Raw genomic sequence first — 133,949 nt, forward strand, 5'->3', positions numbered from 1 at the left:
ATGTTGACATACATGTACATGAACATTTCTGAAGAAATGAAATGGAAAATAATTGGGGCATTTTCATTGCATTGATGAATGCATTCAGTATGTGTTCCCAAATGTTGACAAAGGGAAGTTTACTGTACATTAGATGTTAAGTACTATGAATATGAATTCTATATTGTATTCTATCAGTGTCATCAGTTTCACAGTCCAACTTTGGTACAGAAAATACATCTTTCAGGAACATATTTTAGGAAGATTAATCAGTCATTCCAGCTTAAATGTGAATTTTCAGTGCACACAAGACTGCTGAAAATACTGTAATATTCGCGGCATGAATTTTTCGCGAATTGGAGCCGACAGCCTTTTTCATGGCATGAAATTTTCGCGAAATGCCACTGGCGTCAATGCGTATAGTGTAAACAAGGACTTTCGCATGCATTTTAATTTCGCAAATCTTGACGCTCGCGAAATTCGCGAAATTAAAATGGACGCGAAAATCCTCGTTTTACAGTAGTGGTTTTGGCCAGCATGTAACTGATTTTGATTCTGTACTTTTGTTTTACATTCAGTTACAAACATTATAAGTTCTTGCTTGTAGTATAGCTCCAAAGCCAATAACAAAACCAGACCAAATACATGAATCAACTTGGTTCTACAATTCATTGCTTGGGAATACATAACTCATCCAAGAAATGTGTTCTGAATGAAGAGGCTACATATTTATATTATGTTGTGAATCTTTCAGACCTGCTGATGCATAACATCCAAATTTTCATTTATTTTTGTTTTTTACTATTTTTCTTATTTTTTAGTGGATCGCCAAGTATGTCTGTCGTGATTACAAAGTAACACTGGTCTATATTTGGGGTTTTGTTGGTTTTTTTTTTGTTTTATTTTTTTCCCCTTCTTCTTACCAGCACATTAAAGTCAAGTGATCTTTGCACAACTCTCAACCAGTGGAATGAAGATAGTGAACAAGAATCACTGAATGCTAGGAGTCAAACACTGGTTTCAGGGATTCTCGTGAAATATCTACCTGTATGACCTACTCAAGATTACAAAGCACTGTACAAGAACGGACTTGCCTGCTAATTGAATGAATTTGGAATTTGACATGTGTTAGTTATGATAATTATACCCTGTGATTCTTTCATTAATAAATCTTACGCATTCAGTCTTCATGGTTTGTGCAGTCATTGTCTCATTCTTTTGAGTGATTTTCATCACCTGTGCCTAAGTAATTTCCAAAATCTATACTCCATACATAAGAAAGCTCACAAAAGTCACATGGGCCAGTTTTTTAGTTGGTTTGAAGTACATGTATGTGAAAGCTAGATATTATTCAGAGGGGTGAAGGTTCAGGTGTGAGTTTCTTCAATTTGTCTTCTTCTACAAATGAAATTTGTTAGGATCCCAACTGCTGATCTGTAAATTAACAAACAGCCGTTGCAATCTCAACAATTTGCATTTGTAGAGGGAGATAAATTGAAGAAACTCACTCCTGTACATGTATGTGTTTGGGTAAAAAAGACCGATTTAAAATTTTTATTGTCTGAGAGAGAGCAAAGTTTTTGGTGTTTTTTTTTCTCCTAGGTAAGTTCAAAGCTTGAAAGCATAACACCAAGTACATGCATTTATGAATAGCAGCAAATTTTTTAAATCCTCCCCACCCCCCCCCCCCCCCCCATATCTGACATTGGTTATCTGTTTTTTACCCATATGGTACATGAAGTGTGCATGAAAACTGAGAAAAATAAACAAACTAAAACATTCAGTAGCAGCTTTGATACTGTGGCATGTCCATGAGTGGAATTTTGTTCATGCATATGCCAAGTTTCTGGTTAGTCTGATAATCCGTCCACCATGGTTGCAGATACTGTGTAAGCTGTAATTTTCACGAGGGTTTAATTTTTGTGAATTTCGCAAATTACAGTTGGATTGTTGTTTCCTTACTCATCAGACTTGGAGGAGTAGTTTTTGTTGTCATTTTTCTACAAAGCAGTACGTTCTTCATCATAAAGATTTGACATCTGCTATTTCACTTATTCTGACAGTCTAAATGAAGAAAATGTCTCATCGGACTGCAACATTACAACTCTTTAATAACAGTGCTAAGTATCAATTGAAATTTGGGTCTAATCGTCTCTATGTATGTGCCAATATATGTACTTGTACTGTATACGTGGTGTGTCATCACATTACGCATATAAAGTCAGAGATCATGAAAGGAAGAAAATTCACATAAAGCCGCCTTTGATAATTAAAACAATTATAACCTTTACAATTTTCTAACCATTATTCTGATTCTGTGTAGGGAAGTAGAGCAAATTTTATATCAATTTTAAGCTAAGCATCTAAAGAATTCAGATCTGTAAAAACAAACAAACAAACAAACACCTAAAATACTATTTTCCCGGCATTAAATGACTTTCCTGATGACGCATCACATACAAACAGATACATACATACCCACTCACACATAACACCCAAACATGCCTGCCTGTCTGTCCATATGCATATGCATATATATATATATATATATATATATATATATATATATATATATATATATAATACATATATATATATATATGTTTATATACATATATATATATATATATATATATATATATATATATGAAGAGTTTGTTTGAAAAAACCGATAAGTCCATTTTTGAAGATTTTGAATTACAGTCTCTGTCATAAAGTACAAAATAATACCTTTTAAATGATATATTGGTCACTACATATAAAGGTATATTTTTAAAGTTATGGTCTAAAGAAGCAAAAATTTTCTTATCATTCTCTTTATTTTTCTGGACCTTTAATCGCAAATATCTCCATTTGGCAGATATGGACTTATCGGTTTTTGCAAACAAACTCTTCATATATATATATACATATATATACATACATATATATGTATGTATATATATATATAGATAGATATACATTCTGTAGATATAGATATATGTAAATGAACAATATCAACATCCACTCTTTTATTAACATTAACGACAGCTATTTTTATTCCATATCAATATTTAAACACAAATTGTGAAATTCATTCAAAACATGAAAATATATAGAGTGATTACAAGTTCTGTTAAAATTGCATTGTTAATACTTTGTAATAGAGAATAGGTATGCTCCTCAGGTACATACAGTATAGTTCATATCTCAATATAACCTTGTGTTGTACAGATTTGAGTCAGATATTGGAATCTATTCATATTGGCAGTCAATGTAGAGAAAGTTCATTCTCCTACATACCGGTACTTTTTGATAGAGAGAAAAACCAAGTGAATGGCAAGAAAATATTACAAAATTACAATCTAATCCACAATGTGACAATGTGGGGGAACAAATACAGTACTATTAAAACATTTTCACTCCAATATCCATATATAATACAAATAATCACAAAAAGAGGGTAAAGATAGCACAAAGTGTGTAACAGAAATATAATAAATAACTGAATATGTGCTTCCACTCCTTCACTGTCTCCAAATATGCAAGACTTTCACAAAATGAAGACTTAAAAACATTAAACAATAACATATGTATGCAGCAAATGAAACATATCTATATTTTTTTTTGTGCTACTAAGACAACTGAGTCACAAATATATATGAAAAGTTGTGAGAGTAGACTGTTGCAATTGTTCCTAGAACACCAATGCTCAGCACACTCTTACCAGTAATCTTGAAGTGAGCTGACATTTACCAAACTTCTGCCACAATCCATAATTTGCAACATTCTTTCTTGCATTCACTGATATACACTCTTGTCAAATACACTGAAACAATTCAAATAACATAAATGCTCCTTTTCCTGTCACATCACACTGAACTAGAATCTCAGTAACTTGCCGTAACTATTCAACTTTATTTCTTATTCATTAACAGTTAAGAATATACTTTTTTTTATCATTTCAGACAGTTAACTTGTAAATTGATTTGCCTTCATTAAGCTTACAAAAGCCCATCAGAGGTTTGCAACATACTTGTACAAACATATGACATGACTACCCGTGAGTATGATCACACCACTGCATTCCTGCACATCATGCCAACTGTTCAGTACATCTTCTATTTTCAGAAAGCAAGGCACATTCACACTAATCTGCCATTTAACCATCAAATCTAATGCTGTATTGATATGACCTTTTTTTTTTCTCATGACTGGATCCTATATAGAAAAGGATGCAAAATTGATACGCTTCCTTATTAATATTGACACAGGAAAATAATCAACCTTGCACTGCAAAGGTTCAAACATGACCCAGAAATGTTCAAAATGCAACAATCTACATGAATAAGTCACCCAACAGTCGATTGCCATTTGCAACGGGTCATGTACTGTACATTATGAAATATAAATACACTGTATATTTCTTACAGAAAAAGTACCTTTAAGCTACCCAAAACAACAACACAGAACCTGTTTTACCTTTCTAAACAAACTTGTCATATTTACCTAGGCTTTTAATCTTCTAAGTAGTTTTCCATCACTCATTGAAGGACCAAGAAATACAGAAATTAGATTAACAAATGAAATAGGGTATAAAAAAAGAATGTCAAGGGAAACAACAATTCACATTCAGTCTTTATACTTGAGAAATGTTGCTAACAAAATATTGATGCAGGTACAGATTTGCATTGCTGATAGAATTGTATGAATGCTCGCTCACTCTTATTCTCACATCACACAGCCACTTTTATGCATGTTTCACTGTTTGCTTCAGGTATAAAGACATTTCTGAGCTCACACCTGATCAAATATATATTTTGCTGATTATAAATTTGCTTGAAAGCCATCTTGTCTCTACTACATTTTTGTAAATGCATTTAAAATTCACACATTAGATAGTCGAAGGCAGCTAATAATTCTATTGTAATACTTTTCTTCTATTCTGAAAGATTTTATATCTATTATATGCATAGCTATTATTTCTCCAACATTTCTGCAAAATGTTCCTCACTTCTAGCTTCACCAAATATACTATCTGTAGCAGACCAAGAAATGTGCATACATCGATTTCCATCAGTTTAACAGTTGTCTTAAAAACACATCTAATTTTGATCCACCCATAACTGCAGTATATGCAATTCGTAATACATCAGTAGAAGTGCTAACGTCATCAATCAACCACCAATTTCAATGCATCACAGTATCAAAATGAGTTTGACTTTGTATGAATACTTCACAATCAATGCTACGTGTGGCTGGAATGCTTACAGTGCTTTCAAGACATTTCATATGATAAACTCTTCAAAAAATGTGACCAAACATACTTTGTACATACCAAACACTGACAATCATCATATAATAATCCATGAAGACTCCTTCCACTATAGAAATGTATAGGTTGTTTTTTTCTGCCAAAATACATCACATTACTTTCATAACAAAAATGATAAAACATTCAATTGTACGAAAAGCATAATCTATGGTTGATTAATTCAGTCCTTGAGCAACAAATCAGTACAATTCTCTAACAGTACATTTAGAGACAGAATGAAAAATGATACAATGTACTGCCATTCCCATTCTTTTAACAATGTCATTTATGCAAAAATCTCATCACTGGAACTGCCATAGACAGAAAGAGATTACACTTGCTGAAACACTGCTACCATAAGACTGTTGGTGATGAGGTCAGGTTTACACAGTGAACATATCTTTTGTACCACATGAGCAATTCTACATGTATTCTATCCACAGATATTTACAACACCAACAAGTTTACTGAATAACACTGACCCTTGATGGAAAATGTTTGTATGCAGTATATATGGAATAGAAAAATAATCATCTAATAACACACCTGAGCAACTGTAAATAGCCTGCATGCCATCAATTTCCTCTCTCACACTAATAACCCTACTCTGGAAAAAAAAATCCACGAGAATAAATTTCTTCCTGACTTACGAAGTAAAGATAATTCTATTTTGGCAATTATAATTGTGTACATCCTTGCCTTTTGATACCTATACACCAGGCATGCTTAAGTCAAGGTCACATCACACTTTAAGAATTTATGAATCACGAGAGATTTGAAGCACGCTGCTTCAAACAAGAGGTTGAAGTACATACAAATAAAATGTTATTGGTTGTTTTGAATGCTGCAGCATATCACATCACTTCTCCTTGTTTGCTCAACAGAAACAATCACATGCAATGTTATAAAAACACAGCTAGCCTACATCCTTCAGCGGGTGTACAGCCTTCAGTCACAAACCGTGAAGGTGGGAAGGCATCAACATTCATCTGTTCACAATCAATGGTATAAAATGCCAAGTACATGATATGAATAAACACTAGATGTTGCTTAACAGAAGGTTAAATAATACTTTTAAAAGTATGTAAAGATTCTCAAAACATTGATATTTTCTTGTTGTTGTACAGGGAGGCTATTCTAGTAATAACTGTTGACTATCATCCTACATGTTAAATGACACAGAATCAAACATTCCATAATCAGAATATTACTAATAGGGATGTTGTTGCCCATGATACCAAAGCATACAACTCTGAAAAGAGTGAGAAAAAAAAAATATGCACATAGATTTTTGTAGGCTACTGCAAATGTTAGCAGCTACCAGCAGCCTAAGCTTTATCTATCTGATCCTTTAAAAAAATGATGTTAAAAAAATGTAAGATAGGCAGCTTCAAAGAACACTTCTTCAGTATGTTTTCTCATGCCTGTACAACTGAGGGGCATGTCGACATACTGTGCTCTTCAGAGCATACTCAATTTCTATAAAGCATGGCTCATCTACTTTGGAAGGACTTTAAAGTTATCAAGGGGGAGAAATCAAAGGGTGTGGCAAGAATGGTGCTGGGGGGGGGGGGGGGGGGGGACTTAGGAAAGCTAGCTGGTGAATATCTGACAAGAGATGCTAATGATTCAGCCTGAGGCAGAATGCAGGAGAAATGTTATCCCATGGGATATGCCCTCCCTCTGGTGACCCAACATTCTTTTCCCTTTCTTTTAGTTTTCAATCCCATTGGGGGAAAATGCAGAGACTCCAACTCTCCCGTTTTCGACGGGAGATCTCCCGCCGAAAGCCCATTTTTGCACAATCTCCCGTTCTCCCGTTTGAGATTTGATTTCTCCCGCCCTGGCTCTGTGTCTCCCGCTGGAAAGGATTTCTTACTTATTTCTATCGTATGTTGAAAAAATAAGCCTTAGATGGCACCAGAGAACATGTAGAATCCTAGGAACTTCGTGCTTCGCACACATCAACTTGGAGTCTCCCGTTTGCTAGGGGTTTCGGGCGGGAGAATCTCCAGATCAGAAGGTGCTTGGGGTTGGAGTCTCTGAAAATGTGGTCTTCCAGGTTTAACACGCTATGCCTGGGGCTTGTGTTTATGATACACTTTATCGAACAGCACGACTGGTTTATGAAGCAGCTACATAAAATCTTAAATTCCTCTTGAAATAATGAATATGCATGATACTGTACAGATTTCTTCTACGGCAAAGAGAGAAGTTTCACAGGACATGTGAGCACTTGCCAGCTCCCATGCTTGGTAAAAACTTGCTGAAAATGAAATGCATTTGATACCAATTTGATAATCTCCTCTTAGCCCTTGTGTAGCTGACTTCGCTTAGAATTAATACTAAAGAACGCCCTTACAGCTGACAGCAAGAGTCGCGTGATTAAGCAGGTATGCCTAAAATGGAATGAATGAGAAACCAATGCTTTTAGTGCAGATTTGGAATGGCACTCGTGTGAAAGAACAATCTCTGGCATTAACAAAACATGTGGTTCTTAACCCACGGTTAATGGGAACTAAATATTCTGTGCATTAAATCTATGGAGAATCACCATGTTTGGGTGGCAATAAGATGAGGTTCTCTTAAATGCAGATATTCATTTTGGTCTCACCTCCCTGTTTTGATTTATATACATGTGATAACAATGGTAAATATTTGTGAATTGGTATGTCTAAGATTCAGTTCGTAACAACCAAATAACATCATGCTCCGCTCTGCATTATATATAATTGAACATGACAAAATGCTTTCATATTCATTTCTATCAGTTTTATCAATGGAAATGGAGCATCAAACCTCTCAAGGAATCAAGAGGTGATCTAACTTCACACAAGATATTCAGCTACTCTTATAGTTTTCCCCAGAGATCCTTTATTTCAGATTATATTGAATATGATATCACCTTGCTGTATTTCTGTTCATTCAGCATAACATGAGAGACATCAACGGAAGAAGAGCAACAAGTAGATAGAGGGACACACGCACAGACTACAAACTGGTACATTAAGGGACATTATATTCAGAATAAACTAGATTGCTAGTTAGAAATGCAAAAATAGGAGAATATGACAAGATGTAGCAACAGAAAGTGAGAGGGTGAAAGGGAAAGAGAGAGAGAGAGAGAGGAGGGAGAGGGAGATTGAGGCAGACAGCATGTCAGAAAAGAGAAATTGAGAAAGGGGGAGGAGTGTGGAGAGTGAGTATTGATGACATTAAAGTGGGATGGGCTGTCCTTTTCAGAGGGCCCTTAGCTAATGACAGACTTAATTACCATCTTCATCATGCCGCTGAGATGATTTTGCCCAGACTAAATACTTTAAGGCGCTGTAATGTGCCGTAATATGTCAAGACAGTTGCTTTCATAAATTCCTGCCGTACCTCGAAGTTAGTCATCAGGGATGTGATTTCCTCTTTGAATTGAAGGAAGAGGGCTAAAATTGGGTAGAGTTGCCATCCTAGGTCAAAACCAACGTAGGTGAGGTACATTGAGGGACAAGGCAAGTTGGTCATATTTTAGATTATTTACCTTGTAAATACTATAGTTGGATTGTTAATATGTTTGTAATGTATCAAACTTTCTTCCTCAAGCTACACTTTGAATGCATTTATGTTTGTATGACTTTAACCTTTTCATACATATTTGATCACAATACAATCACTAAATTGGTGATGTTTGTTGTGTTCCAAACATCATTCAATCTACTGATGTGCTTTATCGCGGGTCCCTTATTACAATTTTTCGAACCATCAGCATTGATAATGAAAGCCATTCAGGTGCCTCAACAAAGAGAAAAAAATAGCTAAGTGGAAACAGAGACAGTTAATCACATAGAGGAAAAAAGAGTTGAGTAGGTTGACAGATAGGGTAAGATGAATCATATACCATAAATATATGAGAGGATAAATGGATCAATAGAAAGAAAAGAAAAGATAGATAGATAGATAGATAAATAATTACAGATAGATAGAAAGCTATCTAGACAGAGATAGAAAGATTGGCAGGCATGTATCTGAAGAGATGCACTTATACTAGTACACAGGAACGCTGATTACGGAATGAGACAGGAAAAAAAGATTGGTAAAGAAGTCAAACTACTTCTGTAATATCACAAAGAGAGAGAGTGGAATTGACTGAAAGAAAGAAATAACTGAATGACAAAGCCGGAAAATATAGACAGAAATGGTGTACAAAATTAATGTGCTGTATGGTTCTGTGTGGTGTGTGTGCAAGAAAAAAGGGAGAATTACTACAGGTTGTAAATAAGCATAAAGTCTATAAACTTTACAGACTATACAGAGACAAAAAGAGCAGGTGCACACATCAAGCAATGTCACATCTTACCATATTGGTTTTTAATGTGTTCTCTTCTTCATATCAAAACATTTTCACATTTAAACATTCAACATGCATACAAAACACAAGAAATTGCAGGGCTAATCATTTTTTTTTTGCAGGTTTTGGCAGAACAAATACATACATACATATACATACATACATATCACTACAAAGTTTGTAAAGCAAGAGATAACGATTTAAATAGATCTCAAAAAACAGTACCAAAAGATTTAATAGCGAGAACAGGCCCCATAAGAGAACCTCTATACTGTCACATAAGAAGCAGAAGGGTCATAACTCCAAAGATTGAGTATAAAGTGAATGTCCTTTTGTTTCTCACATGACAATACCCAATTTCCAGAATGTTTAAGCATCAATTTTTGAATCTTTGGGCATGCAATATAAATTTCCACCTGACATGAATTTCTCCTGTTATTCTGTACAATTATTGACAAAAATCTACAGCATCATACCATCTTTTACAATCTAATTTGTGCTTGAATGCCATGTTTTATTTTTCAGTGTTCATGGTAATTTTCACAGTAATTTTGGAATTGTATCATCGCTTTGCCATCTTTCCAAATGTTTCATTTCAGTCATTTAGGTAACATTTGCCCTGTCTTATTGCAAACGTACTTCATATGATACCCTTGCAATTTAACTTGCGCTAGCACAACTTTGAAGAAATGTGGAAATATCAACTTAAAACATTCAGTTCAGAAACCTTCTTGCATGCAGGCAATTTCTTTTATTTCCAAATGTAAAGCCGCAAGCTTGTAATTCCTCTGGACTTTGGCTTTTAGGACACTGTGGCATCTATCAAGAGAATTAATCATTATACACTGCGTACGAACAGCTCAAGTATACTAATGAGGGATCAATCTAGAAGTAGGTAGAAAAATAGGATAGAGTTGATATATGAGACTTTTTTTTTCATAATAACTGGATGCACACCTTCTGCTCTGCTGTGAGAGAAGACAGTTCAGAAAAGTGATGTTAGGATCTTGAAGACAAAATAAAGAGTGTACTTGAACATTCTAGATGTTAGCTGTCATAAGTGAAGGATGGAGGAGGGCTATGGCTGGGAAGCTGAAGGCAGTGTCTTCAGTGGTACTTTTTATATAGAGAGAAAGGCACTGAATGTGTACTCATGCTTATATCCTGAGTGTTGGTTTATTCTGTGTGTGAATTCTCTGGTGATCTTACCTTTAACAGTGAATCTAGAAACAGAAAGTAAATCACACTGTTCATTCACCATCTCGTATCTAGACATCAAAGACAACATAATGATTCATGATCAAAAGTTCATATAAAATCATATGGTTATTAGCTATAAACTGATATAACACTTTCATGACTCATTTCTCAGTGTCTCACTGAAACGTGGACCCACGTGGGCTCTGCACAAATGCAAACAAAGTCTAGTTGGATTGATCTACGAACAACAATAATACTTGATGTAAAATGAAACACCAAGGTAACTAAAAACATGTTTAACATTAACACAAAATATTTCCGTCAATATGCAAACAATTTATTACAAAGAAAAGATGTGGAATATCACTTGAATGAATCGGTGCAGTTGAGGAAACCATCCATTCATCTGCCAATATCATATCAGCGAACAACATCATACCCATTCACAACTTTGACAACTGAAACAAAAATATTGAAATATTTAATGAATAGTTATGAATATAGACTATATATCTTTATATTGTGACAAAATAAGATGTGGTGATATATTTCATTTGTCTCAAGTCTTCTACCACAAAATGTTACAAGATAATTGCACATGGCACACAAGGGTGTATATATAAAGAATAAAGAACATGAAAATCTCTCCAGGAGAAATTTCGTTCTCTAATTCATATCACATATACATGATTAGATGCATCACACCAGACTTTCCAATTACCACTGAAATTCATGTTATACATCAGTCGATTACTACCTCAACATCTGGAGAACCATTTCACAACCTTATATATTATCCTTCTGCAAACAAAAGACTGAAATCACAAAGTCACAAATCAAAACGTTTATCCTTCTTTCCATTATTGGTTTGTCAAAAACTGTCTACAATGTACTCTGACCACGCTATTGTCAAGAACCTCAAAGACCAACACCTAGACCAAAATCAATGTGAACCAAAAGGCAAAGTTGTAGGCGCCCACTTGATCCACCAAAAATCAAGACTACATCAAAACCCAACCTTCTTACGGTGATGCTGTGACATATTTGCACTTGGTATTACATTCAAAACTGAACCACAAAGAAAGAAAATAATATACAACTCAATATATGCACAATGTATAATGTACAAGAGTCTTTTGTGTGCTGTGTCATGAAACCTCAATCATCTCACAACTGCTGCTCAGAGACCGTTGGCTACTCAGGGATCGCGTGTCAAAGTCCTCCTCATCCTGCTCCAGTGCTGATCGCCCGAACTCCAGGAGCTCGCGCCTTGTGCTGACAACGATCTCAGATGCCACGGCCTCTCGCGAGCAGGAACCAATCTCCTCGCAGGACTGGCTTCGGATACTGGGCTGCAGCTTGGGACGCTTCTTATTATTGCACTTTTTCTTGCTCGGGTGTGTGGCTTCTGAGGAATCAGAGTCGCTCGCTTCTGGAGAACCAAAGTTACATTTTGTGATATATGTTGCTACACGGTCCATAGCCATTGTGGGCGACTGATGAAGTCTTTGGACATGCCCAGATTCATCCACACTGTTGCCTGATTCTTTGCGTTTCTGCCAGACGATGCTATCACCGCGACTACTTGGACTATCGTCTCCTTTGACCTGAGGGAAAGCAAATGGGTTCCAACCAGAGGGGAGGACTTGGGGAGTATCTAGGTCAAGCTGTCCTCGCACCTTGGGATGTGGGTGGGGCTTGAGATTAGCACTGCTGCATGTGCTACTGCTTGCAGAACTGAGATTTACGTCAGGAGAAATCCCAGAGCTTAGAGAGCTTTGTCGGTCGAGCATTGAGCAACTGTCCACGGATGGGGATGCTACGCTACTCAAACTCAAGTCACTGGTGTATGACTGTCCACTACTTTGGCGGGTAAAGAGAGGATTTGAGACGTTTCCTCCAGCACTCAGCACCTGGGATGCTGGGACAGGTGGTGGAGAGTTTTGAGGTCCGAATGTAGGCTTCTTCAGAGCACTTGGCTTTGTTTGGTCCTTGTGTTGCAATGAGTGAGAACCTCTGCTTTGACCTGAAGTTGTGTCATTGATTCGTGAGCGTCCAAATTGGAAACCTACAGATATTTCACTGGGTTTGTGACGCTGACTCCTAACCGAGGCAGGCGATGCTGGGGTGTTAGGGGCAGACATTGTTGATGCTGCAGCCTGGTTGGAAAGATTCTCTGCAGCATGTTGATGAACCTCCGCACAGACTGCCTCGTGGTTGGAAATAAGTCCTTCTAGTTTCAGCTTTGTTCTCTCAACTTTACTTTTGGAGCTCTCAGTTTGGGATCTTTGGGCATTCCCACTTTGTGCAGACTGCTGGGCATGGAATTTGGCACATGCCTCCACAAAAGGGTTGTTATTGCGAACTTCAGGGGAGTGCATGCTGAGGTGACTGGTGCCCCACGCTAGTAACTGATCTAGGACTCCTGAAGGGCTATTGCAAAGGGAACGAGGTTTCTTAGAATCACCTGGGGAGTCTAACAGGAGGGTTGTCTTCTTCACATCAAGGCCTGTGGGCCTTTGTAACGTCCTACTAGGAACACTCTTCAAGTCCAGAGTCAGGTGGCTGGTGGAACGCTTCTCGGGAGTCAGGGTCTGTGTGCTGACTTCTGTCAGGGCATCACGGCTGAGGGACCGCTTAATTGATTTTGATTCTGAGGTAGGTGTGGTTGGCACATCGGCAAACGTGACGCGGGGAAGAGTCCTGCTCAGACGCGGACTGGCTTTACCCGGCGTGTAGGAGCACTTGAGGGGCAGTGAAAGGTTCTCTAGACTCAGCTTCCTTGAGTGTTGCTTGCTGCCCACCTCCTCCAGACCCTTCTTCAGGACCATGCCCCTCAACGAATCCTCCTTAGGTAAGCTAGAGAGACTGGCCAACCCACTGGCACTGGCTCCCTCAGCCTTCTTCTCCACTGGTGGGACGATGTCTTCCTTGGGGGGTGCCTTGGGCTCGGCTGGGACCTCCAAACCTTGCCGCCTCCGCAGGACCTTCTCATATTCAAGCAGCTGACCCAGGAAATTAAAGTTTGGAGAGATGGTGGCCCTTTTCTCCTTGACATACCTGAGGAAGCATCAAATGTGCATAAAATTAACCCATTGCTCAAGAAAACCAGGAATGGCTTGCATAAAATCCTTATTTAGGAAACTTACATTTGAGAGGTACGGAGTTTACAACCACAAATAAATAAATCTATGGCAATTTTAAATGTCAGAAAAGGAATCTAAATCAACTTTCACCTAAGATTCTTCATAATCTTCATTTCAGATGAACAAGCTTTCACCATTAGTAGTTTTGACCAATGGATTACTCTAGCTGTGTGCAGGATGAATCACCCTGTCTATCACTCCACAGACGAATGACAGGCACCCATGGCCAACCAACCAACTGACCAGCTAAAAATATGCTGGGATCTTACTATTACATCATATCCCATCAAATGACATAATGCAGATCACTGCCCCCCCCCCCCCCCATTTCCTTATCCTTTCAACCTCATCTGCTGTGATTATCACTTCAACATATATCTGGCAATAGAGTCCTGCTTTACATGTAGCACGGATGGACTTCCCTAACGAAGAAGAGAGGAATAACCTTTGCATTTATGGAATTTGCATAAATGGCAGTAAACATGTTTCTAAGGATCACAATCTTCCCAACCTCAAACCGGTTTCATAACATATGACAAGTTTCAGAATACACTGTAGGTTTGAGGTTCCTAGCAACCAGTAAGGAATAAAACTTACTTGTATGCCTCATCAACGTTCATATTCAGGTAACGCATGATGAAGGCGATGGCAACAGTCGGAGATCTCGAGATTCCAGCCACACAGTGGACGATGACACTCCCACTGGCTGACCGCACCTTGTCTGTATGGTACAAGTAGAAAATTGTATCCTCTTTGATAAAAACTGAACACTTAATTATCCACAGCAAACACAAAAGTCCATAAGAGGGTATTACACTTGTTATATTATGACAGAGTATATTAGATTACAAATGTGAACATATTTGACAAAGGTAAATGACCTCTGACTCTGTATGAAATTATTGAAAGACATGATTATTTGATGAATAGATATCACTTTTCAAGAAGAACAACAGAAGAAAAATTCAAATATACCTTGCAAGAAAGGATTCTTCAGACATTTTCATTGAATGTGTTGTAGGGGGAGTGACAGTAGAAGGGACGAAAAAAAATGTAATTCTGTCTCCACCTGTGTATGCATCTTATATGTGAAACTGTAGGTATGATCACTGATTGGCTGGATGTCCACAAATACAATTGATGCAATTGCAAACCTCAGTAAAAATCCACACAGCTTAGATTGACAGGTGCAGACAAGCCAAAGGAGAGAATGCCTGGCATTGCCATATTGCCTCTTTATGTTCACTATACGTATCCAGGCAGCTTGATTGGCAACAGGCTGCCATCCACAAACCACTCCCGTGTTTCTCACCATCTATCTGCCAGAAACCTATCATGTGGCACTGAATCTCTCTCTCTATTTCCCCCTTCCCCCTCTCCCCCTCTCTCTTTACGTTCACTTTGGCATGGCTGGGGGTCTATTTTTATGGGTTGAATTATATCCTGCACAGTAACAGACATGACAAAGCAATATGCATGTACACGTACATGCATTACACAGGTAGTGACTGGTGCGTAGCCAACAGGCAAAATTTAATTATGTTGGGAGTGCTTTGCAATATCATGGCTGTTTGGTGTATGGATATGGATCAGGGTTGCAACGTTGGAGAGGGAGAGAGATGGAGACAGAGAGGCATCTTGCTGCCTCTCCATTAGATATCATAGAGTAGTGCAGAACACAGCTGATGATATCAGCTTTATCAAGTTTGATTCATTAACTCTTTGGGAGCATGGGAAAGCTCGATATGTCCTTGAGTGTATATTCTCTGTTGGAGTGAGTGTGTCTGTGTGCACTGTATAATAAGCAAAATTATCCCAGTGAAGACTGGTTGTGAAGGGCATTATTTAGAAAACATTTACAGTGTCCTGTGGAGAAATATTGTACATGTCTGAGCTCCTGCACAGGACACAAAGTTCAACATCTAACAACTATGCAAGATTATGTCAATGACGGTTTTTCTCATTATAATACCATTTCATCTATTTTCTCCCATGAACATACTGACAATGACTGTACATGACTGTGTAAGGTTCTCTGAGGACCTACATGTCTCTTATTCTCTCCTTCCCACTGGTGATTCATTCCTGGTTCGTCTATGACTTAGTGTGAATTCCTGATCAGAATAATTAAGACTGCACCGTTCTGATGCGAGTAAGGCAAGAAAGCAGTGGGTGCTGTGCACATGAGACATGCTGACTGACCAAAACTGGATTTACCTATGACACCACGTTACTATGAATAAATGAGGCGGACAGGCAATGAGAATGCGGGAACTTCCTGTAACACAGGAGCCTGAAGAATCAGTTTCAATGTGAAGTTTACTAAACCCACCCATGAGATTAGAGGCCCCATATGCTCTTTGCCTGTCTCATATCTTCTATTATTCACCTCGACTGCAATGGCAGAAGCACTACTACACTGTAGCGATATGCGGTATATGTTGCTCACGACTTGCAACTTCAGATAGTTGGCTGAAAAGTACTTGACAAGTTTCTTAAATCTGAACTGGATAGTATGTGACTGAGAAAGTATGTAGTAATGCAAGTTGCTGTAGTACACTATGTTGTAATATACACTACTGCAAGAGGTGTGTTGGCATGTGGACTTGTTATAATGACTACAAAGTTTTGGCAGGTATATATGGGATCTAACAATTACCATAAAACCAGAAATACTCGTGGCATAAAATGTTCATGAATTGGTGCTGACAGCCTTTTTCGTGGCATGACATTTTTGCGAACTCTGCCTGGCATTCAATACATAGTGTAGACAAAGTCTTTCGTGTGAATATGAATTTCACAAATCTTGGCTCCTAAAGTTTTCTTAAATTTCATGCACATAACAATTCCTGGTTTTACAGTAATAGTAGCATGATACACAAGTGATGCACACATTTATTAGAAGTGGAGACGTTGTGCAGCTGCATGATGAAACAGGAGAGAGAACAGGGAATGCTCTACTCACCGATGAATTCAAGAGCCTCGTCAAACCAAGGAAGAATCTTCTCGGTGTGGTTGTCAAGGACTGGGATGCGATGAACATGGGTCTGGGGTAGAAACTCTGGGACGGGGCAGGACTTACTAATGTTGAGGACATAGTTGATGCCATTGCGCTTCAAACACTCCTCTGACATCACATCCTGTGTAAAGATGACATTAGTCAAGAATCTCATAAGAAATGAAATGAATAAAATCTTTGCATAACACAGAAAATTGTGCACATTTCAAGAGCTCAGAGCACCAAAAAAAAATCTTTTTTGATAAAGAAATGTTGCACAGAATCATATTGTACAAGATAATATCCTATCATAGACCAATTTATTTTACCTACTTAATGGACACTGCTCAAGAATCACCCTTTGGCAAAATTATTATTCTACATATAGTAAAGATGAATTCTACTATCATCATAAAAATATTCGAAAACAAAAGTATGTTAAAAATTTGATATATCAAATATTAGAAGCAAATCTGTATTGGAAATTCATCTGAAATTGGTGTTACACTTATGAAACAAATTTTTTCAGATGAATTCCACAATTTGCAATTCATTCGTGACCTTTATTAATTCTCCTGATGGATGAAATTAATTTGTGAATTTTTAGTTCTTAAATGTATACTTGTCAGCAACATGACTTCCAAGTCACTCAGTGTTTTTCTTGTGTCACCTATAAATGTTTCCCACTTACCAAAGGCACTACATGTAATTTTAACAACACACCAGAACAAGGTTGCATCCTTGAAAAGTTTCAATAAATCATAGAGCAACATTGCCTGTGCCAATCTTGCAGTATATTTCAACACATATGCCAAAGCTGGATAGAAAGAGAGTGAAAATAAGCCAGCATGTAATATAACAGGGGAGAGAGTTTAGTGTGAAGCCTTATCTCTCTCCCCGCTTCTCGCCTTTTTATTTGATCAGGATGTGACTGGCTTACCTCTCCGTCTCTGACTCACTCCTGCAAAAGTGCATAGCCTTATTGCAAGGCACTCTACCTTTATCACACACAGTGCTCAAACATGTAGGCCTACTGGTGAAATATCACTATCTTCTACCAAACATGCCTAAATTGCAATACTTAAACAAACACTACATTAATTTGTATATACCCATAGTGAAGTTTAAAATTGATACGAATTCGCCAGCTTGAAAAATTCTAGCACATTTTTTTATCAAATGCAAATATCTGTGTATCTAACTTTATTCTAACTTTGCCAAAACATTACAATAAAAAAACTTATACTGATCAGTATTCTATATTGTTTAACTAGCCACTGTAATATTGAAACTTTGTGGCAAGAATTGATGTCAACACATCTACCAACATGATTTGTGCATATTTCGGGCATACATTTAGAAAAAGATATTTGCATAATTTCAAAAGAATTGATTTATCACTAGATTCCTGGAGCATCACACTGAGCTATATCTTGCAAAGTTGGAAGATTTTTTGAGCTCAGGTATTTCTTTTCTTTAATAGTACAGTAGCAAGGGGTTATAGTAAAGGACAACTTAAACAAGATTTTTTTCTAATCATTCAAAATTAGGGAAAAGATTATTGTGTTTGTAAAATCAAACTTATCTCTATCATCATTATGATTAAAAGTTGGTTGGAGTGAGTTGACAAGTTCTGCTTACCTGCTGTGACCCAAGGTACAAGAAACCCAGCACCCTCGTTGGGCCTGTATTGGCCACTGGTAGGCAGGGCTGAGAGAGGGGGGCACGGGCAGGGCAAGGGGGTCGGTTCTGAGACTCACAGAGGTAGGGGAAACATGACTGGAATGATGGGAAGCCACCTATGGGGTGCATGAAAGGGTAAAAAAAAATCATATGATTTAAAATGCAATCAAGAATTAGCCACAATCAGACCCACTTTCTGTCACTTACATATGATGAAAACAGCTTGAACAATGTCTCCGAAGAACACCCACGTGAGTCATACTGGTTGTTTGGAAACAATAAAATGTATTTCTGTTTTAACAGATGAAATATTTGCAATATAGACTCTTTACAGCACAGCTATACTTGAAACTTTCAAATCATATTCAATGTAGTTGAACCCTCCAAGAAGGCCTTAAACAAACAAAACTGCCAAATCCCTGGTCACTAATCAGTAAGTTTTTTTCATGGAAAAAAAAAATCTGGTATCAGCAACTACCAAATGACCATATTTAGAAAAAACTGAATGAGAGTTATTGCGTGTGAGAGAGCGAGCGGGACAGAAAAAAAAAGTGACATCACCGCAGCCCTGTAATCTGTGGTGGCAGGTACATGCCATGGTTTGGGTGACTTTTACTACTTCCTGTGTGCCAGGATGAGTACGCTTGGCCTACCCACCAAGTAGGTAGAGGAAATACGCACACTTGCGATTTAACCTGAACACACAGGAAAAGTGTTGCGCACACTAGATTACACAATACCAGTATCTCTGCCATGCATAGCATGAGTAACGTGAACAAAAATATCCCACTATCAGAGTCTGAAATCAGTCGACATGGTTGGAAAAGAATACTAGCATGCTCACCATACAAGATTTGAAACTGCAGAGATAAAATGTACGATTCAGATTTTTGACAGTTTGACAGAGTGATGGGAATCTCAAAATTTCCAAGCTAAAATCATCGATACAAATTTTTCCTCAAGATCTCAGCCACACAAGAAAAAAATATATTATGGTCAAATCAATTACATGAAGAGTTAAAAAATGACAGGATTGACAGCCTAGGAGACATAGTATGTAAATCAATGTGGTAAGAGTTTACAACAAGAAAAAAAAAGATATAGAGAGATATATTGACACACAATATGTAGATACCACAGTAAGATAGAAATTATCTTCACAATATGTATAGAAGACTATTGTCAGTCTGAAACATCCAAAGTAGGTAGTACTTTCTCCATGTAATAATTAGGAACTCGGCATGCTAAAATAGATTGCATACATTCATGTATGAGAAGAACTTACTTACTTGTACGCACACCTACTGTTTTAGGAATGCTGGTGATAAAAAAAAAAAATCACATAACACCTCTACCAATAACAAATCTTTAAAAAATGACAAAAATCCTCATCACAAGCAAAATGCACTTGAAACTTAAAAATGTCTCACGATGAAAAAAAAAAAAAAAGTGAAGCAGATGCTGCTCTTACCGCCAGCGGTGACGGTCTTTCTCTCCACCTGTATCACCATCCTGCGCTTATTTAAATCCACAACTAAAGATCCAGCGACATCGAAGGCGATGTCACACTCAGCACAGTGCTCTCTCCAACGATCAAACCAACTACGTCTCCCTAGCACCAAAGTTTGCATCAACAATGCCGGGCTGGGAACCAGAACGCTCATATACCCATTCTGATCATCCACTCAGCTTGTACGAACCTTGGCCCAGTGTCTGTTCACTTGCAGGAGAGTCTCTTCCACATAACATGCACTGCCCAAAGAAGGATACAGAGCATAGACTTTGCATTTTCACACGCACACACACACATACACACACACACACATGTGGTGCACTGTCAACAGACAGTCATTACACACACCAGATAATCAGCTGAGAGGGAGGACAGCCCCTATGAGTCATCCTAGCTATTGGCCAATCAGAGCAAAGTGAGATGATGTCATGAAGTGGCCGGCCAATCTGTCCTTCTCCTTTCCTAGCTTCGTTACCCAGCACATGTTGTATTTGCCAGTCTCGTGCCTGTGTGTGTTGTGTGTGCGTGAGTGAGTAGTCACCACAGCTTTGTATTTGTGCACCTACTGTGAATGAACACTCATACCTCCAGCAAGGTAGTAAGTAAATTACTCAGGGAATACACATTTGTGAGTAGGTAACAATATTGCTGGTACATTCCAGGATAATTCTCTGTATCTGCCCAGTTACAGACTGGGTATGGAGGTGAAGAGAATTAATTGATTTCTGGCAAACTGCTTGACAATGTGGGATGACTTTGCTGATCATTGTAGACACAATGCCATCTCATCTCTTTCTCTCTCTCTCTCTCTGGTAATATATAATTTATACACATATTCTCCCACTTCAGACTACTAGGCATCATAGCAATGCCACAACTTGTTTCACAAGTACTCAATGATACCTAGTAACAGTCTACACATATCCGCATTATGAGCAGCATTATGAGCAGCGTATGAGCAGCATCACAGAAAGGAATGATTTACATGATGGTTTCTGTGGCAGGTGAGGCTGAACTGGATGATGACTCCCTCCCTAATCAGTGATGAGAATCATCAGTTTTGTCAGACATTACATCCTATCATGCTACATCATACCAGGGCTGAAACATCTCTTTCAACAGTCATAGGTTCAATGACGGATCGACTCCAAACAGGATGGTAGGAAAAGAGGGAGATTCCATTAATTGGGTACGCCCAGTTGAGTTGGTAAGAAGGGGTGTGTTTCGCAGTGAATCAGTGACTCCAGTTTGTGATGACACGATCATCCATCATTAATGTAGGCTGGTAGAGGATACAAGCCCGGTGAGGTGTGAAGTCGTTGGAGCGACTCATCCTAAAACAGACAGACAGCATCCTGCAATCATGAATCTTTTTTCCCCAATTGGCAGGCAGGATAATTGAAACTAATACCCCTTTCCCGCTGAAGAAAATCTTCCCCGGGGGCACCTGGGGGCACCCGGGGAACCCCTCAGTGTGAAAGGTCACTCGGTTGAAACCTAGGGGAAGCCTAGGTGAAACACCGATGAAATTTTGGGCAATTTTTACCCGAGAAGCGTCCTGGGTGAACACCGATAGTTCAACGGGAGATCACCCGGTGGTTCACCGAGAGCGCCCAGCGTGAAAGGTTGTCTCGGTGAAACACCGGGGAAAATATGCAGATTATGTCAAAGGTCATGTTTTGTTTCTGGTCATGCACACGTTTTCAGCTAGCTAGCGCGCACTCGACCTCCCAAATCCACACGTACAGGGTACTAGTAATTCGTGTTTGTAAACATACACACGACACTACATAGTACAAATGTACTAGTATGTCGTTTCGTGTGCAATGTGGCGTTCACAGTGCGACGGCATTGTTTTGCATCGTGCTGTGCATTGTATTGTTTACTAGTAATTAGCACGCCGTGTACTGTATACAAAGCTGATAATAGGTTTACAGTGTACATATGTACTTGATCGATTTGATGCTTCCTCCTTCGTCTTCCTCTAGTGTCTAGCTCTTAACTTTTCCAGCAAAGTCTGATACAGTGCGCCTCTTGCTTGATTTTTTCGTATTTTGTGCTTTTCTCGTCAAGTGCTGGGTTTACAGTGTGCAGGAGAAATCCGTTGACGTTTTGTGCTGTTGAAATTTGAGGGAATTTTGCAAATGGCTGGAGCGTGGACCAAAGACGAAGAGAGACTGTTACTTCAATTACGTAGCAAGGCAGCAGTGAACGAAGAACTGAGCGGGACGTCGGCTGACGCTGCCGCGTACGAGTCCCTCCTCCGAAAACTTGCTGAACATGGGATCGAAAAAACCAAATCGCAGATGCACAACAAACTCAAGTACATAAGATCACCCACGTTGCGAGCAGAAAACCTGTCTAGGGGAAAGTTTCACCGAGAGCAGTGTGAAACGACGGCACTCAAACTTTCACCGAGAGGTTCCCCGGTGAATTCACCGGGGAACCTCTCGGTGGTTCACCGAGACGGGCAGCGGGAAAGGGGTATAAGGACAAGGACCAGGATGTACTCACTTTCGCTAGAGATCAAGCTGCATCTACGGCTGCATCTTTACCACAGTAAAATCAAATATAATCATACAGCCCCATGACCAGAAAAAAACCCCAAACAAACAGAAAAATCATTCACAGAAGAACTCACGCCCTGGTGACAAACAAAACAATATCATTGACTTAATATCACATGACTTTACATGTCGCTAGCAAAAAGTTTGTATTTATGGTAGGAATGAAGTATAAAGGGAGAAAGTCCGTGACTAGGATGGTGCATGCTGTTAAAAGTTAAGCAATCTATAGCTATAAATTCATTTTCCTTGTAAACAACACTAATGAATACCAAAAAGAAGTAAATTGATTTAATTCAACAAATTCCTTGTCAACTTATGAAAAAAAATACAATACACGTTTTAGATTTGGACAATGCAGAGAGGATCCTGCTGGAGTTTGACAAAAGCATACACTGCAGTGCCTACAGACATAATATCATGGAAGTCTACAAATTTGGATGTTATTTGATTACAATACTGAAATTTAAGTAAACAGTAAATCAGGCTCTCTTTTGATCAACCATTTCATTTTTTACTTTGTGCCAGGAATAAAACATTACTTTCTTCAGACAAATTTGAATTCATCACTGTTAAGTACCATATGCCATCCATTTGAAAGCAGATGAGCATGATGATTTGAATTCAGCCCATTGGATTCCTGCGTATGAACTTTTTCTATCAACTTTACAACAGCCAAGGATCACTGCTATATCAAGCTTAACTTCTTTGTAGCAAAAGCTATGATACATGAGTCAATTGGCTGCGAACATATTCAAGTTGCTCACTGCCACCTGCATCCCATCTCTGGGGCAGTTACTGGACGCAAAATTGAGAGAGAGCCCTCTGGTGTCGATTCAAAAGCAGAAAACACACACCCCTGATGTTGAGCCACGTCAACTCTCTGTGTACACACAGCGAACCACAAAATCTGTCTCTGCCTTCTCAAGCTGTGCATTTCCCCTCTCTCACTGCAGCAGATGGCACTGCATACAGCTCCCCAATAGGGTTTGCTGCCAACATCCATCTCCAGCTGAAGATGCCATCCCTGGCAGCCAATCATCAGCGAGGAGCATGCGATGCATCCCTCACAGTACAGCATCTCATCACGGATTATCTCGCACAACATCCTCTTGATATCAAATTAGTCCCACCTCGGATTACAATGGATGATTACTGGACTGCAAAAATCACAGATGTGGGTTTAACTGTCAATACACTGAGAAGATAATGAGATGATGACATGCTGTCTACAATCATGTTTCATCTACATGATAGCGGCTTCCAAATTGGGCTATCAAACTGTCAACGATTCTATTTCCTGGATATGTGCTATTAACATAAAGATATTTTTGATAAAAATAATGGTGGGGTGGGTGTCTGTTTCATTATCCACACACACACACACACACACACACATAAAATGACACCATCCCTCCCCCTCCCCCCCCCCCCAAAAAAAAAAATCACCATATTTACACATAATTAGCACAAAATCAATTCCAAGGAGAAGTATCATAAAATCTGACGGAAGGCAAGGATAAGGATGAGAAGAAAATCTTGACATGTTTGTCTTTACCTGAGAGGAGAGACACATTCTTGAAGGCATCGTTCAGCTTGCTCAGGAACACCCCCAGAAAATTGTCTGAGGTCAGAGCGGCAATGTCCGAAGTGACTTGATCGTAGACTACCACCTCACTTGCCACATCCATGTCCACTTTGCAAGAAGTGACCAGCAATTCCTTGATGGTCAGCTGTGGAGGTTACAACAGAGCATATAATCATATGTTTAATTTCAGTTTACATACAGGCAACTTACATGTTTATGACCACTGATCAGATTTTTCAAGTCTTTCACAGCAAACACAAAACAGCTAATTTCTACACCATATCGAAATAGGATAACCTAGAATTTGAACAAACCACAAATATCTTGAATCAGAATCAGGTATACTCACCTCACAAACTTAGTCAGCACCCGGCTGGTGCATCAAGTGTCGATTCTCTAACGCAGGGCTGCACACTAACTTATTTTTTCTGCTGGTCCAACCTGTCTGTCGGACCAGTAGGCACCCAATTTTTCCATGTTTTACTGGTTCATTCCTGAAAAATTACTGGTCCGACAGTAATTTTTAGAGGTCTGAGACTGTTGGACAAGTGCTAGTGTGCAGCGTTGTCTAATGAAAGGTTAGGGAACTGCTTTCTTAATATTCTGGAGATTCCAAAAACAAGGAAAGAGCTTGCTCTGTCAGTGGTCATTTATTTCATTTTCCAGAACTTCCAGCTCAAATCTTTTCAGATATGAAGGACCACCTGGTGTTGATCACGGTACATGGTATGACTAATATACAAATAACACATTTTTTGATCAGGGAAAAGCAATTGAAAAACTGTTGTGTGCTTGGAATGTTTTAATGACAATGAAGAAGTAAACCAATTCAAAATATACAAATTTGTCTTACTTTTGTTTAGAAATGATACAGTAACATTGATTTCTATCTTCTGCTTTTTCTTTTGCAAATGAAGTACACACAAAAAGAAAATTATATACAACTTTGCATTTTGATAAGTAGTACACAACACAATGAACAGCAACATTGATGAAAGAAGGATTTAGAAATGTACCATCACTCTGCATAATATTTGCACATTTATAAAGATAGATACAAGACAAGACAAGAGGTCTCTGCCAGTATGCATCGTACAATCTCCCTCCCCCCCCCCCCCTCCCCCCACACACAAAATCAGCCAATCAATAATGCTATCTACATCTCCATTTCATATAGGGCCTATTATAATATTGTGTTGTGGGAAATCTCTAGCAATATGCTAATTGCTTAAATTCACAGTATGGTCAATTCTGACAGATTACAAAAATTAATGGTTTATGTTAGCAGAAAAGTGATAATCATTTACGCAGAAGAGATTTTTGTTTTGTTTTTAGATAACATTTTCTGGGCAGCTTGATCTCTGTATCTGTTTGTTGATGACTCATATGGAAACAGCCAGTAGCCAACCAGCATATATCTGAGTTACATCATAGAAAGTGCAAAGTCCATGTGCGTGTGACGAAGCTCTTAAAAATAAATGGGGCACTCAAAGCAGACGAGAGCACCTCAGTTAGCAGCTGAACTATTTGTTGCTAGTACCTGCCACATTTGCCTTTTTTTCAGCCTCAGAACAGATATGGTAATTTCTGATCTTGTCATACTGCTGTGATCAGCATGTCACAATTTGGCTAAAAATAAACCGTGCAGGGTCTTCCTCCCCCTCTCTGTTTTGTTTATAATTGTAGGATATATGTATAATATTCTGAAATTGTTAGAAAATCTAAATGTAAATATGCTTCCTTACCCAATACTTATTATTATACCTTACACTTTACAGTATGCACTGTTGTAATTATCCTCCCTGCAATTATTATTTTAAAGAGCAATGGCGATGCTGTAAGGAATTTTTCCTTCATTTGTTAATGCTATGCAGTCCTTATCACTATCATTAGTCAAATCATAGCGATCGGCCATAAATATCCCAATGCAAATTTATCCCTTTTATGATGTATTTAACTGAAATGTAACAATAATGATAATACTTTTGAAAATCTTCCCCATATCTTTTTCTTAAAGTATTATCCTTTTGGAGAGTAATATAGATAGAAAAAAAAGTGTGTGCATGTGTGTGAATATGAACAGGAAAGTGTCAAATTTCTTGGTTGAAAAAAAAATAGTTGCTAGCACGAAACAACTTTGCAAATAGCATTATAAAGAGACTCTTTCATTTTGCTAAATCAAACGTTTGGAAGAACGCAAATGCATGCCATTCTCCAGGTCAAATATTCCCATTGCGTGACAAGTAAATTGGTCACAGCTTGAAGTCAGAAAATAATGTGAGCAGTTCAAATGACAAGGCAACATCACTAATTTTTGAATGTTGGGCACACACAAACTTTTTTTATGATTTTGCACATAACTTGCCATCTACAATTTTGGGTATGCCTAAAAAGAAAATTGCCTGCTCGGTGACACATATTTGTGCTTATTGGATTACACGAGGACATATACTTTTGGCTGGAACTCCTTCTAGGCAAGCTATGTATTATACCTTTTATCTGCATTTTCTTCATGCATAGAAATGATATGCTTCCCTGTGAAATACCAGAAATACCTGAAAATACTGTAACAATGCCTTGTCATCGACATGAAAATCTTACTATTAAAATCATGGATAGCTCCAAAGATTTTTCTTCCTGTCCCAAAAGAAATATGTGTAATAATTGACACAAGGAGACGCCCCAGATGGGGGATGCCAAAGTCAATTTGTAGCACAGCATTGGGAAATAACAGCACCCCAAGGTTGAACATCACCAGAGACAAAATCAACAGCAATTCATCTTCTGATAGGTATACTCGTGTGGTATACAAAGATTACTGCACTAGCTTCACATTTGAGAAAAGAAAACAAATGAGTACATCATTATTGACCTCAATGATCTGATCTGCATAATGTCTGCAGAATATCCCATAAGACAGCAGCCTGCCATACCAAGGCTGTGTTTTTCTAACTAGAGAGAGAGAGAGAGAGAGTTGCATTTCAAAACGTGTTTAGAATGTTGTTTGGAATGTGGTTTAAAACTTCCAATTCCTAGTACAGTGTTTATCTTAACATTGTAGGCCCTATATAATATTAAATGGCAATTCTAAACATCATAATATGACGTTCACAGCAATTTGAGTATTTTCACTGTTCAGCTGCTTTGCGCTGTTCTACGCGGGAAGTAGAGGTCAACTGAGGCACAAATTTCTTCGCAATTGATGGCATATAGAATTACACTTGAAGTTGACCATGGCAGCTCAGAGAACCGTGTTTTAAGATGGCATCACGTTTTATCTACTCACCCTTTGCCTTTTGAATGCCATTTCTAAACATTTTTGAAAACACGGCTGCATTAATCCATCGCACAAAAATGCCTCAAATGTGTTTCATGATTCTGCCTTAAGAAATTTTCAGATAAATGCACCCTAAGGCAAGGGTGGGTGATTTGTTCATGTGACTGTCAGATGTCTGGCATTCTATACGATTGTAGCTCCAGAAGAGTAAAAATCATGGTATGAATAATGCCTGGGATAGTGGTGTTGACTCTGCCCCCAGCTTCTTAAAATGTTTCTGAAACAATATCACCACAATGTACAATTAAAATAAATGAAGCTGCAGTCCCACATGGGTTTAGCTTTCAAGTTTACTGCCTATTGATTGCTTGAGTGATGAAGACTTCAGTCTTATTTTCTACATATTTTCCCCCTCAAGGGTAAGGAATGACACATTGTTTTGATGAAAAGCTGTGATGTCCCCTATGGTCAAACTTTATATCACAGATATTTCAGTAAATTATAACACATGGCCACACACCTGACAAATAAGTAAATTATTGTAAAACTACAAACATTCGTGCCATAAAATTGTAGTGATTTGGAGCCAATGGCCTTTTTTTGTGGCATGAAACTTTTATGAATTGTCACTGGCATTCAACGCACTGGGTAGACAAAACCTTTCACAGGAATTTTACTTTTGCAAAGCTTGGCTCCTCGCAAAATTCACAAAAGTTTCTCACATGCGATCATTTCTTGTTTTACCATACTTAATCAGGAGGGTCAGACATTCAATATATTACAGACTTATTTGTCTCCTTATAAAACAAACTATGTCTATCAATCCTCTTCCAAAATTGATTACCAACAGGCCTCATACATCCAACATTTCATATCCACAGTGAGACAGGCCCGTAGCCAGGATTTTTCAAGGGGGGGTGCGGTCACTAAAAAAACGGACCTTCGGTACCAATACCAATGATGACACACACACACACACACACACATACACACACACACACACAATTATATATATATATATATATATATATATATACATATATATATATTCTTTGGACGACCGAACTACAAAAGTTATATAAGAATTTGCGCTCGAAGCGCGCCGCAAATTGTGAATTTTGACTGTTTTAATGACGTTTTAAAGTCTCGAGGAAATTTGTATTTTTGTCTGTTGCATGCAATCGCGTTACGGTATTTCATCTAGGAAATAGCAAAAACTCATTTTGCCAGGAAGTTGCAAAGTTTAATTGTGTTCGAGACTCTGCGCGCATAGCGCGCCGCAAAATTGAGAATAGTGATTTTCCTGGTGTTGTTTTAACTTTTATTTTTTCTATTGTATATACCCGCGTTAGTAGGCCTGAAGCCAGGATTTTTAAAGGAAGGGGGGATTGCGTTAATTAACAAAACGGTCCTTTGATACTGTCCCGGGAGGGGTAGCGACAATTAAAAGGTGGACACTATGCTCATACATGGACTTTCAAAATGGCCCCTAAACGAGTAATGATCATATGATTTTTTCGGGCCTTAAAAACAAGTATTCCTTAAATGTTTCCTGCACCCTAAAGAAGTACTTCATCATGATTGAACAATATACCATTTTCCCAAATTTCGGCCTTTTTGATACCCTTTGATTATTTACGCTCGTACATCACACTTTCCATCTAATCCGTGAGAAAAAACGACCCCTATTACGCGTTTTCTTTAGCGAGTATGGTCACGGTGTCCACCTTTCAGTTGGAGTTTTCCATCCCATTGGATGCTGTTTGGAAGATGAAACATTCACTTTACTATACAGTATATCAGCCGTTGGTATGCGAGTTTGTCAAAAACGAAAATAAATAAGAAAATTTTTAAAACAAAATGAATTGTAAATGTGAACCATTTATATTTTGCCTCCTTGTGGTAGGATATTTCCAGCATTTCCAAACTTTAAAATAATCATTTTAGATTTAATAATATTAAAGGTAGTAGATCCGATTCGCAAACATCTCCAATATCAGTCAAATGTCATATTAACCATCATGCTAAAAAGGTTTTCTTTGTGAAATTTGGAGGTCAGTGAAATTCAAAAATTAAACATCCGTTAGCCATTGGAAGAAGTTGAGTGCAAATTCAGACCTCAGGCTTAGTGCTCAGATGTTTTCCTATTTGATTTGATCTGTCTTACTGTGCACACTAAGATACATACTGGAATGGTTATTTCTTATTTATTAAATTATAGTAGCATATTTGGTTACTAGCTGTCTCTAGGCATTTTCTAATTTGGGCTGCAAAGAGATCCACACTAAGTTAGAAGAGAGATAAGTAAATAATGATAAAATAAACAAACAAAAAAGAATGAGTTTCTTTTGTAATACTATCTGACAAACTTTTTACTTTACCATTTTACTTCATAGCTCAGCACTTTCCATTCTCTCTCATACCCTCTTACCCATTACATTTAAATGAAATACAACTAAAATGAGTTTGCGTGCCTGCATAATACTCTTTGGAAATTATAAGTGAGAATGTTCTTTAGGTTTTGGCTCACTTTAAAATGAGAACCAATAGAACTGTCACAACATGAGAAAATGTATAAGTAATAATCAACAGTACATTTCCGAATTTGGCCTGCAAAGAAATCCGCTACCTGTAAGTTAGAAAAGAGATTAGTAAATAATGATAAAATAAACAACAAAAAAGAATGAGTTTCTACCGCCGTATCCAGAACAGAGCCTGAAACGGTGCAGGCTCAAGAAATCGTTTGTATAATACGTCTTGAAGTACTGTGTGATACTGTTGACTCAGACTTCTACAAAGCTGTAAGTGAGAATTGTAATCCAATCCGACTCATTACCTGAGATATTTATGAAAATATATCAATAAAGAATGTAAATTAAATAACGATGCGTCACAATGCAGTCTAATGCTCTCACAATGCTATCATATATAGAGTTTTTCACTGACTGTTTTTACTCCGGAGCTCTTGCAATATTCAGGCTTTTGTAATACTATCTGACAAACTTTTTACTTTACCATTTTACTTCATAGCTCAGCACTTTCCATTCTCTCTCATACCCTCTTACCCATTACATTTAAATGAAATACAACTAAAATGAGTTTGCGTGCCTGCATAATACTCTTTGGAAATTATAAGTGAGAATGTTCTTTAGGTTTTGGCTCACTTTAAAATGAGAACCAATAGAACTGTCACAACATGAGAAAATGTATAAGTAATAATCAACAGTACATTTCCGAATTTGGCCTGCAAAGAAATCCGCTACCTGTAAGTTAGAAAAGAGATTAGTAAATAATGATAAAATAAACAACAAAAAAGAATGAGTTTCTACCGCCGTATCCAGAACAGAGCCTGAAACGGTGCAGGCTCAAGAAATCGTTTGTATAATACGTCTTGAAGTACTGTGTGATACTGTTGACTCAGACTTCTACAAAGCTGTAAGTGAGAATTGTAATCCAATCCGACTCATTACCTGAGATATTTATGAAAATATATCAATAAAGAATGTAAATTAAATAACGATGCGTCACAATGCAGTCTAATGCTCTCACAATGCTATCATATATAGAGTTTTTCACTGACTGTTTTTACTCCGGAGCTCTTGCAATATTCAGGCTTTTGTAATACTATCTGACAAACTTTTTACTTTACCATTTTACTTCATAGCTCAGCACTTTCCATTCTCTCTCATACCCTCTTACCCATTACATTTAAATGAAATACAACTAAAATGAGTTTGCGTGCCTGCATAATACTCTTTGGAAATTATAAGTGAGAATGTTCTTAGGTTTTGGCTCACTTTAAAATGAGAACCAATAGAACTGTCACAACATGAGAAAATGTATAAGTAATAATCAACAGTACATTTCCGAATTTGGCCTGCAAAGAAATCCGCTACCTGTAAGTTAGAAAAGAGATTAGTAAATAATGATAAAATAAACAAAAAAGAATGAGTTTCTACCGCCGTATCCAGAACAGAGCCTGAAACGGTGCAGGCTCAAGAAATCGTTTGTACTAATACGTCTTGAAGTACTGTGTGATACTGTTGACTCAGACTTCTACAAAGCTGTAAGTGAGAATTTTAACCCAATCCGGCTCATTACCTGTGTTTTTTATGAAAAATATGAATAAAGAATGTAGATTAAATGACGACGCGTCACAATGCAGTCTAACGCTCTCACAATGTTATCATAGGGTTTTTCCCTGACTGTTTTTACTCCGGAGCTCTTGCAATATTCAGGCTTTTGTAATACTATCTGACAAACTTTTTACTTTACCATTTTACTTCATAGCTCAGCATTCTCTCTCATACCCTCTTACCCATTACATTTAAATGAAATACAACTAAATTGAGTTTGCGTGCCTGCATAATACTCTTTGGAAATTATAAGTGAGAATGTTCTTAGGTTTTGGCTCACTTCAAAATGAGAACCAATCGAACTGTCACAACATGAGAAAATGTATAACTAATAATCAACAATATATTGAGACAGGCAAGTAATCATCCAAAATAGAAAATGATGATTACATAACAGGAGTTAGAGGGGAGCATTTGCCGGTCCTCTGAATGTGCACTTGTGCAGTGTGATCTTCGCTTAGTCTTTTTCTAGTCTTTAAGCATTGTTTGAAGTTCCAGTCTTCTGGGATGCTTTCTGGCAAACAATTTCACCACCCTCTCGTTATCAACGTCAAAGTTGTAATGGATATGCATGAGTACAAACGGGTTAAATCTACAGTTGAAATGATATACTAGTAGTCTATGACCTTATCATTCCTTTACAACATTATTTCAGTTGATTACCTGTGTACAACACGTGTATATAAGTGCCCGATTGCAGACAGCAGGTGGCAAGGTGACCGTTGCAACTACTTACATTATTACCACCTCCGAAGGAAATGCACCAGTCCGAATACAGCCATCATCGAAAAATGAGATGGAATGTGGCATGTATTTGGTCGTTTTTGCTCCCAAACTTAACAGTTATGTTGTCAATAAGGCTGCTACGTATCTAGATAATGTCTCACATACAACTGTATCTGTATCGTTGAAAATGATATTTGGCGAGAAACAAAAGCTTGAAATCACAGGAATTCACACTGCTGACAACGGCAGACAGTGAAGGTCAACGGCTCAAATTTTCGTTGGTAGTCTCGTCACGTGATAGTTCTGTATGGATTGTACACGTTCCCTATGACAGCAATTGTGAATGGGTAGTCTAGCTTTACTGCAAATTTGCGTCAGGACTGCTCAACCGATGGACAAGATTCTTATGTCACAAAAATGGGCAGAACCTCTACTTTCTGAAACCGTGCGCCCCAAGTTTGTGCGATCTTCCGTTCTCGAGATATCCCGTCTGGAAGAATTGCAAGACGGCAAAATATGCTCAAATTCGTTAAATTTGGACTGTTCGCCATAGAAAATTCTACTCACAAGGTACTTTTCTGATCTAATTTGCGTCACTGCTACAAATGTTACAATAAAGATATATACACATAAATAATCCCTAAAGTGTCCACTTTCAGAATCCGGGCGCCCCAAGTTTGCTTCTTAAACAGTTTAAAAGTTATGGCAGACTTTGTTGAAAAATGCGTCGATTTTTGACCCGTTTTACGTGTTGTAGCGTTCGCGCGGAAGCGCGGCTTCGCAGATGACCGAAAGTTTTCAATATGTAATAGCTCGCACAAATTGATACATAATATTTGTGTTTGTGTGCATGGGGGCGATCCGATGGTTCATACAACAAAAGGGTTTCGTACAATTATTTTTAACATTGTTAAACGTACTCTTCCACATTTACGTAGCATATAATGTGTCTTTATATTTATTTGGATTGTTATCTTGAGAATTGCTAAAAACCGTTATTATGAAAGAGTGGACCTTTCAGAATTTGGGGGGGTGCGTACGCACCCGACGCACCCCCCCTGGCTACGGGCCTGGTGAGATTACATGAGAAATCGAGAATGGCTAAACTACAAGTGTAAAGGTAAGAGCTCCACTGAAAAAAAAGGCTCTCCCTGGGGAGAGAGAATGAAGGCAATGCAGTCATAACAAAACCAGCAGCATGGAATGAGTGACCACAAAGGGAGGGTGGAAACCCCCAGCAACAGGAAACCACAATTTTAGAGAGGAACCTTAGAAAAAAAAAACAAAAAAAAAAAAACGACAAAACTCTCTTCCTCCAATAAAGTCCCATCACCCGTCTGGTGGTGGAGGAGGGACGTTCCATTGTTGACAAACTCTCCCTAAACTGGCACAAAGAGCAGGACCATGTGCGGCGTTCCGGCAGGTGTGAGGGTTAGGCTGTGGAAATTGGACTTGACTTCCCTTTGAAGAGTTTCCCTTTGTACATGATCTAGAGTCCATGCTAACCTCACTTCCAACTAATTCTGGCAGGGAGCATTTTCATGACTTGCATGAAGTACATTACTCATCTACAAAACATTTTGTTACAAACACATCTTCTCTTTTACTGTAGGCCTACACCACAGTCATTATGCCCATGGCGTAAAGTACAATAGAAATTATGGGGGGAACTGCCAATTGCTCTACTGACAATCAATTCTTTACTGTACCTCCATGGCACAATAAAAACACTTGACCACTTCCTGAAATTACATCGTTCTTAACAATACCATGCCCTGCAGAAACGACAATGCCTCACTAGGTTTATAATGTGACAAGGTAGTTGGCTATAAATTCTAGCTTAATAAAGCAGGGCAAGGATTATTGTTAGCCCACAGTTTATACGATATAATCACTAAGAAATGTTCATGGCAGGTCAATGAACTCTAACAGGCTCAAAGTAAATAAAAACAGGTGTATACCCCATGGATGGAACCTCTATGAAAACATTTAGACAGACAATGACAAGAGCACAAACACACCACAACATACCAATTTACAAAGTCAGCATCATCCTGTGGGTTATTACCTGAACAGAAACTATCTCTCTCCCTCTCTCATCCCATCCCTCCTATCTCTCCATCTCCCCTTTTCCTGTAGTTTCTTCTAATCTCAAAATCCCTGCAACAATGAGTCAAGAGAACAAAAACTTGGCAAGCAGAGGTTTTGACCTGGACTAGATAGTGTCTGACTGGTAGATGATGTAGCTGTCATATTAGTCATATTTGGTGAGACCCAGCTGGCTCTGCCAGCGCAAAGTCGAAAATTTCTGCACAGCTCTCCTGCTGGTCCTAGTGTAACAGCCTCTGGTTATGAGTCAGATTTGACAATTGGGGTGGCCCATTGAGTGGAATGCCCCTTTGAGTTACTTCAATCTCGACCTGGATCCTCCCAACAGGTGTAGAAGTATGACCAAGCTAAAGGCCTACCAAAGACGAAGCTGAAGCATTCAAGTAGATATAAAGTGTGTTTTGACAGGCATACCAAAACTGCATGAAAACTCATGGATGTATTATCTAGTTACATTGTACATCACATTGACTACTTCTGCCAATTTGCCAACTCTAGGCAAATTATTATCTATTTGCCATAGAAACAAAATAACTAGGTGTTCAAACATTCATCATTCTCTCAAGAGATTAGGTGGATTGGGTGACAAATCATTGGAAATGTGTGGGTTAAAGTCTCCTTCCTTCTTGGTGTTTTTTTTTTCCTTAAACCAGCCTATTTCCTTACTGTGTTTGCTAAGAAAACATAATACACAATCATGGACTTGGTTTGAAGTGTAGACCAAGAGGCTTACGTAGCAAATGGTGTGAAAGCAAATGAAAGAGGAAAAGGTAAGACAGAAAGGGAGAGAGAGAGAGAGAGGGGGGGGGGGGGAAGGGAGAGAAGGAGAGAGAGTGAGGGAGGGAAAACACAATGGTTGGTATCTGTGGTTTGTGATGAAATGCATCATTCTCAGATATGTCTTTGTGGTCCATGAGTGAGAAAACTTGTTGTATGACTAAGGGATACTACTGGTGGTACCAGGGGGCTATAGCTCTGGCCTGGGATTACTCATAGGGCAACTCACTCCTACTCCCTAAGAAAAAAAAGGTAAAGTAATACAACAAAACAAAACAAAACAAATCTTCTGCACCTCCAGGCTTCACATTTGCACATATGATTATGACCAAGATTCTATAACCTCGGTCATAACAACATTCTGTAGATTTCAGGGGACATCAATGTACACGAGAAATGCCAGTTGGATGTCAGTTCTCCAATGAAGGGCTAGAACAGGGTCAATTTTCTCCTATACCCCTTTCACAACTGTACCCCAAATCATTTGCATATTCAATAATGGGGACAATTCATTGAAAACTGTGTTCACAAACTCTGAAAATAATCCACTCCATTCTTTTTTAACGAGCACCTGTTAAAAAAAAAGAGACCCAGTAGAACTAGCGCTCACCTGAGTACAACAAAATATGGTTATTCTTAATGTTAAAAAAAATATGTAGGCCCTATCTGGCAGCTACTATCCATATCATGCAAAGCACATATGCATAGTTCATTTATTCCTTCAAAAGGAACTCTTGGGCCTAGGATGAAAAAAAAAATCAATTTCATTGAAACTACAACATGACTGGAATAGTTTGGCTTCTTATAGTGTGACTTGCACAAACTTCAGATATTGTTCATTTTTATTGCTATGAAATATATCTTACCCTGTTAATCCACTGAAACGTTGTGAGTGATAAATCTGATGCAAGACAGGTCCTGATCAGTAGCGGCAAAGAGGTACTAGCTCGCCTAGTACCTCCTTGGTAGCGGTAGGTACATATCTTGTTAACATGTAACTACACTGTATTTTGATCTCTCTTCCATAGTGTCAACCATGACACATCATTATGCATCATAGTTTGGTTTCCATATACCCTGCATGACCATTCCCACTTTTCATATATATATGTATTCCGGTGTCACCGGTTTGAAAGACATCATTACTGGGTTGTATTTTCAATTTCAGGTACTCACAAAACATAAAATCCTTGAGCTAATCCATGGCTTAGAAGTCAGTTCATAGAATGACAAAATACTACCATAATCACTGATACACCATCATGACAGAGCTTTTTAAAGCCTTGTCCCGACAACATCAGGACATCAGACCTTCAGAGAACAAAACTCATCTCCTTGGGCAATAAAATTGTAGGAGAGAGCAGAGGTACGTCTTCACAGACACACACCAAAAACCTTTTCCGGGTGTGTTTCCATAACAACCTACCCATTTATGTGCGATCCAACCTAGGCGTGGGGAATGGGATCGCACTAGCCACGCTATGTACCAACAATCAATGGGGTTGCAATCAACGGGGTTGCAATCAACACACAATTACATGTTCGGCATATGAAGGACCGTTCTGCCCGGACTATTGCACATGCATGTTGTGGGTATCAGACAAATCTTACCTCGAGAGCATCTCAACAGGATTGTCGATACGTTGTCACTGTAATGTTGGGTAATTACCCTAGGCAGGCTTGGATAGAATTGGCAATAGTTACTGCAACAATGTCAAGACAACACTTGGCTTGGAGCGTCTTAACAGGCAGGGGAAGAAAAATAGTCGGTATGTCGTCTGGGGTAACTCTGTTTTGAAAATCTCTTCACCCGTTGAGGACAGGCTAATACTGCTACAACACGCACTTCCCATAGACACTTGCCCGAGTATACTTGAGACTCGTCCTCATCGGGTTAAGATGGGGTATCAAAGGGCAAAAAGTAAAACAAGTTCCATCTCTTCTCTCTCTCCACTTTTGCTTTCTTGCATGTTTCTAATTTATCTATCTCTCTTTTGTTCTCTCCTTCACTGCCTGACACTTTTCTTAGTTTGTATCATTGATCACTTTCTTTTCTTCTTGTCATACCCAGCAAATGGCTTTTTGTCTTTTTAAAGATCCCTACACTAGTTTGCCTCTTTTTTCCCTCCTCACTTTCCCTTCAACTTCCACAAACCATTTCCCTTTCCATCCTATTAGTGACAAACTATCAGGGAATCAGAGCAGGTTTCATTGCTATCATGGTTTTACTTTAAATCTATTGCCATTACCTTATACTATTTTTTTGTTTGTTTTTTGGTTCTGGTAGGTCATACATTCAACCACAAATGTGCAAGATCCCAAAATAGTTCTCACATTCAGCTGGTAACCATGTGGCTAATTACTGTCTTTCTGTTCTGTCACGTTCGTCAGTCAGGTTCTGAGCAGCGATGACTCCGCAGTGCCGAGCTGAGGCGGAATAGATCCTGTATCTCTTTCATGCTTTCTGGGGATTAATAATTAATTAGTCATCCAGAGAGAATCACTCCTTCAGGGGACCATGCCCTCAGACAGCTGGCAATAGTTAGTCTAGTGATTCAAACTTTCTTCTGAGGGATGGATATTGATAAGTGTTGCCAAGGCATGGTTTGGGCTGAGTATTTCCATGTGAATATGAAACACACATCTAGTTCCCTGAAGTTAAGAAATGTATCCACACAAACAAACAAACAAAAACAGGTCAGAACAAACATACACCATCAATATTGTTATACAATTGCCTCAGTTTTGTGTCACAATTGGCTCAGTTTTGTATTACTTCACTTCTGATGCTTGACAAATTATAAATAAATTAGAGCAGTGCACACATAAAGCTAGTGGATGAAATAGTCTACGAGCACATAATACAGATTGTATAAGCTTGGCACAAAACATCCTCAGAAGAAAATGTTATCAGGCACATGTTCACACATATTTTGCTTGGAAACAAAATATTCTTGGCACGGGTTGGTTCAGATAACATATTTGGCACACACATCAGCTTACATGGTGCTGACCTCATGCACACAACCTGTGAAAATCTTCGAAATGCTTGACAAGCTTTCCAGTGAGTTTTACTCAAAATTGGCTTAAGGCTTTCTTTCAATGGCGGCAAAATTAATTATGCCTGTGGAGATAAGTGAGCATATGAGTTTTCATGCCAAAATGAGCATCCAAAACAGTGCAAGGTTCATCAAGTCTACGTAAGCCCTGTCCAGTTAGAGCACTTTGTGTGAGTTAACTCCAGAGATGTCAGTCACGAACACTGCATGTTGACATCTTCATTCAACCGTGTTCTTCCTAGAAATTTTCGTGCCCAGCATGCACCCCTACAGCACATGTTCATTGCAAAAAGACGCGTGTATTGTGAAATAGTTTTGTGCAGGGAATTTGTGTTAAATTCTCTAAATGAACAGCAGGCATATGTATGTTGAAAAAAACTTTTGCATGGATATGCTACTAAACCTTGCCATTCTCTGTCATAAGAAAAATGCAATTTGAATGTATATGTGCTGGAGAGAAGCCAGTGTTGAAACACAGAGTGCTGTAACACTATTTCAGTCAATGACTTCCTGAGTCTATATGTCGATAAACAGTGAGCTGAAATTACATACACATCTGTGGTTTGGATAGTCCTCTTTGATAAAACAAATATAGAAAGTACTTTACTCATGATTATGTTGTTAAACAAATCAGCATTAATTCCCTCTAGAGTGAATGGGATGCACTTTCCCCCTTCAGTTAGTGGGTGGGTGACCACAAATCATGCAAACAAGACACAATCACTGCATGTTGGAAATACTGAGGACAAGTTCACTGACAGTTATAGTAATTCTTTTGGATTTTTGACTTACTTTTCTACAGTCACACAAAGTCAAATGTACGTATCACACATCAAAGGCCATTAGAGCTTGACATTGCACACATAACACATTTTGTGCATTGAACACTTTTGTTCATCCATATTGTCAGTCAAATATTCTCCTTCTATTTGGACTGCAAGAGAATTCAACAGTAACATTGTCATTACGTTACAATTTCGGTGCTTCATGACACGTGTTGTCTCCATTGATTTTGCCAAAAAGAGAACCATACAACCTCAAACAACTTACTCTATAGATTTTGAAAAAAATAACAACATTGTTTTCATGCCTATGCTTTCATTCTTTTTCCTTATTGCTTCTGTAACACTGAGGTCATCCACGATCCTTTGGGAAACTGCCAAACAAGAGGTCTGGAAAAATAGACTGCTTGGCAACCTCCACAGACATTGTGATGTCACCCCATGATTCATGATTGGCTGGAAGTTCTGGGATTCCCTCCAGCCTGCTACGACAGACATCATAACTTGATCTAACTTGATCCAAAACGGCTGTAATAATGTGTCACTTTCAAGGGACTGGAAAACGAATCCCTTTCACTATTTCTGACCTTCAATTGAGCCCCCTAACTGCAGCTGAAAAGCATTCATGGCATCATGTCATCAACAGTGCAGCGAATAAAAAGAGGGGATTATGCAATCTAATTTTTGCAATACTCTGCTGATATTTGGGCTAAAAGGAGGGATGAATGTGCAAGATGAGTCAGCTCTCAATGAGTTAGAAAATCTTTCCTGATGTGAATCCTGTTTTCTCAAGAGGGGACTATGTCAGGCAATGTCATAACTTCCTGTCTGACTAATTAAATGGCACTTTGGATGAATTGTATGCAGTAAGCTTCTTTTCCCTGACTAAACTGCCATTATGGTGAGGAGAAATTTTAGGCTGAGCACCAGAAGGGCATAACTTCAAACTTTGAACATTACTAATGGCCTTCCTGGTATCAAAATATGTGAAGTGCGAGTGCATAAAGCGATAAAGTTTTGGTTAGATATCTAACTCAGTGACAAAAAGTTAAAAATGGTAGCAAAGGACAGTTTCAAGTACTGGAGAATAAAACAATCTATTGCCTACAAGATTCTGAAATTCCTATAGATTATGTACTTTTCATAAGAATTTAAATCAGGGGAATTCTCTCTATATATTTTCTTTAAGAAATTTTGCAACAAGCAAATAAACAAAATGGAGCCCAATGTTAACTATAAAGGCTTAAAAGATATAACAGAAATCTGCCAAGTTTTTGCTGTAAACATCTAAGGATATTTTGAAGTGAAGAGCATCTGGAATTACTGATAATGACTAATCTTATATTTGATTTGATTAATCCCAACATCAATGTCTTATTTGAAAGCAAAACAGCACGATAGCGCTTTGAGGGCAAGGCAAGCCATTGAACCAGTGCTCACATTCCTTGCAGACTCTTTGACATTTAATAGCTGAGGTTTTCCTTCATCTCCATGATTTGGGGTATGATGATAATAACATTTTACAGTCTCTGAGGAGACATAGAGATAAACAAAACAAAAACTTTGTTCACTTGGCCTGTGGATGAACGCCAAGGAAAACTAGGCCAGAAGGGTTTATGTATATCACTGGGCATCAATCCAGATTGTCTCGGAGCTCACTATCTGGCACACCTACAAAACCTGTACGTATACATATCACACTGACTACATTGATGCTTATTCTGCCTCCAAAAGGCGTCTCACCAAAGGAGGAGAAGGATATTTCATTCCCAACTTTCTCCAGACTGGAGCCTCGGTGACGCCGTGTTGGACATAAATAGCAATTAAGGGCGGGTGAGAAAGACCAAGCCTCGAAGGGAAAAAGCTCGATGGCGCCGAGGAGTTTGAAGAGACTCTCTAAAATCAAGTAGCGGCTAGAGGATGGCAAAGGTGCTAACTATGCACGGTCAGAGTCATGAATACACATGGATTAAAGATAGAAACAGGAGATAGGTGTCATGTGTAATTGGAAAAGACAATAAGAAAACTAGAAGAGAATGCAAACTTTGATAGTACAGTTTTGTGTTGATTTACAGACAAAAGACAGAGGGAGAGGCCAGGATGGGCATAGAGAAGGCACACACACAAAAAAAAAGCAGATGGGAGGAAAAAAAGCTTGAGCATTAAAAACTGAAGTGGAGAGCCTGACATGAAGCTTGTGTTGACTGACTGTAATGTCACACAAGAAGTCAGGCACTGACTGTTTCAACAAGATCTTGCTTGGATACACATCCTAAGGTTCTGTGTCATAAACTTTTGTTCAAGATATATTTGGCTGCTGAGCAACTACCTTGGTACGGAAATCTATCTTTAGCTCAATGGCAAGTCTGTTCAATTTAGAATTGGGATAATACAAACCTTCAAAACTTGATATCCTTTGCTTCACAATTAGAAATTCCTACAGTTCGTTGAGAGAAGTTAAAGGCTAAAGTAGTGTTTCAGATCAGCCCCCATGCTGTGTTTACAAAATGAATGTTTCAACCTATTGCTAAGACTTGACCTGCCATCAAAGGCATTGCCAGTGACTGAAAGAATCTTGACAGCCTTTGCTCTATGACTTACATGTACCGTACGACAGACTTGTAAACAAGGTATGACTAGGTGTTATAAGCTTGGCTGAAGTCCATTAACATATTGGCCACTCCCTACTTTCTGCACTTCTACACCAATAACAGAAATATTCTATGAGCAAAACTAGCCAAATAAAAAAGCAGGAGCACCTAAAATGTCTGTTATCACAGGCAAGCATTTTGCCTGCAGTCAACAAAGAACAGAGGATTCATGAATCAAAGAGGTCTTATTCAGACTCTAAGTCAGGTGCAACAATCTATTCTTGCATTGGTTTTTCTACAAGGGGAAAGTTTTATGTGAGGACATGGCCCATTTAGGTGAGATGTCTTGCAGTGTTCTGGGCAAGCACTCAAAACACTTTCACATCTTCAAGAGATGACACACAGCCTTCAAGATGGCAGAGTGAGGGACAGAAGTACAGAGCACGGGTGATAACCTGCCTGATAATGATGCGGCTCTATGCCTGCTGCTACACGACTGACCTGAAAACGTGTCAAGCGAAAGAGATAGGGAGGCCAAGATGGGAGGTACAGTGGACAGGTGAGCACAGGTAGATGGTAATTCAAGGTGAGAAGCTACTAGCGAGTGCATGTTAGTCTCACACAATCAAACCTTTTCCCATGCGAACCATCAAAATGATATTAATTTGGAGCGCAAAAACACAGTTATCAATACAATGTTCTTATCTTGAAGTCATATAAGACACAATGTATACATTCTCAGATTTGCATGCAATAAGAGTACAATATGGATAAGGATACTTTGCAGTAATTCAATTGATTTCTGATTCCTGAGAAAGTTGTGCCTAAAACCAATAGACTAGAAATAGGTAGAACGGCAATAAACTACTGTATAATGAGGTCAGAATTGGGGACTGCAGGGGTACAGACTCAAAGAGGAGCTGTGATTAATCCACCTGTCAGTGGTCTGAAGGAACCAATTTCTCAACTAAAGGGAATAGAAGAGTTTTATTCTGCTTCATATACAGAGCTTGGGGTCAATGAACACCAATGCAAACACTTGTGTACAATCATATACAGCAAGAGACTCTGTCATTCCAAAACTCAACTCAAAGTGACCTATACTGTAAGTCTCACGTGATGTTAAAGTATTTGGTCAATTTTCCTCAATACACAAATAAGAAACATGAATCTTAAACACTAATGGCAGCTCTCTTTTGCATTGGTCATTTTTCCTACTTTAGAAAAAAAAAATGCTTTCCTAGATCTGGGGACAAATTTGACACATCAGTTTTCATATTGCTCAAAATGTCTAAATACTCTTAATCTTTAATTTTACTAATTATGGAAAAAATGTCTATAAAACTGTCAAAGACAACAATAGTAGAGATAACACAGATGATAAAATATGCACACGAAGGAACTGGGAGAATGCTATTGCACTTGCAGTTTTTCCTACCAGCTCTTTAGCAATCACCAGTAATACTTTTCCTTAATGGTCCTTTCCCCTAATAATCATTAAACCATACCAAGTTACTGTTTCATTCAATTCTTGCTACTAATGTTTTCTTTTTTTCTAAACATATGGCATGATTTACCTTCAATCATTCTAAAATTGTCCCACAATTTTCATCTTTCCGATGACTGTTTCTTCCTCAGTTTAAATCATTTCACTCACTCTGCCCCTCTCATTATCCTCCCTCCTTTGACATGTCTTCCTTAAAAAAAAGGGAGAAAATGAACTAATTCATCATCAGCTAAGCTCAGTAAATGCTTCTCTTCCCAACAACAGGCAGGCATCGATTCCCAGGGAGTACTTTTCTCGTCACATGAGTGAAAGCCTTCCTGTTCTAATTCAAAGAGATACCTACAATGCCAATAGGAAAGCATTCAATCCTACATGCCACAACCTCTTGTCGAGTCAGCCGTGCTTCTACAGCGATGATCGGAGGTGGATCACTCTAGTTTTGTGGCGCTTCTGGCTCCGCAGCACGGAGGAGGCAATTGATGAGGCATTTCAGATGAATCAGGCGTATCCCCCTTGTGTGCCCCCCCCCCTTCCTCTGATGTCACCAGGCGTGACCAACAAACACTCAAATTCCTTTCTCTATTAATGTATCTTTGACTTCATTTCTCTATGTCACTCATTCCTCATTCCTCAATCAGTCTAACTATAACCATATAGCCTTTAGTGCCAAAGCTTCACAGTTTCATTCCTCATGGTTCACATCATATGATCTGACACATTTCTTTTGTCATTCTTCCTTTGTATGCATTGATTGCTTGTAGCATACACATATGCAAAGTAAAATACACGCATGAAGGCCTATACATTTGAACCATACTTACGTACATTTACATTTTGTTTTCAAATACACATATTACTTTTTCAGAATTTTAACCCTCTTGATTGGAGTTCTGCAAATGACTCCTGTTTGAATACATTTAAATGCATGTATTGTGTCTCTGCTGCTCAGTATCATCTCATCCAGCTATGATACCACACAGCTGAAGAGAAAAAAATTGACATAGTTAGAGAGAATCCCCAAACTCTCAACTTGTATATGCTATATTGTAGTTGAGTAAGGGTGAGGGCTGTTCCAGGTGAAACACCTGCCAAGTGCATTTGTTGGTGTTGTAACTGATGAGTTCAATCCCTGCAATAGTCTTCCTGCGACTCAACACCTTTCTTCCGCTCAAGGAGCCCCTCACTACCATAACACAACAGTCACAGTATGGGACCATGACCCTTCTTCCTGTGAGTAAGGTTACATCACAATCAGAAAAGAAAGTAGTCTCAACCCAAGACAGTGACATTCTGTCTTCATGACATACCCATAACAATGTTTCTCATGCATTTCTTCTGCGAGTTCTGCAATTGATTCAAATGCTCTCAAAAGTTCCATTCCTCCTCCTTAACTCTCTTTCACAAGACACCATCATTTGCTTTACAAAAACTCATGAGAACTTGTTTTGGATTGTTGTTCAGGCAGGATCTTATCCATCATGTGCCATCCCATAGTCATTTGTGCTGGAGAAGTATTCTGTATCAATCAGTCACTAATAAGCTTTTAGGGTTATAATGAGGCAGCTGCCTACAATATCTGCACAAAATGTCCCATTATCACAAGTGTTTGGCAGCACGGCTGTGTCACGCAAGTAATTAGTGTGAGCATCTAAAGCTCACATCATCATCAACCTCTGTGGTAAATGCACTTGAGGACTAACTTGCCATCTGCCTATCTGACCTTTTCTAACACTGAAATTAATCGGTTAACCAAGCATTTCTCGTTCAATTCTGCACCCTGGTTATTACACTGATGGCAACGTGCAAGGCTTGACTTCTAAATAATTACCAGCTGATGGCATGTGCCAGATTCTATTTGGTAAAACACACACACACAAAAATAGTCTCAGGTGGACAAGGCGAATCAAAAAACAAAGACAAACAAACTAAATGCTGATGGGTAAAAGTGGCATCTGGAAAAGAAAAGCAGTATCCAACTTCATCTGCCATTGTTGCAGAGTTTCCCTTTCTCTTTGGCCATTGTGTCTGTGTTCATATATTTCCCCCCTGTAATGATGAACATTTTGAATGTCAAATCAAGAGTAGATCTGCCCCATCCCCTCGTAGGTGTCAAACACCAGCTGTGCTTCCTGTATGTAAATGATCAGACAGAAACTAATCAAGACATCCTATCATAATGTACATGGGATGTCTTTGGCTGTACATAGATGGCAGTCTGCGACACATATGCAATCAGTCTGAAGGATGCACTAACTGTGCAATGAGCCTCTCTCAGGGCCAAAGACAAAGTCCCTACACCCCTAACCCCATCCCCCCTCCCCCATCCCAACATGAAGCATGAGATCATTCTGACTGGCCCTATGCATTTCCTCTGACTAAGATTGAAGTGCACATCATTAGGGAGAGAAAGGAAATATGGATAGTGGCTGATTGTGATTTCTTGGAACAGTTTGCACACTAGTTATCCTCCTCCATTCACTGCAGTCTTGTCTCCTATGGCAGCCCATGTGGCTTGCTGGCTGAATCACATCACCTCAAATTTGTTGGTTTAGGATTTTGCTCCAGGAAGTTGTCTAGGGTCTCCATAAAAAAATGCAAGACACAAGGTGGACAGTTACCTCATATTGTCTGGCTTCAAGTGTCTTTTCTCTGAAAGTATTCACCCATAAATAAAATAACTTCCTCATATCAGATGCTTACAGAAATTGATAGTGTTAGATCTCATCGTATTCTCCCACAAATAGTCCCTAAAATAATTTGGTTTCTAGGTATGGTACACCTTTTTTTTCCTTGTATACTGAAAACCAAAATAGCTTGCTTTAGTCAAATCAAACCTTTTGAAGTTCTTTCCATCATCTCTGCATCCAAATGATATTTGATGACATCATAGATATGGGCACTACCACAGCCAAGACACTCCCCTTGTCAAAGCCAAGTTTGGCTCATTGTCTTGTGGAGGTGCTTTGCTTGCTTGACTTTGCTTGATCTTAAAGGACAAATTCACCTTCATAAACATAAGGATTGAGAAAATGCAGCAATATTAGTAGAACACATCAGTGAAAGTTTGAGGAAAATTGGACAATCGATGCAAAAGTTATGAATTTTTAAAATTTTTGTGGTGGAACCGCTGGATGAGGAGACTACTACAGCTTGTGAGTCATATGCGTACAACAGGATAAAGAAAATGTAAAGAAAATTCAACATATTTTCACTTTTTTCGCATAATAAAAGAGCACTTGACTTGTCTCTTTCTAAAAGCAGGGGGAATAATATTACCCCCTAACATATGTCGGTAACGAGTTAAGGGAATATGTACTTTTTTCAAAAGATGGAATTTTGTGAAATTCTCTTTATATTTTCCTTATATTGTTGTACGCATGTGACATCTAAGTTATTCATACACTGCAGTAGTCTTCTCATCCAGCGGTTACTACACAAAAACTTCAAAAATTCATAACTTTTGAACGGGTTGTCCGATTTTCCTCAAACTTTCAATGACGTGTTCTCCTAATATTGCTACATTCTCTAAATCCTTATGTTTATGAGGGTGAACTTGTCCTTTAAGCATGTCTTGGCAATCTGATACCTCATTCATATTTGGCAAAAAGCAGGTTCTGAAGCCTCCTCAGCCAGCACTGAGCAGCCTTTCAGCTCAGTATAAACAGACAGAATATAGAAAAGAAGATCTGATCAGACAAGGATCTGAAACCATCTGCAAGGGGTAGTTTGAGAGCCTCCTATAGCAGCCTTGAAGAGCCTCAGCTGCAGTATAAATGCTATGGGTTTCGAGAATCAGCTATTTTGCTGAACTGGAATTTAATCACTGAAGGTGATCGCTATTAGTTAGCAAAACCACCACTGATACTTACTAATTTTCATGCTCAATCACATTTGCACTAAGTAAGAAATTCAAAAGCCCGCACTGTTATTGGCAAGAAAACTTGGTTACCATGAAAATGGGGCCAGCCAAGGCCTGATTTGTGCAGGCAGCCAGAGCAGTATAAACAGGCAAGAGAACGCTTCTATGAAAGGGTTTTCGAAATGGTTCGAGGAGGATCCAAATTTTGGCTGTAGTTTAAATGGGGTATGAGTGCATGGTTTGATGTCTGGAATACTATTGAGAATATTATTCAGGAAGTGGAACTTAGCTTGACCTTGTATTTACTTACCCCGTGGTATGTACCTACTCTGGCATGCGATCATATCAGGACCCTGTTTTATGAAGAGTTAGAACTGATCATATAGTTGATATCTATCATAAGTCTATGGCAGCCTGTGTGTAAGGGAAATTTATATTCAATCTTATCTTTTGATAAAACGGGCCCAGGAGTTGGGGGTCATGCCTGAGAGGACATAGTGTGTGACACAGCAATTTCAGGAAATTTCATAATAAATGGTCAGCGCAGAATCTCATTTCAGCATGTCAGAAGTTCATAGCTCTGACTTCATGTTGCAGAGCATGAATACAAATCAGCAAATGTGAAAGGCTGAAACCATTCTCTGTCTTGTGAAGTTTTCAGGGAAGACTGGAAGTCATCCGTCCTCCAAGGGGGCTAGTGAGGTCATCCCCAGTGAGGTCATCCCCAGTGAGGTCATCCCCAGTGTCCCCATCCCAGCTTCCTGTGAGTAAGCCATGGAAACAATGGCAACAGGGCTGACACAATCACGGCGATGACAGACCGAGCAATTGTAACTGCGACAAGCAGTGTGTGACACATTTCTAAGTCTTCTCAATTTTACACTGACCTGGTCAGACTTTGTCTCATGGACTTACCCCCTCTTTGAGTCCACAACATTCAAATAACATCATTTGAAGGGGGAAAATGAAATGCATTTGCTAGATGGGTTGTACTGAGGGAGTTCAATGGGTCTTTGATAAAGAACCCTTTTGCACATATGTTGATACAGGCTGCTTCTGGGTTTTAGTCCAGATCTAATGCCAGCAGTGTTCTTGAGCAGGATACAAACTTAATCGATATCCTACTTCTTGAATGAATTGACAGCTGGTATTACACAAGGCCCTTATCAACCCCTAGAAAGTAGGCATAGAATACTTGTTCTAAAACAAGGAGATGGTACACATAAAAGTTTGGTCTCAAGAAATTGAAATCTAAATGCAAGTAGAAGCTCTTGCTTGCACCCACCCTGCTGCAACACTCCTCACCCTGGCTCAACTCTGGATGACCTAACCAGAAGCCACAAAGCACTCTGCTGGGAGTCAAGGAGTCTCATGGCAGACTCCCTGGAGGACCCCAATTATGGCCAAAATGGTTTGATCTGCATCACTCTCGTACACTCAGATTGCCCCCCTTTTTTTTCAATAGATCATGTCAAGATAAATATCTTGTGTTCATGCTGATTGCCTTTGTGCTTCTATATTCTCTTTCAAGACATGGGAAAATGTCATGCATCTCTGTTGAAGCACAGATGTCATGTATATTAGATATAAAGAACCGTCTTTGTTCAATTACATTCTTGTAAATACCACCTACACTTTATTGGTCAATTACCAATTTTTTGCATACTTTTTATCATTGATGGAACTGGCTGAGATGACCAGCTCAGATATAAGATTAAATATAAGGAAGCTATCATACAATATATTCTAGGAAAAGAAAGCCTTGGGAGTGTAGTAAACAACTTAAAGGCACCAGGAGCTTGATCATCCGTATCGCAGATAGCTCTCAATCACCATACTTCAGGCAGGTGTCTCAAGTTCAATGCTCTTGCACCTGTTCATACAAGAGCAGGATGTTCCCCACAGCATGTGAGGAGGAGCTCTTCACTGTTCCCTGGACTTAAATGCTTCAAGATGTGGAGAATGATACTGGGTACTGCAAGCAAGCTTCTTTGCTGGATAAGTGGGTGATAGAGTCTACAGGGCTGTAGACAAAGGATGAGAGAGGAAAGTTCACTGACACCCCTCACCGCCAGCCAATCAGCCCTCTGGTGTATTGGTTGTGGCCGGGAGGCGGAAAAGCTTGCTGGGATGGGCAAATTGCGCCAGAAGGAAGAGGCGCACTTGGTCTACACGTGGAATGAAAACCACTTTGTTTTCTGCAAACACTAACAGACTTCCACCCCTCCTGCAGTTAATTTGCCCCTGTCCCATTCCCAGGTGGAATGGCCCAGCCATTGTCATCAGCTGTCACGCAGAATCCTGTATGGGTGGGGGCTACTTGCGCCCCGGAGAAGTTGTGGCGTCTGTCTGAACTTGGGCATCTTTTGCACTTCTTCAGCCTGGATCAGGATTTTTTTTTCCATTAAGAGTCTACAGAAAGTAAGGAAAATCTGCTGTATTATCTCACTTTATAATGGTGAGACAAAACAAAATATTCAGCCTGGGTTTTATGTCATGTCCATATTTTCATTTTTTTTTAAATAATGAAACTGGTTGAGATCATAACAGATGTAAACGTTTCAAGAATCAGCTAGTTCAGACGATTTGAATATTAGTCACCACACGGTATTTATATAGGATTGTTGAATTACTGATTTTGGTAATTTGACCATGGTGATGCTTGCTGCATTATACCCATTTCTATTCATATTTCTTTTTATATCCAAAGGCCAAATCTAGGTTTTCTTTTGATATTATTTTCTTTTGTAAGGACTGTGTAATGCGCCATTACTGATAACTCTGCAATCAATGGTAACAACCATTGCAGCAACACTATTCCACAGCCAACCAAAGCCAAGAAATCACTGATGGTTACTACTGATTGGAGAGTTACTATTTACCAGTGTTTTATGCAATGGGGCCTGGTGTGCATGATTCAGGGTTTGTGGATGCAGACCTGTGCACAGGTGACATGCCAATCCCAGCTGAAGGAAGTATTATATACTGTGCATTCAGATGATGTGGGAGATGTGGGAATAGGGGTTTGACAGCTAATACGGAAGGCTTTTGTTGACATGGGTCTTGTGACAAGGCAAGGTTGTGCAAGGGTGATATGCCATCATTGCATTTGAGGCTGTCACAATCTTGACCGTGTACTGACACCTGTACAGAATGTGTGTGATCTCAATCATTTCAAGGGCTTTCTATTGGCAATTTTTAAAATTCTTTGTTGGATCTTGACTACTACAATTTGGCTACTTTTTTCATAATGAACAATTAAGATACTGCTCTTGTGTCTCTGACAACCAAACCATATTTACTTCTTGCTGCCACGGCAATTACAGCATGAGTTTAGCTAACACCAAGATCAGACCAACTCATAAAACCAGAAACATGGTTGGGTATTAGGCTAAGCTTCAAGTGAACCAGCTCCTATCTACCAAGGCTTGGCATGAGCTTAGATCAAGTTTTGAATTAAACCCAGACATAGATCAGTTCAAGATCAAACCCACTACAGATCCAGATCAGACCCATTCACACTGTTAGCTCTGCTTGACCTCTATGTGACATTTGGCCAAGCATAGTGCTGCCGAAAAATTGGTAATATGAATGGGGTACAAAACAGCCAGTAAGGATGACTAGATAAAACAGAGTGGCTCCTTTGTGACAATAACATCTTACGTCACCTAATGATTTTTATGAAACGAGATAAGTCATGCAGAATGCTGACTGAGATCTGGAGACTCCCTGGCTAGGCCCAGTAGGCTCAAGGCAGACTCCCTGGGCACAGGTGACTTGCTTGTCAACCAATTGTCTGGTGGTCAGTAAAGTGAGCAATATCTCAAGGGGAAAAAGAAAGAGATACAAAAGATATACAATCATGAGGCATGTATGAGAGGGTGGGGTGGAGAGATAAAAAGATAGAAAGAGAGAGAGAGAGAGAGAATCACATAGAATGACAGCAAGCTGTGACTGAGACAAGAGATATCAATATTGTAAGATACAAGATATCCCATGAGAAAGAGATATATTTATAATATTTGTAATGTGAATAAGATTGTGAGAGGTGGAGACAGTGAGACAGAGAGAAATACAGAGAAAACACATAGAATGGAGAGAGTGAACAAGGAGGGAAACAAATAAAAGCTTGTGCTGTGACTGTGACTAACAAAAAAAAGGACAAATATGGAGAAATAGGTTGACTTTCATTTGACTTCAATATATCATCTGTGCGTAATGTGCCCATACTTATAAAACAAAACGATTTTTTTTTCATGAGTGAGTAAATGAAAATAAAAACAATTCAAGACACAAAGGAGTGCATCTAGCAGCATGAAAGCAAACACATTTGCAGACTCCAACATTTTGATTATGGCCTAACCATAAATCATATAAAAATGTTCCCTCTTATTGTTTTTTTCAGTGATCCTCTTCAAACCAAGGAAATGCCATTAAGCTTCATCTAATCAATGTCAGCAGGAGTCAGACAAGCATTTTTTTTTTTTTTTTGGTGAAAGCCTGCCTTCCTCCGTCGTGTAAACAAACAATGATTCATATCGTAATTGCAATCATGTTTGAAATTCAGCATTCAAATTAAGCAAACTTGGTACCTGTAATAGCCACCTACAACGTATGATAAAAAATAATGTTACTTAAATGACTTGCTGCTTCCTGAGAATACTGAATAGTTTTTCAGTCACTGATGGGAAAAATAGAGTTACACAACTTGCTATATAATACCATGAATGCTTAAAGTCTATCAAGACATAACTGATAGAATAAATAAGATCTACTGAGAGAGCTGCTTCCATCGACAGAACCTTCTCAATGTGAAGTAATTCATTTCTGCCTTTAAAAATCAATTACTTCAAGCGGTTCTACAGTGTTGATGGGTTTTGCCAATATGGTGAACCAATCGCAGACTTTGTGTGAGACAGACGCACACACAACAGAATACTGACAAATCCTTGATCTTTGATCAGATAAGAATGAAATGATCTAGTTTTTTTTTTTTTTTTGGTCAAATTGAGAGCAGTGGATCTTGAGCTGCTGCTGAGACGAGTATTTCCGCAAGTATGCCACAGACCTGACCAGTGGACATTGACCAGTGACAGACTGTCATTTCTAAACCTCAACCACCAGTCTCTCTCTTCTCCTCTCTAACCCTCTTTGTCTGTCTGTCTGCCTCCTTCTCTCTTTTCCTAACCCTCTTTGTATGTCTGTCTGTCTGTCTCTCTCTCTCTCTCTCCCATTCACACGCATGTCATTTTATACCAAAATTCGATAACGAAACGACGTATAAACAATCATCGTATAGCCGACAGACCGTTCAGACACTAATTTCGACCGTTCTGGGAAACGTTGTCTAGATGTGCAGTTTCCCACTGCGCATGCTGTTATAAACATGAGCGACAGCTGTGGGGTCACCTTTCGTGTGCGCTCCCATTAAGCCCTGCCCAGTTATACCATTCTATGGTCGCCATACATTCAGATGCACACAGAATGCTGATTCATTATCGAGTTCTAGTTCGAAACGATGCTCTGACCGTCGTTTCACTATACGTCGTTTCGTTATGCGTCGTTTCGTTATACATCGTTTCGTCGGTCAGCGTTCAGACATATTAATTCATCGTATAGCTATACCGTTTTGGTATAGCTATACCGTTCTAGTATAAATTTTTTGTGTCTGAATGCCCTGTCTCTCATCTCCTCTCTAACCTTTTCCGTCTGTATGTCTGTCTGTCTGTCTGCCTCTCTGCCTCTCTATCTATCTATCTACCCATCTCCCTTTGGTGGTGATGTCAAGATATCAGACTATATGGAAAGAAAAATTATCAGACAATCAAGTTAGTCACAGGAAATCAAGGCTTTAGGGAAAAAAAATCAGCTGCCCATCAAAACGTCCTAAAAACAAGCATATAAAATCCTATCTGGACTGATAGGGTTCCTATAGCCAATACTAACACAAGAATGGAGTTCTGAAGCCTTCCATGGCAGCCTCAAGCAGCCTTTCAGCTCAGTTTTAACAGACAGAATTCAGAAAAGGAGATCCATTCACAAGGGATTCAGGTCGTTCTGAAGTCACCTACTTGGGGTGACTTTAGCTGGTCAAGTGTATTCATGATGTAGTGTCTAGAAGCTAACTGCTGGATCCATTATGACCAAGGTAACCATTTGTAGAATATCACTGGCTGTCCCTGTTGTTTCTATTATCTCATTTATTTGCAAACTCTTTGATGCCTTCCATGCCACAAGAAAACTTGTCTTTCAACAGCACCTGGCAAGACAGTAATTTTGCCAATTTACATGGAAAGGCACATTCACACCAAGTAAATTGATGTCTATCAATCAAAGGAAGATCCAGAGACAATACGCTCCTGGAGACAGAGGTTTATGTCTGTGGGGACTCATCATACCCCTCACCCTCTTCCCTTGTATGTCAACACCCTCAGTCAGTGGTGAGTCAAAGAAGATGGCAATTTAGGCCAACTTTCCCCCCACGGTATGACCTCCTCAGCACCGGTTCCTTCAGCGTCAACACTAGGGAGTGTCTGCCGTGAAGTCATCTGGTTGGGGAATCACGGCTGAAATGATGAGTAATTAAAGCAGTGACTGTGAGCTCTTCAAAATTTGAAAGAGCAGTATGTCCGTGACAAAGGCCATTTAGTTAGGATGAATTAGCCATACTTTGTATATCCTCTCAGTATACATGTGATTGCAATTTTGTCTTTATGAAGCAGGAAAGGAATCAGGAATATAAGGATGGGGGAATTTTTTTTTTCCTCAGCCACTTACTATGAAGTTGAGTGTTTTCCACGTCAGAAGATTCATCATAAAAAAAGTTTTCTAAATAAATGGCTGAGGAAAAAGGGCAGGTTAAAGGAGAATGATACAGAAATTTATAAATTGATTGAGTGAATGCAGCAATATTAGTAGAACACATCAGAAAAGTTTGAAGAAAATTGGACAATCCATTAAAAGCTATGAAATTTTTAAAGTTATGAAGTTTTGGTGCCACCATCACTGGATGAGAACACTACAACAGCTCATGACGTCCCTGCAAAACAATGACAAATTGACATAAAGAAAACATAAAGATAATTCAACACATACTTATTTTTCCAGCTTAGTGAAAGAGCGCTTGACTTACTTCTTTCAGAGCACAGAAATATCATTACCCTTGACTTTAATATGTCAGTAATGATTTAAGAAAATTTCATAAGAAATTATATTTAGTGGAAGTCTGTTTCCGTTTTCTGTATATTGTTGTCCTGCCGTGACGTCACAAACTGTTGTAGTCCACTCATTCAGTGATGGCGGCATTGAAACTGTAAATATCCATAAATTTTGAATGGATGTCCTATTTTCCTCAAATTTCATCAATGAGTTCTACTAATATTCTGCATTTGCTCAATCCACATATTTTGGGCATCATTCCCCTTATCACCTTTAAATAAAAGCTTTCTGAGTAGACAAGCCACTGACCAAACAAGCCTCAAGTCAATAAATGTGTCAGTAATGTTCTTTTCCCTTCTGAATATACAGCATGAAAATCATATTACAGGAAATAAAGCATAGACTTCCTCTTCTTCTGTCTGCCCTGCCCGAACGAATCAAGCTCTTGTTGTAGTTTTTATATCTTTTTCAACATCTCTTTCAAAATGACACACTTGATGAACTGATTTCGCAGCAAAGGTATATTTAAATCAGAAATGCTTCTTATTCATCCTGTCTCATGGCTCTTGCACTGCTGTCTCAGCTGATTTATAGACAAGAAATACCTTTAAATCATTCTTCTGAGTAATAGCAATATTTCCTTTCACTCCAACCAGACAGTATGCTGACATTTAGAAGTCATCTTTACTGGAATAAGAGTTAAGATGCCACAGTCAGCAACAACTCACTTGAAAAATAAAAGAAACTTCTTGAGGGCATGAGTAATATGGCATTATCTGAACCTAGAATGATACATCTTTCCTCAATATACTCAATAATAATACTATTTTCATTTTATATCACACCCCCTCCAATTTTCATTCCCTATAAAGTTCATTTGCATGTTGAAACTGGGAGCATTTTCTGTTTTCTCCTCTAGTGTATATATGTACTCTCTAAAAAAGAAGAGATCACTCCAAAATCTTTGAGTGATCCCTGAGGTCACTCCAAAATTAGTGAAAATGAACATTTTCACTCAATATTCACTCAAATTTCACTCGAAACTCACTCTTTTCTGTTATTCACTCCTTCAAGAGTGAAGATTTTCACTCTTCTTTTTTTAGAGAGTATAATAACTTTAGCATATGGGGGTGGGGGATTTTTACTGAGTTAAATTCATACATAATGACAAATGATTTATATAAAATTGTTACTTCTAATTATCACATGTACAACTTCATTATGAGTGAATAAGTTGGGTATTTTCATTTTCTTGCAAAAAAAAAAAGGAAAGTAGCAAACTGGCCTAAGAAGTTTATATTATAGTTGTGTTTCCCTCATGCTAACCTGATGACATGTATTTAGACAGCTGTTATCACTCAGTTGAATGGGATTACTACAGAAAAGAGATGTATCATATGAGTTTTAACAGTGCACCTCTTATGCTGTCAGCGCTTAGTCTGTATCCATAGGGCTAGTTTTGAAATTAGTCACCCACCAAATATCTGCAGTGTGTGCTGCATCACTATATATACATTACATGGTATGCTACATTAAATTTTTCAACTCTTTGACTACAGACAATGAGTGTAAAAAAAAACACCAAAAACCAAACATAGTAATGTTATCTCCATAAATCAGAGTTGTCTGCAATTACTTAATTGTGGTGATTAAAAAGAATAAAAGGGTATACTTTGCAGCATGTGATGACTGGCCTGAAAACGAAGTCATCCTGAACGTGGTAAAACTTAAAACGTGTGAAACTATTCACTCAACGGGAAGTATTCTGAGCTCAGTGACATCACTGTGAGCCAGGAATAGGCTGTAAATATCACTGATTGGATGTTTCAGCAGTCTTGCCTCATACAGCCTTTTTCACATGATCCTAGTCCTGGTTTGACTTCACACTGCTAGGCTAGGACCTCACCCTATGACAAACTCTCGCGTGATTTCACAGCCACTCTTTTTTTCTATCTAATTGTTCTAAAAATGCCCCACTGGGCTAAAACAAGAGATGATAGCATGATGCACAGCCGAAAGGATCAAATTAATCTGTCTTATCATCGTAGAACGATCATATCCTACTATCGGCTCTTCATCACCTCTTAGGGCTTTTGCTCTGTCAGAAGTTGGGTGATTATTGGCGTTCAGTGCCCTTTTGCATTTCGTCATGAGTAAGAAGAAAATGCTGGAGTGGAGGAGATGACTTCAATCCCCATGATGAAAGCTCAGAAAGTGATTAGCAGGGATAATCTGAGATGACTGTCGAGTATGCGAAGGTGGGAGTCTAAATACAGCTCATTTGAGAAAAAGAACAAGAAAATATTGATTTAAGCCACAAAGTCAAACACCCCTCAAATTGCCCTCTTCCTATTCTAATGCTAATTCCTCTTTTTCCTTGCATACAGAAGACTTTAGATAAGAAAGGCATTTATCCCTTAATTTGCAGTAAAAAATCTATTCATGAAAAGTTACCAAACTTTAGGAACTCGGGTAAGTTTTAAAAAGCGACAAATAAGTGAATGTTGAAGAGTTAAATCTGGCAAATATTGAAAACTTGTGAGCATTTGAAAGACATTATTCATTATAAACAATACTGTGATCAGTTTAGGTGCTTTTTGTATGAATATTTTTTCTTCTTCCTTTTTTTTTTTACCAATCCCTCTGAGGGATCTTTAACATACTAACAATAAACTTGTCATTTGGTTGCTGCCCAGTGTGATAATATCCACGAGAAACACAATCTAAGTCTATTTTCCATTGCTTTTCGCTTGAGGTTTATGGTTTAATTAAAGTAATCTGAAATACTCAAGACTCATCACAAGGAATCTTTTGTACCTTTATTAAGTGAAGTCATTACCAGAGGCAAAACTATTGTGTACAATAGCAATGGCCTCTGGTGATATTGATAAAAAGAGGGTTAATGATCAATGTTGTAATAAAACTTCACTACTCCATAATGCGTATGACTCATCTTCTACCCTGCTCATTACATCACGTTGCCACAGCAACACAAATACATATATCATACGTCTTGCACACCCTGCGCTTAGCAAAGCAAATGTTTGCATGCACAAGTGAACAAACTTCCGCTTTTATGTAGGTCTGTCAACATCTGCCATAATTACCTCCTCTAGAAAATTTCATATATCTGAAGAAGGTTCTGCCTTGGGGTAGCAGATTTTGTTATACAGCATGAAATGTACACCTTTTTAACTTAAAGCATTTTCTGCAAACTTGTTGATTTTTTATGTGTACTGAAAGACTTTCACCTCAATGAAATAGTAACTCTTGTTAACAAAGAATGTATGGCCTGGACAGCTTTACATTACATCAACGTCATAAAATGAACAATTACCTTTGAAAGATTTAGTAAATCACATAATTAGGTAAAGCCGAGATGCTTCATATTTCTCTGAAAAATAATTAATGTAACAGGCTGGTAACATACATTGGTAAGCTTGCTCAATTCAATTCAATTTAATTCAATTCAATTTAATCTAATTTAATTCAGTTGTAGTTATTTCCATCAAACAAAAGGGTAAATAATAACACAAAGCATGCATTTCTTGAATCATAGTACTTTAAATACTAGGAAGAAATATGCTTACCACAAGGTTATTCATAGAGATTATTACAAAGTACACATATAATTAAACAATAATACGAAGAAACTTTTTTATACAAAATTGAGATAGAAGTAAATGTGGTGATGGATAAGAATGAGCCATGAAGAACCAGAGCTTGTAAAACATGGATCCCTCAATAGATGTGTTGACAATGAAATATAATTCCAGGTCTATACATATACCGGTACAGCTAGAGTTAAATGTAATGAACCTACTGTAATGGAAATACAACCTACGAAAATTGTTGTTGTAAACTACAGTACGGAAAGCAATGGGCTAAGCAAGCTTCCTATTGAAACACTACATTCAAAGTTTTGTTTTCATGGTTGCTGTGTACATATTGGAATCTGTTTGTAAATAACTCATGAACCACAGCACAGCCTTTCCACACATTATTTTATAACATAATAGTTTCATTTTTCTTTTAAAAAATCAGTTCAATAACATAGCATGTAATGTTTTCTTATTCCGTAGAAAATTAATAAAATGATGTAGTCATATAGAAATTAATCAGCTTCCATTAGCAATTCCAAAAATCTTCCCAAATGGCAAATTACTTTCATTATTAAACTGCAGTAACTCTCAAAATGATATACTTCAATGCCACTCATGTATTTCATGGATTGTTCATCTAAACACAAACCATGCAATGAATCAAATAGGGATAACATACTCCCATTTCTAGTGCATGGCCAGGAAAAGCATATACTGCAGAGTGCTTCCCTATAGACAGCATACATATTCATAAAGTTCATGCATGTACAAATGTATGCATGACTGCCAAATGACAGGGCACTCTAGACTCACCATCAAACCCCAACCATACCCCAACCCTCGCTCAGCACAAAGGCATTGATGTGCATTTGTAATGACAACATTGCACTTGTGCTTGTCCTCAACCAAAATTATGCCATCTCTGGCTCCGTAGATACAAATGTGGCAAGAATGTGGAATCTATATACTACTGACAACAAATATAGTAATTTCATAAAATTGGCATAATGATCAAAACTTAGTCTTGAAATATTAGACACACTGTATCAACCATGGCATTCTCAACTGACGAACAGGAAATCCTTATATCCCTTTTCAAATTGAAGATTGAACTTCAATAATTTAAGCTGTATTCTTTCGCTTTTTTCACTCCATGTAGGCCTAATGTTTTGGCATGTCCAGACTATGAAGAATATATCACTGACAATCGAGGGTTTATCCTCATAGTTTGATATCCCTCCTGTGTAGGCCCTACATTATGTTTTCGGGTTGTCCGTCTGTCCATACGTCCGTCCGTCCGTCCGCATTTGTTTACGCGATGACTTGAGTAATATTGAGTGGAATTTTACCAAACTTGGTCCAGGTATAAAGTATGATGGGGCAATTACTTGATTAGATTTCGGGTGAAATCGGCTGAGGTCAAAGGTCAAAGGTCAAGGTTAGATCATGAAATTGTGTCCTTTTATGCGATAACTCAAGACTGGACGAGGCAAATTTCTCTAAACTTTGTCAAAGGATGACATATGATGAGGCAATTACTTAATTAGTTTTTTAGTCAAATTGGCCAGAGGTCAAAGGTCAAAAGTCAAGGTCAAATGCTCAACATTTTACTATTTTCCCCATATCAATGCAATCCCTGAAGGTATTTTCTTGAAACTTAGTGTATACATAAATTGCCAAATGAAGATTCTTCAGAGAGAGTTTCGGGTCATGAAGTCAAAGGTCAAAAGGTCAGAGGTCAGGTGAAATCATTACAGTTTCACTTTTTTCTTCATATCTTGCAAATGGTTCAAGGTATCTTTATGGAACTTGGTACATGTACAAGTACTGACTGGCAGGGATTATCGAGGGAATTTAGGGGTCAAAGGTCAAGGTCAACTCCTCAAAATTGCACTCTTTCCCTAGGAGAACCATGCATTATGGCTGAGGCATACCAGTCTTCATAGCGACATTTCTAGTTTTCAATAATATTATAATGAAATCTGGGTCTTGCACATAATACTTATTTTGGTTTGATGCAGTTGTTGTTTTTTCTTTCATTAAAGGGAATCTCTCCCCCAAAATTTAAATTTGAGAGGTGTAAGAGCATGTCCTAAGAACTCTACAGAAAATTCTATCCCATCACAAACAAGAGACCCGCGGGTCTAGCGCTCACCTGAGTATCGCAAGTTCACCTTTCACGCAGTCACTAATCTAAATTATTCACAGCTCTACCAAAATTTGACCAGGCATTCTCAAGTAGAAGATGAAACTGTACAATAAGGGCCCAAATTTTTTAAGATTCCTTAATTTGGGGGGGGGGGGATTGGGGCCCCCTGGGGCCCTCTGGGTGGGGCATGGTGCCCATTTTTATAAATTGAGATCCTGACCCCCTAGGGATGCTACCTGCCAAGTTTGATGAAAATACATCATGAGGTTTTCAGGAAGAAGATGAAAATGTACAATTCAGGTCCCCATTTGGACCTTCCCAACCAACCCCCCCCCCCCCCTGCCCCCAAGAGGGGCACCCCTTGATCTCCTATGAACAAACTTGAAAATACAGTCATTAATGTACTCACTCATAGTATTATCTTACCTCTATAACTTCTGATTCTAGAGAAGATTTTTAAAGATTCCTTCATTTTGGGGGTTTGGGGCCCCCCTGGGGGCCCCCTGGGTGGGGAATGGTGCCCATTTTAAGAAATTGAAATCCTAACTCCCTAGGGATGCTACCTGCCAAGTTTGGTGAAAATGGGTCATGGGGTTCTCAAGAAGAAGATAAAAATGTACAATTTAGGCCCCATTAGGACCCCTCCTCACCCCCCTCCCCTGGGTCCCAAGGGGGGCACCCCTGATTCTGCCATGAACAAACTTGAAACTACAGTTATCAATGTACAAACTCATAGTATTAACTTAGCTCTATCACTTCTGGTTCTGGAGAAGAAGATTTTTACAGATTCCTTAAGTTTGGGGCGTTTGGGCCCCCTGGGGGCCCCCTGGGTGGGGCATGGTGCCCATTTTAACAAATTGAGTTCCTAACCCCCTAGGGATGCTACCTGCCAAGTTTGGTGAAAATGGGTAATGGGGTTCTCAAGAAGAAGATGAAAATGTACAATTTAGGCCCCATTAGAACCCCTCCCCACCCCCCTCCCCTGGGTCCCAAGGGGGGCACCCCTAATTTTGCCATGAACAAACTTGAAACTACAGTCATCAATGTACTAACTCATAGTATTAACTTAGCTCTATCACTTCTGGTTCTAGAGAAGAAGATTTTTACAGATTCCTTAATTTTGGGGGGTTTGGGCCCCCCTGGGGGCCCCCTGGGTGGGGCATGGTGCCCATTTTAACAAATTGAGTTCCTAACCCCCTAGGGATGCTACCTGCCAAGTTTGGTGAAAATGGGTCATGGGGTTCTCAAGAAGAAGATAAAAATGTACAATTTAGGCCCCATTAGGACCCCTCCTCACCCCCCTCCCCTGGGTCCCAAGGGGGGCACCCCTGATTCTGCCATGAACAAACTTGAAACTACAGTTATCAATGTACAAACTCATAGTATTAACTTAGCTCTATCACTTCTGGTTCTGGAGAAGAAGATTTTTACAGATTCCTTAAGTTTGGGGCGTTTGGGCCCCCTGGGGGCCCCCTGGGTGGGGCATGGTGCCCATTTTAACAAATTGAGTTCCTAACCCCCTAGGGATGCTACCTGCCAAGTTTGGTGAAAATGGGTAATGGGGTTCTCAAGAAGAAGATGAAAATGTACAATTTAGGCCCCATTAGAACCCCTCCCCACCCCCCTCCCCTGGGTCCCAAGGGGGGCACCCCTAATTTTGCCATGAACAAACTTGAAACTACAGTCATCAATGTACTAACTCATAGTATTAACTTAGCTCTATCACTTCTGGTTCTAGAGAAGAAGATTTTTACAGATTCCTTAATTTTGGGGGGTTTGGGCCCCCCTGGGGGCCCCCTGGGTGGGGCATGGTGCCCATTTTAACAAATTGAGTTCCTAACCCCCTAGGGATGCTACCTGCCAAGTTTGATGAAAATCGGTCGTGGGGTTTTCAAGAAGAAGATGAAAATGTAAAAAGTTTACGCACGACGCACGACGGACGACGCACGACGGACGACGGACGACGGACGACGGACGACGCACGACGGACGCCGGACGAAGGGCGATCGCAATAGCTCACTTGAGCCTTTGGCTCAGGTGAGCTAAAAATGCCCCAAACTGTGAAATATTAATTTTAATAAATCGGCATGCATTAGTGTGCGCTGCAATAGTAGCCAGATCTGAAAATAGTAGCCGCGCGTAGGCCTCTGGTGTGTGCACGTTTCCTTCGTTCGCCTCCGTCTGCACACAGCTATATCGAATACTGTCTATTGGTATCGCCTCATCGAGCCATATGCACCTGCATGAGTAGATGATGCCGTGGCTGCCTGGTCAGTAACCTGGCGCGGCGCGGCGTGGCAGCACCAACCTAGCTGCGCACGTGGACATCGTAGTGCACTGATCATACAGAAAATTATCGAACTACGCAATCGAATGCAGTCGATAATGCCAGACGACTACTCTCAGATCAAGGCGCATGTAATTTTTGGCATTTTAGAGATTGCTCCATGTCTGTTTATATATTGCTAGATCTCTGTATGTGAGTAACGTTGCACTCTTATATTTGACAGGGATATTACCCGTACAATACCCTACAATGTCAGAAAACTGTATTTCTGTGTACAGATACACTTAAAAAAAAACTGACACAAAACAGACAATGGCTACAAATGAAGATTTGACAGAACTGTTAAAACAACAACAAAATAAATGGGAAAACAACAAATTTTACTGTTTCTGACTTACAGATAGTAGTCCATATTTGACAATATGTTTAGGGAGGGGCTCTTTTAATTACAGTGGCTTACTGCAACGCAATCACTATGTAATGTGCTCCACACCTCAAACATCCAAATTCATGATCGTGACATATTTTTTCCAACTTACTCCATCAAATCCACCTTTGTTGTCCACAGGTGACTGAAAAATACTGGTACAGTACTCTCCGCATAATCGGGTAGGCTCGGGCAGAGCGTTTCTTACCCGATTAAGCGGAGTACCCGATTGCCAGAAGAACACGTCTCATTCACAATTGACACACACAATGTGTATCTACATGCATTGTACACTGCACCAAACACCACTGTATGCTTAACACGCGTGCTTGCACTGCACATTATACATACCTTACACTTGCTCAGTCACGAGCACTAATTTACACTCTTTTTATGGACAAAAATATGTCTTCAGAAAACTTTGTCGTTTGACGTATAGACTCCTCGCTAACACGCAGGCGTTTTCCAAAATGAACACGTCTCTTTGCGTGCACTAGTCACGTAGAACGTCGGGTTACTTTTTGAGAAGTAAAAAGCAAAATTATTCATGGAGCTGGTGCGCATGGCCTGATTTTCGTTTTAAACTTGATGAATGTTGTTGCGGAGCAAGGGAGGAGCGCAAGTGTGTTCAACTCCTGTCTGTCTATGCAATTGTGAGTGCCCAGCTACATGTGTAATGTTCGTTTTCGTGTGGCAAGTCGGTAAGTGTTCATGTGTTTTCATGTTTAATCACTCCCCAAGTGGTCGGTCTTCTTTGCAAATTAAGCAGAGAATGTGATTAGCCATGGAAAATTTGACATGCATGAATCCTTAAAGTGTTAGGCCTATATCTGCGATATAAATGTGGGTAAAAATGAGATTAGAAGAATATTATTTACCCATTTATGCGGAGAGGCAACCCGATTATCAGGTAATTTTAATGTGCATTGGAACTGACTCTGACATAACTACCCAATTAAACGGAGTACCCGTTTAAGCGATACCCGATTACGTGGAGAGTACTGTACTTTTATTTTTCACAATTCAATACACAGGTAGCCGGAATTAAGAACTTTTTTTTTTATTTTTATTTTTTTACATAGCCTACTATCTGTAATGAAATACTAAGATTTGTGTTTTAAAAGTTGATAGATATGGGACTCTTGCACATAAGGATACAGCCTACAGCCTATAAGAAAACTCATTTTTCAAATCAGTCACACAAAAGCATCTATAATAGGCCTATCCTCATTAAGAAGAACAGAAATTATGAAGGAAGATTTTGGCGATTATGCTTTTGTGCAAAATTACACTATCCTTTAGGCACTCTCATTGCATTTCTGTTTAGCGTAACTCTGTTCCTAGATGATTCAGAAGACACCCATCAGCATTTAGTCCAGGCTAAGATGATTCATACATCCAGATAGCTTTGCCTAGCTGCAGGCTGATAATCAAACCTTTGCAGACCCCATTCTTCTAGAAAACTGACCAAATATGGAGTGAATAATCATGAAAATGAGCTAGCCACTTCAACTTAGACATGCACTACCTGCATGAGAAGTACACTTGGATTGGCAATCAGGATATCACAAATGAATCTGAAAGATCTCACCAAGTAAAATTTCTCACCACCACATATAATAATTATGTAAACCTATGTATTCTCTGAAATCAAACACACCCATTATTCACAGAGCAAGGACAATGTATATGGATACAATGCATGTATATTGCACAAATTTGTGTCAACCTATATTGTTTGCTACTGCGATATTACTGGATATTATTATCACATTCCCATTGACGTCAACACAGGACCTTCTGTAGAAATGTTTTGTATTAGAAGTGCTAACTGGAATCTTGTCTGATGTCATTCAGTGAATGTGCACCCAGCCATGAAAATCACTCAGCCATAAAAACAAAATTAGCCTCATATTGCAGAGACATTGATTGATGCAATTGGCATGCCACACAAATCGGGCTTCAATACATTCAAATTTGCGCCAAACCAAACTGAGAGCTAGGAGATTAACCATAGAAGGCTATCTCTTGGTTGAATATTAAATTTGTATTCACATTGACATTTTCATGCAATTTGTCTTACAATTATGATGATAGTACAGATGGGGAAGTCTGACACATGTAGACTATACTGCCAGCATCCACCACTATCTCCGTTACAGGGAAGCCTGTCCGTACCATTGTAAACCAGTGAGGTCATCCTAAAATCTTGCTTGGCAGCCACTCACGCTGGCGCCAATGCAGATTGACGTCATTCTGCCTGAGCTCCGCTCACCAGGAGGGCAGAGAGAGAAGGAATTGTCTCCTCAAGAACAGAGTTTGATAGGCTGGTCCCAACTGGCCTAGACTAAACCGGGGCTGTGAAAGAGCTAGCAAGATAAATAATTCAAGGAAACTAACACAGTCAGCCCTCTATCCTGGAATGACCTTATTAGGAAGTCCTGGATACATTAATCACACTGACAAAGCTCACTTGCATTTCCAAACATTTCTTTAACACAGAAATCTTTATAGTAGCCTATCGGTACATCTTTTCATGACGTCATCTCACAGAGTTTTCTCATGTACCATGACATCATGCATCTAGCCTGCGTTTATTGACTCTTATCCCCTGGTCTGAATCGATCAACATTCATCAATTTTTCTTCATTATTCTTGAAGCCCTCAGTGTCTCAATGCCATTTCTGTGATCTACTCAGAGATTTCTCCCTTCCACCACTCCACACATTTCTGACAGCAAGCTCACTCACAATACAAATTCAAAACATCATAACCTGCTGAATATGAAGAAAAAGACTCAGTTGTTGGGAGGGGTATGAAAAGAAATAAATGAGTTGTAGCCAGACTTAAAAACTAATCTCAACAGTACAAATGCCTCTATTCTTGCTCATAATGTAATTTTAATATTAGAAATATAGAATCTTTAGCTACCTCTGAACTTACACATTCACAAAGTATTACAGAAAGCTTGCTGAAAACTCTTATGACAAAAAGAGATATTTCAGGCTACATTCATTGTCAAAATCAGAGAAATCCTCCCTACCATAGCTTTATTTATAGATACATTGAGGAAATGTATTTAACAAAAAATCTGCAGTTTAACATCACTGAAAAATATCGTACATTTCCAACTCTGCAGTTCTTTGTTCAACAATTTCATTACTGTCATACGTGCAATCACTTCTTTGTCATCACACAGGCTTTCTGAAACTGAAAACCAGGACTTGACTAGATTTGCAAGCTATCAGTCTCCCTCTATAAAGAGCTGGAGTGACAGGATCAAAGCCAAGTCCCATGGGGGGCTCATTGGGCCCAATCCCTGGGTGTGGAGAGGAGGAGGATCTTGATAAAATAGTCAGGGATTTGAGAGGACAGAGTAACGACCATTTAATATCTTGGGCATGACTCATTGTTTCATGCTTTCAAGAGGAATTCTGCTAAATCCTCATCTCACCCCTAGACAAAGATGTCCAAATCCTCCCTTGATAATTCCAGGATGGTTCGATGGTCATGTTGGAAACTCAAGCCAAATTGGTGTATGCACACTTGCAAATGCACACATACACACACACACACACATACACAAAAGGATCCTCCAAGAGTTCTAGTCTGAGCCACAGCTTTTTAACCTACATTTCCAACTGTGAAACTACATATTTCTCTTTGTCTATCATTCCAGCCTCAATCCTCCCTGCCCCCAAATGAAATAAAATGAAAAGAAAATATCAGTTTTAACGTTAGCTTATAATGTCAGTTCACTTCTAAAGTCTATTTGCTCTACATCAATATGGCAAAAAATATCAAATGTTTTTCTTTGACTGCAATATATATTGCTCAGACACTGTAGCACATCTACATGCCTTACTACATAATTGTCATCGTGAAATGATCAAACAGGTTATATATATATATATATATTATATATATATATATATATATATATAAGCATCACCCTGTCAGTAGCTAACCATAACCATAATTACCATCAGCCCTCATTAATTTCATATGACTGGACAATAAAGTTTTGCTTTGGTTTTTGGCATATATATACAAGGACATTTTTTACACCAATCAAAATATACGCCTATGTTTATTTTAATAAGACAACCACATACATCTGTATCATCAAAGAAACATAAAGGCCGATGTCTTATAAATTGGATGATTTGGTGGGTAATGACACTTCCAAGCTACACAGTGTATTGGTTAGCTGTCCTTGACAGATATGAATTAGCAGGAATTAAGGATATCTTATTTGCACACTCCAGATTTCACTGCACTATCACTGCATGATTAACATATCTACAGCATTTTGGCATGCCTACTCTTGTTGAATTCATAATTCTCTGTAGAACAATGCCATCACCAAGAAACATGAAACATGTTCTGATAATGTGGATGCTTATGACAAAGAATAATTCAGAAATTACATTACTGACATTCGCGACAAAAAAAAAGTCTTCTTTCAAGAAATGTATTTTGACACACGTCACTCTCCCTTCCCTACCTCTCCAGTCTCTTTCAAATATTTCCATCAATCTACTGGTGCAAAACTCGCAACCACTTCCCATTCCGATCACAGTCAATTGTCATCCATTCCTCACAAAGTGGCTCATCTTTCAACACGGGATGAGAGCAAGCCCGCCCATATCCAGAGCGGCACGACAGAAATTGAGCGGAAAAGCTGCTGGACCAAACTGAGCATGCGCTCGGTGTGAACCACTCTTTCTCTTCCCCCATGCCACCGTGTATCATCAGGTACTGATCCTCACATCAGATCAGGTACTGTTTACATGCGGACACCTCATAAATGCCAAGCCATTGATCAGAGCTGGTAAACCAAATAATAACCCATATTGAGTGCTGATGACATTCAATGAAACTTCTAGTTTGATGACAGATGAAGGACTATTAACTTATGGCAGGGCTCCACACTAACTTTTATTTTTGGTGGCCCAAAGGCAAACATCCGACCTTTTTTGGTGGCCCGATCAGGCCACCACATTCTTCATTTCTGAAATTTTGGTGGCCCGACGTGCGTCTTTGGTGGCCTTGGGCCACCGGGCCACCGTTAGTGTCGAGCCCTGCTTATGGTAAAAGGTAATATTGATGCCAAGCTTGCTCCTCATGAGTGAAAGTAATAAGGATTTCAGGTAAAATGGTGCAACTTTTGATGCTTACTCCTTGACAACTCTACAATTATTATTATTATTTTTTTTTGCACTGCCATTTATCAAAAAAAAAAAATCATTTGACCTTAACATGTAGACTTTGTGAATATCTCCACATTTCAAGCAAGGATGCCACATTACCTGATTAAAGAAAAACCCTGTGAAAAATATGAGCATTCAAGGGAAGTGAACAAATATAATGTGTTTAATTCTACACAAACACGGTTGAACTTGAAGCCAAAAACTGCCTACAAAATGCAGTTTAGCTAAGATATGCAAGGAAAAGTATAACTTCTCTAATTATAGTTCTTAACATGTTACCCCTGTACTCATAAACAAAAATCACGAATGGCTGGCTCCCATGCCTGGAACTGTCCATTATTATGAAGATATCATTAAAAAAGCAAAATCAATAAATAGTATGAGATCATTTAATTTCATGAAATACAAGCATGATTTTTCACTTTTGTGTGACTATTTTCTGATAGTTTACATCTGATATTCACAATTGCATTTGATATTTCTCTAAAACATTGACTCAACTATCAAGTATTGTCATATTTGATATATTTTCTCCTCTTTAGATTGAGATAGTTGCCATTTCACATATTTTTGACAAAATATTGCCTGTTCAGTGGGTGAAAACAGGACCTTCATCTCTCAAATTTCTGGGCTTGTTAGCAGACTGTGTTGGCAGGAACTATTTGCTCTGAACCATGGCTCCTGCGCACATTGCTCATTTCCTAGATGGCAGACACCACGGTGACTGCGGGGAGAAGGGGTAGGGGGAGAGGGAGGAGGGGGGAGGAAGAGGAGGATGGGCCTAGGATGGAGTTTGAATGGGAACAAAGGCTTGCAGGTCATCAATCTCCTACCTAAGGGAAATCAAAATTGACTTTCTGAGACAAAAGATGTTATCACAAATGATGAATGGCGTCTAATAGTGGCAATGTGGACTCAATTTCTTGCAAAGATATCAGCACACTTGGAAAAAAAAAAGAATCTGCAAATGTGTGAAACAGGCAAAATGACTGATGATTAATAAGATATGTCGGGGAAATCTGATCAATGATGCTGGTACTTAAAAAAACTAAAACAAAACAAAATATTTTTCTTTCTGTGCCTGTTTATCATGAGAAGGAAATAATAATGTAATTGTTGTGTTCAGAAACAATAAAAACCATATAAATCCTTATTTGAAGATTACTTTCTTGATGGGCATTTGTGCTACATTTTTTGCTAATGCTTTCTGTCTTCATGAAAAATAAAAAAGCCTAAAATACTTACACCTCTATTCGAAAATATTCCGTAAAGCCATCAAATAGCTTAATGTATTCAATGTAACAATCAACAACTAACCATGAACTACAATTTACTTTTAGGGAAAGTTGTTTATGGTAAATATTATATCTAAACATCACAAAAGTACATGTTTGATCAGGCAGACAAATGTTACAAATGTTTTTTTGTTTGTCTTTTTTATGGCATGATTTTCTCAAATTATCCTTGAAGTATAGCTACTATTTCACTGCACAATAATGGAACATAAAATATTGCCTTGGGGCAGACACTGTTTGAGGAGTTTTGCTCATTTAGACAGGAGTAGCTTTCTTGGCCCCCTAAATAATGTAGATATAAAGATGCTTGGATCGATTGCTCCAAGGGAAGTATAAACTTGCAAAAATATGAAATTTATTTCTAAGTTCAAACCTCATGGGACTGGGTAACCAACTGTGACTTGCGTACTGAATCACACAAATCAAAACCAAAGTTGTCTCTGAGAATCAGTCTTTCTCTAGCCCCATCCCACTCCCTCTCTCTCTTTCTTTATTCTAAACACACACACACACACACACACACACACGCACACACACACACATCTACATGCCAACGTTGACAATCTGGTTTCACTGCAAACTCAGTGTTCCCACATCAAGTGGTGGCGCTAAGTAGAAACACAGCGATGAACTAGAGATTGTAATTTGTCATTACTGACAAATTAAGGTGATCCGATTTTTTTTTTAATCAATGATTCGAGGTCTGATCGCAATAGGCATGACCATACAGGTTTCATCTGTGTTTAGAGACATTGGCCGTGTGATGTTTGGATTCTCATTTAAAAAAGGGAGTCATATCTGTCATCTTTGGTACCAAATTCTGTATACACTAGATAACGAAGATTCAGCAACAAATACATAATTTAGGCATGACCATACAGGTTTCATGTGTGTTTAGGGACATTCGCCGTGTGATATTTGGAATCTCATTTACAAAAGCGAGTCAGACCTGCCATCTTTGGTACCAAATTCCGTATACACTGTAACGAAGATACAGAATGAAGTATATTTGACCATTGACCCCACTTTGCACAGCCAGGGTGGCATCTAAGCAAAAAATGGTTATTTCGTAAAATGATTCTTGTAACATGGTCTTTGCGTGTGCAAAATATGGAAGAGATAGGACATGTATTCACTAAGATACAGAATGAAACATTTATGACCTTTGACCCTAATTTACATACCCAAGATGGTGTCTGACTAAGAAGTTGTCATTTTATGAAATAATGTACGTGACATGAACTAAACATGTGCAAACTTTGAGGGTGATAGGCGCTGTTTTTCTTGAGTTATTGCAAAGAAAGTTGCAGAAAGAAAGACATATCTCAATACATTGAAGATAAGCTTTAATTTCAACCAAGTTTTTTTAACGTGATCCCGACATCGTATGAAAAAACGAAGGGTAAAACACGATAGCCCAAAGTCTCAGCTACAACATATTAAGATCTGGGAGCAATTCACCAAAGCATAAGTGAGCTAGTGCTCGAAAAAGATAGTCATGTCAAATTTCATTTGCAGAAAAACTGCACTCCCATAGAGATAACACGTCATAATGAAGATACAGAAAGAAGAATATATGACCTTTGACCCCACTTTGCACAGACATGATGGCATCTGAGCAAAAAGTCGTTATTTTGTGAAATGATTCTTGTAACATGGTCTTTGCGTGTGCAAAATATGGGAAAGATAGGACATGTATTCACCAAGATACAGGATGGAACATTTATGACCTTTGACCCTAATTCACATACCCAAGATGGTGTCCGATCAAGTAATTGTTATTTTATGAAATAATATACGTGACATGAACAAAACATGTGCAAAATATGGGATTAATAGCCATTGTTATTGTTCATCTATTGCACAGAAAGTAGTAGAAAGAAAGAAAAATAAAGAAAAAAATTATGTTATTTTTATAGAGATTTGAAGGAGAAGCATGAAAAAATCAGAAAAAGATAAAGTTAGGAAAGGAGATTCAGACTAACTAAAGAAAAAGAAGAAAAAAGTGTATAAAAAAATTTAAAAAAAAACTGGCAGGGGTGAGCATCGAACCAGGGACATTAGGATTACGAGTCGGATGCGCTATGCAATGACCTATTTCATGCTCCATAGGCCCTGTGTATTAAGCAAAATGACGCTGCATCGAAGCCACATGCAATTTTTCAACCAAGTTTTTCGACGTGATGCCGACGTCGTATGAAAAAATGGAGGGCACATTTACGATAGCTCAAAGTCTCAGCTACAACATATCAAAATCTGGGAAAAATTCACTGAAGCATAAGTGAGCTAGTGCTCGAAAAAGATAGTCATGTCAATTTTCTCTGCCAGAAAAACTGCTCTCCCATAGAGATAACACGTAAACTGGTCAAATTTTACAAGGATACTTTCAATCCATTTTTACGAGGTGATAACGTTATCCAATCAAAATGTTGTAATAATATTAATGAAAGAACATTTCATAAGCTACAACATACTGAAATCTAGGTGAAAATTGGCGAAATTTAAGTGAGATACGCTCGAGTGAATTTGAAATTTGATGACGTCATTTTGAAAATTTACTTTGTTTACTTTATTAAGAAATGTGATATCTTGTAATCATTTTTTCAGTATCGCCAACCTATGAAATGACATGTACAACTCATCAGCTTTTAGAATATATCAAGAAAATGGGGGGTCACCGTCCATCCTGACGAGTAAAATCCGATTTAAATTTGGCGGTTTTTTGGCATAGTTGCACTGTGTATCCCCATTGACGCACGCGCGGAATTTTGAATTTGACGGGCCCGTATGACGTCATATTGAGTCGGATCGACTTGAAACTTGATAGAAATATTCCTTGATATTTCGGACATCCGATCCGTGTGAAAAAACTGAAAATTTCTATTGCATATGAGCTGTGCGTGCGTATATGTGCGCGCGCGTACGCGTCCGTCCGATTTTATCAATTTTTCAAAAAATGCTCCAAATGGTCTGAAACGCATGCAAAAAAAATTTGAGCTCGATTTGAGCATACAAATATTTCAACGCGCGCGTACGCGCACGTATCAAGAGAAAATGTTAATTTTGAGAATATGAGTAGAATGCGCATAATTTGAAATAAATGTGACGTGAATTTCATTGAAAAACTTCATTCCATTAATGAGATATGATTGAGAATGTGTTTTCATATAATGACGTCATAGTGACGTCAAGGTCGACTGATCACTTTGATTTTAGTTCGATTGCCGTCTTTGGGAGACGATACATACATGGTATAAGTTTGAACTTGATAGGCATAGCACTTTCTGAGCTAACCTCTGCACAACTTTTGGGGAGAAATAAAGAAAGAAGAAGAACTAGAGATTGTAATTTGTCATCACTGACAAATTAAGGTGATCCGATTTTTTGTTTTATCAATGATTCGAGTCCTGATCGCAATAGGCATGACCATACAAGTTTCATCTGTGTTTAGAGACATTGGCCGTGTGATGTTTGCATTCTCATTTAGAAAAGGGAGTCATATCTGCCATCTTTGGTACCAAATTCTGTATACACTGAATAACGAAGATACAGCAATGAATACATATGACCTTTGACCCACCTTTGCACTCCCAAGATTGCATCTGATGAAATAGTGGTTATTTTGTGAAATGATTCTCGCGACATCGTCTATACGTGTGGAAAATATGGGAAAGATAGGACAGGTATTCACTAAGATACAAGATGAAACATTTATGACCTTTGACCCTAATTTACATACCCAAGATGTTGTCTGATCTAGTAGTTGTTATTTTATGAAATAATGTACGAGACATGAACTAAACATGTGCAAAATATGGGGGTGATAGGGCGTGTTTTTCTTGAGTTATTGCAAAGAGAGTTGCAGAAAGAAAGAAATATCTCAATACATAGAAGATAAGCTTTAATTTCAACCAATTTTTTATCGTAATCCCGACATCGTATGAAAAAAACCAAGGAAACAAAACGATAGCGCAAAGTCTCAGCTACAACATATTAAAATCTGGGAGAAATTCACCAAAGGGTAAGTGAGCTAGTGCTCGATAAAGACAATCATGTCAATTTTCACATTAAAGAAAATTCTCTCCCATAGAGATAACACGTCATAACGAAGATACAAAAAGAAGTGCAATTGACCTTTGACCTCAATTTGCAACGACAAGATGGCATCTGAGTAAAAAGTGGTTATTTTATGAAATGATCCTTGTATTATGGTCTTTGCGTGTGCAAAATATGGGAAAGATAGGACATGTATTCACTAAGATACAGGGTGAAACACTTATGACCTTTGACCCTACTTTACATACCCAAGATGGTGTCCGATCAAGTAGTTGTTATTTTATGAAATAATGTACGTGACATGAACTAAACATGTGCAAAATATAGAAGTGATAGAGGCCGTTTTTCTTGAGTTATTGCAAAGAAAGTTGCAGAAAGAAAGAAATATCTCAATACATCGAAGATAAGCCTGAATTTCAACCCAATTTTTTGACGTGATTCCGACATCGTATGAAAAAACAAAGGGCACTATTACGGTAGGGTAAAGTCTCAGCTACAACATATTAAAATCTGGGAGAAATTTACCGAAGCTTAAGTGAGCTAGTGCTCGATAAAGATAGTCATGTCAATTTTCATTTCCAGAAAAACTGCACTCCCATAGAGATAACACGTAAACTGGTCAAATTTGACAAGATTACTTTTAATCCATTTTTACGAGGTGATACCGTTATCCAATCGAAATATTGTAATTTTATGTTTGAAAGAACATTAAATAAGCTACATCATACTGAAATCTGGGTGAAAATTGACAAAGGACTAGTGAGATACGCTCGAATGAACTTGAAATTTGATGACGTCATTTTGAAAATTTACTTTTTTTACTTTATTAAGAAATTTGATATCTTTTAATCATTTTGTCAGCATTGCCACCCCATGAAATGACATGTACAACTCATCAGCTTTCAAAATATGTACAGAAAATGGAGGGTCACCGTCCATCCTGACGAGTAAAATCGGATTTAAAATTGGCAGTTTTTTGGCATAATTGTACTGTATATCGCCATTGACGCGCGCGCGGAATTTCAACTTTGACGGGCCCGTATGACCTCATATTGAGTCGGATTGACTTGAAACTTGGTAGAAATATTCCTTGACATTTCAGGCAGCCGATAAGTGTGAAAAAACGGGAAATTTCTATTGCATATGAGCTGTGCGTGCGTATATGAGCGCGCGCGTACGCGTCCGTCCAATTTTTTCAATTTTTCAAAAAATGCTCCAAATGGTCTGAAACGTGTGCAAAAAAAATTTGAGCTCGATTTGAGCATACAAATATTTCAACGCGCGCGTACGCGCACGTTTTAAGATATAGATAAATTTTGAGAATGTGAGTTAATGCGCTTGACTTGAACTATATGTGACGTAAATTTGATTGAAAAATTCCATTCCATTAATGAGATATGAATGAAAATGTGTTTTCATATAATGACGTCATAGTGACGTCACGGTCGACTGATCACAATGATTTTACAAGATTTGTCGTCTTTGGGTCACCATACATATATGGTATAAGTTTGACATTGATAGGCAATGCACTTTCTGAGCTAACCTCTGCACAACTTTTGGGGAGAAATAAAGAAAAAAAAGAAGAAAGAATCCGTACAGATACAGAAGGTGATCCGAGAGGATACTCGGATCACCTAATCATAAGCTCCTTAACATCCTTAAGTTTTTGCTCGAGAGGGAATTGGTTTTCAGCCAAGAGTATCCTACTTTCTCCAGGACAGACACACATGAGAGAGTGAAAGTATCAGGCTGCATTATTCTTGGGCAGATTTTGAGCAGTTTTGAGCGGGGCTTCAGACAAGGAAACACTCCAAGCAGCAATGCCAGAAGACTTAGTCACTGCAGTACCCTGGCGATTAAATTACAATACAAAAGAACGAATGGGTGGGACTGAAGGAATCAGCAGAATTTCCTGAAGGGAGATGACACGATGAAGACACAGAGCATGTTTTTGACATGTTTCACAAAGATGCAGCTTTGAACTCGGTCCAATTTTCAGACTTTTTGAGAGAAGAGGGGGAAAATAGGAAAATAGGGCCAAGTGATCACAATTGTACAGGGTGCCATGTTCCAAATTTGAGCTGCCAACATTGGACTTATCCAATCCTGGCTATCTGATAAAAATGAGCAGATCTGTTGAAAATTCATTAATACGGATGAACTCTTCTTATCTTTGTCAATATCTTTTATTGTCAACATGTCTCTCAACAATTTGTGCCATAGATAAATAATAAACAATACCGCACTGGTCCCCTTCAAGACATCACTTCTTGCATCTGTACACCAACTATCGAAATTCACCGACAGCTGGCAATTGTTTTTGCAGGGGTTCTGTTGAGTGGTTAAGATATCTTGTTGAGTTTTACACAACTGCTATGATTCACTTTCTCCTTATACTTTCTAAAGTAATAGTCAACTTTACAAACAATGAACATGTTGTAGCTTATTCATAACTGCGAAGGATTATTTGTCCCTACTACAAAAATGACATACATAAAAGACATTATTCAGAGAAACTAGTTTTTGCTAGATTCCAAGATAAGCTAGAAAGAGGTTTTGTTAGAGTGTCAGGGAGGGGAGGGGGTCCTCCAAGTTGAACAAGTTGTAGCCTACATGCAGCAAATAAAATTTGATGATGAAATGATCAACATGCTGTTATCGCATGGGTCAAGCAGAGAATAGCTTTTCATACCTAGTTATTTGTCAGCCATTTCCTTTGAACTTGTCTATTTTTGGGATACAATGCCATAATGCAGGCCAAAGTTAAAGCATTCAGTAAGCATGACAATCCATCAAGCCCTAAATATTAAATTTCTGCGGTTTGGCACTGTGTCGTTTTATCCTAGTTTTTACTCTTCAGTGCTAGTGTTTTATGAGGGTTGGTGAAGTAAAAAAAAAAAATTAATAAAAATGTAAATCACTCAGTCGTGCCTTCTCGTATTTTATATAATTGTTACAGTTGCAGACATTTCAAAAGCTTCTAAATTTTGACATTTATACCTGAATCTTATAATGGCTTCACATTATATAAGATCAAGTTCACATTGCTCTCTCTCAATGGTAGGTATCTAATGAATTTATCTAGCTCCATCTGAACTTCCTCCCATACAAGATATGCATGTATGGCCTAGAGTTAACAGACATATCTCTGCACTGTCTTACAGGTGCTGGTAGGTGGTTCCTGTTTCTTTTACCTCTATGGTACAGCATCATGGTAATAATGTGTAAAGTTAATATTGTTTCAATCTGTAACTATTTTGGGTGTAATGATATAAGTGAGAAATCAAGCAGACAGAAGTCTTCTATTGCAGCGCAGTAAAGTATAAAATAGCAACTGCGCTACAGACATGCACCTTATTATTATTATCATCGAACAATTTTATGTTGCCAATTTTTCGATGACACGAGGACAATTAGTACAGCAAAATCCCTCTAGGACTTGATAGGTTAAATAATATATGCTGAATGGAGCACGTCCAAAACTTTGACCCCTAATCACAATGGCATCCCATAATCTCAGCACGTCACCATCAGAGCACTAGCCCTTGGGATTCACTCGCTGGTATTAAGACAGAGCGGAAATGGCCATGGATTGGAGGAAAAGTCTGCCAAGATTTGACAGACGAATGATAAACAATGCCACATCAGGACCCCTTGCAGTACTTAGTCACAGGTTGTTCCTCCTTCCTAGTCCTACAGAAATCCAACGGTGAGAAATTCGATTTGAAATGTTGTGACTTAATGGGGATAGGGAGATAGCTAGCCTCATATAGGCCTCACAGTATCATAGAAATACATGTACATTTTGTATACTGCCCCTTAGAATTGGTTCACATAGACCTAATTTACTGTATTTGGTGGAACAATCAAGGAAACAAATGGTCAAAGACCGGAAATGAGTCATGAAAGAGATAAAGTTGCGCTGCCCGTTTAAACAAGTGATATCTGATCTCCAATTAAATCATTCTGATGTAGTACGACATGAAATGTTTTATTATTCCACCAGGCCAGTCTGCAATACTTTTCCCCACTTTACTCTTCATAAGTGTGGTTTCAGGTGCACAGGATTTTATTGCATTCATTATGTCCCTTGTTTGATAGTGCATAGTTTCAGTCTGATCTCATCTGCAGCAGCAACAACAACAAAGTCAATCCAGGCAAATGTATGAGTTAAATCTTTTAAATGAAATATAAAATGTTTCCAGCACATTCCATTGATTTGTTACTGACATCATGAACTGAAGTATAGTCTTCTTACCCAGTTATGATGCCACCGAATCTTTTAAGAATTCCTAACTTTTGAATCAACTGTCCGATTTTCCTCAAACTCTTACTGACATGTCCTATTAATATTACTGCTTTCATTCCATCCACATTCATATTTGGGCTTTGGTTTCCTTTAACATCTCCACAGACCCATGTCACATCACAGATTACACTATCAAAACAGGTAATCAAATCATACTGAATAGAAGAAGTCTTGACAAATAAGATAGGACATGCCTACCACATGACTGTGACATTATTTTCTCCCCCTCACATATGATTTATGACTGCTGGCTGTATTATTCCTGAAATGAACCATCCAACAAAAGTATTTCAAATATGAAAACATTTTGATTGGCTGGGGTGACTATGCTGAAAAAAATGCTGTCCCTTGCTCCAGGGCAACCCAACCTCTGAGGAGCTGATCATCTTTGACTGGGTGAGGCTGGTGGAGAAGAGGGTGAGAGGAAGGATGAATAAGGGGAGGTGGTATCCTCCCCCTCTCCATCATCCTATCTGTTTACTGGAGCCATATAAGGGATAGAAGACATGCTGATGTATATATATACATGACAGCTTGTTCCATTTATTTATCATACCAGCACACTAGGCTAAGCTGGTCATCATCATAAAAAGGAGAAAATGATAGCTTGCAGCATTTTGATAAATCCTAATAAGGACTAACATACGTGTATCTGGGTGGGGTCTGTATATCTGTATGTGTAAACCTCTGGTAATAGAGGACTGAATCTGAGTTTGGCACTTTGAACAAAAAGTAAGCAATGATGGTAATGTATCTTAAATGGAAATAAGCTTTGTTCATGTTTAAAAAAAATTATGAATCAACGACATGTTACAGTGACAGATGTTGTATGCATAGGAAGAGAAAGTTAGTCAGTCATAAAGGGGTCATTGTAATGTTGTTGTGTGCTCCATCCTGCATCAGCAGCTTTCACCTCCAAATTTCTCATGCCACTTTCCTTCATGTCCATCTGATATCTATTGGTGGGTAGCATTACAGCCAAATCCCTATATCAAGTCCAGAGGGCAAGACTATTCCTCATCATGAATGCAGGCATCCCTATAAGTGGCACTGCAGGCATGTGAGGATGGCTCTCACATCCCTGGGACCCATGCTGGAGGTCCAAGCCTGCAGGACAGACTATCACCAATTGCTGTGACTCACTGCTGGAGAATTCCACAACCCCTGTCACTACACCCAGGGCATTGGCTGTGGAATTCCCTCCTCTGGACCATAGCTTGGAGCACTTCTGCTTTTAGTCTTACTATTTTCTGACTGATTGTTTAAAAAAAAAAATAGGAGAAGCAAGTAGACGCTACTGGTATAGCTTTAACAAACAATAGAAAAATTAATAGCACAAACAAAGAAATTCATTGAATCTGTTCCTGGCAATTGCATAGTTTGACTGCATTTGTTGTTAATTGGTCCAGCAAACCTTGGGTTGTCTTCAGTTACCTGTGTGTATGAATCATGCCTAATATTAAAATGCAACAGTTAAGTTGCACATCCTACACGACACTCATTTGGGCAGAAAAATAGTATTGGAACTGTTTCGTACCGTTAAGTTTCTTCCCTAAAGAAATCCCTGTGACAAGGGGATAGAATCATAGCCGATTCCTATGGAATGTGATCAAATGAGACGATAGCGTCTAGGCATGATCTATCTTTTTTTTTTGCTGAGTGCCAGGTATATGAATCAAAAAGAGGAACTAGCTCGACATGGCTTTCAAGTAATTAGGTCTTACATCCCATTCTCATCTCATTCTCGGTGACATGGTACAGGCTTGGAACAAACTTATCATCATCACCGGAAATGGAACTATCTCTTATAAGTCAGAAGGCTTGGGTGCCAAATACAGTTTTAACTGTATTCCTCTAGGATGAGATAACATGAGGTTGGTCAGTCACAGATGACGACAATTTGCAAGAGTGCAACATTCTCAAACGATATGGAAGGGCATTGGATGATTATAAGGGGATTATTTGCCTCATCAAATCCATGCTGACAGAAATCACCACTGCCTGACTCACTGGTACATGACAAAAGGCGACTTGTTAGGAAAAAGCTTTTAGTTTTACCACAATGCTGCCCAGGCTGGCTGGCTTAACACCTCTGCCTTTGGAGGAGATGAAGGGTAGTGCTTATTTCCATCTAGTCTTATTTTCCCAGTGTGCTCCCTAATGGAAACCAGGAATTTGTAGCACATGCAGCAGATTCAAGCCTCTTTGGCAATGCAGGAATGTCAACGAACTCTGCTGTGAATAATGTAAACAGTGAAGGAAAAGAGTACTGTGACCTCTACAAAGTGCGAACAATAAGCTTTGTGGGGTTATTCACATATGAACGTGCCTAATGTGGAAAGTTTAACTTAAGATAGTACAAAATAAAACAACAAAATATCCCACAAATTCTAAACTCATCTCTCTTTTTTCTTCTTCTCAAGAGTATGGAAAAATGCCAGCAAAGAAATCTGCAATTGATAAGTATGATATCTACATCCATTTCAATTCCAATAATTTAGTTAGGTGTGCATGGTGCAATCTCATTTGAAAATGCAGCCATAAAATGCACACAATAAAATTTTTGTCTTCTGAATCACAATTCAGTGGCAACTAAATAACAATATTAGCATTATTTCATGGTCATTCATGAGTAATGAAGCAAAAATTGTAAATAACCAAAGGAAATATCAATTGTGAATCAGCTTTCATATAACTATAACCTGATATTCAAAAGTATAAAAGTGCACGTGACAGACATGAAATAAGAAAAGAGTGCAAGAAGGCAAATCCTTTCACAAAAACTGAGGCCAAGACCTACCATAAATATAAAGCTGATCTTTAAACCATGTATGGGCTTTTATAAAATGGTACATCAGCTATAATAAAGTGATTTGGGTATCCTTATGTACTCACAAAATGTCTTTAATTACCATGACAATGATGATAAAAATGAATACAAAATAACAACACTATTAATGAAAATGATTTTTATCATTAGCATTATTACACAAAATGATATCTATATAATAATATATTTTATTACTATAATCATTAATACTATTATCATCTTAAAAACCCATACAAAATTGTTAGAGTAAATGCACTGAGGATAAAAGAACATTTATCTTTCTACTGCTAGTCTAGCTTAAGTCTTCTCCCAACAATATGATTCAAGGATACTTTGCCCCCAATTATAAAATTCATTCTAATAGATTTACTGAAATAAACTGTAAGGGGATATCAAAACATTGCAACAATTGAATTACTTGTGAGATATTTATCTTTAACTATGTACAGAAAATACTTCCTTTGAAAATAATTCTTTCTTTCATGTCAGTGACTCCGCTCAACATTATTTCAGTTATTACATATCTCTCATCACTTGGAAAACAAATACAAACTCTCATAATTTGGATAATTTTTGACAGATGATCATCATACCAGGGATGTCCATGGTTCAAAGAGGTTTTATACCCAATGGAATGTCATGTGGGATAATACACCTTACATGTATATCACACTACCATTGACCTAATTCTGCTCAAAATTTTGCTGATTCTGTTTTAGTTCCACAGCTCCCATGTAAACAAACTTTTCCTCTAGTCAAACTCTCCTCCATCAGTTACGTGACAACTTGTCATATTCAGCAATGACTTAAATGCTGTCGTTGTTCCTGTTATACTCTGCGTGGGCATTTTGTGGTGCTGGAGAGATTGTCTAGTGGTTTAGGTTTGTTGCTGTTTGAGGTGTCTGGTGTGCAGGTCACAGCAACAAAGGCAACCAAGAGGTATATTGTCTGACTCATGTAGAATTGTCATGGAGACACAGAGGCTGTTTGTCATACATCCCACAGACCACAATATATGATTACATAATAATTTGGCCAAAACCCAATAAATGAAAATTGTGCCTGTTTGTCTAACAGATTTCAATGGTCTAACAGAGCCAAAACAACACCAGGGTAATATCTTCCAAGGGGATAAAGAATGTATAGATATTACTTACCAGTTTAATGCTTTTGCTAATGGATTATTCAGTAGCACAAGTGAACACATGGATGTCTAAGCATGGGGAACAATGCTTAGCATTGTACACAGCATTTTACCTGTCATTATCCATTCAGTACCATTATTAGTATCAAGTTGAGAAATTTCTCTCTTCACTACCAATAATTTTTAGATACAGTGTTCTTTCACTGCCAATCCCCCATCTGTGTTCATTTGCCTCACAATATCAACAACAAAAGACAAAAGAAAAGTCCACACACTAGATCCACTAATTCTCATGAGGTATTTTCCTGTGGAATTGCACCAACCTTGCATTGTAACATCATTGCTATTTTTGGTGATGATGTCACCTTGTTTCCCTCCTGCCTTTCTCTCACCTGGATGTAACTCTGATAAGAGACATCCTCACCCATACCCAGGCAGTCTGGCCATATATTGACTTTTCTGTCAACTCCAGGCTTATATTTAACCTCCCTCCTTATCTCAGTAGATGGGTATAACTACAGAGATCTTTGGACCTGTACATGGTCTTTGTAGATAAATATTTGACAAACTGCCAACAGCTACTTACTGATCTGTTTTCCTCTGTATGCATTTCCATTTACATCATTCATCTACATCATATTCTGTGGACATATATGATTCACTAAATGTCTGGTTGCTGATGGAAACATTCTTTGGGTATAGGCCTACATAGTAAAGTAGATACCACACAGCCCATGTACATTAGCAGGTTTTTTTTTAACACAAACTAATGTGAATGAAATTTCTAAGCTCATATACTGTATACGCCAAATATTTTTCGACGTTTTTATTTTCGCGAATTTTGCGAGTCGGGTGATATTTGCGAAATTAAAGACACGCGAAAATATTGACTCTGCTCCCGATGTGAATGTTACGTACGCGTGTACATTTCTCCATTCAGTACAGGACTCCACGATTGCGAATTCAACCACTCGCGAAAATTTAGACTCGCGAAATATATGGCGTATACAGTACTCTAGCCCGTTTACACCATTACACAAAGTTTCTGTCGCATTTATGCAAATTATGTTTAAAGGGTCAGCAGGTGGCATCAAAGGACTTGGAACCTCAATCTTCATTTGGAAGTAGAGTGGAGACATACGCATCTCTGGGACCAAGACTTTGAATGCTACATCTTTCCTTCCTACAAGATGAAAACAGGACTTGACTCATTAAGTTGAGTATAGTAAAGGGTTAGGAAAAAGACTCACAACATTTCTCTTTATACATTGAATATTCCAGTGGCTTCTTGAATTAGCCTGGGAAGGAATGAAGTGGAATATCTAATGTTGGCGCATGACCTCGTCAATGAAGACTATTGAACAATGTTTCACATTAAAGAAATACTATATGAGAAGATATAAGCATATGGCATAGATATATCAATCAACAGCATTCACACAGATGGTTGATTTCTCACACAATTTCGCATATCACACAATGTTTCTCTGAACAGTCAAGGTTCATTTTTTTCTGTAGCATATGACATTTGATCATGGTCAGGTACTGAAGAACACTGCTATTAAGCTTCCATGAGGTAACATGGGTACAGTCTTCAGAGCTACATTTGAAGGAAAGCAGAATATCATCAGCTGCTTTAGATGGTAAAGAGATAGGTATGGCAATATTTTGAATCACTGCATTTTTTTCTTTATTCTTGAGTAGAGTTGTTGTGATCTTCACTGTAGATCAAATTGCCAATGGAGTCGAATTCCAAATTTCAGTAAAATTAAAGTTGGTAATTCTCTACAAATTCTCTACAGCCCCAACCCCAAACATAGTAAACTAGGTTAGACTACCCTGTTTTTCATGTTGTTATCTTCTGATACACAATCAACCTTCTATCACAGGATAATTGGATAGTACTATATGTGGCAAAAAGAAAAAGTTCTTAGCGCCCTTATGTGTCATATGTCACACAAGGCAGTCATGTGATATAAACTAACCAACATATAAAGCAGGCAGAACATATAAACTTTAGACTCCTTTTCTTAACCCGTTGAGCTTTGAGGACGAGTACCCAGTATACTCGGGCAAGTGTCTATGGGAAACGCATGTTGTAGCAAAATCAGCCTGTCCTCAACGGGTTAACATTAATTCCTTTCAGATGCTTAACCTTCACCATGTTTTTTCTATTCTTGAGTGCATAGAATTAGAAACTGTTATTATGCACTATACAACTATGGAACAGTCAGTTGTCATTCCAGGATTAGTATTTATGCTTTGGTCACGAAGTCTGTGGAAAGACAATGAGAGACCACGCCAGATCTTTGGGGACTTTCTGTCAGAAGAACAAATGACTATTTTTTTTTCTTGGAAAAGCAAGGGGAGGGGGTTATCATTGACAGAGGTTGGAATACCCCCCTCCCCCTTTATATGTCCATCCCCTGCATGACTCACACAGCTGACCTAATGAAGGTGACTGGCAAGGAGAATACATTGGCCTAATCCTTTGAGGTCAAATTTGCATTATTTTGTTGACCAGGGTTTGGGGCAATCGTGCGTCAAACAGGGTCCATGCCAATATTTAGCAGAAGTCACAGAAGTTTGTTTGCATGCAGGGGGTATACTTATCTCTAACCTGGATGACACATGACTACTTGGCAAGCACAAGAGGAGTTGTTTACCTCTGTAAGGTCAAAGGTCATACACCAGTACAGTAATGAGACACTGAAATGTATTCATAAAGGGCAATGTGCAAGTGTTAAAAACCAGTCTGTATTTGTGAGCATGATTAAGGAAATAATGGTACCTTAGAGATGTGACCTGCTGATGGACACATATGGATCTGGGCTGATATGTTGTTGTTTTTTTAATCTACATTGTACAGAAAAAAGAACTGATAAACACTAAAAGTGGGATGTGCCTTCATCATCAATGACAGATCAGAGACATGAAGTAGTTTTGAGTTAAATCAGTTACAGTAATCGTGATTACACAAATTGTAACAAGTGGAATACTTGTGACTTACTGGTTGTTGCATCGTTACTACCATGAATTCTACATTTACTGTGTGTTGCAATTGTTACAAACTACTTTTCAGAAAATGGAATCCAGATCTAGCACTCACAACTAATATATACACATCATGTTAAAAAAGCACCAACTGTTCAATCAAATGGTTCCTCATGTCCATACCAACTGACCCCAAAACATTTTTTTATTCCCCTTCTCTCCACCCTATGGGATGACCAAATCAAATAAGACTGACGTAAGAGCTTTGGCCAAAGTTTGACCAAGGGCCATCAACTTGATTGACCGGATGCAATCCTCTTAGGTAGAATAATGGCTCTTCTGGTCAATCAATAGCCCCTGCTCTATTCAGGCCGTCTACCTAGCACCTCCACGCCAGATGGTCAGTGCTCTCCACAGCTGACCAGCTCTGGCTCCTGACCATGTTTTGCATCTTGAGTATTTTTTTTTAAATAAAAAAAAAAAAAATCAAATGTAGTCTACTATTCCACGACTTTTCAGGAACCTATCTTCAGCATGTGTTCCCAACAGCTACATGTAATATGGTCATGAATTATGGAATCAAGTATAAAGTGCAGAAGTTGTGGACAACTTTAACAGCAAAAGTTGTATGCATATCTTATTGTCAATGTTTATCCTGGAATATAAAGGCCTACACAGCTTACCTAAGACTTGACCAACATGGCCAAGAACAAATTCATGCAAATTGGAAAGTGAACTGTACCTGGTAAGTGATTTGATAGCTTGCAGCTCATCAAGGGAAACCAATCCAGAATGTTGAATATTAAAAAGATAAAAAGAAATATACAATAACAATGAAGAAATAAAAATAAAGATTACTGATCCAATAAATTCTATGGTCAAAACAATAAAAATTAGTAATGTTTCAAATCTATACATAAATGGCTGGTATCTGAACAGAGAGAGTGGGCTGTATGCACAAAAAAGTTAATCTTGGAAATGTAGCATGATGACATCTGCAACAATTCAAGGTGAGAAAAAGGAGAACACATCTTTCATGAAAGAACATCCTTGTCAGTTGATATACATCAGGCTCACTGCCATCATTTCCCCCATCAATTGTAACCTTACCTGAGTCAAAAGCATTTAACTCCTCCATAAGATTGATAATATGTCACTGTGCCAAAACACTGGTGAGATGCAATTATGAAAGTATGCTTTTGGCCCATTCCCAAACTTATTAGCATCTGAGCTCTTTTGTGCAATGTCATAGCAGCTTTGGTTACATAAAGGCATACTAACTCTACATTGTATGTAAGAGAAAACAATCACAGATACAGATTATGCAGCCATTAAATTTTACAAGAGCTCAATTTACAGTAACAAAACCAACATCACATTGATTTCCAAGCCTGTCCCATGCCTAAATGTATGATTACATAGGTGCATCTGTCATGGAATCAAGGCAACACAATTATGCTGAACCACAGACTTGAAATTGTGTAATACGGTCTGTGTACATCAGACTAGAAGCAGGGACGACCAGTGATGACTCATACGTGGACTATGGCTCTGACAGCAAGGCCAGGAAAGAGCACAGTAATAGGCTTCCAGCAGTTCTCAGAGTAGTTTACTATTTCAGACTCTTATTTACTTCTTTTTTAACAGAAAAATATACATCTTGAAACAACTGCTCATTGATTTCAATTATTTTGGCTCTATCCAATAAGTCCAAGTTACTGACTACTGGCAATCAAATATACTAGGCTTTCTTATACAGACATTCCGACACAAATCAGCCCACTCAACTGATCCTTTTTAAAGGCATTGTTTACCATTTGCAGAAGAAACAAAAACCCAGCTTTAGTCACTAGTGCTTCAAAATAGTTCTAAAATGTGAGTCAGGGATAGAAACAGCAAGTGTGAAAAAGTTAATCAGTATAATCAATGTTAAAGGACAAGTTCACCTTCATAAACATAAGGATTGAGAAAATGTAGCAATATTAGTAGAACACATCATTGAAAGTTTGAGGAAAATCAGACGATCCGTTCAAAAGTTATGAATTTTTGAAGTTTTTGTGCAGTACCTGCTGGATGAGAAGACTACTGCTGTGTATGAATATAATATGTCATGTCCTTTACATGTTGTCTATCCATCCATTCATTGCTTCATGGTTCATTCTTGTTACCATGTTCATAGATTAAATATTTATAAAATGAAACATACATAAATACAGAATTGGCAGATAGTGATATACCTGGTGCTGTTCAGTTGAGGTTATAGTCTATCTAGACACTCCAGATGTATAACTACCATGATACCCTAGACGTATTATCTCCTTCCAAAGTTCACTGTCAGGTACTGGCTTCCACTTTTACGTCAACACTGGTCAATATTTGAACACAAATGATGTGTAATGCCACAGACAAATAAACCCTTATGTTACACACGCCAACAAGTTTAATGACTTGACGTCAATTCATTGCTGGCAAATTGAATTTGCACATATTTTGAGCATGAATTTTTGCTATTTTTAAAATGGCAGAAAGGCACCAGTAATAGTATAAGAGTAAAACACAACCAGCCTTTACGGAATAAATTCATTTTAATCTATGGCTTGTATCAAAGGATATACCCAAGTTTTTCTTGCATTAATCAGTTTGTCTGACTGTTAGTTAGTTTGTTTTCCTTACCATCATTATGAACCATGTAAGTTTCAAATGACTTTCTAAAGAACACCTGGTGTATGTGGAAGATCATTTCTACTCTGAAGCTCTAGACTATTAAATGTCAAATTCTAAGAATTATGAAGAAAACAATAAATATATACAACATAGATAACTCTCTCAGGAAATGCAAACTTGTGCATAGTGTCCAAATATCCCAGTTCAAAATTTAGAATGAAATGGGTGGATGAAAACAGTAGAATTCAGGTTTTGAAAAGTGGAGCAATAATTCATATGATTAAAAACATAGAGTATCACATACAGAAAGCAATCAATAAAATATCCTCACAGAACTTTATATGCCCAAAAGGCCATCACTGTAATATGATCACGGGGAAAATTGTGAAAGATCTATAAATATCTTGCATACATAAATGATAGAAAGATTATGTAGAACTGTATGAACAAAAAATGTATTTTTGGTATTCCTGAAGGGAAGATGTAATACGATACAAAATGTTTGATATGGTGTCTTTGACTAAATTACAGCAACAAAAAACAGTTTTAGGAGGAATACTTATGGCCTACATTTCATTCAAAGCATGTCTGCATTTTACACAAGAGCCGTCAGAGTCAGGTGATCATGTACAATCATCTGAGGTGCCCATGCGCTACCATGTTAGAGAGTGTACTAACACTCACATGGTCACGATGTGCAATATAAGTTGTTCTATTTTCATTGGCTATTCACTGATCAGTTCCTTTCCTTTTAGTGTTCTCAGAATATGGATCTATTGCTGAGGTTAAGTTCCCTTTTGGAAGCAATGTACCCATGGAGAAATCCAGTACAACTGGCAGTTCCTCAGCTTGAGTTGAACAGACTGAACAGATGCAGAAATAGTCAGTCATTATTACGATCACCTAGGTCAAGGACTGAACTGCAAGACTATCTGATTGGCCTATGGCCAAATGAGTGCTACCCTCAGTCTGAAAGGCAACCACCAGTAATTACTGTTGCCCAGGGTGATGGTTATTACCAGTTATCCCAGGAATCTGCATCAGATCCATTACTTCCTATTTTCCTCTTTTTCCCCATGCATACTTTTCCCCCCTTTTCTAAAAAGGGTTATCATTGGTACCCAGGTCAAAAAAGGGAAGGGAAAGGGGTGTAGGAAGACACACATATAACTTATTAATATAAGGAAGAAATCTTGATCTTTGCCTTTATGTTTCTTATTGATGGACTTTTGGGCAAGCCACATCCCTGTGTTCAGGCGAGGCAGGGGCACTAATAACCCATCTGAACAGACCCACAAAAGTCAAGGTAGTCCATGGAGAACACTGGTAGACAGCCTTCAGTAGTCTCCTGAGAGCCTCTGGGGAATTTTTACCCTATTTGGCCCATCCAGGGTAGAATAGGGCTATAGCCTTAGGACAACCATGGAAGCCTTCTGTAAAGACACTCCTGAGGTAAATCCAGGGAGGTGAGACCTCCCTGGGTAAATCTTACAAGTTAGCCCACTGTATGCATTAGGTCAAATAATGATACCAGTACTGTGGCATTCTGGTTGGCAATTATAAACAATGCTGCTGATCTTATGATCATACATGTATATCTTCTTTATTTACCAACAATTATTTCTTCCTTCAGATTAGATGTGTTCATAACAAGGTAGACATATTCTAGAAATGATCACAGTAATTCAAATGTCCTTGTGGATAAAACATGCCTTTACTAGAACATGTGCATAGTATACACAATGTATGCTACCGCATTAATGCTGATGATATGATATGGGCACACATTCATTTCTAGCATACAGGTAATAAGCTGGCAAGAGGGAAGGCTGATGAGTTTACAATAGTACATACCCGGGGAACTGAGTGCATGCATCATTCACCCATGCTTGGTAATTATCTGTGGAATGTTGCCAAAATGTTTCTTTTGGGGAGAATGACTGGAGAACATTTGAGTAAAGTCTGTAAGTGCGAGTAAAGTCTGTAAGTCGGGGTAACTTTGTCACCAATCTCGGCATTCCATCTGGATCAGCTATAATTGTAATGAAATGACACCCGTTTCGGCCATTTCAGTTGTCTATAGGAAACTTTTACTTACATTGGGACTTGGAATTATACAACATCTACAAAGATTCCATCTACTTGCCTCACCTGCTCATCACGTTGCATCCACTAAAAATAACCTCTGCAAGCTGTCACTTTTGAGCATGCAATTTTTGTTGAGTAGTTCTGGATAATGCACTCTGACATCATTCCTAAACAATACATTTACTCCTATTCACAATCAACTTGTAGCTCTGCACCATCACACTCTTCTGACATCATACTGAATATACTTTTGCAGCATGCACTCAATCAGTTACAAGCATGCACTTAATCACCGATACACTGAAAATTTCAACTGATCATTTCCTTGTACGACTGTACCGTAAAACATTTGTATTACCATTCTCCTTTCATGAAAAATGGATGCCGTATCTGTACTATATTCTTAATTACCATGGACCCCATTAGCTAACATCTGCCTTAAGTGTTGTATGACACATGTAGTGAATAGTCTCTACTCCTGAAATGTAAGATGAGGGCACTCTATTCAACTCGGGTTTGCCTCATTGAATAGAGTGCTTCATTTTTTGCCTGGTGCAAAATCTTGAACCATCACACCAATGACCATTCTCTATTTGTATACAATTGCACTTACTATTCTTTTTATAATATGAATAGATAATATGACTATCACAAATTTGGTCTTTACAGAGTGATCTCATCTACATTGCATATTTATTTTGCACATTTCCATCTGTGTCATTTGTTGCTTCATTGTGAAACAAAGTCAAGCCTTAATTTTGGTAATTTGTAATTATTATCTAAGTTCTACTCTTATCGTTTGTTTATAATGACAACTTATGAAATACTTGTTTTTTTTCACAGTACAACATTGGTGAGACAGCTTCTAATTTCCATTATACAGACCTCATTATCTTACGGTATATGAATCTAAAATTGAAGTCTCCGAAATTACAGTTTACTGCCTATCAATCAATCACAAACCTGCCATTAATTGAACTCTTTGGTATTAAGGGACTTGCTGGTCCCTTGCTGTAGCCTGACAATTAGGCGTACAATATAGGTAGCCTACATGTATAGAATTCACTGGATTTTCATCATTAAAAAAAAAACAACAACAAACCTGAATGGACTCATTGATATGAATGAGCAATTTCTATTATAACTGAATTCCATAGTCTACATTTGCTGCATATCCCAATGAGTTAATCATTTTGAAATTTGTTTGCAGTACACCTGGAGTAACCATGATAGCCTACTGTAGTTTAGATATTTGTGTGCCACCACACATTCTGTATCTCACATCCAAGTAACACATGGTATACACCATGATTAGAACCAGTATCACCAGGTCTTTTCTGTGAAACCACATGAACTAAAGTTTCAAATCATGGGGTTTATTCAGTCTATCATCTCCCCACAACATCATCAATTCCCATTTTCACACCTTCCAATAAAGTGCAATGCACTGACCAAGGACGTCAGTCACTGCTGATTATAGCCAAAAGCCAAGGCTGCTGGGTCTTCTCTCTGCTACTTGATGGCCAAATGGGATAACCTGCTCTTCACGACTTCAGCTGGGTGGCACCTATCTATGCTACTCTTGTCAGACTGTTCCCATGGCAGGCATAGGAATTAGAGTGGAGGTATTGGATTCCCAGGGTTGTGGAATGAATAAATTAGTTTCAGTTCTGCCAATACTTGCGTGGGTGGGCGATAGTACAGCCAGAGTCAAGTTGGAAGAGTGTACGTACACACACACACATACACACACACATGCACACACAATCATCTTTCCAATGCTTTTCTGATGGCTCCACGTAACATCAACATCTGAGCAAACTCAAACACGTCAGTCAGTGCCTCTATGATGAGAATACTGGTTTCCATGGAGATGCAGAGTATGCTCACTGTTTCATCTCTGTGTGATGCTTTCTCCTCCGTCTTCATGACTTAGCAAATTTCCCCATAGGCCAGCTTCTTGACTCTGATGAGCCAGTCCAGATAACAATTTGCTCTATCAATATTATTTCCAGCAGCAGTCCGGAAGGACTTAGCATAAGAAATCATTAAAATATTTGCACTTTTTGCTCCTGATAAATGCTAACAAAAAACAAAAAACCAACAGAAATTTTGCTGCATATTTTGTGCAGTGAATTCCCTGAATATTCAGCTTTCACAATGCCAAAGAAAGAAAAATGTGTCAAAGACACCCTAGCTGAAAAGATAAGGAATAATTTTAGAATCACTCTGTCATTCTAATTACAGTGCAACCCAGGGCATCTTTACTGATGTTCTTGAATAGTGGGTTTCAGTTCTGAACATGTGCCTGGGAACTCAGAGCTTGATGTATGGCAAACAAGATGCTGAACTGTATCAATGATGCAATAACACTTTTCTATCTCATTGCTGAGTCTAAAAGGTCATAAACTGAATGCTGGAAGCATCACGGGGGCCGGTGAGGGAAGAGTATCAAATAATCTTTCTCCTACAGAATGAAGAACAGGGAAGATGCTTTTGCCTTTCCAGGGATAAAAGTTCCGCACACAGGCCAATTCTACAGCAGTCTTCTTCAGTATTCCCACCACTCCTTAATTTTGTGTCTCCTGGAACTTGGCATCCCATTTTGGAGCAAGTGAAATGAGGATTATCCCAGGCAGGGCTATGACAAAACCTGACATCGTTTGAAACTGTCAATTGACAGATTCTGCTGCCAAGAGAATAGGTCGAGCCAAAATTCTCCAGACTTGTTTTCCCCATTACTAAGCATCAAAATACCAAAACAGCCTCCACTTGCCAAGAACAGCAACCAAAAATACAGAGTCACTTCATGCACAGTACATTCACAGCACACCTCTCCCCATTATCATGTGTGTATGGACAGCAACGTGTTATCGCATCTCTGCATCTCTAGAATGTTTATTAATTTTCTCCTTCGGAAAGGAAATGGGGTAATAGCCATGGCTGAGGCACTACTTGGGGGAAAAATATAACCATCTAGGGCATTTTTTACCAAGATAGAGAGCATGCGAGGCTAATTGAAACACGCAAGTATCGATTAAATGAAAAATCTCACCTTCAATCCAAAAATTGGGTAGATGCTTTAAAGTTGGATCTGCAGTCATGCCAATAGGTCTCATGAATACCACCTAAGGTTGCAACATTGATTATATAATTCATTTGTAATTTGATGAATCCAGTAGATATCTTAAGGAGGCAGCTTGATACTCCTGTCAACCTTTTCTTCCTTTCAAACACATTTTTGCAGAAAAATGTCACTAAATGTACTATATGGCCTCCTTATACAAGAAGTGGGACCTACGTAAGAATCATATCAGTAAAATTGAGTGAAACTGAATAAACCTTAGTCCATAAGCCTTATATTGTGTGAGAAATGACACATTTTCACTTTTCTCACAATACATACAAGTACTCATTTAAAGGTTCTCTTCAATATACTTCAAAATTACAAAATTGGCACACATTCCCACATACATGTATTAAAGGTGGCATGGCACTTACCAGTTAAGAAACAGTAGCTGATTTTCAAATTATTATTCATTTGTCACCTGTCCCATATGACAGCAAGCATTTTTGGCTGATGTAACAACATTTACCTATGGATAAACAGGCCATTTAATGAAGGAAATGATTGGTATGACAAGTGAAGACCTCTGTCTCACAACAAACACACACAAACACACACACACACACACACACACACACACACACACACAAACGATATTACGGTGATTTTGAAACTGAACTTGGCTAAAAGTGTGGGTAAAAGTATTCCATGTTGACCTGATATGAAAAGAGCATTTCGGGCAATAAATCATTTTCTACAATGGCCTGTCACGAATTATTGTTTTTCCTAAGAATGGGTGCATTGAAAATGCCTCCCTGGCAGGACAGTGAATACCTGAACCATGAGTCATCTGGCTTGTGTGTTTTGAAACCTTCCACTTTGCTGGATTTTTTTATTTTTTTATCATTATTATTGTTATTATTTTTTTTTTTTTTGGGGGGGGGGAGGGGTGGGATGGTGGAGGGCTGTGAGAAAGACAATAGTACTGTTCTCAATGCATTCAAAATAGTGCATTATTTCAGGTTGCAATCAGGATCACCACCCAAAGTCTGAAACTTTTACAGAGTGAACCCAAATATAAACTTTATTTTGCTTGATTCGGGTCGCAATCCAAATTGCAATTATTTGTGTAATTTTTTGAAGAAAAAAAAATATATGCAAAATTGTACAGTGTGAACAGTGACCACAAAAACAAAATGTAAATTTTTATATCCTACAATGCACCGGGTATGTCACTTCTTGTTATTCTACCAGGTGTGGCTTGCCGTGGTATAATGAATCGACATATTACTGTAAAAATGGACATTTTCGCAGTGTTGAAGTTTTAGCGCATTTCGCGCAATCAGAAACTAGCGCGAAAATAAAAGCACACAAATATCTTCGCTTGCCATATGTTCCAGTAGTTGTTATCTCGATTCCGCGGAATTAAAAACACGTAAAACTCATCTAACCCCACTGAGCACGATAAATTAGTTGCGCGAAAATATCCACTTTTACAGTATGTGCAGTCTTTAAGAGTAGTATTGAGCATATTATTACCATAATCGTGTAAAGGTTCAGATCAGCTCTTTGCAAATGATTGCAACTCATGTTTTGAATTATTTTACAGTAAGAAAGATGAATCAAAATTACCCGAGGTGGATAAATGACAACGTACATTGTAGTTTCCCGTAGGACAGCATTTGTGTGGTTTTAAAAATGTTGCTGCACTTTTCTCTTTAATATGCTTGAATCCTGGGTTATGAGAATCAGAGCACAAAAATGCCCCATAGCTTCTGGCAAAGTGGTGACCAAATGGCCTAGGAAGCTGGGTTCAAGAGTCACATATCAGTTTATATCTTCAAACTCTGAATTAACAAGCGCATGTCGGCCATGTGACTAACAGTGACAAAGTGGCGGGGGGGGGGGGGGGGGGGGGGGGGGAGGGGGTATTCATTTCTTTAATTCCTGTTTAGACTAATAGGCATTTTTAACTCATCGTAAGCCACCAACATTTATGAGAATGAGCACACAAATAATATGTTTGCCAAAATGAGTCGCAACAGCTGATCAGCTATAATATCATGAGTTAGTTTCTGCTAAAGACAACTGATATCACCCCACCCGCAACTCAACTGACTTTGAACATCCTCATGTAGGGCCTACAGATAGACAACTCTTGATTTGCGTGTCATGTACACATGTCCACTCCTGTTAAAACCTCTAGTCTGAACTTCAGGAACAGTTCAATGGTTCATGGATCATGATTCACCTTTTCCAAAGTGCTTGTTGAGGTTCATATCAAGAGCAAGAAAGAAGGAAAGAAAATCAGACATAAATGCACATTTTCTCATCTTTTGACATTAAAGCCATGACCTACCAACACCTTGATGACTCACTATACCCTGGGGTCTTACTCGCCATCATGTGTCAAACCATACTCATTTTTTATTGCAAACAGACTGACCACACTGTGGGCAAAGAGCACAATGTTCAGTGCCTACAATCACATCCTATGTAAGTAAATAAATTCAAATAATGGACAAATGAAACACACACTGAGTCCAGTATATAACTATACCTCTCTTGGAACTAATGGAAGTTACTGACCATCTTCTTGTTTACTATTAAAGGTATGTGGGTTTGAAGAGAATTTAATAAAAGCACAAGGGGAAATTGTATCTTTAATTGTTATAATATATGTTGGCATGACAACCTTCCTGTTAATGCGGAGCCCATAAATGATCTGTTATGCAAAGACACACAAACTTGGTTGGAAAATCATTTTGTCTTGGATGAAAGAGGAGCCAGAAAAGAGAGTTTGCCCCTCAAGTATATTTTTTCCTACAATGTGATTGGTTTACCCCTCAGTGATCTCACACATCTGAATCACTCAAATCTTGCAATCAATAGTGATCAGATTCTCACAGATACTAACCTTATCATGCTAAGGTATAACATCTCCATACCCATCATGGTGGTAACTAACTCAATTACACCTAAAATGAAAGCCCATTTGCAGAGAGAAGTAGACAAATGCCCTACAATGTGGAGTGATAAAAGTCACAACAATTCTTGGGCAATCACCACAAATTCAGCCACTAACAAAATCCCAGAAGCTATTTTGTATGAATCATCTCACTGTCTCCTACTGTAGCCAATAAAGAGAGATAGAGACAGAGACGGGGGTGAGAAGTCCTTCGGTTCGTTCAGATCGGACAAGTTTGGACAGGTTTGTGGCCAGCAGATCACGATTCATCCATCATTTATTCCAAGACAGAAGATTGAAAGAAGAAAGAAATGGAGAGAAAGAAGGCTAAAAGGACTGAGAGACAGAGCAAATCACTTTGAGATACAAGGAGATAGTTGCAAATGATGACAATGCATTATCCCTACACACACTAAGTTCATATTTTATCCATCAGTAGTTCGATTAAATCTGTAAAGTTCATTTTCAGGCATCTCTCCTATAAAGCTGGTGGGTGATATGTGGCTATGTCAGAAAATAGGAGATCATGCAGATTTGTGCTGAAAATGATTGAGAGAAGCCAAGTCAAAAACTTCTCTAGGTAATTCTCAGTTATATTCTTTTACCATATTCCACCTATTCATTTTAATGTTCTTGATCAGGGTAACAGATGACAATGAAAATATCTAAAATGTCACAAAAAGGAAAGATTTTGTTTTTTTCATTCAGCAGTCTACATACATAGTGCACTAAATATTACCAGGTGACTATTTTGGGGAATTACACCAAATCAAAGTCCATGGCTGCTATGGCTTCTTATTGGCTAGGTCGGTATCATCATTTTGAAACTCCAGTTGTTGTTGTAAGGGTTGAGCAACCTGCAGCTATGCGTGACTTGGCATTGTTTGATTATAATTCACTTTGAACTTTGCAGAAGAATAGCCAAGATAAGTGAAGTGAAAAGAAGACTGAACAAATCTTGAATGTAATGCAGGGTTTTTCTTTTTCAATTCATATTTTCTCCCTCTTCTAACATGTAGGAATCACCAGATATCAACAGCAATGCACCAGACAAAAATGCGCAGATATTTCAAAACAAAGTTCATCTGAAGTACACTCTGTATTGTGTATATCATGTGCATGTGCATATCAACTTGTTTACAAGAAATCCTTACAACTCCTATAATACTAATAAATGAAAAGAAAATGGTATGCTTTAGTTGGCTATAGATCCTACTATAGTATAATAAAACCTACAAGACAATCCTGTGTCATTGTAACCTCCCAATGGGCTACAATGGTTGTACATCAAAGCAACTTTATAGAATTATACGGGTTTGATGTCATCGGATACCATGAATTGCTCTGTGTGCTTTGTTACAATCCAGAGAATTCACTTTATCTACAACTTCAGCCTATATCCCTGGCTACTGGAATTAATTATAACAGAGTCTGAATTGCAGACTACAAGCCAAGTGGTTATTGTTTGTGGTACAATACTGTACGAGCTGAAATTTTCGCGGTGGTTTTATTTTTGCAAATTTCGCGAATCGCCTTTGAACCGCGAAAATAACAACACGCCAATAACTAAGTTCAGTTAGACCCTCACAACCGCGAAATTAACAACACGCAAAAATGTCCTCCAAGTAGCAATTCGCGAAAATATCTGTACGCAAAAATTTCAGCTTGTACAGGATGGCAATTTCATTTCAATCATAATCAGCTTGTACAAAAATTAAATCTGCAATTTCAGTACAATTCTAGTGTATGATAGTCATTCCTTCATAATTACAAGGCAGATACTTCCATTCATGAGACCTATTATTGAAACACCTTGTTATCACTTTCACTCAATTAAGAAAGCTACAGCTGAATGCAGCATTCTACACACACTAGTGTAGGTGCATGTGCCAATGATTCTACAACATGCACACAAATTAACAGAAGTAAAAATAAAAAGAGAAAAACAATAATTAATATCAAAAATACTACAATATTGCGTAAGTCAGTGTGATGATAATGCTTGTTAACCTCCTTTTTGAGGGAGATTAACAAGTATTGTATAGAAGTGTAAGAAGAAAAATAACAATATAGATTCATTAGGATGCATTTTATTTTTCTCTATTATTTACCATTTACACGCCTGTATCTAGCAAACTATGGACTATCCACCATGATGTGCCACAAATTTTATAAATGGCAAAAAAAAAAAATGACACACTTTGTGGCAATCAAAACAGGCATGGTACATCTTAGACTCCAAAAGAAATGAAAAGAAATTAAGAGAAACAGGAAAAAAAAACCCTACTGTGGTCCAGTATGGAAAAGGAATAGCTAAGTTTCAAAGTTGGCATAGTGACAAATACATCTGCTTAAATTCGCAGGGCTGATTGTTTTAAACTTCTTTGCCATTTCACAGAGATCATCACTGACCATTGGTCTGGGATAAGCAAAATCAGCATCCATCACATCCTGCAAGGATTAATTGGGATTAAAGGAAGATTAATACCACCAAGAGATTGCAAGTCAGTTCTGCCCAATGTTACAAATCTTTTGACCATGCACAGCAGACACTACTACCACAGGAAATAATTATGTGCCAAATTTTAAAAATAGTCCCTTTCAAAGCATGAAACTATTCTGGCAGATGAACATGGAAGATTACACTTATCAGACCCACGCTAGTCTATTATGGATGAATGCTAAGTTTACATCTTGATCTTGAAATATAAATTTATTCTACAAAATATTTTTGAACATGTGCAAGTCTACTTTGCCTTTCATATTTAGTTCCTTCCACAGATTTGAGGACTTTGAAGAAAGAAAAAAATGCCCATATGATTGACGGAAAGGATTCATGCATCCACTTCATAAAAAATTTAACTTGCACCTTGCACAAGTTTCACAATTATCAGCATTCCATGAAATCTAAATCATTCAAAAGTATCACAAAGACAACAATAATCACCACATGATTAGGACTATGGTTCAAAAAGCTAAATGCAACGAAAAGAGGATTTTTCATTTTTTACGAGCCTCTACGGACGAGCGGAGACTGTTTTCGGTTTGGATGATGTCAGAATGACATCAGACCTGAATCAGCTCCAAGAGCGACAGTTGCACTGCCAGCTTGGCACTGGGCTGTCGAGCTGATTGACATGACTCGACAGACAGCTTCAAACTCACCCGCCAAAGCAAGGTGGTGTGGCAAGATACTGAGAATTATCATATCATGTAAATGGAAGTTGAAGTCTGTGTAAAAGAATAGAGAAAAGTAGAATATACACAGCCATCAAAAACTCTGCAGACATAATTACATGCAATGACTTGATAGTGGCTATACATCCATGCCAAAGCCAAATAATAAATTGTGAAACTATTCAGTTATTTTAACTTTTGTTAACAGTTTTGTTCATTTCGCAAAAAAAAAAAAATATGGAACAACACAAACAATGCCATAGTCAAATTCAAAACTCAGCTGATGTCCTTATGTTTTTCACAATGCTATTTCTAGACTTCATATGTCAAAATTACCAAGAAAAGTGTTTTGTTTTTTTTAATTAAAAAGAATATAATTCTATCACATAATAATGTGAGGAATGGGATGACACTACCATTATTATCCTTGATATACCATATGACAATAGACATGACTGCATGAAATCTGACCTTGAGTTCACCATAATCCCTAACCAGTGAATCCCGGTAGTATCAAGCAGTTATGACATGGGAATTCTCTGACAACCACTTGATCATTTTGATGTATGTTTATGATTGTTGACATAATTATGATTCACAATTTTTATCCCTGTGGGGTCTACAGTTCACACAGCCAGAATCTAAGTTAGAGTGATTTTTCTGTGAGGTCAGTTCAAGACAATAGGCTAGCCACAGAGTTCAAGGGTAAGGTAAGATACAGACTCCTTCGAAGATAACAATGAATCACAAGTCAAGACAAATGATCTGAAATCGTCAAGTATAATCTCACATCAAAAAGACCTGTAATGACTGTTAATGACTCAGGGATTATCTTTGGTGTGGTTTGTGCGTGTGTGTGTGAGTGTGTGTGTGTGTGTGTGTGTGTGTGTGTGTGTGTGTGTGTGTGTGAGTGTGTGTGTGTGTGTGTGTGTGTATGCATGTATGCCCATGTGTGTGACTGTATGTAAATTGATAATTGTTCATGAAAATGTAATTTTTGTTATGTCATTATGTACAGCAATAGCAAATTTGCTATTATGATCACAAATGTATATTTTCGTCATTTCAATTGTAGCAAATGAAAATTGTTATTTTTTTTCTATTACTTTGAATGGAACAGAATAAACATCGTTGAAAAACAAAAAAAGTGATACTGTTTCTGAGTTTAGTATTCACTGTACTTTGTTTCACAGAAGGCAATCAACTAAACTCTTACCAATGACATTTTAGAACTAACCATCAGTATAGGCCTACATAGCTACAAAATCATCTAGAAATGCACACAGGTCATTTTATGCCATAATCATTAATCAAATTTATTTTTTATCAAATAGATGATGCAGTATGCATCTTCTGAATAGTCATACCAATGATACCTAGGACTCCCTTTGGGGTTTTTTATCTGCCAGAGATGGGGTTTGTATTTTTCCCGGATATTATATGGGTAAATAAATATGTTGGGAGAGAGCAACAACTTGATAATGTATCAGCAGCATTACACATGAGAGATACTATTCATTTCAGAGCAAAACTTGACGCATGCAGTAGAGTGAACTTTAGTTAATTCAAGTTTATTTCATATTCAGTTCATCATTAACAAAACATCATTTGCATATGGCACAAAATAAATATATAAAAAAATGTATACATTGCATGATTTAGATGGCAAACATGCCTGATAAAAGGGATTCTGAATGATAATACAATGAACTTATGAAAAGTTATATTCAATGATTTTACGTAATCATACCAAATATGGCGTGAAAAAAATTACACCAAAATGTCAGTCACAACATGTGCAATGTTTCGTTAATCTGCTGAATACATTATAATTTGTGTACATAGGCCTACTAATCACTGCAAAACTCTTGATCTCTGAAAAAACATTTTTTTTTCAATCTTTACATTTTAAATCTGCATATGTGTGGAAAAGAAGGCAATGACTAAATTCTAGAAACATCAGCAAAGAATAGGCACACTATATACATGCCTACATATATTACCTACATGTATATAAAATGCATACTATACATACATGGCATATGGTACATATGCATTTATATAAGAAGTAATTTTTGTACAAATAGGGATCTATATAGGCCTGTAATATAAATAGAGACAGAGGTATACAATTTATATATATCTGCCTGTGTCACTGAGCATACAGGCCTACTGTATATTTGGAAAGAAATAAATCGGTCTCACACTTAGAACATGAATTTAGGAAAACAAATGTTTTGGTGCCTAGTGTTATGACCCAGTCCAACATTTTACCACAAGGGAAAAGCTAGAGACAAACAATCTAAAAGATCTCTGCATGGGGCATATGCGGCAAATGTGGGAGTTTCACTCACAATTATCATCCTGCTTTCCACGTTGAAAAGCCAAAAGGCCATGGTGAAAACAACCAAAGACTACGACAGTAACATGTACATCAACACTGCTGTCAGTAACACACCCAATCCGAATACTTGTATTTCAACAGTTTCAATAACTGATGTGCTACATAATGAGAAAAAAAAAAGAAATAAAGAAGAAAAGCCTGCAAAACAGTGAATACTGGAACTGTCCAGGCTGAACTGTACCATGTGTTGCATCATTACAACATCTACACCTTGCCGTTGGCAAGTGGAGCTCTGGCTCATGAGATTTCAATCAGCGACATAGGGTCTGAAATATGAAACTACACCAGGCTGGAGAGAATGACCTACAAATTTCCTTCACCACTGATGAGTCATCAGCCAAATATGTATTGTACCGTGCTGAGCTCCCTGAGCGAGTGTGTATGCAGTGGTAGGCTATGTGCAGATGCAAGTGTGTGTATAAATGCACAGAGGAGCATCTGGATCCCTGACAAAAATACACTAGCAAACACCCCTTGCATAATGGTTCTGTGTGTTACACACAGTGGCAAGATAAGATTAGCCTTCCTCACAGGCATTTTATTATTTTTTTATGTGGTCAATAGTTTTCCTTGGCATCTACCAATACACATCATGTACTACACAATGTACAAAATGTAAATCTCCAGTTGATTTGTGAGCAATGCTGATTTAGGTTTGTTTTGTTTCTTTAACTACTCCATGGACTACTGTACCGACAACACATTAGTCCACGATAGCACACATAACACATCTTTTATATAGGCCGAGCTACACAAACTAGAAATCCAAAAATCTATTCTCTTACAAGTTGTCCACACAATCAATGTAAAATAGGGGCAGTATGCAACACAGTCTATTGATCTCCTATTTCTGGTTTTGCATACCTCTGTCTAAATTGTCTATTAGACTTTTACAAGTAGATAACACAAAGTAATAAGTATTGCAACTGATTGACAACGACGTAAATAAGCACTGAATTGAGCAGTGTTTTAGTAGTAGCCATGATAAAAAATCATGGGCGTACATACTCGAGCAGGATTCGAACCTACGATCTCCTGATCACCGGACAGGCGTCATCTCCACTAGACCATCGAGCTTTCGCCCGAAAGCAAGTGTTGGTTCTAATCCTTATAGCATGCAGCGGGTACTGCTTTGTTATTCAAATTCATGAATTTCTTCCATCGAGATGTTTCCATTGCAACTGATTGACAAATTGCCCTACATCGACGTAAATCAGTTGTCAATCAGTTGCAATGAAAACATCTCGACGGAAGAAATTCATGAATTTGAATAAGTAATAAGCAGGCTATACCAAGGAGGTTCGAGAGATGGAGTTACAACTGACTATAATTATTCAATCAGCTGTCGGTTTTCTATGGATGGACAAAAGAATTCCACAGGTGCATTTGTGCCTTTGATGTTCGATGCTTGAAGCCGCCATCTTTCTGAGCAATCTGAAGATTCATTTTTAATGCTAACATAATATCGGGTATATGCTGCTCGTTTATATATCAAATGCAATGAAATTTCACCTAATGATAAAGCGTACTATAAAACAAAAGTCAATTTCGTTCGAAAATATGTGCAAAAGTGTAAATCTGAGCTGTATTTTGTGAAAGTGTTTGAAATTTTACCCTCATGAAAAGCCGGTTTTATCACTTCATCTCCTTATTTCCGCAAAATGAAAATAATATGGTATCATCTTCAAGTATAGTTCTTTATAAATTAATATGTCAGATTAGCGTACAGACAGGTACAGTCGAGTAATTTTGATATCTATTTCAGCAATATTTGAGCAATTTCTATTCGCGCACCCCCGTGCCTTTACCATTGTCTACCACCCATCGTTTGTAAGTAGGGATAGCGAAAAGTAATTACCATCACAAAGACATATATCTTCCTTGGAAAGTGGCTGGTGATTATGCAATGAGACACGAGTCAATTGTCATCGCATCTGAGCGGCAGATCCAGTTTGACACATACTTCAAATATTTTTTAGTGGCAGCTTTGAGGATGGGATCAAAGCAAATAAGGCTGTTGTGACTCCATCTTTCGAACCTCCTTGAGTATACCAAGTTCAAAAGATAAAGTGTAATGGGCATATCAGGGCTCAACATTAACATTTTTCTCTGGCGGCCTGCTTAGGGGTGCCAGGTAAATATGTCAGAGGTAATTAAATGAAAGAGGTAACAATTTCAGAGGCATTTCAATATTTGATTTGATAGTATCTTTGAACTGTGACATTTCTACCTCTGGACAGTTTTTCATCTGACATCTTCACACTGAACAAATTCAGGCCACTAAAATCTTTGAAGTTGAAATTTTGGTGGCCCGAAATGATAAAAAAAAAATCTAATTTTATAATTTCATCTTTAACTGCCCTATCAGGTCCTCAAAAAATGACCTATGAGGAATTTTGGTGGCCCAACATCAATTCTTAGTGGCCCGAGGCCACTGGGCCACCGCTAATGTCGTGCCCAGCACATTTACAAGCAACCTGATTGGATTAACCTTCATCCAGGGTTCAAGATATCTGAACTGATTCCTCCATGAAGAACTACAAATACCACCAACAGTGATTTGAACACACACCTTTCACATTTGTATTTTTTCAATTAAAATATGAATTTGAAGATCGATTAACTGTGCAAGGTTTACTGCTAATTTAAGGGCTATAATGCATTGTTACCAACACCACACATTTCCTGCAATTGTGTCGGTACACAGAACATAAAGTCACATGTGCGCCAATTTTTTTTTTTATCTCTTAAAAACTGGATAAATTGTATTTCCTTTTTCCAGATTTTTGGCCATGATGTGCTGTTACTATATGGCAACCAATCTCCTGCTCCATTTGAAAATGTGTCTGCAAAACCAATTGATACAAATACCTTATGTGATTTGATCATATGGGTGCATGGCTTTCCTTTAGTTCATACATATAATCTAGTATTCTCTTTTTTTCTTAAAGTAAAATATGACTTTTAATACACTTAAACCGCTTACTAAACCTGGTTCCAAAAGTTTTGAGCCAAGGAATCTTTAATAGGGAAGGGGTGTAACAGTTAAAATTTAAAAAAAAAAATCTGAAATTTTCTCAACCCAAGCATGATGACCCTTATAAAAAGTGGGTTAACATGAATCATACATTTTAAAGAAGCTGATGCCATTATAATACAGTGGAAATAAAAATAGACACACGGTATCCCTCTGCTTTCTTTTCAGAGTAGATGCTTTCATTTCAGAGTAGATGCTTTCATTTCTCAATTCATTTTTAAAACTTTCCTACAATTTCTAACCCATCTGCCAGCCACGATGATACTAGGAACTGAAGGCATGTATCCGCATATATCATCTGTACTGCACGCGTTCCAGCAATCTGATGTGTATGGTAGCTATGAGGCAGAAAGCGAGTAGCTAATTAAATGCCTGTAGTCCAGGCATACATCATCTGAACATATCCACAGTGTAATTTGGTCATTATCAGCCATGCCTGTGGAAGGTATCCATACAGCAATTTCTCCTCTCCCTAAACACCTCAGTGGAGAAAGGAGGGGAAAAACCGACGCAGTGCGATTTAATTACAAAGCCGATACTGCTTCAAACCAGAACAATCTGGTACAGCATCTCTCACGGCAGTAAAAGACATGCTGGTAACTAGGGGGATAGATGTAACATGCACAGCTTTCACAGCGGGCTGCTCTGGTATTACTATAAAGGACTCAAATTTGACCCTTTTTTTTTGGGGGGGGGGTATATGCTATTAGAAAGGGTCATGTGACTCTTGGACCTTGTGCACATGAGACAGTTTCTTAAATCAACATGTATGCCAACTGCAGAAAAACTAGTGAGAAAACAATCTTGCAAATTAGGCCAATACTAAATCCTCAAGTCTGAATAGCAACATTATTTTAAAAGCTCAATAAAAAATGGCAGTTTCAAGGACATTTAATCATGAAGTTTACAATTATTCAACCTGCTTGTGTGACGTGATGTTTTAACACCAATGTCAAGTTTCAATCAAGAAATCCCTAACAACTGAACTTCACAGCAGCTAAAAGTGAAAGTGAAAAACACAAATCAATATGGAAAATATGTCTTCAGGATCAATAAAAACGCAGGCAAGGTGCTCCCCTTCAGACTTTTTCCTCCTATAACTGCAAATATATCTTCATGATGAGTTACATTTGTATCGCTCTCACATTAAAAAAAAAAAGTTGTCAGAAAAAAAAATTATACTTTCATCTATAATGAAGATGTAGTGAATTCCACATATTGATCAACAAAAGACCAAACCGAACAGTAATTTTTTACCCCAAGTCTTATTATATATGAATTTAGGACAGTAAACATCTGATGTGTACAATCAGCTAGTTTCTCCACATGCACAACATGTGTTACTTTTGGTGTGGTCCGACCTATTTTTTAGTAACAAATGATGCTACACTATGGGGTAGGTTAACTGACAAACAGATTGAGACAGAGAATTGAAACTACTCTAGTTTGAAGAACTTTGTGCTTAATAATGACAACACACAAAATAACCCAAGCAATGGTAGTATGTTGTTGGGGACTGAAATGAGAGAATACTTCTTGGTGTCCACAGGAATGCATATTACAGCCATTTCTTTCTTTCTTTCTTTTTTTATCATCATTTCAGTCTTTCATGACTGTAACCTGAAGTTTGGTGTCCACTACTATGACTTCATGCAACCTCCATACAGCAATATAAAAAACATCACAAATTACCAACAACACCTAAACAAAAGTATTATTTTTTTAGGAAGACAATCAACACACGTGACTAAATAAAACATTAGAAAAAAGCAAACCTTCAGGCTTTAGAAACACAAAGATTTCTAAACCTTGCATAATGGTTGTTACTGTGGACACCAAGAACAAAATGACATAATCAGCTTACAGTAAATACATTTGACTGCATTCTACAGCGCTGCGTGTACAAATGAAAATATTGTTCAAAACTTCATAAATTATCTCTTCCTATCACACATATCTCCCCAAAAGACAATATTTGTAGTGTATTTCAATCATTTTTACATGAAATTGATATTATAGAACTATGTAAAAAAATACTCATATATATATTATATATATATATATATATATATATATATATATATATATATATATATATACATGTATATAAAAGTGGCCACATGACATATTTTGACTGGATACATACAGGTGTAGTACAAATCAACAGCTCATTTATAATCTGAGAACATCTGACAGCGTAAAACATGTAGGAGTAGCCGGGAATGCAACACTGTTTCTCCTCACATAGTCGGCATACTTTGTGGTTGGGACTTGGCATCAATGAGGGACTCTCCTCGTGGGAAACTTTCATTCTTTGCGGTGATTCAATGATAGCGTATTCAGGCAATGATAACCAGTCAGGTGACTCTGGATATGACCATCCACATGTAGGGTGATGTATATTCATAATGACAAATGTATATTTGCATATCTTATCAAGAAAGGTTAGTGAGGTAGCAATGTCCCTATATGGCTGTAGCAGTTTGGGCTTAGCTAAAATAACTAAAAGATAATGGAAAGGAAGATAATGGGATGAAGCAACTGGTATGAGTAAAATTAGTGTTCTTTAATTCACTCAATATTTTGACTCCTTAAATTGCTTTGCTGATTCAATCCTACATACAGGAAACATAATGCATCACAAGTTCCAGTAATCGATGATGCAGTTATTCACCCTGCAGACCAGACATTAGTAATTTAAATGCCTCTGTTGGAATTAACGAAGACTCGGCCAAATATGCTATCTCACTTCAGTTTATGGATAACACAGTATCTGTGGTGAGTCTTGTGAGCACCACACACTGATAAGCAAGAAAGACTGGTGAGGAGAAATGAATATTCATACATTTGAGCAGGTTGCTAAATAAGCACATGTATGCAGAGATGTTAGAAGACTGAGTCACATCTGACAAAGGGTACTGACTCTGCCTACCAAAGAAACCATCTTGAGAACTTACTCACCAGTGCTATTCATATTCACACATCTCACTACCAGCTGGTTGCATAGAGATAGTCTGTTTGGCCTATATATTAGTGGTGAAACCACACTCCCCTCCTTCTCCAGTATTTTACCAATCATCAATGAATTGCAAAGACTCAAGATTAAAATTTTTCCAATTAAAAGAAATTAAACACTTTTGTGATGTGCAAATGGTTTTAAAAAAATACACATTCCTATACACAACAACTTGGACTTGCTCAAATAATGCACTGTCTAGGTGAAAATCCTTTGCTACTGTTGAATACCTTTTCTATTCTACATTCATGTAAGTTCCATTTTGTATGACTAGATGACAAAAAATGTGTCTTGTTTATCTGATACCTCATCCCAATTAAGCGGCAAAAATAACACATCTCAGAATTATTGCTGTGATACTATGTCCAATTAAAGTGACGTCCCCCTTAATTACAGTTCCAATTAAATGGTGGCAGATGTAGTTAAATGAGAGTAGGTCCTCATACTACCACATAACAAAAACAATCAGTCATTTCCCTTCCTTGAATATGTATACTTTTAATGACTACTGACTGCTATCTCCACATCCCTCATCTTTCTAGTCCAACAATCCTCAACTCCAGTCCCCACCCCCACCCCCTTAAAAATATGGATAGATTAATTAGTTTGATTCAAACATTCATAATATTTTGCTTTCACCACATGATGTATTTTCTTAGCAATCTTTAATCCAATGCAAATGTTGTTTCTCATGATAACATTTTCTATCCATTAATGATGTTCTGAGACTTCAGTGTATGATTCATATGTTGTATTTTCTTGTGTTTAAAAAAATTAAAAAGAAATAACTAAAAATATTGGATTTACAAGCCTAGATGCAAGCTTCATGCATCCTATTATCTTGATGTTACAGCTATAAAGAACTGCTCACCTATTATCTCCCTCTCAGAATGACCCATACTAGGCAATTAAATCACAATGTGGCATCTATTGTTCTCTTCATAATAAAGGACTACACAGCTGATTAGACTCTATTCGTCACGGAACAACTTTCTTGCTGAAACTAATTGCCCTTTCTAATTTGAGGCTGCATACAAAGGCTTGCTTGACTCACCATACCACTTAGTTAAATTGTTCTCCCTCCATCGCTTTATTTCACCAATGTCTGTCAGTCTTCTGCCTCCTTATCCTTCTCAAATTGTCTTCATTGTTGTTTCACCCACAATTGTCTACCAATTTTACCTGCAAATTGATCTGCATCTTTCTTCCCTTTTGTACCCCCCCCCTTCCTCAATCTCAATCTCTTTTTATATTCTATTTCCACTAAATCATGTGAATTATGTATATTTATAAAGTGGATACTAGATTTACATTACAGTGTGCTCCATGTGATATGAAGTTTGGAGACCACTCCCAGCTCTACAAAACTACTCTGCTTGTACTATCTGGAAGACAGGAACAGTAAAATGAGTCATGGTTAGCAGGAAAATTAACTTTAAATTATTGTTTGAAACATTACTTGGAATAGACAGAATGAGGTATGGGTGAAAAGTTTAATGATGATTTATATCTGAATGTCATAACCTATTTGCCATCACATCTAGTACTTGGATATCATCATCACGGCATTTAATGAAAAATGGGAGTGATCACTGAACACATAATCTGGTATCATATATTCACAGATTGGCAACAGCCTAATTCCAATCACATCTTTAGAACACCCTCCGCCAGAAATCAGTGGGGACTTAACTGTCTGAAATTCATAAACATCTGTGAAACACACATTATATATCACTCAGCATATGAACTTTGGCTCAAGTATGTCACAACTGAGTCCAAAGGGAACACAAGAGATTATGTTTGCTGGAAAAACACATATCTCTGATGTAATTTGAGTCAACTGATTTCTCTCTAAGTAGAGAAGAAATATGCATACGGATCTGATAATTTTCCTCACTTCAGTCACCGGTAGTGCTTGCTTAAACTGTCAGGCAAGATTGGCTACTGGAGCCGTCTTGTCACTTGTTTCAATTAAATGAAATGTTAAGCCAATAATCTTCAACATTTGCAACTATGACAGGTTAATCCTGACTGGAAACAAGAGAAAAGTTGTGCAAAGCCGTGACTGGCCAAATTGTTGAGGACTTTGCAACTTCCTTTTCCCCTGTCTTGACGATTGTGTCACTTCAAAAAGTTTACGGGGTGCCTCGGGATGGGTGCAGACCAGCAGAGGGCCTTGGACAGAGAGGACTTAATGCGATTCTCTAACACTCTACCCATCTTGCAAAACTTCCGCAAGTCCAATGAGAGTGGAGATGACTAATCGACTAATGATACCAATGTGCTACTGAATCAAAGGCATGGCAAGCAGTTTGCAAAGAGCGAGTTTGCAGGGAGCGAATTTGGGCCCATAAAGTGAATCCGTTGATTTCTTGACTCACCCATACATGCCATGGGTGGTGCTGATTGTGTGGGGTTGATCCCCCCCCCCCCCCCATTGGCTGTGATTAATTACTTTCACTGAGTGTGGGCAATGGGGAAACTCCCCATCCTTAGTTAGGGTGTGTTTATGCTCAATTTGCGAAGGCAGAATCAGCGTTTTGAAATGCTGATTCAAAACGCTGATTCAAAACGCCGTTCACGGGAGCACTGTTTATGCTCACTTTCATCGAGCCTCGGAAAGAGCGTTTGCGATTGCTTCGCTGACCTCAGCAGAGGCAGGTCAAATTGGGGCGCGCGCTGCGATCGGTGGCCTGGCCTGGGAGAGCAGATGGGAAAGACATGCGTATGCACAGTACATGGGAAAACTGCACAGGCCAGGGTAGCTGGCTGGCCGGGCGGCGCGCGCTTTTTCACGTGAACCGGAAAGGCGTTTAGATGACGTCAATCTAAACGTGTTTAGAAATGCTGTTGCGTTTATGCTTCCCCGTCAAACGTGATTAGTCAGAAACGCCGATCGTAAACGCACCTTTTTGTGCGTTTTGGATCGGCGTTTTGAATAAGCGTTTCTATCGAAGTGAGCATGAACGCAACGGCGTTTTGCACTAATCACGTTTCAAAACGCTGATTCTGGACCGAAAAAGGGAAGCATAAACACCGCCTTATTCCCATCCTCTCCCTGATTTTATGAATTACATCATAGACAGGAGACTGAAAAGACTTTCATTTCAATAGCAATACATTCCAATGCATTTTCATTACATACAGGAAATAAGGTCTGAAGACAAAAAAAAGCAAGGAGAGATCTAGAGATGATCAATAAAAGTTCCTCTACAAGCAGTGTGACATCTAGCTCGCTTTCAATTTCTCTCATAGTTTCTCCTACAATTTCTTTCCTTGTCCTCATAGAGTGCTAGTCTGATATGCATGAATATTAAAAAAAAAAGAGTCTTAAAATAGTAAAGACTTACCTTGTTCTGCTGAAGTCGCCTTTTTACCAACTTGGAGCAAGTAATATTGATTGCTTGAGAAATATGATCTGCATTGTATTCCATGAACGAACGACAGTCTATTAGGAGCAGTTTGTTCAGTCCACCAGCTGCACTGTTTAGCATCTTAGCGAGCACTTCCGGTTTCATGAGTCGCGTTCCCCGGCAGCCAGCGGGCGGCTCTCGGCTCATGATGTGAAGCGTCGGTTGCACCGCGTAACGATTCGCGACGGGTAGTTCCAACGTGAGCTGCATAGCCCACAAGTCTGTTCCCTGGATGAGGTGGGCCTAGGAACAACCAAGGACAGCTGAGGATGGCTACAAAATGTTGATCCTCAGGTTTACTTTCCAATCACTGGCATTTGGACTCCTGGTGATCCCACGTTGTAATCAGTTCATTTGTTTCATCAGACAGTCAAATAATCATCACACAGTCAAATAATTGAACATTCACGCAATTCCTCTTCTGAAATTCTTCTAGAAACTTATCCACACTTTGGATGCATCCAGAACTGTCCATTAATAGCATTGCCTAAAAGCTTCTCAGTCACTCTACTACGGCATTTATCACAGTTCTTGTTAATCACTTGTCTATTTTCACTTGTTGACTTAATATTTTTTGCGGAGAATACATACAATATCTGGACATTTACAAACACCCACTAAACACAGGTCTAACAGGATTTTGAGGTATTTGGCTCACTAAAGATCTTTATAATATGATTTCTCTTCTTGTAAAAAATAATTTCCAAAAATAGAAATTTAAGATTCTTTCCTGTAGAAGTTTCTGGCGGTATCCAGGTAAGTTGCAGTCCTGGGACAGACGAGATTTCCTGACACAGATGGATACCTGGGGAGGACAGGAACCGGAAGAAAATGTGAATAATAGAGAGAGAGAAAAAAAAGAAAGAAAATGTACTGTATTTGAGGACTGTCAAGGATTAGTCTTTATTTTACTACAACACTCTTCTATGCAAGCCTTATGCTCCCATAAGATAAAAACAAAACAAAAAACAAGACAAAACATTCTTGCTTTATGGGCAAAATATACTAATGTTAACATAGATTGTGTGAATGTACTCTATGTAATACCATGGAGCTACTAGTAGCTCCATGGTAATACATAATGATAATAAATATACCATGTACTTGAACAGCAAGCTCTTGTATCACATTACTTTTTTCTGTGACTTTTGCAATCAATCATACATGTACCCACATGTATGCAAGATGAACTTGTAACCATTGATTGGTACATTATAATGGAAGTTAAAGACAAAATTACTTTCTGGCCAAATATCATGTGCCATAAATAGAGGGTCTAGAAGATTTTGTGAAATGTTACTGAGCATGATTTCTTCTTGTGGCAACAATGATTAGATACGTGCTGCCTTTTGACATTATTGTGGTGAGAATCATTCCTGGATGACCTGTTTGTTCATTAATATGCCCACAACTTAACTAAAAGTAAAACCATGCATGTCACGACTAATTCACTGCTTAAAGGCATCCCAACAGTATTTTTCATACTTCCTGATGAACATCGCACATGAATGCAAGCTGTTCACATTGTATCATCCTATTAAACTTGGTTCTTAGAATGTGATTGTGCACCTCAAAATGCAACAGACTGGGTCAGGCTTTAATATTTCATTATCAAGATCAACTTGAGATCATGACACTACACGTGGGATCCTTTAAGAGATATTACAGTTCATAAGGATGCTTCTCTCTTCTGCCTGCTGCTAAGATGTCATACAAATTACCACACAATCCTTCACAAATGAGCAGGCTTGAAGCAGAGATCATGGTCTCTGCATTACAGACCCTTTGCCTCTTAAATGGAGACACTCGTACTGATCATGCACTCTCACTGACATTTAAACAACAAATGGGGAGAAAAATTCCTGCTCACTTCATGAAATTTCATACTGTAAAAGTGGTTTCTTTTGCGCACAGATACTTTCGTGGTTTCCATCGTAGTCGACTTTTTCGCGTGTGTTTAAATTCGCGGTCGGCAAAATCTGTGAATTCAGTCGGCAAAAATGTTTTATATTGCACATGAAAACCCAAACTACAATCCAATTATTCTTTTATTTATTAAATAGCAATTAAAATCAAATGCAGGTTACCTGAAATCCCGTCTCTTGAGTACTTTATAACATGCTTGTACAGTACCCACATTGCGCGGTATCCCTGTGTGTGTGTTGACCATCAATACACTCAATGCGCGGAATCTTCGTGTGTGCATGTGCGCAATAGCGTAACAAGCGGCGAGTTCAAAACATTTCCTTTCATGGTTAATTTTGTGCGACTTTTCAAAACATTTTCGCGTGATGTTAAATTCGCGGTTCAACCTCAAAGCGCGAAAAGCGCGAAAATAAAACCACAGCGAAAGAAACCACTTTTACAGTATGCCATAATTTTTTGTGTAAAATATTTCAACAATAATCAATAATGATGATAATCAAATTACACTTTAAATCATTATGGCATATTTTCCATACCTTGTGTAGAGTAGATGTTTAAACGTAATCATGTTTCAGTCAATTTTTCTTGCAAATATTTTACACTTATCGTACAGACTATCACAAAATCATCAAGCCATTGAACCTTGCATAGAGAGAATTTGGCCTACAGAATTAATTTGTCATGTGAACAGACTGAATTACAAATGGTCTTAAACACTCGTTTCCTGGTCACTGAAATGTAAAGCTGCAAATTAAGCTTCATCTGACATGCATCATACGATTTCAATGCAAAAATGACAACAGAAATCAACCAGTGAGACATTACACAGAGGAGTTTGGATGTGAGACTAGCTCGCCAGAGTGTAACCAGCAAGCAATGGATGAGTCATCAGCTCGCTCAGAACAGCATCTGCACAAGTTCGCAGTTGATGTGTGCTTTGGCCAGATGGCGTTCAGCTGCAAGCTCCCTACATCCATTCGACTTGTGCTATATAAAAAACCATCTACATGAATCTCTCTTTGGGGGTGTTATGCACACAAAACACACAACAAACAGGTTCATGGTTTCTCCATCGAGTTATAAAAGATGTAGCCCCATGGTTTGTCTTTCCTACATCATCTTCAGTCTTGACAGGGAGAATGCAAATTTATGACAACTTCCATATTAACACTACAAAGCATGTTTGACACATACTGCTTTATTCTTTTATATTTTTAATCACCTTCTTCTTCTTCTTACCAAGTAGATTTACAGGGTCTATGTATGTTGTCGATGTTGCACATAAGTGGTACTTTTACACAGATGTGGTTTTCTATTCATGATGTAATTTTCCAGAGCTCTTGCCACAAGTCACTTCCTGAAAAGTTCTTTTGCATTGTAAAACCTGGTGTTATTGTGAATATGAAATACTGTATCTATAATTTGAATAGTGTGAATTTACTCTGGGACCTCATTTTTCAGAAATGTCAATGTTTCATTTTATTTTTTTTCATTTCATTGTAATATCATGCAAGTCAATGCTGGTGTATAAATTATCCATTCCGTATATGATGAACATTTTCTGCAGATCATGTGTATTTCTGCTCTGTATAATGATCAATAGTAGTTTTCCATGTGATCTGGCAACCCTGGTAACTGACATGCAGGTAGTTATCAAGCATTGAGCCGCAAGTTATTTTCCCCCATTATGGACTCAAGAAACATGCAAAAACAATGTACACAGTCACAAATATTTGTAATGATTAATTTCACAATTTATAATATAAACATAATCAATAATTTGCAAACGTAACCAATAATTCAAACATATAATTTCTTAAAAAGTGGCGGCTTGACATCTATTTCTGAAGGCCTGGAGTTACTAATGTTGAGCCTCGATAGGTATTTAATTTACAGATTTTTAGATTTACTTGGCCATACGGGACTTTCATGGAAAACAGCTGTAATAGCTGATCATTTTAACCTGGTATAAATACATGTACATTGTATGTTCAAATGAGTTGTGGTATATTGTACGCGCAAGTGGCAGATATCTTTACCTATACTTAAACATTTTTTTTTTTCAGGTAGTTTATACATTGATGAAATTATTGTTTTGCCACGAGTTGTTGGTTTTTTGTTGTTTTATATGTAAATTCTGTCCTTACTGCCCATTTCTCTCATGCTTTGATCTACAATGAGATATGCTTCGAGAGATGCTTACTACCTTACACTAAAGATAAAGAAGAATTGGTACAACACTGTAATTTCTAATGGCCATGCAGCTTGATAAAAATTTGACCGAAAGATCGGTCTGTATCTGTCCGTCGGGGACTGTTCCGCGGAGACTGCGTCTGGCTTCACGGATCCCCTCCGTATACAGACCGAAGTCAATGATTGCGGCTCCTGTGTGGAGCAGTCGCGCACAGATCAAACGTTACGATAAACCAAATTTCAGACAGCTTTTTTACATTCAAACAAGTTTGACATGACATGACACATTATGCAGCAATATTTGGGATAAATTTCTCAATTGTGCAATCGAAATACTCACATAAACTCGGTTATAACACAGACATTTTATCGATATCGCAACATCGCCGTTCGCAAGCTGTAAGTCGCCATTTTGAATCTGTAAGCCAATCACATGCGAGGTACGTGTTTTAGTAAAACAAACACGTATAAACTACCTCGCATGTGATTGGCTAATAGATTCATACTGTATGTTTCTGCAGTTTGAACGTGACGACGCGACAGGCTGTGTTTTACGTTGAAAATTCTACTAAAATTTTGGATTATTCATTAATCTGGTGAGTTTAATGTATTCTTAAAAAGCTAATTTCACTATACAAGCTTAAATTTGCCGACCTAGGGCCGTGAATTAGACGCAATCGAGAAGAGTGAGGTACCTCACCCAATTTTCCATAGAGACAGTGGTTAAGAACATCCACACAGCAATGGGTACTGCAACCTTCCGTCTGTCTACGGAGGACAGCGTTAATGGCAAAATATAAAAAGAGTCCTCCGGACAGACGGATCTTTCTGTCTAGATAAAAATACCAACCCATCATGCATGATTGCCAGAGGGCATCAAAAATTAGAATAGGCTAAAAAAAAGACAGCAATGCCTGAATTCAAGAGCAAAAATAATGATACTGACATTTCATTCAGGGAAAATGGAATATTTTTGGTAATATTAGTAACACTTGGCAGAAGGATTTCTATACAGTGGGGCTGCAAAGAGCAACTGCTCACTGCAAATACCCTTATTGTTCATTGAAAAGATAATAATAAATATATAGATAAATATGAAGTACTTGTTGACAGCAAAGTTTAAAGGGATAGTATAGTTCTGGGTGAGATTGGGATTCAAGTTTTTACTTTTTTTCAAGATAATTTGAAACTACTCATATGAAATATTAAAAAACATACCATTTTAAGAGGAATTCAAATTTTATTTGATGAAAATTGGTTTTGAAATGGCTGAGATATCCAAAAACAAAGAGGTCATAATAAAAGGTGGGTCCCATCTTTTAAAAGGACCATTTTGTTTTACTTTTTTTTTATAAATCTCAAACATTTCAAAATCGATTTTCATTACAGAAGCTTTGAATTTCTGTTTCAATTGTCTGCTCTTTAATATTTCATCTAAGTGGTTTCTAATTATCTCAAAAAAGTTATTACTTGAATCCCCATCTCAACCAAAACTATAACATCCTTATAACACAGGATGACATGAATATGAATGATACTCCAAACTTTTTGTGTCTACATGGGGGAGTTACATTAACACAGCAAAGAATTGTCACAATTTTGAACAAAAAATGACAAATATCGTGTGGTGTGAGTAAACATTTATTGGAATTTTAGTTACAAGCAGCAAGATAATTAACAGATTCAAAAACATTTTAAATAAGAAACCTGATGTTTCTGAAGGATGATAATCTGGTGTTTTAGATTCATCTTCAATGTTTAAATGCCCAATTTCCTTGACTGCTTATACTTCAAAGCCAAGTTTCTCATGACTCAGGTGGCCAACTTCTCGTTCTGTGGTAGATTCTGGTAGTAAGAGTGGGACAAGTTACAATATCTTCAGAAAGCTTAGAGTCTGAACAACCATGTGTATAACCATGTTTTGAAGATCAATATTCTTTGATTTTATTGGTTATCATACTAAATATAAACATTTAGGTCAATATATTGAGAGTTTAACTGAGAAAACAGATGCATATCCATTTGTATCATTTGACTTTTACCGCTTAATCTGAGATTAAAACAAAGAAAAATGTATATGTGATGATTTTAATAATATGCTGAAAATATTCGTTATGTAATGAGTGCAGCATGATTGATAAGAGTTTATTTTTGTTTATTTGATGACCTCCCTTTAGAAAAATTAAGAATGGTGTCACTGTTTTTGCATCAAAACTCTTTGTATTATAGATACAAAAACTATGTTATTTGTAGAATGTCATACTGTTTGTCATTCTCCAAAGACCAAGGATTTCATTGATTTGAGACATATCATAGCCAAAATGAAACTATTCACCTGTAAGCCAACAGAAGAATCTAACTAGTGTCACTTATTTTTTTTGGATTTTTAATTTTTTTTATTTATTTATTTTTATTTTATTTTATTTTATCTCTCTTTTTTTTTAGGTGGGGGGGGGGGGGGGGGTGGCTTCTGTTGTAGTTGCATGTCTTTCCACAGATCTTCCACATGCAGCCATTCTCCAGCAAGAGGTTAATGAGGATGAGTCTCATTGTGTATGCCTGACTCTGGCAATGAGCCCGTTCTGGCCCAGGCCAGCCTCTAATCAGGATGATAGCAGGTGCCTGGGACGATGAGGGAGCAAGGGAGAGAGATGAAGCCCTTGCATCATAGAAATATCCTGCTCCAAACAGAATGTGATCGCATCCCGACATATCTATCAAGCTGTTCATAGCTTTGAATTCACTGCTTGGGGAGGCCACATGATGCTCAATTAAACTTTACCTGACACAAATTCGGCATTTCCACCTACCTCATAGTGACAAATCTACACTTGGCATCACTCATGGTAGGAAATTTGAATACATTACACTATTAGTAAGATACATGGGTGAGCAATAAACTTCCTCATGGGGAAAATGCTCCCTCTCATTGCATTTTTTATAATTATACAATAGGAAGTCAATTTGAACATGATGAATTTTTGAAATTAAGCATTTGCTATATAGACATATTACTTCAATACCATTAATTTCACACACGCACACACACACACACACACACACACAAAAGCAGACCATTTTTCCTGGCTCTCTAACTTTTCTGATACTTATAGACTTTTTCAAGTGAGATTCAGCCCTTAAGTTCCACAGGATATACATGTATTTCAAGTTATTTAAAGTACATCTTGTCTTGCTTATGTTACCTGATGATTATAATAGGAAGAGAATCTACTATTTGAAGAGAAGGCTGTTATTGGATGATATTTATCACAACAGTGTAAGATCCATTAATATTATTAAAATCAATTCATGTTTTAATGTGAAAGTTTGTAAGTTAACACAGCTACCTATAGTAACCAGTTCAATATATAGCTATTTCTATACTGCAACTGTATGTTGATGACATGACTTAAACAATCGCTTCACTGTTTCCTTTGTAAATTGTATTAAAACACAGCACAAAGTGTACATACTATATGAATTTGCAATTATTCCCTTGCAGTCACTGACAACATCAAATGGACGTGGAATCTCTTCATATTCAGTCTGGGGAGGGTAACTTGGGAAAATGTCTGTTAATTTTAAAAATTGCATTATTGCATTTATTTATTTATTTATTTTTTTTTTTTGGGGGGGGGGGGGGCTTGACATTATACTTACATGTATTTCATTACTTATAATTCTATGCGATCACTCTATAATTTTTTACTTTGGGAATACTGTCCCATAATTCTTTCACTTCTTTCATTCAAATAATTCTTTTCCAACAAATTTTCTGTTGAAAGCATTTCAGTGTGCTGCCATGTGATATGTACAACTTGTATCAGAAAGGGAAAAACTACTGCTGTGAACAAGTTCAAATTTCTCAATCATTGGACATTACAAATTGTATCTCCAGAGTACTGGTATGTAATCATGCTACGGTAAAATGCAGCTCTTTAGAACCAAATCTATATTTAGTGGTGATTTTGTAGGAGTGAAGACAAAAATCTTTTTATAATTCATTTTTCAGTCAGAATAATTCATTTTTCAGTCAGATGAAGAACTGAAAGCATCTGTTTAAAAGCAATTTTAAATCAGGAAGTCCTCCACAAAAAAGGAATATCACATTCAATTAACATAGTCTCTTGACCTTTGACCTTTAACTTTAGCACATGTACATGTATATCTGTGTAATTACACAAAAATAACAACCAACACAAAATAAAGAAAGTGCTTTAAAAGAAGAAAAAACAAATATTCTATATATGTACATGATGTCCAAAATTTTGAATTCACCCATAACTAATTCAAACATCAAGTTCAATATTATTAATCATTTCAGCTTTGGACAGTCACAGTCCCTGATGGCAAAGTGTTATCACCAACAGCTGATCGTCACAAACTACATGTGTTGTATAGATTACCCACAGAGCAGAATTTTATAAGAATATTTCAGTGAACCTTTTCTATTGATCTTAAAACAAAATTAAATTTCGAATATAGCATCAATCCACAGGCCATTATGGGTTTTCCTCTGGTTTACAGTTCAACCAAATTAAAAAAAAAAAAGGAAAATATCACCCTTCACAAGAAAGAATATCCATGGCATACAACATTCTTTGGTGTGAGCAATAAATCATGAGAAATTCTTTACACTGTTATGCTTGGATACACACGAGGAAACTGTGCTTGTTACTCGACAGAGCATTGCAAAGAGTACAGGTACTTCTCCCACTTACGCTAAATTGGCCTTTGCTCATTGGTCTGATACTTCGATCAAGCCAGTGGAAATTCATTTTACTTGCCCAGTAGTTATAGTTTAAGTTGCCTTGGGCAAGTTGGCAAATGGGTTGAAGTACCCTGTTCTTAATACTGTGGATGCCGTGAGACAATGTGCAGAGGCGTGAAGAATTTCTTGCTTGGTTGGTGCAGGTAGTGGAAACATATAAATCAAACTGGGTGGGGTGATTAAACACATAACTAACACATCAGTCATCACAACATATTGGCAAGATACAATATGCATGGTACTCAAACACACACCTATGCATTATGAATACATGCATACGCTCAGATATAATCCATGCATCTTCCATGAACAATGTACAGCATCACACTCTTAATAGGATGACTGTACATGTTGGCACTAAACTTTTGAAGGTAAAATAACAATTCTGCCCAGTATTCAGCCATAAAAGCTAATTATTCTGATGATATATAATGTTATATTCACAATTTCTGGTAGATTTGCACTTTGCATTTTCGTGCCAAAAGATGCAAGGTTTCTGCACATGGTCTGCATACTGCAATTGCCCCACTATGTAGGAAATCATCATATTAACATGGAAGCCTTACTAAAACTATTGAAGCATGAAGCCAATCAGTTTCACAATGAAAAATACATTTACTGCACAATATCTTTCAAGTAGTTACCTTGCCTAATGTCATGGAAGAGACAAAAAAGAAAGTGAAGAGGAGTCCCCATCTTTTTTCTCCCTTATTTCTCTACACGTGGCCAGATATTACAGATAAGCAACATCACACATGATAACAGGTCTGGCTAAGACCAAGAAATGGGGAAAAAAATGTTCTTGGAGAATGATAGCTTTGGCCAAGTTTGCAATACCCTTATGAGGTATTAAGATGATAATGTTGTAATGCTTATAAATTTCCATTTCATCTTAAAAGGAAATGACAGCCTGCACAGATGATGACATCGTATGTGAAAGCACATTCCTTTAAATTTTATCAATATAATCTATCTATCCCCCCATCAAGACAGGACATCAAGATAATATCAATATAATCCTTTCCAGCTCTTATGATGCCACCAGTTAAATATTTGAGGGATCAGGAACCAAATTTCCGACAGAAAAACCTTGAAACTTAGTAAGATATATGGAAATTTTCACTCACATCTGTCTCCGTCGACTCCACAGCATTTTAACAATTATCAAAATCATTCACTAACAAAATCTTTCCAGTTCAATGACAATGCCACCGAAACAGCATGGCAGACAAATAAACAAAAAATACCAGTTTGAGAAGAAACTCTCTCTTCTCCTCTCAATGTCAAGCATGATGTAGCATGGTAGATGAGGCTTTTTTCCAACCCTCTGACAGTATAAAACACAGCTGTTCTCCGGCATACATGATAACAAGAACTGAGTGAGAGACAAGCTTGTGAAGACTGTATGGAATATGGAGCGATGAGGTATGTTAATACTTGTAGAGATAGGTGTGCGCGTATCCACGGCAAAGCTATCGTATTCCGGTATTGCTACTTACTCACCTTTTCCACATCTCCGCTTCTCACTGCCGTCCAAATCTCTGACATCCCACGTCTATTGAATCTTCCCCTCTACATAATACCGTCCGTTCTGCCACAACCCTCATCCTCTCGTAATTAAGCTGTCAAACTGTTACATTGTCGCAAAAAATACAGAGCTTCAAAGGATCCTTCGAGTGTATTTCGTTGGTATCACAGGGGTCAATTTAGTCGGTGCCCACGATTATACGTTCCTTTCGCTAGCCGGCATGCACGGTAGCGCTGGCTGCAAGCTTGCCTGCCACACGCACATCGAGGGATTCCTAGGGAAAAATTGCTACTATTGTGTAGTCTAGTATTTCAGACACATAGTGTTGGTAAAAGGATGGTTGAATAATCACGAACTGTATTATAATAAATAATAATGATAACAACATACGCCAAATCCATCGAAATGTTAAATGTTCCAGGCTCAACTTGTACAAAATGTGAATTACAGGCAAACAAGAAATAAAGGGACAAAGTGAAACAGTAAACCCTAACCCTAACCATAACACGCAGTTACAGGATGGATTTACTTCTTTAAGGTAGTAAATACATCTTTGAACCCATTTCTTAACTTGTTTTAAACTATATTCAACTTTCCATTGTATAGTTTCAATCACTATTTTCATTATGTATGTTGCACGTAGAGACCTCCCACAATCATAAATTGTGATGCATCTTTTATATCTCTACAAAGCTTTTCTAATCTTTATAAATTCAGTATTCTTCATCATTGCTTCATATCCTAGAACGATTCCCTATCAATGATGTTCGATAATCTAATTCACACCTGCAAACTTGCAGATAATTATCATGCATGATTGTTTGAATGATAAAATTTCAGAGCAAATATTTGCTTAATGATCTAACAAGGCACTGCATGCTGTTTGTTCTATCTGCAATTTACACTTCGCAAACTGTCTGTGCTATTACTGGATTTTCTATCTGTTTAATGACATAAATAGCGCAATGAGTCAAAACAGACAATATTTTTCAATGTCAGCTTAAACAGCTCAAAAAGTAGAATAATCTTAAAAACAGCATAATTAAAAGCACATAGATTAGGTGTTATTTAGTCTGTAGTGACAACATAAAAAGATGTATTTTCTTGGCGAACCACGATCACGTTTTGTCCACATTTGCTACAAACTTGTGTCTGTGCACAAAGACTAAATAATTGAAAACCGAGGGATGCTGACGTCATTTTCGACCAATCAAGGTAATCCCCCATGATGTCATCAGAGCCACTCGGCAAGAGACCGAAAACCACTAGCTTTGCCAGACTTTCACGAGTCGTTACGAACAGTTCAGCGTAATCCCTTCACAATGCAGATAGTGGCTTCCATTGTGGTTTTGAATGAACCGTCTGTGGATTTGATCAATCGAGCCAGTCACCTGCTTCATGAATGAACGGGCATGACGACCAACCGAACTTCCCAAAACTATTCTCCATTGTAACAGGGAGGTGGCCCACCTCCCTGATTGTAATTACTTTATGAAAGTTGCATTGGGTAAACACACTTGAAAAATAAGAAAAGAAGCACACATCCAATGGCAACTATGATTTCTCGTGATGGCGAAAGCGCAACATGTCGTGAATAAAAGCATTTCCATTATTGTTTTTTCATTTCATTTCAATAAAATCATAGATCAATGACACTTGCTGTAAATCATATACCGTACTTTGTAATTCATATTGGTTCATTATAATTGATACAGACCACAAGGTTCTACATAATTCTTTTATCTAAAAGATCATAACCATGACTCCCTCATAATTTATTCTCTTATTTAGGCCCTACATTAAATAGATAACACGCACTTTACTTTACACACATACACAACACAGATTATGCATATACGCACACTCAGTCACAAGTAATATAAAAAATGAAGAAAAAAAAAGGGGGGAGGGGGAGTATTACGAGGGAACGCGAAAACGTTCAAACAGGATGAGTCTTGTCCCGGGGTATTGTCATGGAAAAGATAAAAACTTTCTCAATAGACCCATCGCGGTTGTTGCCTCCACGTGCTGCCGACTTTTACAACATATCGCCGAACAATGTCGTCAGGTACAAGAGACGATGAGGTCGTGTTCTAAATCTGAAAGTGACCACTGAGATGGTTCGATAGTAGAATGTCCTCGTGGCAGTACAACGTAGCACCGCGTCATCGATTCAATGAGAATATTCAGAGAATTTGTCATAACATGTGTCTCATGGCTATGCCGAATCGTGTGAGATCATTGTCAGACAATAGGCGTTTTCACATCAGCCCGATAAAAATCCAAGCTCGAGATATTTTTTAACTTCGCAAGTCAGAAAATAGCGCGCTATTTCGAAACATCGGGCTGATGTGAAAACGCCTAATGTGATGCGAAAATTTTGTTAACCTCAATTCTAATAGTTTGAGTTTTTACACTAGTAAAGGCAGTATTCTTCCTTTTTTCACTTTTTCGAGTTCATATTTTTCATAGAAGAGTTTTATGAAAATCAATGTATTTTATACCATATTAAAGGTAATTAAATTGGATATCAACCTATAAGGTCAATATTAATTGAAACTTTACGCATGAGTGAACACATTCGTTTTTGTCCTCCAAGGCACAAAAGTAAAAATTGCAAAAATATTGACATGTTGTCTTTCATTTGCAGATGCCCTTCAAGATGACAATGATAACAAAAGACAGGTTAAACACAATGAGAAACATGAATGAAATAGTAAAAATAAGTTTTCTCTCTCTTTTTTCTTCATAACCTCAAACGAAAGTGAAGTGGGAAACTAGAAGGGGACAATGACAATTTTCTGTCAACTCAAACCTCAAATGAAAGAGGGAGTAAGGGCACAAAGATGAATAAAATTAATGAATTTATAGAGTATCTTTTATTTTATTTTTTTATTTAGCAATTTAAGATTTCATGAGACAAGTTCATGATCCAAATATTATTTACAATTTTCCTAATTTGAGAAATCAACTCAAATTCCTACCATTTTGTTAATATTGCTTCTCATCTCATTATATTTGAATCTGGATTTGACAGATTCTTCCATTGTTTTTAACCTTTATTTATCTTTTGGGCTTCAAGGAATCTTATAGAGATCCTAGGTTTATTTTTGCAACTTAATTTATATTTCTTATTGTGTTTAAATTGTCTTTTATTCTTTTTGTTGTATGGAAGAGCACTCACCCATGAATGACAACTTGTTCATTTTTGCAATTTTTACTTTTGTGCCTTGAAAGAGAAATACATAGATGCTCACTCATGCGTGAAGTTTCCCTTTTTATTGACCTATGACCAGGTTGATAGCCAGTTAAATTACCTTTCATATGGTATATAATACATCAACTTTTAGCCAAACGTCTATGAGAAATATAAACTTGAAAAAGTTTTTACCTTTTTTTTTTGCTTAGTATATATTATTATAGCTAATACCCTATGTATCCATCAATTTATCTATCAATAGATGTATTTAACGTATGTATGCATCTCTCACATTTCTATTATATAGTCATGGGGGAAAATAGATCGCCTCTTTCTAAAATATTTTCCTCGAAACATTCAGACTCATCGTTCTTGAATGCAGGTGATGTGAAATATACTCCCATTGTCTTGGCTAAAGAGACAAGAAACTGTATCGTCCCAATTCCAAAAGCTTCTATAGTTCCACAAAGGAGCGTGGTTGCTCTGAAAGCGAGAATTATGGCCTACTTGCTAGTCTTGTTTCTCGAACGTTTTTGTCCACAGTAAAATACAGAATAAAAATATCCTTTCTCATTTACAGCAAGATAGCTTTTCTCATATGTATCGTATTATAAAATCAGGTTAATTTCCAAAAGATTGGTATATCATTGTTGTAACAATGATGCAGGGGGTACTTTGCATTCATGGCTTTAGTTCAAAGACTATATCCTGTCCTCGGTGGGCTGTATCCGAAATATCTTCTCATTTCTTATTGCCGTGAGAGCGTCAGATGCTCCCTAACAATAGCATTAGATTTGATAAACATACGGTGTATATCGAATGATATGCATCCCAAGAATGAAATAAAAAAGGAGGAGAATGAAAGTGGACGGTTAGTGTCTTCATCTGGGGTGTAACAATATCGCCTGTTGTCTTAGGTAAAGTATACCGTCGATCGTTTCCACTGCCACCTAGCAACGTGCGGCCAGTATTTCTCCACGACTCTGGGGGCATTCGTCTTTCAGAGAAACGGGAGCATTCTTTCGCGATGAGTTGTCGCCTATAACAAGACAAGACTGGTCGGGTTTCGAGAATGGAGGAACACGCATATTGCCATCGTAGTTGCAACATGTTTGGTCTAATTCTACCAAAATACCCTAGGCCGGCGTCATACCCTTCTGAAATTGAGAGGGTTTTAGTTCTTAACCGTCATCCAACTAAAACTTATGCCTAGTTTAGGTGTTCTATCAAAAACCAGAAAATACACGCTAAAATTGAACTCCACAGAATGACAAAAAAGATTACGAGCAGTTTAATAATGGAACTACCTGGTCTAATCACGAACACACACACCCTTTACAGACACAAACACACACAGACACACACTTACATCCCACACACGTGCAAGACGAAAGTACTTTTTGTCATTGTATTATCAAATGTTCCTTTTTCACTCTCTTCCTGCATGCAAACTAGAGACACTTTGAATATTATAGATATTCCATATTTTTTCATGAAATGAAATATTCCTCCAACATGAAAATGGTGTAGCGTCATTCATATCACCATCTATTGCGTGCGAAGGAAACAGATAATTGGTATTGAGCATGCATACCACTCTTTCATTGTGTGTTTGTTCAATGTGTGCTATTTCTTTTTCGCTCGTCAAGAAACCAAACATGTGTCATGAATCATAAGCCATGCACATCGTTTATGTTCAGCACACAGTTGTAGATATCAATATTTGATATTTTGACTCACGAAATCAAAATCTTGGAGAAAAAGAATACAGTTGTTTTTATCAATATGGATTTTCAGTTAATCGAATGCAATGCAAACTATTTCATTAAATCTAAAGACTCAAATATAGAGATGCCAATTCAATATCACACAATTCCTTAGCAAACAACAAAAAATAAAGTCCTCTTTCTGCTCGATTTCACGCCGCAGTTAATTGCAGTCATAATATAGTTCGGTAGCCATGGTAATACAGGTTGGAATCATATGCATGGTGTCGTCGTCATGACGTCATGGTGGGTGACTTCCGATTTCTACGCATTTTGTATCATAATTTACAAGATATGTGGAGGCTGTTGGATCGATATCGTCATCCGCTCTGAGGATCGATACAGCCGTCAGTGGGAGTGAACCACCGATCTCTGTGTAACTAGATCAGTGGGAATGAACGGACGGGGAAAGAAAGTAGGCTAGTCTATGATCAAGACATGTCATCCTGCAATACCGTATACCGTACACTGTATATCTCAAATACGAGCGAATGCTATACACCTCTGTCTGTTCTTGAAGCTGGACTTGACATTTCGAAGAAGAAAGTGATATTTCGTAATAATGCATATATAGGAGGGATTCAATTTCGTATTTTTCCCAAGTGTCTCTTACGCAGATTCACGTAAAATTATATTTTGATGCTTTAATTCAATTAAAATGTTCACGTACCTGAGCTGCTCGTATGTTATGTATCGCTCTGTCTTTTTTCGAAGAAAATAATGAAATAGTTCTCTAAAAGATTTTCCCCAGCAATTCAGCTAAATGCCCTGGACACTGATTCTGGTCATAGCAGAAATTATGCGGTCAAGTCATATCTGTATAACTGATATGGTGATATCATTACCTAACGATTCTTCGTTCGCACGCACTTTGGCAAAACAAACATCATACAATGCGGTATATTTACAAACTTTAACAATGCCACCAAAGCCACGTGAGAAGGTCGTAGTACCCTGATGACGTCAGAGGCGGTTCACACACACACACACACACACACACACACACACACACACACACACACACACACACACACACACACACACACACACACACGCACGCACGAGCATGCACCGATTATGTAGTGAGCTACACCTCCTTGGTGTGACGCGGGGTACACTCAATGAGAGCGAACATTAAAGAATATTTCTCCTCATAATATATACGTTCCCAGCTAATCACGCGTTAGATTTAGTCATGCAAAATATATTTATAATAGTTGTATCCATAAAAGGATTTATTCGTGTGAAACTTTCATCTCACCTGCATTTCGCGTTTTGCACATTAGAGCTCCATGCACATTTGACGTCTAGAGACAGAAAGTGCGTGGGTGTGTGTGTGGGGGGGATAACCATGGGACGATGTACCGTATTGTTTTCCTGGTTCAACAGGTCAGATAACTGATATAACAAACTTTACGGATATAGGTATTTCGATGAACAGATGAATTTTTAGAAATTAATCTATCATATTCTCAATACTATAGTGTGAGTGTCACTGTACCCAGCATAATGGAAATGGGAATATGGAATACATGAGAATATTGATTTTTTTTAATATTATTATTGTGCTGTTAAAAAAAGCCATAATTCGTACAAGAAGACAGGATGGAAAACATCAGAGTACCTGTAACTAACTTAAACTCTTCCTGATAGTAAGCAATCTGCACTCGGTAATCTGACGATTAGGCAAAGGACGTACCCGCTTCACCCCCTTCCTGACAGGTAATGTACCGGTACTCGAGGGATCGGAAATAGCCACGAATGTCGTCAGATATTGGTTTCAACCAGTGCTTGGTGTTGGCGGATAGCTGAATGAGTTGTTTTAGCACGCTACTTCGATCTTCAATGGATTAAGAGATCACTAATCTTGTTCGTTTTCCAAGCTTAGTTATGACACCCTATACTATTTAGTGCAATTTAGACGGACCAGGGAGGTGACTCTCACCTCCCTGGACGGACATGTCAAAATGAATAGATATGTAGAAAAATAAAGATTAAAAATAGACGAATGAATAAGGTATATGGATAAATGGATAGATAACGGATAGAATATGTGAAGATGAAACTGTTGCACCAACGTGGCCAGTGTCCGAATCCAACTAACTATACAGTAAAACGCGCGCGAAGGAAGAAAATACTCCGCAAATGAAATTGATGAGGGCGCTTTTCCTGACAGGAAGGATGGGACGACTCGTGCTCTGAGCTTGAAGCTCCAGAACGCTCCCGGCAGACCACGAGAGTTTGTGAAGGGAGTGAAAGAAACCACTCTAAACTCACCAATGCTACTTGTTTTGCTGAAATTCTTTTGGGAAAATTAAGATTTCAAAACAAGCGAGTCCTTTGAAAGTTGATTTAGTACATGTCGAAAGTAATCATTATAGCTCATATATAACTATAAACTTTGATTACCCTAAATTACGCTCTAGAACATGTTTGTATTATGCCGACCACTTATCTAACCGGACGTTCCCTACTTCAAATAGAAATGGCTAATATTTTAATACTTTTCTTTGTTTAGGTTCTCTCTTGTGTGTTTTTGCCCGACTAAAATCAATTATGACTTATAGTTTGAATTGATGATATAAATTGATTGGTTGTTGGTGAGACGACTAATCACACCTTGAGTATAAACCCGGCGAAAACTCTCCCGACAAAATCGTATTTCATTCAGGCGGCGTTGGATGATAAGACAGGAGTTTAAAGGGATACTTCACTCCGTGATATAGTTGATTGTGAGTGGAAGAGTAGAATGAACACAAATACATCTGAAAGGTTTCATTAAAACAAAAAGATAATCAGAAAGTTATAGTGAATCTTCAAGTTCAACATGTGTTCTTGAAAGAGTGATATTGGTGACAGTCATGTGTATCTTATGCGACAAAGGGATGATTGCCATCATCATCACAAGTCTTCGAGGTGTTGGCAAACAAGTAAATCCCCTTTTCCTTCTCAGGGTCATCATTACTAAATTGTCACAACTCTGGAACAATTTGGCGTTAACGTTCTAAGTTAATTGTTGTTTGTTTGTTTGTTTGCTTTCGTTTTTTTGTTTGTGGGAAAGCGAATGGAAGAGTTGAAACCATAAAATCAATTTCACTGTGCTGGAAAAGAATGTGAAATCTTTAAAACTAGAAAAGAACAAGTAATCTGAATTCATTTCCGCCTGTAATGAAATTGTCGCTGTTCTGTATGTTTAATTTTACTATGTTTTTAAACTTATTTCTAACTTCTAACTGTTGGAATATGCACTTTATTTTCAGTGTCACTACATGTATTTGAATCATCAATACTGGAGGGTATTGGAGTATATATAGCAGTCAGAAAGGGGGGGGGGGGTTGAAACGACTCAAGAAAGCTCAGCAAAATATCTCCCTATCAGTATTATATCTTCCTCCCTCTCCCGATCGCTCTCCCTCCCTCTCCCCTCTCTCCCCTCCCTCCATCTGATCACTGCCGCAGTACAAGTGAGTTCACACTCTCTGTGGGACGTGGCGCCAAAGTGGCAAGGGAGTGGTCAACCGCGACCTGGTGTGTGGGAGTGGAGTGCCCAAGCTCCCGTGTCGGTACGAAGGCGAATCGACAATTTGGGAATGATGGTCGTGGAAAATACTTGATATATTGCTAATGCCTATTAATTTCACCCACTCTAATTTTTAAATCTGCTTGGGGTTTTGAGTAGAAATCGACTCATAGTAAAGTCAGCTGTTGACTCACAAAGTAAAAATGTCGCAACAATCTACGTACTGACAAAAACTAGTATAGAGGTTTAATATCTTATCCATTTATATGACCGGACAATGCTGTGTCTTCGTAGTTTGACACCTTGCCTTGAACCAATCCCTACTTGTCAAAGAGCCCAAATGTAACCAAAGTTGGTCCACTTACTATTCGAAAGGGAGATAATTGTTAACTGCGATCAAAATTTGCTTAAGAGATAATAATAATGTCTTGATTATGGATTCACAATGCACAAGCTTATGAGAAACAGATAAGATCTCGTCTCATTTTCGATTGACCTTGGGCGGCCAGTCTTTTTATTCCGGCGAGCGGCACCAAAGATCAGTATCAATTTCGTAACTCTCATCATGTCATTTTTTATTTATAATCATATCTTATTCTAAGCTTACAATTCGCAAAAAAAAAAACCTAGTATGAAAAATACTATGCCTACATAAATAGGAGTGTGAGTCATACTTTGGTTTTATTGTAATTGCGAGTAGCAATTACACCTCTTATTATCATTACCATACGGTGTTTGCATACATCTGTAGTCCTCATTGTATTTTTTTTTAAATTTTTTATTTATGGTTTCTGCAATCATTATTTATCATCGATATCATTATCTATGCTGTCCTCAAGAATTTACTATTGTTAGACTTTATTCGATCCGGCAATCTTCAGGAGGAAACTGTTTCTTTATGATCGTATTATGTATGTGTGTGTACATCATCGCATAAATGTAAATGAATACACACACACACATAATCATATATATATATACGTAATAATGTGATTTTTCGTTTATAATATGAATACATTCTTTCTCTCTCTCTCTCTCTTACCCTCTCTCCTTCCTTCCAACTGCGCATCATTAACATTCATTCCCATTGCCCCAGAATCATGATAAGTCAACATATTCTAAATCCATCGAAATTGTGATCAATTAAGCTGAACAGTCAGTTTGGTTCGGATGTTTACTCGACATCAATTTGCTCAAAAATGAAAATAAAAGAAATAGACACAAGTAAAAAGAATAAAAAGAATAAGGAAGCCGAGACAAAGATAAATATACGTTCTACGATATGTCATGGTCATTGCTGACAGCTATCTCATAATATCTCAGAAACCTTGGTCCTATAGATAAATGCTGGAAAGTGCATCGATGACTAAGAACTTATATTATTTTGCTCGGTAAATCTTACAAAGGAGACATACGTCTGTGTTTGTGTGTATCTGTGTGTGAGGGTGTGTGTCCATTTTCTAAAGTGGTCTTAGTGTTTGCAGTCTTTTTCCATCGCACTGCTTGTCGAGGAAGCAAGATCGTCCGTGTGTTTACTCCATTTTCGACGAGGAATTCTTTAGTACAATTTCGTTAAAACAACGATTACAATTTTCTTTCCAGCATGTTCCAAATAGGCGTGGCGGTCGACATGAAATTTTGGCATGAGCGTCATTCATGCCCTGCGATGTAGGGCAATTTGTCAATCAGTTGCAACGAAATATCACGACGGAAGAATTTCATGAATTTGAATAATTACGCAGTACCCGCTGCTTGCTATAAGAATTAAACCAACACTTGCTGTCGGGCAAAAACTCGGTGGTCTATAGTGAAGATGACTCCTGTCCGGAGATCAGGAGGTCGTGGAGGCCCGAGGATGTATATCCATGATTTTTTTATCATGGCTACTACTAAAACACTGATCAATTCAGTGCTTATTTACTTCGATGCAGGGCAATTTGTCAATCAGTTGCAACGAAAATGTCACGACGGAAGAATTTCATGAATTTCAAGAAAACTATAATGTTTGTTAGAAAAGTTTTGCACTTTACAACGAAAACAAATTTTGTCAAATACATTTTATTTTTCTTTAAGGTGCAATAAATTTCGATTATCATCGAAACCGGCTCTGTAAACATCACTAACTCAAAAATACGGTGTGGCGCTATAATTATCTTTCTTGGACAAACGAACGCCTCGATACACCGAACACTGACGGAACAGCAGGATCCGCGTGAGTGAGTCATCGGTCTCGAAACGACATAGCGTGCCGCTGCCCTCCCGTCGCACTAAACAAGCAATCGGAGGATTACCTACCCTCATTTAGTTGCAGCGTCTTGATGAGTTTGACGCATTTCTCCTGGATGCCTCGCCCGGTCCCTGTTCACACTCGAACTTCGGACTCGTCAGAACCTAGAACACCGCGTTCTATTTCAAGCTCTTTGTCGTCATATTTCAAAAATAGAGAAAGAAAATTATTGACACCAGCAAAAGTATAATGATTATGCACCTGCACGTGGTCAGTCATAGGCATGCATGAGTAAGATGAATAAAATGACAATAGTTGGAAGACTTTCTCTTTCCACTTTGTTCAGTTTCTATAAAAGGAAAATCATATGGAATCTGAAAGACATATATTCATGCACTTACACATTTATGTATACATAAGTTGATAATATAATCTTGATAAGACAAGATCTCTAAATGATTATTAATTGATGCGCTCCACAGTCTTGATGTATTTGAGCTTTCAGAGTACCCTGAGAGATTAAGTTCCGCCTCAATCTTACATTGTGTTGTGTTTCGACAGACTTCAAAATCAAGATTGCATTTATATTCATTAATCAGATACTGATGTATCTATGGTGAAGCATTTTATCATTATGTTACTTTTTTAATTTTGTATTATCTTGATCAATATCAAGAGATCAATGATTCTATACTTTGCGGAAGATAACTCAGTCTATTTACAACAAGAAATAAAGGTGTGAAGAAGTGCAAATGTGAACGCTACCTTCGACAAACGATGAGTAAGACATCATATGCAAGTGATTTCCCCGTTCCCTCGATACCCAGTCTTAATATGTTGTTGCGTTTTTCGTTTTCTCATTAATTAAGACTCCAGCGAACCCCAATTCACTGTTTTAATTCTAACAATAGCCCAGTAAACATCACACGTCCATTACGTGTCCCTTTGTTCGCTTCCCGCCAAAAATTACCCTTGTGTGTTTTCCCTCCTTACACCGTCTTGTCTGACTCATTTTGGAATACTTCAACGCTTCCTCGCTAATTCTGGCGCGAAGTTTTGCAGCTACTTCATTAATTAAGGCACGGAAACAAAGTGTCATAAAGCTTACCAAACTTGTTGAAGTCACGTTCGTGGGTGACGACGGAGTTGCAATATCTTTTGTAAAGAGATTAAAGGTTTCCTCGACTTTTAGTTTTATTGGATAACCGTAACTAACACCCTCATAAAAAGAGCCACTCGTGAAGTTCAGTCCAGCAGTGAAACTGCACCTGCCCTGATGATCGATCGGTCATAAGGTCAGAGAGATGATTTAAGTTAAACTTTAAGGAGGCTAATTTTGTTAAACTCCAGATGATATGCTACACTGAAGATTTAACCAGACAATAATTGGTATGCGATCTCAACTTTTGTTTCCAGACGTACATCTTATGTCCGAAAATATTCATCTTATTTTAATTCTTTTTTTTTTCATCAAGATTAGTTAAGCTGTGCCAATATGCCCTTCAATGCCATTTATTCATATTTTTCAATCACACGTATTTGGGCATTTAGTTATAATGAAACCTTAAAAAGAAAAAAAATCTACGCAATGCATTTGTTTTAAGAGAATATAACAACTTCAGGGGAATTACTTATTCGGATATATGTTATTCGTTGATGTGATTTCAAATCATATTACAGAGTCCACTGAATTTCTCGTTTCTCGTATTTCTCGGAATAGGAAAGTATGTGAACAACCATACAATAAAAGATATAATCTTAAAAGAAAATGAATACAAAAACATTAGTACTGTATCATATACTGTGTCAATATTTAGTGATAATATCATGTGATTTTGCCAGTCTAGAGCAACCATCTACCTGTCTTCTCAGTCCTATTTTCAACGAATTTATATGTAGGAGACAAATTATATGTGGATATATATATATATATTTATATATATATATATATATGAAGAGCTTGCTTCCAAAAGGCGCTAAATCCATCATTTTCAATGGATTTAGCGCCTTTTAGAAGCAAGCTCTTCAGAATATATATATATAGTTGTTTTGAAGCTACTTTGTAATGAGTTTTATGATCACATCAATACAAGCAACTCTTTGCACAGCGTGTTCACATAACGTTGTGGTGCAGGAATTTTATTGATAACAAAAGATGTCCGTTACAACATTTTTTTTCTGTCATTTTCTGAAGTTGCTCGACCCTGTTCACTTATTTTCTGTTTCGCTTCTCATCTATATAATATTTATGTCACTCTGACAAATCTTCCCTGGCACTGTCAGTCACCAACAAACCCTCCACAGTTATGGTTTATTGAGAAAATTTTATATGGTATGATGTTTTATGATACAACTGAACTATGCCAATGCTTCAAAATAAATGTGATGATTG

General features: G+C 37.9%; 1 protein-coding gene across 2 annotated transcripts; it reads right to left on the bottom strand.

Moving 5' to 3' along the window:
- Nucleotides 1–9,802: 9,802 nt before the first annotated feature.
- On the bottom strand, nt 9,803–121,045 carry LOC139735365 (uncharacterized). 2 transcript variants are annotated; one of them, XM_071646116.1, is made up of 7 exons: nt 120,821–121,045; nt 110,365–111,232; nt 24,271–24,445; nt 18,594–18,751; nt 16,920–17,094; nt 14,552–14,675; nt 9,803–13,868 (listed from the first exon to the last, which is right to left on the bottom strand). In XM_071646116.1, the coding sequence occupies exons 2-7, from the start codon at nt 110,635–110,637 to the stop codon at nt 11,957–11,959; spliced, it is 2,817 nt and encodes a 938-aa protein (XP_071502217.1). In that variant the 5' UTR covers nt 110,638–111,232; nt 120,821–121,045; the 3' UTR covers nt 9,803–11,956. The 2 variants fall into 2 exon arrangements, with proteins under 2 accessions (XP_071502217.1, XP_071502218.1); XM_071646117.1 differs by lacking the exons at nt 24,271–24,445; nt 110,365–111,232; nt 120,821–121,045 and adding an exon at nt 20,107–20,693.
- Nucleotides 121,046–133,949: the final 12,904 nt, after the last annotated feature.

Source organism: Diadema antillarum, unplaced genomic scaffold (assembly GCF_040938485.1).
Source record: "Diadema antillarum isolate AM-2024a unplaced genomic scaffold, OU_Dant_1.0 seq00000570_RagTag, whole genome shotgun sequence".
NCBI lineage: Eukaryota > Metazoa > Echinodermata > Echinoidea > Diadematoida > Diadematidae > Diadema > Diadema antillarum.

Bases quoted from the DNA above. Each gene is read 5' to 3' on its own strand.
- LOC139735365 (XM_071646116.1), bottom strand. From the start codon at position 110,637: ATGCAGCTCACGTTGGAACTACCCGTCGCGAATCGTTACGCGGTGCAA. The intron at 18,752-24,270 runs GTAAAGACAAAC...TGCACCCCATAG, and splicing joins GAATGTGTCTCTCCTCTCAG to GTGGCTTCCCATCATTCCAG. The intron at 14,676-16,919 runs GTGAGTAGAGCA...TGTACCATACAG, and splicing joins CGAGGCTCTTGAATTCATCG to ACAAGGTGCGGTCAGCCAGT.